A 127983-nucleotide genomic window follows, 5' to 3' on the forward strand; every position below is an offset into this window, starting at 1 on the left:
CTCATATGAATGAAAATGCACAGAAAATACGCTCATTTCTAAATGTCATTATTCAGGATAAGTTTGGAGGGAATAATGGCCATTTTCTATGCTTTTACAAGATAAGCAATTAAGAAATAACACATACTATCCAGGAACAATATTTGTGTCACACAGTGTATCACAGGACAAACCCTTCACTCAAATTCACACCTGTGTGTAATTTAGAGTAATCAATTAACCTAACCTGCATGCCTGGAGGAAACCCATGCAGGAACAGGGAGAACGTAAACTCCACACCGAAAAGCCTCGAGTGAACTGAGGTTTGAACCTTGAGCTATGTCCAATATCCACATTTCTCCTAATTAAGCTTTATTTGTACCAAATTTAGTGCCTTTAATCACAAAATAAACAACAAGTTACCTGTGCTGCACTACTATTCTGCTAAAAACTTTTTTTTTTAACCTGAGAGAAAACAATTTAGACCAGGCTTAGAAAATAATATTGTTTTCTCACTTGCCTCTCAGGGTGTCCATATCTCCTTTAAACAAAGGTAATGACCTCTCCATCCTCTACCGTAGTTCTGTAAACCTGTAAAAGTTGTAAATCAATTGTCAACATATCACCAGAATTTTTTGATATATAATAAACTTTAATATCTCATGTGAAAGACAGCACTTGGAGGGAATACATGTGCGTAAATACAATTATATACTCCACAAATGTTTGCTTGGTATAAAGAAAAATATGCATCAGACTCAGGCAGGAGTGGAATATGACAGAATTTGAATTTACTATGGCTTTCTCTTATTCTGGGACACTTTAACAGCAGGCACTCCAACATATTAACACTTCTGTTTTCATTTCAGTTTCACTCTACAGCATAAATATGGTACGTCAGTGCCATCCAGTGGCAGAAATACAACATATTTTTATGCAGCACTAATCAGGAAAATGAAAAATATCAAAGTAACCAATTTGAGGACTGAAAATGATTTTGACAAAAGGAATCCCAGAAGTCATTGGGGGAGTATAGAAGAAGTAGGAATGTTGATATTTCATAATTTCTTAAGACAACATAAGTATGGACTTGCAAGCGTCTGACTATGTGTCATTGGTTTTGACAGCAGTGTGTATCAGCAGCAGATTTACCAGTCAGAGAGGTTCAGTGTGCAGGTGTTGAGAAACGTTCATGACAGCAGAGAGTTGGGACGTTTCCAGCCTGAAACGAGGACAAATCAGACGAGAAATAACAAGAGTGCAAGTGTAAAAACGTCCTGGCTCAGGCTCCTGGTTGATTGGCTACAGGTACATGCCGTTGATGAGGTAATCTGACTCCTCCGTGGTGAGGGGTCGGGCTTTCTTCAGCTTGTGGCGAACGAGTCTGAGACGGCAGCCGATCATGAGCAGCAGCAGGGCGGTGATGATTAGTCCGAGAGCCAGAGGGAGGATGGCACCTGCAGGAGGAAGAGGAGCAGATTAGCACAGATAAACCATGAAAAGAAGAAGAGCTGGATCCAGACAGTGTCAGACAGAGTCTTACCTGACTCTGGGACTGGATGTCCTCCCATCACTGGGAATGGTTTTGAGATGGGGACGTCGCTCTCTGCTTGTTTCTGGGAGACTTTAGGAGCAGCTGTAACAGAAGTACAAATACAGCTGTTACTGCTATGTTACTGATATGTAGGGCTGCAAAATTCCAGGAATTGAATGGGAAATAATATGAATATATGGGAATTAATGAAAATATGGAAATTTGTCCCATTTCCAACCCTACTTATATGTCTTTTTCACTTTAAAAAATAGAATAAACTGACCTATCTCAGTCTGTTTGGTGACAGGAGGAGCCACAGTTGCTGGTTTGAAAGCCGGACCTAAAAACATATTTCCGTTATTCATTACATTTATAGTTGCAGTCACACAATTAGGGTTAAAAAAAAGAAAAGGACAAGAAGTGAATCCTCACTTTTTTGTATACATTCACTGACACAGTCGGACTCCTGGAGGAAGTTGTTATGGTTGCCCTGGCAGCCTCCGTACAGGAAGTGTTTGCATTCTCCGGCGTTTTGGTCGTAGTACCAGCGTGGGAAGGTTCCTTTACAGGGTCCTACGACTGGAGCTGCTGCACATGGATCTGCAGGAACACAGAGAGAGACATAATGAACATGTTTTATTTATTATCTGACATTGAGTTTACAGCCTTGAAGGGAAGCTTTATGTGTAGAGCAGTGGTTCCCAGTATTTTCTGTCTGATGTCTTAACAGTGAGGACACGGCGGCGTTTGTGAAATGAAGAAAACACTCCTGAGAATAAACCTTACCCAAGTAATACCTCTGGTAAAATAGCAAAGGGGGGGAGGAAGAAGCCCTTTTGGTTGGTCTCGGTGTGATTCAGGGATCAGATGGTGGAGGGGACAGAGGTGCATTGTTAGAGAGTATTCAGCACAGAGCTGCTTTCCCAGGGAATGCAGAGTGGCCCTGTGGCTTTGCCAGCATTTTCAGCTCAGTGCTATGACTCAGTGGCTTCCTACAGGGGCTCCATCTGCTCCTTTGTCCAGACTAACACACTAAAACCATCTCTGCGTCTTTACAAAGGGATACTGCACTGATGTCACAGCGATGGAGCATCATATTGTTGAGCATGTTTGAACAGGTACAGCTAAAGTAAACTAGAACCAACCAGTCCAGTTATAGATTAGAGTGTAAACTGGTGCTGGGAATGGGACGGATGGACACCCTGAAAACTGGAAGATTCCCATCCAAATATGTGTTACCACTTTATCTACATTTTCAGGTGTCTTGTTGCAGGTAGATGTGAAATAAAATGTGAAGAAAGCCTCACCTTGACTGACTGAAGCTTTCTGTTGACTGGGATTTTCTGGAGGATTGGTCTTGGTCCTGTCCTGAGGTGGTGCGACGTTCTCCACGGTCTTCCTGGGCACGGAGCCGTCCTTGGCCTCCTCCGTCTGGGCCACAGGCTGACGAGGGCTGGGCAGGTCGACGGGGTGGGTCACTGACTTCCTGCTGCCGTCAACTAAAGAAAAACAGACAAATTATGAAGAGGTCTGATTGTTTTCACTCTTGCTCATTAAACCATTTTCTGAAATGAAATGTTTCTCACAGTTTGGGCAGAAGTCTTCGTCAGAGCGGTCCGGACAGTGCTGCTTCCCATCACAGGCGTAGGTGATGTCAATACAGCAGCCGTCATCACATTTGAACTGGTAGTTTGAGCAGTGACCTGTGCACACTGTGGACACACAAATGCATCACTACACATCTCAGCTTCGGGAACACCTTGATTCGAGGAGGACGAGGAGCTAATGTCACCTTCTGCTTGGTGTTTTGGTGCCAGGACGGTGACGGAGACGTTGTCGGAGCTCTTCTGACCGCCTGTGTCGGTCACCGTCATCTGGAAGGTGTAGACGCCCTCCTGGAGACCGCTAATCTTCAACAAGCCCGGATGAGTCGCCTTCAACACACACACACAAAACAGCTCTACTTTCAGATTTGAATTAAGTGCATGAGCGCAGACAAACACCTCTGAAAGCCTCTGAAGTTTCTTAAACGTGAGCAGAGTTTAGTTTAGCGGTCAGCTACAAAATCTGCTCCAGCTCTTTACATTTTAAAACTTTACTGGCTTGTGAAAAACATATTTTCAGTTTGCACAAATTAAGACCTCTGCTGTCAAGACATCTGTTCCCACGCCAATTCAAAATGGAGGTAAAGGTAAATTTCTCTGTGGTTTTCAATGCGCTAAAAGAATAAATTTAAGGAGATGCTGGTAGCCTCGGGGTTGGGGTGCATCCTTTTGTATTATTACCTCTGTATGTACTACCTCATTATGTCATGTTTAAAGAGCTGCTAAATTGTCTTACATTGTCTTTCAAACAATGACAACAAAGATCTATTCTATTCTAGGTTCTGGTTCACGTCTGGCAGAATCCTTTCTGATTAATAAAAGTATAAAATGCACAATAAATATAAAATAACTATAGAATGACTCTTATAAATATGGATTAAAATAAGTTGATAAAGTCAATCAATTGAGAGACTGTTGTTGGATAAAATAACTGGATGTAAATGTTGCTAATCATCCCTATTTAAAAATTCAACTTCTACATATATTTCTCAAAACAATGCCTCGGTTACTCTGTGTGATCCACAGCCTGTGCTGTCAAGTGTTTTCACTGGGATTTATTTTCTGTTCAAGTGTGAGTGTTTATATTAAAAGCCTGTGGACAGGGGGCAGGCTCCAGCACTGCTGCTGTCCTTGGGGCAAACTCTTTATCTCTGTAGATACAGTGAGGTATTATGGAGCTCTGGACACAAGCCACCATGTTGACTTTACTAATGCAAACAAAACGCAATTTGACTCTGAAGCCAGTGACAAATGCAAATGTTGAATCGTCTGATCTCAAAAGAAGACTGAAACCTCTTTGCTTCTTGTTTTAGTTTTTTTGGAAACATTTAAATTTGAATTCAAGTAAGTGGAATAAACAGAGGTGGTCACTCTGCAGCTGTACCCACATGAACTGACCTTCATGTTGATGGCCGTGTCCCCTTTAACCAGGGTCCATTCATAGTGGCTGATCCCATGGTCGTCCACACTGTCCCGGCCGTCCAGAACAGCCCAGTCTGTGGGCAGCTGGATCACCACGTCCTGCCCAGCGTCACTGCGAGGAGGCTCATCCACCTCTGCAAGCACAAAAACCCTGATTACATGGATATATGTGCGAGGATTTATTGCTTTTTTTGTCGCCTTGCACAGGAATTCTTGTTTTATTTCACAGTGGGTTAAGACATGTGTGATGTCCTTGTTACTGTGCTGCAGGAAGATGACTAAAAATAGAGATATCTATAGATTTGATTAAAAGACTGGACATTAAATCATCAGAAAACTGTGAAAAAGCCTGCTAAAATGTAAAAAAGGCAAACACGGCATCCTGGGATGTCTTGTTTTGTCTGACTAATAATCTAAAACACAAACATATTCTGTTTAGAACAAGATAAAACACAGAATATTCACATTGGAGAAGCTGATGTAAAGAGGACGTAAAGGTACTTTTACTCCTTTAAACGATTATTTGATTATCAAAACAGCTGGCGGTTAGTTTTCTCTCAATCATTTAATCCATTTACAGTCCTAATTGTTTCAGCTCTTGCTTGCCTCAACGGAAATCACTAGTAAATAAATAGAGGCGATAACTGTTGTCATAAAAACACCTGCTGCAGCCGCTCTCAGTGTCCTGATCTAATTTTGCATGACCACAAGCTAAAAGGCAAATCATTAACCCACCCTGCTCAGGATAAGCAGCAGTTTCTAGCAGCTAAACCCAACATGCTGAGATGTACAGAACTGTTAGAAAGCTGATATAAAACTTAATATATTCTCTATTAAATTACTGAAACACTGTAGTAGTCAAACAAACTGATTAATGATAAAAAATTCCTTAAACCAAAGGAAGGATAAATCTGAGATATTATACTACAGCACACCCTCCTCATTCCTGTTATTGTACACACCTTTCCCATATGGCCTGGCACCATAAATAAAGGTATATTAACCTACAAAAACAAAGTCCAACAGTACAAGTCATCACCTTTTTTGTTTACTAAATGAGAAGAAGAACATGCTAATGAATCATTAAGTATGGTTCCAGTAACCAGCATGAGTCACTACCAATATTACTGTAAGCATTTCCCTGAGGTGTTCATCTTCATTAATTTTCCCTCACAAACAAATGCCATGTTTTTTTCTGTAAATCTGTACGTTAATTAAGCAAAAAAACATCTCCTTTCCCAGCTGTACTTCAATGTTATGGGCAGAGGTTAAGTTTTAATTACAGAATCATTGTTCAATCAGTGTTTAGCCAGCATGTTTACCTGGTTAATGCTTTAACATTACTTAAATCTGCTTTAAATAGTGAACCATGCAGCAGATTGTTGGCTGCACGGGTGAACAAAGACCCTTAACATACATACACAAGGGCATTTGTGTGAATAATGATTAATAATTTGGACTAATGGTTTATTATTCATGATATCAGGGTGTAAGATGTGATCAGCTCCTACCTTGTGCATCATCCTCATCAGGCAGCCCTTCCCCGGGCCTCCGGGCCGAGCCGCCGGATGAAACAGGGAGGTGTCCCTGCGTCGTGTTGGGAGCCCGGCTGTACGTGGTAAGCCCTGCTGCGGAGCGAAGGAGCAGACATTTTTATTCCTGTAGGTGCAGTTGAACAGGTAGCAGCTGAGGCTGTCACCGGGCTGCCTCGGGTCCTCCTGGACCACCGCCACGGTGCAGTGGGGCTGGGAGCAGCAGGCGTGCAGGCAGTCCTTCCAGGTGTACACCCTCTCCGGGGCTAGCAGGAAGGTGGCCCCCTGCTCGATGGAGGCCCTGGCCCGGATGATACGCTCCCCGACGGCGTCGAAGTCGCCCACGCAGGAGTCAATCACGTCGGTCGCCCTGTAGGGCTGGTCCTGCTGGAGCTGCTTGCGGAACTCCTCCAGGAGCTCCTCCACCCCTGATATTTTAGATTTGAGGTCGGATATCGGAGAGGACCGAGCGTCGGTGGGTCGGACCGCGGACAACAGCACCACACAGGAGGCGAGCAGTAGCCGGGGATGCTGAAGCAGAGCCATGTTGTTCACGGAGCTAAACGGCGTCTCCCTCTGCCTCCGGCTGGTCTCCGACGCATGAGGGTCCTAAGCAGCTAAAAACAGCCTTCCTACATTAAAAAACCTCCATTAAACCTCCATAAAACACCATATTTTTACATAATAATCGTCTGTACATCTGTATCCTGAGCGGAGGAGGTAACGGCTCGTCCTGTGACGATGCTAGAATGTGCCGTTGTCATGGTGAGGGGGGGGAGACGGCCGCGAGACCAGAGCGTTTGGATGCTCGCTGACGTCACCGCGATAGACAAATATGGCAGGCAGGAAGCAGCGCACCTGTAGCTTGTAAAACCGTTGATAACATACAACACACAGACCCTCACACCTTAGAAAATTGGATTTTTGTTAAACGGGAGAGGACACTGTTGACATTTTAATAAGAATTCGTATTTACAACAGTATTAAATTATTTTGTAGGCCAAAAATATCGTTTTATATTGTGAAAACAAGAACCAAAAATCTTAATCTTTCTATATCTCACCCTTACTAAATTTAGAATTACACCGAGACTGTTAAACTTATTGATAATAAGAATTTGGTGCACTTTCAGTCTGCTTCAGGAGGTATTTGAAGAGATTTAATTAAGTTTATTGTGTCTCAGTGTATCTTAATGTTGTATATTTATACTTTTTGCATTCTTCTCACTTTACAATCAAAATATTGTTAAAATGAACGTGTAATTGTAGTTCCCATGACACCCCTTGTTATGTGTGACGATCTAAAAAAGCACACCTATAGCCCTTTTTCTCTCTCCTGCCTACTAGTGTTTGTCTCTTATGCAACAGACAAAGGAAATTAAGAATGAGTAACATTTTTTCACTAGCTTTGATGTAGATTTTGCAAATAAAAGTAGCAAACAGACCTGCAGCTTGATTAGATTTCCTGCAAACATCATCCTCTTCACATGTGTGACAGAAGATTTCTAACACACTTCTTTCACAGTTTCAAGATGAAAAGTTTTATTTAACAATATGACACAAAAATCTTGATTTCAGATATGAAACAAAATGGACACACTGTTCATGATTAGTCCCCCTCCCTCCCCCTGTTTCTGACATCATGTTTTTAAAATTAAAAAAAAAAAAAAAAAGTCAAGGCTCTTCCATGTCAAATTTGCATTTCATATTTTCATTACAACACACGTGATTGAATGATCATATCTACACAAGCAAGATAAACACAATTCTGTCAGTGTACAACAATAAAAACAGAGCAAATGATCCGATGTAATATCAATTATTAACTGAATATTATCTCCTATGATTCGTGACACTAGAAAATACAATAATATCCAATTTATTTTTCACGTGTTCATTATAGACTCGGTCCAATCCACATGGAGATTTAACTAAGTTTATCAATATATCTTTAAAGTACATAAATGTCATTCACATATAATTTTATGACACAATATTTACATGTTTCTGAAAAGTAAAAACGTAGATTTGTTTTATAAAAGGAAATGTGGAAGAAAAAAAACATATTTAAATAAGTCTCAGTACAGATAAAATAAAAAATAAAACAAAAAAACCAGGGCATGCACTGAAATCCTTCAGATTACCATAACAATTAAATTAAAAATCTATTTAAATAAAGTAGTGATAAGATGCCTATGATAAAAATATTAGTACAGATGATTTTTGAATGTAGTATTTTGTATCTCAGGCTTGTGTTAGAAAACGGTCAGTCTCCAGTTTTGTAAACGTTACCTCTTGTAAAGACAGGAGAAAATTGTTTTGACAGTTTTCAAGGTTTTTAACGCTAAGATTTTTCCCCCCATGAATTCTCATTTATTTTTTATTTTTTTAACGCACCTGTAACAAAAAGCGGCATTGAGTCCATCAGGCGTAACAAAACTAGTGGCACTTTTCTCAGCAGAATGACCTCATATCCAAAATCCTTGTGTCAAAATTAGAAAATACGACGACGACACCGGTTGGTCAAGGAGTTTCTTTTTTTCTTTTGTATGAGTGGAAAGCTGCTCACAGGTTCTTCTCCTAAAAGTCTTGCTCTTATAAATACTGAGGTAAAGAGGAGAATACTGAGTTGTTGGGACAAAAGGTCCTGGCTTCTTTCGAGCGGTCGTCGCCACTTTAAGGCCTCAGGTTGGCTTCTGCCTGTAGTCTGTGATGGCCTTCCATAGTTTACACAGGATCCCACCTCTGACAGACAGAAAACAGAGACAAGACTGTGTTAGATTACGACACACAACCGACAATATGATGCAGTTTGTATCATACTGAAAGTCCTATAACACACAGGAACTAAAAAAACCCTGTCTACAGTTCTCCTTTATAACATTTCTAACACATTTTGCTTTATTTCGGGCACAGAAAGAAGACAGACGGCAAACCTGATGCCAAATTCAAGATGAAGCCATCGTATGCAACAGCTACGAAAGTTAGCATGTTTAACATCAGTGAAATTAATACTATAGGCTTGCTACTGCGGCAGATAACGATTAACTAGCGAACATCAGCTGGTTTCCCCTCTAATGTTACAGAGAAGAGCAGAGAAGTACAAATTTTCTGTGAAATTAGTACTTTTACTTCAGTATTATAATTAAATCTTGCTGATATCACGTCTTGCTATCACCTATGCTAAACCCATTTTAACATACATGTTCACAATGTCAAATATTCTGTGTTGTGTTACATAAAATAGAATGTGTTCAATTTCTTATCTTGTCAAAATAACTCATTTTAGAGATGTAACTGTGTAGGATACTGTCAGAATCTCACACCAGCCCATGCCAGTGAGCTTTCTAGTTATTGTAGCTAACTGTAGTGAGGTCTCCATAAAAAATGACTGAGGAGCTTCTTGTGCTTGTGACCCAGTGTTGCACCAGTGTCACTTGTTCAGCTCTGAACCACATGCAGCAGCATGTAACTAACGTTACTGCTGCAACAGGCAGGAGAAAATATCCTTTTTATTACTTTTTCTTTTTGAAGTCAGTGGATTTTAAGGCTTTAAGAGCTGTGGGTGCTGTGGAGAACATCCACTGATCAGCCACAACATTAAAACCACTGACAGGTGAGGTGAATAACACTGATCATCTTGTTAAACCCTGACATTCATCTGGATGTTACTCTGACACCATCCAATCACACCTCTCCAGTGGTGTGACCCACCACCACAGACCCTGCTCAGAAAAGTCTCAAGGAACACCCCCAAAGATCCTGGGTCCAGGTGGTTTTAATGTTGTGGCTGATTAGTAAATTCTTGAAACTACCACTGGGGGGAAGCTAAAGGGAGAACTGAACTGAACTAATCCTGCACATACAGTGGAGATGGTCGACCATCAGTCTCTACCATCATACAGACCTCTGTGTTTCTGCTACAGATGATAAGTGTCTTCATGTGTTTTTGTGACTAAATACTGGAAACAGAGGTGAAACTTTAACCAGTCTACCTCAGTCTTAAACTCTTGAGGTCGTCTCTCGTCACATCATGGAGGATGTCGTTCAACGTGTACTCCTCATTCAGTATCTGAAGAAACAGAGCGGATGAAAAGAGGATAAAGTTTCGATTGAGGGTAAATCTGGTGTATAATCTGGTTCTGTCTCTCTCCCACCGGGGACTCACTTTCTCTATGGCGTCCTGGTCAGCACCGTAAAGCCTCAGCCAGCTGGTCAGCTCAGAGTCTTCGTGTCTCTCTGCAGCCTGACTCGTCTGTCCCTCCGGCGGCGACGTGGGGACGTCTGCCAGAGAAAATGGAGAGAAGATTCAACCAACATTTGCACAAAGAAAAACTGTTTACTGCATCATCACAGCTAACTACTAACATTTTTGTTTTGCCATGCAAATTAAAGCAGTAATCATTTCTTAGAGCCTGACCAGTATAGTACTCTGTATACACAGTGTAATGATGCGGCTTTATAAATAATAAATAAAGTAAAATACACACTGTATGTTGGCAGATGTGCAATACAAACTTACATCACAGTAAATTGCAGCGATAAATATTTCACAGGCTTCATTTTTCCCCTCCAGCAATGTCTTTATTAATAATGTATTTTCAAATAACGTCCAAGAATAAAGAAGCAAAATGTGTTTGTATCCAGTGAGAGGAAAAATAGATCATGGTCCAGTTTTACATTTAAACCTTCCCTTACACAGAAGATAAATGAAAGAGCATGAAACCTTAAACACAAGAACAATGATAAATAAATCATAGATGAATCAAAATCAGCATTTTGTGTAAAATACACTGATTTTTAATTTAACTGTATATATGTGTTTAACCTTCAGTAATCTGAATGCCCCGGTTTCCTTTCCTAAAAGAGTTTCCGCAAAGAATTTTTCATAATTCAAGTTTATCGTTTTCTTAAGTTTGTGAATTTAAATATAGTTATAATTTATAATAAAAATTTAATTTCCAGTAAAATTTGCTGTTTAAAATTCACTGTTGTGTAAAATACTGTACACAAGTTTATCATGACTCTCAACAAAAAAAGCTTGTGTCAAAAAAATCTACATCAGACGACGTCATGTCGCACGTGTAAAAATAATTTGAAAGATGCTGTAAAATGTTTGCAGCCGAGGTTTGAGCTTTAATAAATCAGCGAGTCAGGATGCATTAGATCGCCTCTGCCTTCCTGGAATCTCAGACCAGATCAGAAAATTGGAATTAGAAGTTGTACAGTTTTCACCTCCAGCAGGCGACAGAGACGCTCTGCTCATGTCACGACTTGTATAAATTATTTACTGAGCTCCAGGCAAAAAAAAAAGTCTGATGCAACCGTAGTGAATGTTGGATATTTCATTTTATTTATTCCAGATTGTCTGATGAATGCAAAGTGGAATCTTCTCACTGAGTCACAGCTGTTTGTGAAGCAGGTGTTTGAATGTAAATGTAGCAGAGGTGGTGTTGGTATTACTGACAGTCGGTGTGGAAGTGAAATCAAAGCACAGACCTGCGGGCTCAGATCGCAGCCTCAGTAGTCTGATCTCCTGCTCCCTCTCCTCCAGCACTTGTTGCAGGATGGCCTGATACTCCCTCTCCTTCTCCAGCAGCTGTTCCAGCAGCCTGGAGGTCAAACAGGTCGGAGGAAACACGACATTTACCATCACAAATCGATAATTAATACCACATCCACGTCTGGTTCATGTATCTGAGTCCACCTGTTGGTCTCCAGCTTCATCCTGCCCAGCTCCATGCTCACGGAGCGCTGTGCGTTGTGGGACTCGTGTGAGACGGTGGAGCTGAGCGTGCTGACGCCCGACGTGGCCACGGTGTCGTCGTGAGTGGCGACGGGAGGCGCTCGGCTCTGGTGGGCGGAGTTTCTCTCTGGCTCCGTGTCGTCGTCCACGTCCTCCTGGTCGGCCGGGTCGCTCTCTGAGGCCAGACTGAAGTGAGGCCTCAGCTCTGAACACAGAGATTTAACGGTGATCAATGGGACGGATGATGCACTTTGAGTGATTATATATTGGTTTTGCTGCATTAAGATCTGATTCCAGACAAATATGTATATTTTAAACAGAAAAAATAAACATTTATTAGTCAATCAACAGAAATTTTAGACCAATTTTGATGATTAATCAACAGTTTCAGTTATTTCTGAAGTTAAAATCTCTGAGTTTATCTTCTAAAACGTGAGGATTTGCTGCTTTTCTTTGTTTTATATCATTTTAAACTGAATATCTTTGAGTTTTGGACTCCTGATCGGAGAAAACAAGCAACAGGCTGGTGCTGCCCTGAGTGACGGACGAATGATAAAGTTTTCAGAGACGCTGACGTTGATACCTGGCACCAGGATGGTGATGGCGGTCTGCACAGCTTTGCGGATGATGTTGTCCAGAGCGAACATCCAGTGAGGCTTGATGTTGTGGTTTCGCAGCACTTTGTTTACCTGGAAATGTGGAGAAAGGAATTTTAACACTGAATACATTTCAAATTACTGGGATATACTTTTTATTTTACAGTTTTTATTACTGTTCTTAACATGGCTGATACTCCTTTATTTCCTGTATTCTAAATAGATTTTCTTGTTTTTTTTTTAAAGCACCACACTAGGTTTGTTGCTATTTTATAATATTTTTGTATTTTTGAGCTCATGCACTACAAACCTAACTCCAAATCTTCACCGCTGCATGAGTTTCTCCCTCCTCTACTCTAATTTATTTGCGCTGACGACCAACAGGAGGCATCAGAGCTTCATCCTCCTGCAGGATTACGCAATACTCCCTCCTAATACAAAAACAACCACTTGCTCTTGCGTTATTTCATCTTCTTAACTGGATTTCTAAAGGGAAGAGCAGACGACCATGTGCAATTACTCCCTGAAAGATCCCCCCCCTTTTATTGCCTCACTTGAAAGTATTCCACAGTTATCTCGTCTGATCCCTGTGCAGGAGGAGCAGCAACATGGCAGCACTGCTGCTGTCTGCAGCTCAGGGAAAATGACAACAATTATACTGAGGTGTTCAGAGCCCGATGCAGAGGCTGAGAGCACCTCTTCCTGCTAATAGGAGGTGGATAATAGACAGGAAATAACATGGTACAGGTGCAGGAGAGAAGAAAATGAGCTGATAACGCCTCGTAGTAACAGTTCAGGTTGTGGATTTGACGTTTTAGTGTTTAATACTCACAGCATCCTGGAAACCGAACAGCACGACCTGCAGCTGACTGATGGCGGTGCTGTCAAAGTCCAGCTCCAGCTTGAGCTGAGACAGCGTGTTGGCGATGATCTTTCTGTCGGCCATGCGAACGAAGTCGGCCAGACTGACGACGAGGGTGGAGATGTGCTGAGGCTTCAGCTTCATCTCCTCAGAGCCCTGGAGGTGAGAGGGAGATAAGGACAGAAGCCATGACAGGAGAGGCTGAGGTAGACAGGAGGTACACACCAACCTGCGTGAGGGCCTCCATCAGGTTTCCCACCACCTTGTCCCGGTCCTCCGTCAGGATGTGGTGCAGCGTCGCTCGCCTCTCGCTGTCCTTACGAAGCATAAAGAAGCCTGAGTCCTTCTCATCGGGAGACGGAGGGGCGCTGTGGTCCTCGAAGTTCTCCACAGGAATGCTGAGTAGAGAAAACAAAACGGTTTGTGGAAAACTGCGACATTGTTTTCATTTTCCAGTTACAACGCAGCTCCCACATCACAGTTTCCACAGAAAAACTCTGAATATATGAAAATATTCATGGAAAGCTCATGTCTTTGCTTTAAAAGCAATGGTTTGGGTGCAGCATAAAGGTTGTTTTATTAATAATTTCACTTATTTTTAAATACTTCTTATTGTGCACCCATTTCTTGTGTGTATTTTATGTGTTTTGTGTTTCTGTTTAACTGCTGCACAACCAAGTGGGAACAAATAAAGACTAAAAATAACAGTTCATTCTCAAACGATGCATTATTTTTAACTGAATAGCTTCTCCTCCTCACTATTCAGTGTTGTTTTATGACAGCTTTTGTGCTGTGCTGAATATTTTACAAACAAAATATTCTCCATAATGACATGTTAACAGCATTTACTGCAAAATTTGAACTCCCGTCTGAGTGGAAAAGCCTCTTAAAAAACATTTACAGCAGCAGCACCAGTGAGATCTGTGCGGTCATAAGATGATTAACAGCACATTTCTACAAGATAACATTATACTTCTTTATTAATTACTGTCTTTTTAAGGACTATTCAAATAAATTAAGAGAAAAATAACTGTTGAACTGGACAACAAGCCAAAAAGAGCTGGGAACCAATAAATGACAGTAAAAGCACATCTCATCCCTGCTTGCTCTACCTGAGGAAGAGGGACCTGGGCCCCTTGACATCCTTCTCGCTGTAGCACTTGACGCTGGGCTTGAAGATGAAGGGGTTGGTGTTGAGGTCGTTGTCAGGGGAGACAGAGCCGTACTCGCTGCTGCTGCTGGTGTCCTCTACCACCACCGGCACCGGCAGGGAGATGCTGCGAAGGTACTCTGAAGGACAGAGTCAAGGAAGAGATGAAATAAAACCAGGCAGGAAGAAGAAGGAGCTGCTCTGCCGTTAACAAAGAGAGCTGGGTAAAAAACACCTGATTCTACTTCATCATCATGCTTGATCTGGCACCAAACTACACTGTGAATAAATTATGAAACAGGGATTATGAAGACATTTGGAAAGACGTCATGTTGTGCAATGTCTATTTTGAGTTCCTGGAAAGGGCAGAGTCGTGTGAGGCAGGTATCCACTAGCACAAGAAGAGTGAAAACTGTAGCCTAGATACTCCTCAGAAAGGCAGGCAGATGTTTCCCGGAACAGTTTATGAAGCAGCCCCCCCACCACCCTTCGCCCCCTAGTGGTAAATATGTGTAAGGGAATAACTCACCTGACCCTGGTGACAGAGCTGTGAAGGGGGAGAAAAAATATGTGTCAGCAGTTGAATCAAGGACAAAACAGAACAATGATTTCCACGTAAGAGCAGAGGAATAACATTTCCAAGTAGGCAGCTTTTTTCTAATCTTTTGTTCTGGTGCCAGGGCACATGATATCATCACTGCTGCTGCTGCAGGGTGGAAACCAAACTGAGACTATCCTGAAATCCAGACAATAAGAGAATGAGGGGTGTGCTGGGGTTGTATGATCGAACAGTTTGTCCACGAGGAGCAGGTGGTAAGTATTGGCAGACACTATTTGGGTACATCTGAGGACATTCACAACACAGCTGAAATACATGTTGACTTTTAGTGATTAAAGTAGCTGCTAAACATGGAGGGGAAACAGAGGAAGTGGACTTTTGAGAGATCTTGACAAAGTCTTGCAAGATCTCTAGAGAGTTTTTTGAGATCTCACAAAAGTTTTCTTGTACTTTTCTCGCAAAAGTACATCGTTTTTCTCCTCCATGTGTCAAGAAAGTTTCTCAAGATCTTTTTTTTCCCTCAATCTTCTGATTTTTTTCCTCCATGTCTCCCAGGCTCTGTAAATAAGAGCATCTTACAGTCATCTAAAATATCTAATCAGCAGCTTAGCTTCAACTTTGCAGAAGCTAATCGAAACATCAACGAGGTCTTCTCGGCCGCTAAGATAAACTCCACCTGTGAAGCTGCTCTTGCTCTTCTTCTTGCGGCTGGTGACCGTGAGGAACTCGTCGGTGAGGAGGTCGAGGGCGGTGGCGCGCCGGTCCGGGTCGGGCTCGAAGCAGCGCAGGATGAAGGCCTTGGCCTCCGGCGACATGGACTCTGGGATCTCTGGGTGGATCTTGAACATGCCCACCTGCAGATAAAGGAATGACAGAGTAAACATAAAGTGAGTGCTTCCCCAGGGAACTATGAGATGGGAGACTTCAGGTTTGACTTTAACTGAGCCCAATAATGCTCAAAGTTCAAGCGCATGACTCTCATGACAATAAGAACGCTAGAAATTCCTGTCGCTGCTGATGAGGAATGTTGACTTAAGATTAGCAGGGAGATGCCTCTCCCTCGAGACATTCCACAGGGATGAGTGAAGAGTATATTGAGCACTGTTTGGGAAAAGTCTTCTCACCGTACACGTGAAGATGTCAGTGTCTGCTTTTATGTTTCGTTTACTACAGAGTATCACACGCCTGCTTGTTTAAATTCACAGCCCTTTAATTAAATTATATAGAGTGGAAAATTCCATGATTCATGGCTTTGACAGGAGCGCTATAATGCTTTTATAATGACAACCCTTGAACATATTTACTATCCTTAATGGGCTGCACATGGTTGAGAAGACTTATGTCATTGATGTGCAGCACTTTACATTTCCATCCAAAGCAAATACACAGTGTAAACTCAGTGAGTAAAGATTTCAAACAAAGACACAAGCACACAGAAACTGGGAAAAAAAAGGGAGGCTGTCAGGGCTACACGTTTGTTTGTGTCCAAACAAATGTTCGTGTGCAGTGGGTTTTTTTCTACCACACTCGATCATGTTACAACACACAGGTGGTCACACAATGCAGGTGCACAACAGCTGATTCACTGGTTTTGTTCAAACAAAAAAGGGACACCAGACACACTATTATTTGATCGTGCCTTTATAATAAGCTTAGCAGAGGGAGAGCAGCTCTTTAAAGCTGTTGTTGAGAAAGTGGAAGTCTTCCAGTTAATCAGCGTGTCATTATGTACAGTGTATTTCTCTAATTCTGCTGTGTCTACTGTACTGGATGGTTATGTAAAGGACGATATCGCCTTGAGCGATCTATAGAGAAATAGGAGACCGCATAATATATTAATATTCACAGCTCATATGAAATTTATGAGGAAATTAACAAAAAGAAAAGTGCAGTGATAATAAGTGACAAACTATGTTTCAGAAACATTGTTCTATATCACTGCCAGACTCCACTGACAAAAACAGTAATTTTGCCAGGCAGAAAACTGGAGCCGCTGGAGTGAGTTTGTGTTATTGTTTGACTTTCAGTGATGGAAGAAGTGTTCAGATCCTTTAAATAAGAAAAAGTACCACACAATAACACAAACAATCTGGCCAAACAACACAGCGGTACTGGAGCAGCTCCTGTGTTCTGCTCAGTAAAATGACTGTTTTTGTCAATGGAGTCTGGCAGTGATATACAGCGATGGTTCTGGTTAAACAAAAAGGATTTTACTCTTAATTAAAAGGTCTTTCTCTGTAGGAATCCTCTCCATAATGTTGTCAGACACTTAAAATAACAGGGACGGCCCACTGGATTACACTGTAGCAGGTGTTAGCTGTTGCCAGGTGCACACAGATTCAAAAAAACACAGAGTTATCCTTTAAATTTACATTAAAATACTGTCTCCTAGCTTATTATTGCTGTATAAAAGACTGCACACATGGGTTTGACTGTGCAAACAATATCACCAACTGAGATCAGCTTTGTGCCAGAACAAGTAGCAGCACAAATCAGATGTGGTAACAACAGGAAGATGGTTAAGCTCTTTGCCAACGTAATCTTAAACACATGATAAATCAGATGTTGAATGTATCGTGTTTTATCAGAGGAGTAATTATCAGCTCTCAAACACAAGACCTGACCCCACCCTCTGCTCGTCAGAACAGAAACAGCTGTTCATCATCCCTCTGTAACCTGTCTGCTAAAAATAACAACAGTTCTCCAGTGGGATGATGGGATACGTGAACCACCGGTGTCTCTCACCTTGAACATGGCGGCCTGCGGTTCTCCCAGCTCATAGAAAGGTGGTTTCCCAGTGGCCATTTCTATGATGGTGCAGCCGAGGGACCAGATGTCCGCTGGTTTACCGTATCCCCGAGGACCCTTGTCTATAATTTCAGGAGCCATGTACTGTAGTGTGCCTGAAAACAACCCACACAGATAAAACATAATTCATACTCAGACAGACAGAGTTATAGGTGGTAGTTAGAGGAGACGTCCTGCAGGCGTCAGGGCCAAAAAATACATCAAATATTTTTCACTAACTTAGCCGGTCATGGGGTGTATCCTCAGTCGGGTTTCATCTTTGTTTTTATTTATTTATTTATTCTGATTTTTATAGTTTGAGTGGTTTTTTTAAATGTTTATTTTCATATTATTCTTAAAGCACTGATCGCTGGTGAAATGACAAGTAAAGAATCTTTAATCTTGTTAGCAGGGATTAAAAAAATACAATAAAGTCTAATTAATTAATTGTAAAGGTTTTAATTAAAGGAATAAGTTGACATTTTAGCATATAAATAAACTTATTTTCATTCATTTAATTCTCAAGTTGTGGATTTGTTGCCTTTGGACAGACCCAGGCTACCTGCTTGTCCTTATTTCACCTCTTTCTGCTAAGCTAAGCTAAACTAAACTAAACTAAGTTAAGCTAAGCTAAGCTAAGCTAAGCTAAGCTAAGCTAACATCTACGTCTCAGGAAGAGAGTGAATGTGTGTTTTTCTCATTGTGCTTTTTTGACCTTAGGTTGTGATTCTTGTGATGTATATCGTCTAAATCTGATCTCACTGCTGCCCAGCAGTAGAAGAAGTACTCGGATACTTTATTTAAGTAAAAGTACCGGTACAACACTGTAAAAATACTCCATTATAAGTAAAAGATCTATTTACATTTATGACCAAAATCTACTTTAAGTGTCAAGTTCTAATGTAAAATTTAAATCTGAAAAGTAACAAAGCAGTCAAATAAATGTAGTGGAGTAAAAGTATTAAGTTTTATTAAATGGAAATACTCAAGTAAACTACCTTACAACTGAAGCAAAGTACAGCACTAATAGTAGTAAATGGACTTAGTTAGTTTCCACCACTGCTGCTGTGTTTTTTCGGTTGCTTCTTAGATTAAATAAAACGACAAACCTAATAAATAAGTAAATTATTGACAGTGGATTACTGTGTCAACGACGAGCAGGAAATGTTTGTCATGAACTTATCTCAGTGACGTTCAGTTTACACAGGTCAACAGCATTTTGTGGCGAACAGCTCCACACGTACGGATGAAATAAGAAATACAACCACAGAAGTCTGCATTATGTAGAAGTGACGTCAGCAGTGTGGAAGATGTAAACGCCAAGAATAGCTCGCATTAGGCCTAATTGTATGTTACCTCTGCTCCGAGGTGATGAAACAGTTCTTTCAAATGTCCAATCAGGTTACGAAAGCTTTAACAGGGCTTATGTCCTCGTGTGAGCGACAGTAAAGAGCCTGTGTGTGCTGCCTGCTAATCACAGCTCAGTCCAAAGTAACATTTTCAAAGGACTCTTTTGTTCTAATAATAACCCGCTGCCTGCGTATAGTCGCTGCTTTTAGAGGCTCGTGTACTGAGCTAAAAACAGACAGGGACGCATTTATAGCAGGCCTGGTGCTATAAAAAGGAGTAGCCCAGTTTCCTGAGGAGAAAGAGCTCCACCAGCCGGGGTTAGTCCCTGTCTGCTCCAATCAGCTGGGCTAATCCAACCAGTCAAGCTGAGTTGGCCGCTGTGGTGGCAGCATCATGCAAAACCCAGCGTCTCTGAATAGCAGCAATCAGCTTCTCTCAGGGATATCATTTACTGGGCAGGGAGTATTATCTGTGAGGGGTTTCCTCTCTTATTTATGGTCACTACTGAGCCAAGTTTTGCTCCTCGCTCTTTCAAGAGGCAACTCAGGCATTCATTTTTCATGCAAGGGGAGAAGAGAATAATTCAGCCGGTCAGTCAGCGGGTGTCTGAGCGTACCTGTGAACGTCTCAGTGCAGGGGTTGATCCCAGCCAGCCTCTTCGACGTGCCGAAATCTGATATCTTCAAGACGCCGCTGTAGGTGTTGATGAGAACGTTATCACCCTGCAGATTGAAAAGACAATGTGTGAGAGCGGATACACCCATTCTCCAAGGCTGAGATGGTGCTGGGATGATGTGAGGTGTGAGGGTTACAGCATCATGTGTAGGAGGAGGAGGAGGAGGAGGACCTCCCAGCCAAAACAAAGTGATTAACATTTACATGCTGCTAATGATGCTTATATGACTGCGCTGTTAAACCAAGTGGACGCTGCTGACCCTAATGACCGTCTTATCAGTGTTGGTTTGTCGTAACAGTAAAAACAGGGAGGGGAGTTTTACCACAGAGAAAAGGGGAAGTCAGGATCACTGCTGTTGTAAAAAAAAAAAGAGGTAAAATGCTGCAGGAATGCATCCACACCAAATCAATTTACTGTTCACAGAGACTTTACAGAGTGAAAACAACAGCGAGCGGGAAGCATCAGGGAAACTTAACTTAAACACACCAAACTCTTATTGTTGATATTTCCTGCTGAATATCAGAGATGAATGCTGTTTTTAATGACTTCTAAGTCTTTTAACTCATCTACAGCTCAGCATCACTCTTGAACTTGGTTTTAACACACACAAATAAAGTAAATAAATAAATAAATAATATACAGGAGCTGAAACTCAACCATGGCTGGTTGTGGACACAGTTTAGGTTCCTGCTAGCGCTGCATTTGAGGAGGTAGAAGACCAACCACAGGATCCTTTTTCACTTACTGTATACTGTAAGAACAGGAGGAATAACTACAGCAAGTAAAACCTGTTCCACTGCACAGGCGAGGGAGTGTGAGTGTTATTTTAAGACAGACTTGAAAATATGTGAACCAATCCTTTAAAGTAGATTTTACTTCAAATGAAACGAGCTGTAAATAAAATTCCTTTGCGTTAGAAAACTCGTTCCGCTCATGCTTTGCTCATTGTGTTTTTGCAGTGAATCTTCTGTGTGTGTTTTTATTTCTTTGGAAAGACTGTGACAGTCAGTGTTGACATTCTCATGGAGCTGGTTCACCACTGTGTTATGGCAATCGATGATAATTGACTGAAGAACCTGGTTCAATACCCTTGTAGAATAGAAACCAGTGACAATAAATTCTAAGCTGGTTTAAGCTTCATTCGTCTTTTCTCTCAGTTCTCTGCACAATATCTTTCTGCAACAATATCAACAGTTCATTATCTTCTGTTTCGTTACCTTGATGTCTCTGTGTGCTATCTGGTTGTCGTGCAGGTATTTGAGCCCCTCCAGGATCTGTCGCGTGTAGAAGCCGATGGTGGGCTCGTTGTTCTTCAGAGGGCCCCACTTTGACCTCAGCAGTGCCGACAGACTCCCTGCACACACACAGGGACAAAGTGCAGCAGTGATTAAAATACACTCAGTCTGACCTGAGATTAACAGCACAGGGCTGATTAGGCTGCGAGTGTCAGTCAGTCAGTGTGAGGTGGTTTTCTGCTCACAAATCCAGCACAAACTCAATTTTACATGTATTTTTTTCAACAATACAAACAGCAGTTTTATTAATGAGCTGCACAAAACTGATTATTTTTCATAAGCTGTAACTTTTTTGGTTTTATTTAACTACTCCAACACGATTTACTTGTAATAATTAACAATAACTCTGATATTATAATAAACAATCACCATTTCCTTACTCTGCACTGTAACTCTTACTCTTGTATTTTTATTTTTTACTTTCATGTATTTATTAATTTTCTATTTCCCATTTTATTCTTGTTTTTCTCATTTTTATTCTAATTTCCATCTAAATGCTTTTACACTTTGTCTTGCTGCTGTACACAGAATGAATGAAAATTAGTGATAAACTATGAAAACAAACACATAAGAGTAAGAATTAACAGCCACACAAACAATTTAGTGAAGATAAAACAGATACTTGAGAGTTAGAATACGCTGCTCAAGCTGTGACACTTATTTCAAGTTGTGTGTGCGTGTCTCCTGTTTGAAACAAACTCTTTTTTATTTCCTCTTTATGAAGAGCATAAAGAGGAAGAGACAACAGGTGCGTCTCACCTCCAGGCACCTGCTCCATGAAGATCTTGATGAAGCCGTTCTCGCTGATGGAGCCGAGGTACTGGACGATGTTCTTGTGCTTTAAGTGCTTGTGAAGAGCGATCTCCTCGTGGAGCGGCTGAGAGTACCTGCGTTACAGAAATTAATTATACACCGTATGTAGATGAAGCTTTAAAGGTTTAAAGGTTGAACTCTCTTTATCGTCTCTACACTCACAGATTTTTACAGGTTTATCTCCTGAGTCTGTAAAAACGATTCATTGTGGAAAAAGGCGTCTCATTTTTTTGTATTTCAAATAGTAGATTTTCAGATTTTTTACTTGCAGGACATTGAACTTCCTGTGCTGTATGTCATTACACCTTAAAAAAATGACAACAATATCAAAAGTATTGAACCTAGACATTAAGTTAAATGAACAATTTTGGTATTGTTCCATCCTTTGTGTAAAACTTCACCAAAATCTCATAATGTTAAGAAAAGTGAGAAAAAATTCCTGGTGTAAATCGCCTCAACAAACAAACAAACAAAGAGACACAGGTGAAAAATGTAACCTCACTGGCAGGGGAAATAAAAACTGAACTACAATAACCTGACCAGAAAGCGACTGATGGTCTGAGTGTTTTTATCAGAGGATGAGTGGGGTTTATGGAGATGCCATTGTAACTCACTGTGTCCATGACGACCGACAACAGGCCAGAGACCAAAACCAGAAAAGCACAGAGGCTGAATGTTGATATTTGATCAGAACAGCAGGAACCTGTCGCACAGTGAAAGCCTTCCTGCCAGCAGTTTCAGCTCTCTGCATGAATCACACCTTCGCTCCATCTCGAGATTTCAATCAACCTCTGAATTATTTACCCAAATTCTCCACATTCTTCACAGCCCTGAGTGGCCCTGCTGACTCGCTGATGTGATTAGTGGAACAGAGTGTGGCAGAGGAATCGTCTAATCTGAGAGAGAGTCCTGCAATCTGAGTCGAGTAGGTAGAAAAGAGCGACGAGGAGAGACAGCGGTGGGAATAGGACGAGGGGTGGGAAAGGGGGGGAGTTTGCCTTCACAGCTCTCCAGCAACCGCTCGCTCAAGTGGATACAAGCCCGCTGAAACCACCGGGGACACACTGCTGATCTGTGCTTCTTCCTTTTCTTAATGACGCTCAGGGCTAGTGCAGAGCAAGACGAGGCACTTACAATTTACATCCAGGCTGTAATTTAATCTGTGCACACGATGATAAATAGAAGTTTTACAAGGAGAGGGGCTAAAGATATAAAATATATCCTGAGGGCGGCTTCACATCAAACGTGTTGTTCAAGATGGCTGCTACTCGCCTCAATAGTAGTGAACACTTTAATAATAATATTTCTGTTTATATTAGTTTCATGTTAAGTCAGTTTTGTGTTTCGGTGATGGAATGGCAAATTAAACGTGATCAAAATGTTTCTTTTACAAAATGAAATCCACTGAAAAGCAATCATGACACACCCTCTGGGGACCATGAATATTAACACATAACTTAAAGGTAATCTGTAGAGTTTTTACAAGCCGTTCTCAGTCTTTTGTATTTATATGATAGCTGACTAATAGAGACAATAAACAAGGGCAGAGAGAGGGATTGGATGACCGCCGGGCCAGGGAATCAACCTGTAGACGTTGAGATTACGTGGTATGCATCTTGTTTGTAATACTTTCGGAAACACCTGAATGCACTCAGGCAAAGATTTATAGCAATATTACAACAACGGAAAAGAAGAAGACTGAAACCTGACAAGCATGGATGTAAACAATCCAGGATTTAAAACATAAAAAAACCCATCTGTTTCATGAAGAAGGAAATCACCCTGTGGTTTTTCATCAGACTTCAGACAACATTATGTTGTAAAATGAGTTTTAGTACCTGATCTGGTTGTAAATGCTATTTCGGTGCTTTTAATGTTTTTTAATTGGTGGTTTCTAAGCCCTAATTGCAGGGTCTTGTTAATCTAGTTTTCATTTTATGGATTAAAATTGAAGGCTGGTCTCATCGCAGCATGAAGCTCCTGTCGGTTTATATGTGACCTGATGTCTGAAGGAAAATTTGGACCAGTTGGTAACCACTGTGTCGAGACTTCAAGGAGCCACTAAATGAGTTTTTTGGAGAAAAACTCGGATGTAAACAACTGTAGTTTGCTTGGAAGAAAACTTCAGAGTGAGCCATTAGTTTTTGAGACAGTCCTGGCATGGACCAAAATGGTGGTTGATGGTGTTAGATTGATGATTAAAGGGTCATTCAACTCATTAAATTCATCCTCTGGTGACCATGAATATCCACAACACATCTACACCATCTTTCTCCTCACCTGCTGTCTCTCTCTGGTATCTCCTTGATGGCCAGTCGGACCTGGTTGCTGAGGTCTCGGCCGGCGTACACCACTCCGAACGTGCCTTTTCCCAGAACCACCCTCTCTCCATGCTCGTCGTACTCGTAGTCGTACTGTGGAAACAAGGACGACAAACATGAAACACTCTTTTTTAATAGTTAAAGTGATGTAAATAAGGGATGGTGATGCAGATTTAGTGTTAAATCAGCTTGTTATTGTAGTATTTCAAGCTGATGTATCATTACAAAACCTTCCCAAAGACACGAATATCACAGTCCAGTGGATAAAGTTTATTTTCTTTTGGAAACATCAGAGCATTTCCGAATTTGTTTCCTCATTGTTGTTGGTCACCATTTCCATTTCCAGCTACATTAGTCGGCCACAATCCGTCACCTGTGGTTGACCACAAATACATATCTTCTTATGAATGTTAAAACTTAAAATAAAACTGAAAATTGATAAATTTATTCTTTCTGTAGCTGTACTGTATTATTTCTAAAACCCAGATGCAGCATTTTCCTCCTGTTTTTAAGGAAAATAAAAATAAATCACCGAACTGACAGATCTGATTAGTATTTTGCTAATTAACTTTGACAAATGGTCTTTTCTTTGTAATCTGATTACTTAAAAACCTGTTACATTGATTCCCCAGTGAGAAAAAGCACAATGCATGCTCTTTTCTTTCTAAAACATGTGATGAATGGTTACAGGAAACAGGCTGGTTGTGTTGCAGAGGGACAGCTGAGGCTGCAGACTAACTGACAGTGAATTCAGGCTCTCATGTTGCATCACAAACAGACATAAAGCCACCTCAGAGAGAAACCTGTTCGACATTTGAATCAAAGAGGGCGCGGCGGTGTTTTGCGTAATTAGCTTTTCTTCCCCCCCCCCCCCCCTCCCCCTCAGGCCTCTGCTGGGAAGACAGGTGAATGCAGCAGCAGGTGTCTGTTCTGTGCTGTCAAAGCACACAAAGCACAGGAGCAGAATTCAGGCCTCATCCCAGCAGGGCACCGTTCAACCTCTCCAGCTTCGCAGCTGAGTTTCAGCTCACTCATTATAATGCAAATTGTGATGCACTGGATTAGAAAGGCAAGAACCTGAGTGTATACATGATTAAAACGGGTATTTATGTTATAAAAAAATGATGGAGACACATTGTTGTTGTTCTGTGTGAACAATAGTGCAGCTCTACAGAAGAACTGTTAACTGTCGAAAGATTTTCTTCTATCATCACGTCATCTTTTGATGGAAATCATATTTCCTGTGACATTTTCAGAACATGAAAAAAAAATACACCGCAACAGGATGTAACAAAAACATATGGTTGAACTGTTGTTGGTATGCAAACGTTAAACAATGCTGCTTTTACCCCTGGAGCAAACACTGTAATTTACACACTTATTAACGCACATACTTTGCACTTAATGGGTTCTTACATAACAGCATGATGCGTTTTCAATTAAAATTTATTTGTCCTTTTTATAACCTCTCTTCTGTAATCAGTGTTGAGGGTGACGCACCACAAATTGATGCGTTAGAGTACTTTCTCATTGATACGTGTGATGTAAGGTGCTACTTTTTGCTTTCAGCTGATCAGATAGCGAGATAGCAGAGAGGACGGTCTTTCATGTCGCGGAAATATTCACATTATTTTGAATTTCTGGGTGAAAAGGAAAAGAACATCACAATATCTGAAAAAGTACAGAAAAAACAGTTTTTCTCAGATTGGTATTTTTGCAGATATTGTGTCCTGGCTTTGTGTGGCGGTGTGAGTTTACTCATGTATATTAGTGCAGGATGAGCACTGGCTCTGCACCAGGTTCACACTCATTCACCATCAGAAGAAAACCCGTGAACCCAGGAACAGATTTAATCTAAATCCAGTTCTCTCACCTCTAAAGCGTCGTTGTCACAGTCTCCCTCCTCTGGACCTTTCCAGGTCTCCTCAGTTATACTGTTGACCAGATCACAGAATCTGCCAAAGAAAAGTCCTCATTAGTCTCACAATCAGAGCATACAGAGCAGATCACTGACAATATATCCACACAGATTCATTAATACAGTACAATGGAGTCTGGAAGTACTCTGACTTTAATATTCTCTGTTGTTTTGGGCTCAGAACTCCAGCATTTAAGACAATTATGGGGGTAAAACACCTTCAAAATAAAGCAGAATATTACAATTAAACTTCATAGTTATTGTTTATTTTAAAAGCAATGTGTTACTGTGCTAAATACTACAACATATTTACATTAAGGTATTTCACTGATTCACTCGGATCCAGAGTGAACTGAGTCAACATTTTATTTCACATCCAAATAACCGTTTTGAAAAACATGCAGCTGTTCTTTTAGAAATCTGGATGTATTTTGTTCTCTGCTCCAGACATGCACTGGTTTCCATTAGTTTCCATACAAATTAAAAATCTATTAGTGCAGTCTGCAGCTGAGGTTTATTGTGACTCCATGATAATTTATCACTGGGGTTAATCAGTGCAGACTTGAGGTTTCACTGTGATCGATTGCCCAACATGAGCCTGGAAAAGTATGAAAAATACAAAATCTGAAGCTGTACAGCTTACGTTTAAACATGTTAAACCAAAATGTAAAGGATATGACGTCTACACTTTAATTTGCCTGATTTTTCTCAGTCTTTCCCACACTGTCTGGAAAAATAGCTGCATAAATAAAATGTATTATACTGGTATTATATATAAAGACCTGACATCAACAGTATAAAAAAGTGTCTGATGAACACTGCTTCACAGTATTCCTTCGCCAAACTGTCCAGTTACAGTTAATTAGCGTGTGAATTCTTGTGTTTTGTGAGGTCACAGTGGCCTTGACCTTTGACCTCTAACCACCGAAATCAAAGCAGTTCATCTGTGATTCCAGGTGAACGTATGTTCCAAATTTAAATAAATTTCTTGAGAATCTTAAGATATGACATTCAGAAAGGGGAAAAAAGAGGTCTCAGTGGCCTTGACCTTTGACCTTTGACCCACAAATTCTAATCAGTTCATCTGTGAGTCGAGGTGAATGTTTGTGACGATGTTTCCTGAAAGTGTTCCTGAGATATTGAATTCAAAAGAAAGGCACAACATACATACACATACATATACATGTACATATATATATATATATGTATATATACCGTGATTGAGTGGCTGTATTTACTGTAGCTGGTGGTCTCATCCAGAAGGGGTTACAGTGTGTTTACATGCACACCTCCCACACATATACATACATATAATGACCTTTACCACTCTCTCCGCACACAAGCTGTGAATTAGTCGCCTCGTCATGCTGTCAAACGCCCGCATGCCTGCAGGTGTTCAGTTCACACACGTGTGTGCACACATGCCGATCCTGCCCATCAGACTGAATCTCTTCCCCTCTCCCTCTCTCTCTACCACCTTCCTTCCTTCTCATTCCCACTGTCACTCCTGTTTCTCTGTATTAAAAGCAAAGCAGCATCGCAACAACAGCCGGCATGACTCACTGACTCTCACACTCCAGATAATGGAACTGGAAGTGCTCGGGAGCCACTGATGTGCGAGTCACAAGTCTGAACACTCAGTGCTTCGCCGAGCAGCCAGCGAGGAACATGACGGTGTCTAAATGAAACAAGGTGTGTTCGAGGCAGCGACGGAGAGGTGCGAAATTTCCCACCTGAGTACAGAGCTGACAAGAGAACGCACCTCTTCTTCCGGTCGCTACAGTGAGTCGCTATCAGAAAGTGATGAGGCTAGTTGGTTAGCATGCTAACTTCAGTAGAAGTGGAAGCAAGTAGAAGCAAAACATTGGCATTGCTTTCTACCAGTGGAAACAACTCTTGGCGAATGAAGGAGTTTGGACGTTTGATGCTGAGCCTAATACCTAACACCTAGGTATTAGGTTGTGAAAAATCCCTTTGGTTGGTGTTTATCTCCTGTTTTAAGCAATAATGTAGTTAAAAATATTGTTAATCCATTAATAAAGTTTTAAAAAGTTGTTAATAAATGAGTTTTGGTCTGCATGGTTTATATGTAACCTATAAAGTAAATGATCAACAAAGCCATTTCTTGCACTTTATAAACCCTCTGTAGAAGGTGCTTTATCAGAAAGTGACTGACTTACAATAAAACAACTCTGAGTCTAATTAACCTTCTGTTTTTCTGTGTAGGTAGAAAAACTGCAGAATGAATTATGAACCTGTCACAACCTTTATAATAAAACTTTGGAATAAAAGTCCCTCTGATGTAGTTGTAGAGTTAGTCAAGTAGATATTTTTTGCCACAACAGCCGACATTTTTGTCTTTTTCTCGAGTATCTCAACAAGAAGTAAAGATTTATGATGTTAGCAGGATTACTAGTCTACTATCTGTTTGAGAAAAAGCAGTTTAATGGTGTCAAACAGATGCAGAGAGACTGATAACAACAGACAGACCGACCTTTTACAGTGCATCTCTGTGCAGAAATAGATCTGGAAGTCCTCCGCATTGTGAAGGACGTAGAGGAAGGCACTGCGCTCGTCAAACTTGGAGATGCTGAGGAGAAAACGGTTACACAGTTAGTCGAACAATATCCCCATGAGAGGCAAGATATGATGGAGAGAAATGAATGAGGCCTTTCACCGGACTCGTGACATCAGCCATCAAATCTCTGGGATGAAATAAAGGACTGTTTGTCACTGAGCCACTCCAGAAAAACATAAAAGATGCACCGACATATCACAGATATATAGAGATAAGTGTGTAGTGTTACTTTGCGTGATTGACAAATTAAATGATGCACAAAGAGACAGACAGCTTCGATTCAACGACCAAAAACTGAAACTTTTATCCACCGTGATGAAGCGACTTGCCCAATGCTGCCAAGGCCGAGCCAAGACAACGGAGCGCCTGTATGTGTGTGGTCGTATTGTTGCCTCGCAAGAGCTGCCATTGTGTCCTGCTGACTGTCTGCAGGCTGAGTGGGCACAGAGAATGAGTCGTTCCCTAGCAACATGTGAGCACAGCCCCTCCACTTCTCTCCGATCTGACACTGAATTCCTTTGAGGACCGTGGAAAAAGCAGGCGTAGAGCAAGACATCATGAAAACGGTCTGAGGCAGACTGTCTGTGGTATTAATGGAGCTGCGGTCTGGAGCTGCCAGAGGTGAAGCGATAGTAATGTACAGCTCATTTCTGCACGCTCTGCTGTGTTATTATCATCCATCACATGCTGTTTGCAGAGGTTTTGTGCCTTGATACGTCTGCACATTCGGTACGAAGTTAGTAGTGAATCCAAATGTTTATTTGTTATTTTATAATTAAATCAAATTATTATTATTTTGCAACACTGTTAGTGTCAAGAAGTCCCCATCCAAAAAGTCACCTGATCACACCTGAGGATAGGAGGATAACACAAACTCTCTGCCCCCCTCAGGTGCAGCCACTTCACCAGGATGACAGGTTATATATACTGCTCTCCTCCTTTTGTTCTTCCTTTTTCACCTCGACCATGTTGTGTTCAGGCCTGTGAGCTTCTTTATCTATCTGATTCACCTTTATTGCACATAATTTCTGTTGATTTGATGGTGGAAACTTTGTTATCTTTTGCAGAAAGAAATCCACTGAGAAATGAGAATAAATAAAACAGCTTTGCATCTTTGAACCTTGATTCCTGCCTCATCTGTGGGTCTCTCCCAAACTCACCACTAGCGATTACATTTTAATTTAACAGTTGGAAAATCCATTATTGAAGTAGTTTCAATGAGAGAAAGAAGAGCAAACAGAGTATAAGCAGAGATAAAACACCCATAAATGTACAACACACACTTTAGACTTATATTATACACATTAGTTCCAAATTAAACCAATTACAAGTGGTATAGACAAACATGCTTGAATGTGTTTTGCACAGAAGGAAAATCCTTCAGTTTTACTTTCTTTTACATCTTAATGTTGTTTATGCTTTTTAAATTTAGTGTAAGAGCATTGTTTCCTGTCGTCATAACACTTTTACCTTTTGTACATACACTGTTTTAATTCAGGTTTTTTTGTTGTCTCTTCATGCACTGGTGCTATTGTTAGCATCGTTAGCATTCAACTGATGCACGCTACTGTAAGTGCAGCACTCATGACATTTTAATCTTAGGTAATCTTAGGCAGTGGCACCTGAACATTTATCTGATAAAAAAACAGCTTTTTTCCTGTCTTTTCTCAGGTTTTTCCTCCAGTGAAATACAGAATATTTTCACCCCTTCAGGCCTCTACAAACCATTCAAATGAAACAATCTGCTTTCCTTCCATCCCACCATCTCTGACGACATAAATTTAAACCAGTCGCCCTCTAGAAACAGGCGTGAGGTCTCTGTCACATCAGCTGTAGTACGAATGAACCATTAAAGAGTGCAGACACTGACCTGACACCTCGTACTGATGTGGCGCTGAAGTTCCACTCATGAATCCCTTTGTGCTGCAGGACAGATCAAAACAAATAACATTATTACAGCTTCTGGGAGAAGCTGAATCGCTGCCTCTCCTGTGTAATAGCTGGATTAGAGCAGTAGTATAAAACTAAATATGTTAATTGACCTCACAGTGATAAAAAATACATTAGTGGTTTTTATTATATTGGCTGTAGCATGTGAATTAAGTGAAAACACCAAGTCAGTGTAGCTGATGTTGGTTTAGTAGAGTTTCTGTTCGTGTAGGTAAGCAATAATACGAGACGATAATCAATAAAGCAGACGCATGACAGGAAACAAGAGTCCATTATCACATCGCAGCATCTAAACCGAAGATAACAACACAAGACAAACTGAAAATCATCATCCATCTGTTTGCTTCTGTGGGCACATGTGATGAGTATCTTCAGTTTAGCTGATGATGTGAAGGATCAATACTGAAAACTAAGGTTGTCGTGTGCCACAGTAACATTTTCTTGATGTATGATTTCATGACGTGCCAGCCAGTCTGCGACGAGAACTTTCTGTGGTTATGATGTGATGATTTTGGTGCTTATATGTGTTAAAAAATAAATGAACATTACATGTTTCATGTATATTTTACCATGAAGATTCAGTCATCCAGGTCACAGTTATCTACAGTTGCCCTCAAGCCAGCCTCATTTCTTACACTGCACTGTAACTCGTACTGGTGTATTTTTTATTTCTATTTATTTATTCTTTATTTTATTTTATGTCCCATGTAATTTTAATTGAATAAATTAAATAATGATTAAATTAAGTTAATGTAAACTTTTACATAAACCTGTTTAGTCACTTTTATGTATATCTTGACTAAACACTTAATATTAATGTAAGAATTCCCCTTAACTTTATATGTAATGATTGAATAAACACCTAAGATTTATGCAAAAGTTTATGTTAACTTAATCAAAGCTGACATTCACAGGAAAATATCGCATAAATGTGACCTTTTACATTGAAAGTATGTGGTAAAATTACATGGAAAATTATACTGTAATTAAAATATATGAAGTCTTTGTTTAAGGCTTAATTATTTTTTGAAGTGTCCTCTTGTATTTCTCACTTTATTTTATATCTAACTCTTTTTTAATTCATATCTAAATGCTTTTACGTTTTGTCTTGATGCCTTTTATCTCTCATGTAAAACACTTTGAATTACCTTCTTGTTGAAGTGTGATATGCAAACTTGCCTTGCCTATATATTTTACCAACAAATTACAGATTATTTAACATTTGTCATGTCTATAGCTCAAGAAAATAAATAAATAAATGAATAAATAAAAATACTTTTCTAGCCTCAACAACCACTCAAAGTGCTTTATACTTCCAGTCACGTTCATCCCTTTACACACACATTCATACAGTACTTCTATATGTACACACACACACATACTAATGCTGCATCTGTATGTGTGCACGATGCATTCACTGTCTTGCCCAAGGACACTTTAATTGTATACTATACCTGCATACTAAAACTCTGACTTTGGCGTCTATTTCACTGTTTCCACTTCAACTATTTCTGCTGACAGCGTATATAAAACTGGTGCTGACTGCATATACCTGCCTGTTTTTGTTTACGCTGCACTATTTTGTACATTTTTGTATTTTTATTTATATATTTTTTTATTGCTGTTGGTCTCCCTGAGCTAACAAACAAGTTTAGTCTTATCTGTCATATAAAGCCACACAGCTCTTAATCTTAATACCAAGTTGTATGTGGTATTTGAAAAGACAGATGCTAGCTACTGCACGTTATCAAAGTTTTACACTTAAATCACAAAATTACAGTTCAGGATTTTAAGCAAAAAGGGTTAAAGTTGATGGACAATGTGCTTATACTGCAGCTGGACACCCACCTTGTCATCAGGGGCGACATGCCAGATAGACACTGTGTTGTCATCAATGTCTTTGTTTATAGACAAATATGAAGGCTGGTACACTTTGGTAGGCTCCAATATCAACACCTGCAGAAGAGAAAAAAACATTTGTTGCGTCTTAATGTTTATTGAACCAGTCATTGTTGGCTGAGCATGCAGGAACCTTTTCTTTTCTGGCCTTGGTTGCCCTGGCTGGTTGGTGTCACTTACAGGAAATCGTACGGAGGAGACGTCTTTCTTGGTCGCCTCCACCAGAAAGTCCATCCAGAAATCCACCAGTTCCTGTTTGGGTGCCGGCTGCTCCGTACCGGGCTTCTTGAAGTGCTGGTAAATCAAGATTGTCTCCACCAGTGAGCGCAGATACCTGAAACCAACCCGAGACACAAAAAAAACAAATCTTTATTTAACCGAATGTAACCAAAAGTCAGAACCACACTCAACCATTTCTCACCAGACAAAAGCCTGTTGATGACAACAATATAACTGCAATTTGCATTTGTATTATACTGCTCTGAACCCCTGAACATACATCAAGAAGACCATGAAAACAAACAATACCATGTGATTGTGTTTCCATGCCGGGTAACGTTTGTCTCTGTGACATTAATGGAGACTTAAAGAGTTTTCACAGCACTAACACAAATAAAGAACAGCAGGGTCTTTATGCTCTGCAATAAAAGAGCTGCAGACACTTTACTGTACTCCTCCACATGTTGCCGATCTGATACAGTCTCATAAAAACGTCTGGAATGAGTATGAGGTAATAGCATGAATTAGACAAGCTATGTACATATGTTCATCATGTAAAGATGTTAAATTAAAGGGTTGGTTGGTGTTGGTTTAGAAGCTTAAACAATTAATTTAAAGTTTCACATTGACAAAAACAGTAATTTTAGCAGAGCAGAACACTGCAGCTGCTGAAACACCGTTGCCTCGATCTGTTAGTTTGTTTGTGTTACCACTGAAAGTCACACAGTAACACAGTAACAAATTACTGGAGTCTCGCTGAAATAAAAAGTAATGTTTCTGGTTCTTGTCTCTGTAGGAATCTTATCCATAATATGGTCAGATACCGATAATAACAATCTGAACCTGTCCTTATCAATAATTTACACCCAAATTGTCCGTCTAGCGTAAACTCAGGTTGGCACATTAGAGCCTAACCACTGCCTGTTCTTTCCACCATTTAATGTCAAACTCCAGCCTGTTGTCCAGCTGTGTCTCCTGTTGAAGAGGGATTTCAGCTTCCCCTCCATAGAGCGAATTATTTGCACTGTAACACACCCTGTAAACCCTTCATAAAATGTCACAACACCAGGGCTCATATAGCCGCCAAATCCATGTAAAGAGAGAGGTGCTGTTCAAATGAGCAAAGCAAGTTCCTCGTGATATTTTCTGTTCCTTCATGAGAAATACACCAAATGCTTGCACAATGGCCACAGATGGCTGCTGCGGTTTCAAGAGAAAGCCGAGCACACTCCAGATCACGAGGACACAGGCACAGTTGGTGATGGATGTGGTATAAAAATGCGTTTTCCAGCATCGCTAAACCCCACTCTCTCACCAGATGGGGGCTTTGAGTTTGAAGAGCTTCTCCGAGGCCTGGATGACTCTGGTGTTGTCGCAGGCCAGGACGCTGGCACCCAGGAAGAAGCCCACATCCCAGTAACTCTGCAGCTTGTCCAGGCTGCCTTTTTTACCCAGCAGGCTGCTCAGCTTCACGCCTGGAAAACAAGATGACAGATAGGAAGGTATTTTTATAAAGGTAGATAATTATTTTATAGTGTTGGACCATCACCAACTGCGATTCTAAAAAGATAAGAGAGCAGAGGAGAGACTATAGCAAGAAAAAATGTTCATACTCTACTTGGATATGCCGCAACATGCAGCACACAGCTCGAGCTGTATAATCTGCTGTTGTACACACTAAGAAATAAAAGGTACTTGAGATAATATTCTTGATTTCTGTTGAGGGAAGCTGCAGCTACATGTCCTGCACAGCCTGCTGCAGAAACCAGACATTTGCAGGGGCAGGTGGGGGTCGCTGGGATGAGTGTAGGAGTGAGCAGGGTCTAAAGGGACGCAGGGTGGGGCTGGTTTAGGGAGCTGCAGGCCGATTCCCAGGACTGCTTGCTTGAATGTTTCCCACATTCCTCAGCTCCTCTGAGCCTCAGATTTCAGAGCAAACAGCAGAAGACAGGGAACAAAGGCTTGACAGGGTGGTTGCCTGAATAACAGGAGAAAATGTTGCTAAGCATTATCTGATTTTTCCTTATTAAAGCAGCTATAATTGATATTTTCATAATACAACAGATCAACTGACTGTGTGTAATGTGAAACGGGACGGTTACAGTTACAAACCTGCAGAGAATCACACAACTTTTCTCAACTTTATGCAACTTTAAAACATCTTTTAAACTAATTGTTTTGGTTTTCACTGTATTGTGATTGTCTCAGTGACAAAAGCACACAGATGCTGCTTTCTGCTGCATCTGCATCTGATGCTGCTTTTCAGAGCTGAAAGACTCTAAAAAGCCTGGTAAGATTTAGGGGAGCTGCAGAGTCAGGTTTTAATTTCTGTAGCTTTGTCACTAAGAGCAACACCTCTCAGATTCCTATCCATTCGTCTTTTTCTGCTCAGCCAGGGTCGACTCACAGAGGCAGCAGGCTAAATATTTTATTACAGACCTCCCGTTCCCTTAGAGCTCCTCCTGGGGGATCCTGAGGTATTCCCAGGCTGGATGAGATATGTAATCCCTCCAGTGAGTGGAAAACCTCCAGAGGAAGGTGCCTTGGTGGCGTCCTAATCAGATGCCTGAACAACCACAACTGGATCCTTTCAATGTGAAGGAGCAGCAGCTCTGCTCTGAACTCCTCTACCTTCTATCTCTAAGGCTGACCTCTCAAATTACACACAGTAATTTATTCCATTATAACTATAAAAATTCTGATTAGTGCAGCTGTAATCTGATTTTCATGTAAGCATGCACATAATAAAATACAGGTTTTCCTTTGGTAAACTGGCTGAATTCTTGCCACAGATAGAGCAGATATGATGGATGATAAAGGTCTGCTGCAGAGTGAGGTTTGATTGCTTGTTGGTTAATCAGCAGTGCTCAATGTAATAAAATGAAAAGCAGCATATTCAGGTCAAAGACATATATATTTATATCCAGTATAGCATCCACTCACCCACTTTCCGAAGCTCGAAAGACGTGTCGAACTGGTGTCCAGCTGCCAGGAGCAGAACAGCATAGTTGATACCGGAGTGTAGTGTTGGCTCTGACTCAAACCCCTTTTTAAACCTGCGAGAAGAAGAAGAAGTGACTCCAACCAACTGTTTTTCTTCCAAGAAATGCGTCACTCCAAATCCCAAGCATCTCCGAGTTAACGGATGGCTTCCCCCGGCTTCATGAGACATGTCAAGTTAGAAAAAACAATTACAGCCATATTGAGTTGGGGCCACAGAACAACAAACAGCAACCGTGAGGACCCTCGAAAAAACAAGAAATTTCAATTTATTTAATGAGCAATCTGTTCTGCCGAGGGAAGGGGTGTGAATATTATTAGGGGCCTGTGCCAAGTTGTGACATGGAGCTGAAAATAAAAGCCAGATGGGAGCTGGATTACCCGAGCAACGTATTCAATCGACAAAGATATGAGATCTTAAAAAGCAATTTCCAGAAACAGGCAATCAAGCAGCCTTGAGTTATTATTAAGTCAAGCTCTGTCAGCTACTGTTAGCCTCTCTGTGCTCACATCACAACCTTACTCATACAGAGATATGACATTCTGGCTACGACCAAGTGAATTCCTGGATTCAACAGAGTGCTGGAAACCGTCCACATGCATCTCAGTCTGTGCTGACTCATTAGGATGAAGCAGGTTTTCAGTCGTGCTGAGAACATCCACCTCACATCCCCAAGGTCACCACAGGGTTTAGATTTGGACTCAACTTAAAACCCCCGTCCAAAATCTGGCATCAGCACCTTAAGGGACATCTTCAGACGACTCAAAACTTTGACAATCCTTCACTAACGCTGAAATATCTCTTAAGATTAGTGGAGAAATTAAATATACACGTATGTCAGTGTTGTAGTTGAGTCACTAAACCTCAAGTTTGAGTCAAGTTCCCAGTGTTCGAGACCTGCGTATATTGTTTTTTTGTTTATAATTTTTATATTCTATCCTGTTTATATCTTACTTTTCCAATATTTATGGCTTTTTCTATTTTATATATATGTTCAGCAATGATTTCCTTTCGTAGTGATTCACTCTCAGTGATGTTTTTAGTTACTTCAGACTCTCACACTCACACTCAATCTATTGAATTGAAGAAAAAAGAAAGAAGGTTAGCTTTACTGAACTGGTCTCATTCTGTGGTTGAGAAAAGTGATGCAGCATCTTTAAAAAGAGAAGCTCAGGTGTGCGGCTTTGTGGCCGCCCTGAAAATTTTCACAAGGCATGGTCGACCTTTTTCTGTCTACTAAAATAAACCCTGTAATGATCATTATCTATAAACACAACACACTGCAATACCTGTGTTGATCTCTGAAGCTGCATTAGTAAGATTAGATTATAAAACAACACTTATTTTTAAATGCTTTCTCTTCCTTTTATCAGACTGTCTTGTTCTGAGCGGTGCATTAGCAAGCTGCACACAAATTTACTGGCATCCACTTGAAGAGTAAAGTGATTACAGCTAATAAAAGAGGGAAAGCTGCATTCATGCAGTATCATTCAAATAAGGGTTGATTGGCAGATCCAAAAATATTACCATACCACCACTTCCTCTAACCACCAGCAGCCTGCACTGCAGAGAACAGCCTGCCGCCAACTCAAACTCAAACCACTACTGTTGTCATTTTAACTCCTCAATTATCTCCGCATTGTGATTGTTCACATTTGTTCTCAGCTGATAGGACCGGATCGTCTTCATGTTGTTCTCATGCTTCTGTATGTTTGTTCTGAGGTGTGACAGGTGCTCGTTCTACATGTCACTGCTGTAATGAGCTGTCATTTGCAGACTTGTGGCACGCCTGATTCTTTTAAAGATACTGGCAAGTCTTTGTAACAACAAAAGACTTTTACCTTCATGATAACCGCTGCGAGGGGTGATTGGTAAGTTTGTGGTCTAAGGTAGAAGGAGATGAATTAAACAGGTCTCATTACCTGTAAGTACAGTTCAATTCTTTGAGTGATAAATGCAGAAAATTTGAAGGTTGAAAGTTTTTGGTTTTTCTGTTTTGGGTGATTGAAAATTCTCCTGTCTGGCTGCTGCTGAACTCCTTCTTCATCTTGGCGAGTTCAAATCCATATTTGAAGTCAATGTCGTCCATTTTCTCAGCTAGTGCTGACTTGCAATTTTCAAATACCCGAAACAGAAATACAATGAAAGTTATTAACGTCAAACCCTCTAAGAATTTACGTGCATGTAACGAGAGCTCATCTCCGTCTACCTCGTGCGTAGCTATTACGTAACAGTCATACCAAGTTGTGGCAGTGTCGTCATTGCCAGTTTACGCGTATGAAACCTTTTCTTTTTTTTTTGATTGCATGTTCACAAAAATATTCTGGACTGAGCTAAGGACATACTGAGCATACAAAGGAACTGAAGGACAAAGACATTTTTCTTGGAGTTCTAAATAAGGACGTGGAAAAAGACTCTGTTTATGTGATTAATCTTTTGCTTGTACTTGGAAAATACTACATTCCCAAGATTAACTCCAAACCCATGAAGTTTTTATAATGAAGAAATACAGCATGGCATCTCAATCAAAAACATAAAAAACAAAAAAGCTACGTATTGCTTGAAAAACGATGGTAAAGGTGGTGGTAAACTCTTAATAATGTGGTGCCCCGATCCAGTGAAGCCATTTACCATCTTGCCCTGCGAAACATTTCTTCTAATAATATTTAGATGTGACTCAGTGTCTGGAGGAGCGAACTGTTTGCCTGAACAGAAATGCCTCTCTCTCTCTCTCACACTCACACACACACACACACACACACACACACACACACCACCAACATCCTGCCCAGCTGTCTTACCAGAGTGTGCCGTTGTCTCTGCTCTCTGTGTCAGTGAAGTGAGACTCCAGGAACATGTCCTTATAGATCCGTCCCACCAGGCAGTAGATGTCCGAGGCTACCTGCTCCTCGTCCTCCACCAGGGGCAGCATGATGTCCAGGGCTTTCTGTCTGTCACCTGGCAGGTTCCTCCTACACTCACACACACAAAAACACACATAAACATAAGTTGACCCAGAGTTAATTTATTTGTTATTAGGAGATCTATTCAGCCTGATGGATGGTGTCTTCTGGGGCTCTGGAGGGAGGTGTTGCATTATGGGAGGTGTAGGACTGTGCTTTTGGAGCTCGACCCACACATAAGAATCAGGATATTTTGCTGCTACATCATGCAAAATCATAGAGTAACCCTCAAATCCCTACTGGTGACATTAGGCTGAATGTACACTGACACTGTAAAATCAATATTCATCAGAATAGAGAATAAAAATACAAAAACTGACCAGGAAGATAATGAATTACATTTCATGGTTTAAATTTTTCACAGTCCATTTAAGAGATTAACATTTGTCATGAAAACACTCCTTCCCATTGTTTTCTATTTCTGGATAATGGCACCAACTCTAGGAGGTTCCATGAGATTTTAAGGGTGTAACAGGTGACACGCCTTTTCCCATTCAATAACAATGGGAGTTATGAAACAATATAAAGCACAGCAGAGTGTTTTTTTTTTTTTTTAAATTACACACGCTCCTCTAGCTTGTGAAAACCTGACGCCTACTTTACCCACAATGCAACTCCACCGCTGACAGTTCACTAAGCGGTGCGGTTTTGTTATGCTAGTAGCGGCTAATGTAGCCTGGAGCTGCTAGCCTCACGCAGAGATGAGGAGCAGGGTACAGAGGTCTGACCTTATAAAATCACATCCCCACATGTTTTTTTTTTTTTTTTTTTTTTACATTTTCTAACTTGTAGTCTTCAGCCCCAAATCCCTGAAGCAAACAGTGGTGCAGGAATGAGTCCTAAAACCTGGAAGTGAGTTAGCATGTTAGCACTCCTGGTTCCCTCGTCCCAAAGTTTTGGTTAAATACCTGAAATAAGGTCTGTGGTTTTAACACAAGACACATTTTATTCTACGACATAAAATACGTAAGAAAATACCCCACTTACTATTGGTACACTTTTTAAAGCTTTTACGTGTCTTAAAAAAGGCGGTTGCTAACAGGAGGCTAATGAGAGAGGGACGTTAACATGAAAACCCATCTACTCACCAGTCACCTTCACAACCTCGTTGTGTTTCTACTCTCGCTCTTTCAAACTATCACGAACTTTCTAAAAAGAAAGGCTTTTGTAGAAGAGCTCAGAGCTAAATTAAATAAAATGTTGGAAGCTTAGTGGTGGAGACGTTGACATCATGTGACCGTGGTGTAGTTGGTTTATAGGTTAACATTAGCTTTTAACTTCTGGTTGTATTTAGGCTTCAAAAATTATAATAGTGGTGTTTTTTCGTGAAGCAAAACGTTTAAGTAGCACAAATGTTGGTCACAGAGCTTAATTCAAAACCCAATGAAAAAATCCCATTAGGTTTTTGATGGACCCAGGGTGATACTAACTTCCAGGTTGCCCTACAAAAATATGTTTTTGCACAGCTACCTTCAGACCGTGCATATGCAGTAGTACTCTGTCAACTAACTTTAATGTGTGGTGATACAATATATGTAATAATAATATACGTTCATGACAACATAAGGATACAATTCATATAGTATATACAGCGCACACAGTGTAAAGTAAATGAATACTAGTGAAAAAACTCTGTATGTCACTGGGTGCATAAACAATCACTGAATCAGAATCAGCAGCAGCAGCAAACTGTATTTGTGTGTTTGTGTGTGTAGCTAGGGAACTGTTGCACAGCTATTGTTGTGGGACTTGATACCTTGCACAGAGGAGGCCATCAGGAGCCTGACTTGAATTACTGAGGTTACTGGGTTCATTAAAAAAAAGAAAGAGGCAGCATCACTTTTGTTTAGTGAGGTGAGGCTACACCTGTACAACACAAGCTCATTCAGGTACAGACAGTTCTGTTTTAACTATACCTGTGAGCAAATAATTGAGGCTTTATGATAAGTAACCCATTCAAAAATAAAAAAGAGAGAAGAAAGACTTTCCCATTAGGGAAATTAATCGCTTCAGGTGTTGATTAGGAGTTTAATGCTTCTGCGTTAGAAAACCAGAGCTGACCAATAAACTATAAAACTATCAAAAGTTAATTTTAATTGACTGTCAGCTGTTAATGAATGGTCTGACTCACACATGTAATGAGCTATAATTTCAGTTGTCAGTTCATTAGGGTTCATTTAACTGAGCCTGATACAACAGCCTTGCAATAAATCCTGCCTTAATGAAGGTTCATGGTCATTTTCGAGGCTGGGAGATGTGGTGCTGTCGCTATCAATGACACCTAATCACATATTCAACCAACCAAACAACACAGAGTCAGAAGCAAGGAACACTAGACAGAAAATACATAATTCACATATAAATACAACACCTGACCAATGGGGTTTTTTCATTGGGTTTTAGATTACTGCAGAGAAGTTTATCATACTTACAAGGTTTGTTAAGGCAAGATAATCTTCACAAATGAACACCACTTTTGTAATTTTTGAAGCCTAAATACAATCTCCAGAGGTAAAAATCTAGCAACCACCTTTTTTAAGACATGTAAAAACGTAAGAAAAATCAAAAGTGGGGTATTATCTGACGTATTTTATGTCGTAGAATAAAACAGACTTTGATTTTGACCCACTGACACCAGAAGTACTGAAATGCTGACTTACTTCCTCGTCTTAGGCGCACTCCTGCACGACTCTATTGAAACTGACGTCTAAATAATATAATCAACAGAAAATTAAAAGCAGAAACTACCACAGTGCGGCACTGGACACATTATTTAAATCACAAGTGACCTCTGACTTGCAGTGCATTAAAAACCACAGCGACAAGATAAAGTCAAAAATCAAACGAGAGCCACTTGAGCTGCATAATGTGCCCTCATTTATGGCCATTATATATTAATCATTAATTACTAGGGATAAAGTGAGGATAAACCGTTAATTAAGCTGATTCTCACATTTCCACATGCTCGCCTTTACATATGGTGTATTAATATCAACAAAGGTCACTAAAAGCTTCAGGAAAATCTGTTTCCTCGTTGTTATGCTAATTTATGCGGCAAAGTGCCCCAAAATCTTTTCTGAACATCTTCTCCACGGGGGGGATTTTAGTTTTGAGGTATGAAATCTGGTATCAGGAGGTATGAAGTGTCAAAAGACAAAGCTCAGAAAGAAACGAGCGGTGTTATCCCACGAAGTTACATCACAATGTGTGATGGTCAGAGACAGAAAATTAAAATCCTGATAAGCAAAACACAGCTCATCTCCGGAGCGCGAAGGTTAAATAAAACATATGAGCCGACAGCTATTGCCATGGAGACCATCCAGAGGGAGACGAGACCTACTCTCTCCTCGTGCATCGCTCTATTTGTCTCTCTCGTCTCTCCGGAGGGATTATGGGTATTTTGAATGGAGGGGATTCTTCCATTGCTCAGTCAGTTGTAAGGATCTCAGAGTCAGAGATTTATACAACTGCACCTCAGTCTGAGGATCTATTCAGTGTAAAAAAATCTAAGTGGGTCTAAACTGGAGAGACGCTTACAATACTGCAAAATACTGTGATTTTGTAATGCAATATTGATGCAGTGCATCAGGGTAGAGTAATCTATATGGTAATTAATTAACAAAATGTCTGTTTTCTGCTAATCTTTCTCTAATACCTACCACTTCATCACACCGATGCAAAAATCCTGTTAAAACTTATCAAAAATAATTTATCATATTGCAACATTACCTCAGACTTTCTTAGACCCAGAATATGAAAGTAATAACATAACATTCTCATTTGTATTTCTGTGGATTTCAATCAAAATGCTGCTTTAATTTAGGTTGCGTAACTACATCCTAATCATTTATACTAATCTATAAAAACTATAATTCACTGTCCAAATCCAGTGGAGTAAAGTAACTAAATACATTTAAGTGCAACTTTGAGATACTTGTACTTTACTTAACTAACTCCATTTCATGCTACTTTGTACTTCTACAACATTGTGGAGGAAAACATTGCATTTATCTTGCTGCTGTAGTTACTGGTCACTTTGCAGATTTAAATCAATAACACAAAATATAAATGACTAAAAAGTTCTGATGTAATAGATTAAGCTACCCAGCAGTATGTAAAGTAGTTACATCAAAAGTGATGCTTACACTTTAATTATAATCCAACAATATAATTCTGAAATGGGCCATTCTGTTAAATGAGAACTTTTACTATTGGTGCTTTGAGTTTTGATGCTAATACTTTTAAGCATAAATTTGAATAAATCTTTTGCTTCATACACCACAAAAGAAAAGAAAACACTGTTTCTAAAAGACCTCCTACTCGTGACAACCTACTTTAAACCTGAGGTAAAGCATCTCAACCTCACGACAGAGGGAGAGTCTTCTGTCATTAACACTTACTGCATGAATCTGTCTTAGTCTGCCGCCTATAGCCAAAAAAAAAAAAACTCAATATCACACGCCGATAATGGGCCAGACAGTAACAGCGAACACACGGGGCATCTTGGCACCCTGCAGAAACATTTTCCAATCGCTGCCAAATTGAAGAACAGCATGCTTTATTGCCATTTAAGCCACAGCGCCACGAAAAAACCGCAGGAAGTTTACAAGAAAAAGCAGCTGGTGAGAAACAGGCAGTCAAAACCTCAAAGTGTTGTGCATCTGTCTTTATTCCTGAGCAGAGCAAAGCTGCACACATGCTTACTAATAATATCACTGCTGCTTGGGAACCTGAATTTGCTGCTGCTTCAAGAATAAATAAAAGAAAAAAAAATTCTCCCATCCTTGCTACTCCCTTTCAAATCCAACAAATAAAATCAAAAGTGCAGCACTTAAAACTCCTACATGAACTCTAAACTAAATTTTAGAATTCACTACAGCTGCTAGGTGAGGCAGAAACTGAAAGCAAAGAGTCCATTTCTCCCATTGAAATTGCTATTTTCTAGGTCAGGAAACCTTGGAGAGTATCATTACTCTTACACAATCACCAATTACCAGAGGTTGGCTGTGTTCAAATCATAGTCTGTCTCTTCAAAATGTGTTTGTGATTTATAATTTCTGAATAATTCCACTAATATTCAGGCCAGTTTTAGTGAAAGTCATTATTTGGTAACACAGCATCAAGTCTCAGGAAGTGCTGTTGCTATGGTTACGTGCAGTTGAACATATTTTACGTACTCTTTGCGTTTGCTCTATCAGGTAATCAGAAACTGTAGCGCCCAGTTCAATTCAATTTAAATGGATTAATTTCAAACCATGTGTTGAATTTAGTGATCAGGCTCGAGAAGTTAAAACTTGCTCGCTAAGATACTTTCACATGCTCGTCAATTTCTTTATAATTTGTTGGTCAAAAATGACGCTGACGTCATGTGACCGTGGTGTAGTTGGTTTATAGTCTATCATTAGCTTTTTACTTCAGGTGACTGTATTTAGGTTTCAAACATAATAACAGTGGGTGTCATTTGTGAAGATTATCTTGCTGAACAAAATGTGTAGCTATCTTAAACTATTAAACTATTTTCTGCAATAATCGGAAAACCAATGAAAAAAATCACATAGTTTTTTTGTCGAGGGGAACAGGGTGAAGCTAACTTCCAGGTTTTTCATGTGTGTTTCTGTGTGTTTGACTGGCAGCTGGTTAAGCATCACTCGTGTTGTGGATATTGTCGTGTTCGCAATCTCACCGATTCAGTGCAAAGGCGTAGTGGAACTTCACGTGAGGATGAGCCACAGGGTCGAAGGTCGGAAGCTTCTCCAGAGTCTCCACCAGCTTCACGATGGACTCGTAATCCTAGAGGACGAACAGAGGAACAGACTGATGAGCTCTCCCTGTCGGACATTGTGCGATTGTTGTGTCACCAGTGTCCTCCAAACATGCCGCCAAAACTCATCAAGGTACTGAGCTGCTTTTGAGGCCAGAGGGGAGAGTTTTTTCTGAGGTCCTTTTATTCATTCTGTCTCAGACTCAACTATCTGCTTAACACCAAACGCACTTCAATAATTGAGTGGTCCCTTCATCACATTTTTGTTGCTCCATAGTCACTATACCCAAAGCATGTTGAATAATTCAGCACGTCTTCAATGGTTGTTGTTCTAATGAATGATTTATGAGGCCGAGCGCTGCCTATGGTGAGTGGGAGGATCTGGACGGTGAGTGCCATCACAATGCGAAGACAAAAAGAGTGGAAAGAGCAGCAGATTTAAGACGAGCAGACCAAAAGCTTTGCCTAGAGCTCTCTGCGGGCGGTCTGCGATAGCCCCCCAGTGTGAAAAGATAACAGTGAAAAACGAGGGACGCCACTGAAAGATTGATGCTGAGGCGGTGACCTCTCTCTAGGCTGTACAGTAAGTTTATACAGTAGCTTCCTATACCAAGGTCATGGACAACAGCTCGAACGTCCAGAGCATTTGTACTAAGTTGACAGTTTGTTTGAACTTGAGAGGGGCATCAGTAGTTCGATTAATGTCTGATACACCCTCATAGTTTATCCTAGAAATTTGTTGGGATGTTCTGCTGAAAGTTTCTGCATGTCCTTCTCTAAAAGGTGGTTTGGTTTTCTCCTGCAGATTGAAATAATGTGAGAAATACCAGGGATGTACATTGATTTTATTGCCATTTTAATGTAATAGTTTTCCTCAAAAACTTCTGTGAGGCTGACATGTTTTATAAAGCTGGAATGATCAGCCAAAAATTAACTAGAAGCTATTTTGGTAATCAATTAACTGATTAAAAAAGTGACCTTTCAAGTAAAAAACACTTCAAACATTGACTGGTTATGACTTCATCAATGCCAGGATTGCTCCCTTTTCCAGTTTTATATGTTGCAGGTTTGAATAAGATGTCACCGTTGGACTCTTTAAAAATCTGATGAAAATTACATCGTGTGACTGTTTGTCTGTGTCCTATTTGTCTTTCTTCCTTCTGTTGGAGTCTTTGACAAAGAAATTGTAAAGGTCTTTGTCAACGTTTTAACCTTTGTCAACCTTTTGCTTGTAAGATCTCTCTGACCTCCAATGTTTCCATGTTGCAGTTGAACCTTATCGTTAAACGGTAAACCAGGAGAAGGCATTTGATGAGGAGGACTCTAAAGCGGCAGGAATCAGTTTACAACATGAAGGACGGCTGCTTTACTTTAATGGAGTTAAACCCTTCTGTTTCTGGCAAAGGACTGACGTTGAAATGAATGAAACCCATATCCAACAACCATCTCCACAGTAATTTAATTTGTTTAATTACCCAAAGACAGCACATCTAATTTGAAAAATGACAACAATATGCTGATGCTCAGAGAGCCTACACTCAGCAGCTGTACCTGGATGTCTCTGTACGTCAGCAGCAGGTTGATGACGATATCGACTGAAAGGCACTCCACGTTGTCCAGCCGCTGTTGGATTCGGTTCAGCTCCGCGGCCAGCTCCATGCCCGTGTACAGCTCGCGAGCTTTCCGGATCTCGTTCAGGATCGTCTCACGGAAATATTGGCTGTAAGAACAAAAAACAGGAGCTAGAGATATATGCCAAAGCAATACATCTAAAATACATCTTATTTTAACTTATTATATTATGATAAGGTTTTGTAGATAGCTCAGCTTCTCTTATTTAAACGTATTATGTCATGATAAGGCTTCATCTGACTAAAAGCTGGTGTTCTGTGCCAGCACGCTCTCCTACTTATCCAAGATTAACAAAAATCTAATCAACTAATCAAATAGTCTCACACAGTTACAGTAAGTTTCTCTCTGAGGTGTAATACTAACATGATTAGAGTTTTAATTCACGTCTTGCATCCTCTTACAGTTACTCTTACTTTACTTTTATATAAATAGTCATTTCATACCGTAAGTAAGGAAAGTAAGGAAATTGAAATGATAATCAAAGTAAGAATAAAATATTTCTGTTTTATTTTATAGATATTATTGTGACTGTCACAGAGGCAGGACTTAATTAAACTGCAGAGAACGTTATATATTTGCTTAGAGGAAAACATGAAGCTGAATGTACACTTTCTATACAGTTGATGCAACTTGGCAAAAAATCATTTGATGGATTTTCTTTCACAACTGCTCATGGGTTTTATCACAAATAAAGCCATCACTCCCCAATCTCTGCTGTCTTGACCTTGGTGTATTTTTGTGCGGAGTGACAAGGTTAAAAGTATCATTTTCATATTATTACCAAAACAAAGTAAAAAAATAAAAATAAAAAAGATCCATGATCCATAATTTGCAGCATATTATCATCATTCCCCAAATAACTTCTCTGTTTTTGCAGGTAGTAACAATTAAAGCCTAAATAATACACCAAGACATATTCTCTATTTACCTACTAAATCTGTTTCATGTGAGTTAGCTGACTTAAATTAAACTTAAACTCTTTATTTTCTCCAAAATATTGTAGCAAAAGAACCATTTTCATATAGTGCCAACAATCAGATATCCAGTTTCTGATTCTGATCTGCTACAGATTAGTGTCACTCCCCAATCACTTATCTGCTGAACTTGGTGTATCCTTGCAGATAATGTCTGAGTACAAACTGTAATCCCATAATAAATCTGTTCCATGTGAGTCTGCTGACTAAAATTAAATTAGCCTGAAAGTGAACAAGGCAACATTGACACTGACTGATACCGATTCATTTAAAAGGCCAATGTCAACCTAATAAGTACAAAAAACAGTTCATAGCACAGATCTCAGAGCCATTTAATATGTAGCTGCTGGTCATTATAAACAGGTATTATAAATAGCAGTCATGCTCCCTCACACAATGTACACTATGCATTCAGGTCAGATTCCAGTGATGAATGAGTTTAAAACCCTCTGCTTCTGTTCACTGGTTATAATTTCATGGATGCTGGTCTCCAGGAGACAAAAGCTTTATCAAAGTGCACGTTTTTCTTTTCTGCCTGTAAAACCTGAGTCACTATTCCTGGATCTGAGCTGAGAATGAACTGGCAGCTGCACTGCCTGTTGGCAGGAAAGCCTAAAATATTACCCCAGCAACTGAGGCGGTGTTAAATGTTTTATTTATTTATTTTATTTTATTTATTTTTTTCAAAATGTAGATCACCACGCAAAGTAAAAGTTGAGGGATACATCACATAAAAATAATTACAGCGAGTAAAAATAGAAAGAGTGGGACAATAAAACAAAGGCCTGTTGTGCTGTTTAAACACCTGCAATCTAAATGTCTCTCTACAGGAACTTGACAAGAATTCTCATAGCTTCTTCCTAATGTCCCAGGCAACTGCACCTTAGTTTGCATTAATACAACAACCAGTTAAACATGGGGTTTCCCCGCATAACATTTACTTAAAACTTTGAGTCCCCTGTGATTAGCAGTAATGTTGCACTACTTTCAGAGGAACTTCTTGTTTGCAGAAATAACTTTAAATAGATTTTCTCTTATGCTTCCTCATCCTCATACCCACTGTTTTGCTCTCAGTAATACAGTGTTTCCCTCTACAATTCCTGGTACAGGAAAATTATCATTTACATTTTCATGATTGTAGGGAAGTAACTCTAAAACCCTATTCAACCAAAACCAAAATGCAGTTGACTACATATTTGGCTGAAACTGAGACAGGGATCTGGCATCTGTTTTGTCATATAAGAGACTTAATACACCACAGAAATCTGTAATTTATTTAAAAACAGAATATAAAATTGTGACAGAGCGAGAGAAGAGCTAGCTAGCTAAAGCAGGACAGATATGCGTAGCCTTAGCTAAAGCTAAAGCTACATTTAATTGCTAATTTTCTTGTCCTCAGTGATAAGTAATTGAAAAATATACACTTTGATGAACCAACATAATTGAGTGTGTTATTCCACATTACTAAATACAGCAGTAGCAAGCTAAATTCAATCACAATGGGGAAAAGAAATGGCTAAACTCCTGGCTAACGGAAACTAATGTTAGCTTACCAGTGTTGCAGTAACCTGCCCTTTTGACTAGAGGAATTATGTGACTTGGTATGGTTTAACTATATGTATTAAATTGTAGATTAACTTTATATTGACTTAAATATACTATAACATTAATACCATGCAGACAGACACTAGCAAACAAACATATTTTACTCTGTTTTCCCCTTTATTATTCAGTATAGTATATTTTTTAGGTCTCATAGAGGTTCTAAATCTGCCTAAATAGTCATAAAGTTAATGTTTTACAACCTCTCCATCTGTCATAAGAAAGCCTGAAAAGTTGAAGGCATTTTTCTCATTTCAATAGCTTCTGAGATTACTGGTCTCTTCTATTTTAGAGCTCAAAAACAGGATGCTTGTAATCTTTAGCATCGCTCCGTATGTGCTATGTACTGTCGCAATGATGTATAGCTCATAGCATGTATGCAAACGTGAATATACTAATAAATACAAAATGTCTAGCCTTCGGGCCCAGTCCTCGCCCTCGCTGCACTTACTGGGAGTTGGCCTGGGACACTTTGAGGAGCTGGATGAAGCGGTCCAGCAGGGGCATGCAAATGGGCCCCAGGAGCATCTCGAAGCTGGGCTGCATCAGCTCAGTCAGGCCCTTCATCAGGCTGCTATCACAGCAGTACACCTTGTTGTGAGGGGTCACCATGTACGGGATGAAGGTATAGTTGGCTGAGCACGTCTGTAGATACAAGAGAAAACAAATATCAGTACGTTTAATGAGCAGAGGACCATTTTTGGACCAGTGTTTTAGCCAAACATGGGTGTATAATTAGAAACTTTGACCGAATGTGACACAAAAAGGATAAAACTACATTAAGTAGCTTTATTTGAAATCTGTATTTTACTCTTTTAAAAGGTATTAACTATGTTGTCTTGAATAAAAAGTGCAGTTAGTCATTTAGCCCCATTTAGTAGCTGTCCTGGAGCTTTCGATAGCATCATGTGATCTTCCTCTGCAAGACCAGTGGTCGTAAAACCTTTCATCCCTGTTGGTTTAAAAGTTGAGAGTAGTAAAGTTTTGCTTGACCTACATTTGTTCTACTCTTGAACTGTGCCTGCTGAAGAAGGCCATGTTATATGATCAAAAGCTCCAGAGCGGCTAGTAAATGGACCTTGTGGTGAAACTGTCTGTTGTCAAGGTCAAAAATAAACTTTCACTTGGCTGCACTAATAAATATTTAAATAAAAATATATATACAAATGATGTGGGCACTTTGTACCTTTGTCTGTATCTTTGTCTTTAATATTTTTAAACATGTACATTTGTAGATTATAATGTGATATAATGACAGACAAACAACATGCTATTTATTATTTTTATTATTATTTACAAGAAGTTACTGTATATTCTGGCTGCAATCTGGCTTATATGGGGTATGATGTGTCGTAAGCAAAAAAATCCTTACAGTACAAGGTCTGCATTTACAGAACGGTACAAAACACACCTTCATCAAACAATTACCTTATCTAAATTACATAATGAACGCTCTTTACAGATGACTCCACAGACATGACATGGTAAAACATTACACTGTATGTGGAGGAAGCAGATTGCCGGGCGGGGGGGTCTGAGCTGTTTCCCCTGTTTGAGGTAATGACACGAGGCTCCGGCTTTGATCTGTCTGCACAGACAATGGTATTTATGTGTCGTTGTTTTCAGCAAACCAGTCTAAACACGCAGCAGCTGGGGTGGAGTGATCTGCATCGGCGGTGACAGCCCCATTAGGAACTGTTTACAACCACAAACATTCAGAGCTGTGCACTCATTCATGCAGAAGCAAGAGTCCTCTCTGCTCACCTGGTGCAGACCTCAGCCCTGTTATTTGCTGCAGCTGTGGCAGTTTCAGCGACACTTTGCTGTAACCAAAGTTTACTAAACTCTAACTCCAAACATCTGTGTTTTGTCTGGAGGTAAATTTCTGTATTCTGCATCTGTATTTGCTTTAACTTCTCGCATTATTCTCCAGCAGTGGGGTGCTGACGCTCCTGTTGCGGGTTTGCCTGCCACTGCTGAATAAACAAAAGAGGAAACACGTGCGCGTGGTGTTTACAGAGAGAAAGAGAGACAAGCAGAAAAACCACTACTGACATCCTCAAGAAGCAGCAGTCGAGGTCTTTTCAAGGAGGAGAGCTATTCCCAGAATGTCAGATGTTTTGCAGAGAAACACAACATAAGAGCGTCTGTAGGTGGTTGGGCTGCTACCCAGCTGCATCCTGACAGCTTTAATATTCTATCATGGTTTTCAGCTCTTTGAGAAAACACACTGCTGCTGCTCTCACAGCCTACAAAAAAAAGGAAGTGAAAGGAAGGTGCGGTGTTAAAGCAATGAAAGCCATCCGCAGATAACTACTTCCTCCTGTGCAACAGCGGTTCATGACATCACCCGGCTGCTGCAGCACCAGTGCATCACTTTTCAAAAATAAACCTGTGACCCCTTGTTGCTGTTAGACAGGTTGCAAAATCCTGACGCTATATTTAGCTCCTCTGGGTGTGTGTCTGTTTGTGCCGTCTCGGGGATCACATGACAGGTTTGTTTTCACAGGCCGATGCATATTTCGGAGCGGCGGCTGCAGGTCAGTTGAAGCTAACAGGTCGCTCACAGGTAACGAGTTTCTGAGCTGCGAGCGAAGCACATGTGACTGAGGCTGAGTCAGTTATTCAGCAAGTGAGTCAGGCAGTTTGTTCAATAGTCCATCTGTCCATTTGCTGGATTGTATTGGAGCTGCATGCCTACTCACTCACCTTCAGACACAAACACACACACACACACACAGCTGACTACAACTTGATATTAGCACTTCATTTATACGCCTGCTTCTGCAGTCATTAACCCATTTAGGCAGTCATGACTAATGCGGTCTCTTCTACCCAGGCCTGAAACTGTGAGAGTTTGTACCTGTGGGCTGTGAGTGCAGATCCAGTGGGTAGCTACAGTAAGTGAATTTACACCAACACAGAGGAATGAATGTGCTTACAATTACAGTAATTTCGTATACACCAACAGAGGCTAATTACCTGGATTTCCACTGACATGGTGAGAAGTTAAACGCACTTGGTTAACGACAATAACCAACACATGCTTCTGCAACAGCAAAGAATAATCAAGTACATTCACACCTGTAGGTGGCTGGCCAATCATAGTTTAGCAACTGTAACTGCTTTAGATTTATCCTACCCTATCTCTATAGCAAACTGCAATACAACAGCAATGCTGCCTCTTTATTTTTATTTTTGTTTCTTGTTTTATTTTCTATCATGAAGGTGAGACAGGTGACATTTTGCTGGAGAAGTGCAGCTTTAGCCTCAGCCTTGTTGCACAACATGCAGCAATCAAGTGCATATTTGGGTTAACTGTAATTTTGTACAGTCACCTCACAGCAAGAAGGTTCTGGCTCCAGCCCCCAAGAAACCTTTTTTCATACAGGTCACCACAGGGGAGGTTTTCTATCAGCTGAATGATTGATAATATGCATGAATATGATCAGAACAATAGAGTGGTGCAGGAATGAGCCCTAAAACCAGGAAGTGAGTTAGCATGTTAGCACTCACACTCACACAAAGTCAGTGGTTTTTTGTTTAGATGGCTGAAATAAGGTCTGTGGTTTTTACACAAGCTCAAGACATTGTCAGGTTTTTATTTATTTATTAGCTTTGTACTTCCAGTGACTACATTTAGGCTTCAAACATCCTAACAGTGTGTTCATTTGTGAAGATTATCTTGCTGAACAAAACAAGTATCATAAACTTTTGTTTATCATGGAGTTTATTTTCTGTAATAATCCAAAACCCAGTGAAAAAATCTCATTGGCTTTTTGTGGAGGAAACCAGGGTGATGCTAACGGTTAGGCCTACAAAAATACATCATCTAATCACTGAAAGTGATTAAAACTAATATTTAAATGTTAAATTGTTATATTACATCTAATGGTTAAAAAATTTAAGAGAAATAATCAAAAACTCTGCAGATATTGCACTTCAAGTACACTTACTACCTGCACAGGGGATTAGTTAAGAGCGCACGCAGCAGTGCTGAGGGCAGGTAAGTGCCTTAGTACAAGCAGGAGAACAAAGACAGCGAGCTCACACTTCTCATGCTGTCAGTGATAATCAGCTCTTCTCACACTGTACCAGTCTGTGTCAGAGATCAGTACATTTCATGCAGCACAGGTACCACCTCCTTCCACTCTGAAAAGCCACTTAAGAGAGCTAAGCCTTTCATCTGACTCCTGAACATGGGCTCCTGGACAACAATCAGCCTGCTCCCGCTTCTGCTTAAATCACATTTTGTGCTACTTTCAAACCATTTTGATCAGAGAATAATTGTTTAAGGTATTTATCAAGCAAAGTTACAAAACATTTATTACTTCGAGCTTCTTAAATAAGAGAATTCACTGCTTTTCTCTGTTTTATATCACTATAAATTTAATTATTTTGAGTTGGCACACATGCTATTTTACTGGGAACTACAGTAGGACATGAGTCAGTAAAGGACAGGATTTCCTTAGCTTTAAGTCAGCACCTTATTTGAATGCTGCAGGTTTTGCAAGTCAAATTTTCAAAAATGCTTGTGCCTTTTTATGCAGATCGTGCCCATGCAGTCAGCGTCATCTGAGAAAAACATCTCAACGGTGGAAGAAAAGACGCTTTCATTTGACATTTCCGTGAAACCAAACATTTACCACTGCTTCTAAACAAAAAGTGGGCTGCAGAGGAGAGAAACCCTTTATAACACAAGAGGAGAGAAACATAAGGTGTTAAGACACTGTGCTCCCTGCATGTTGTAAAAAAGCATATTCTGTGCACCACATAATATGTGTGATGTGTGAGCAATGGGTGAGTAATGTGTGAAAGGCAAAGACAAGAGGGAAAAAAAAGATTGCTTTGTGTACTTACAGTGTTCTTCTGGCAAATTATCTCCTGAAAGAAGAGAAAAAAAAATACATTTAGAGATTCAACAAGAACATTTTCTTCCTAACAACAGTTCTGTTTTGGACACTGTGTTACTGAATAAAACTACACAAAGGCTAACCACTAAAATTCAGTATATCATATTGTAAGGCAGTTACATTTTATCAAGATGACTCTGCCTTTTTGGGAGTTTAGTGGTTGACCAATATCTAACAAATGTTTCAGATGATAAGCTGTGACACTGTTGTTGCCAGTAATTCAAAGTAAAAGGTAAAAATAAGAACTGATGTGAGCAATGAAGGTTTCAAAATATTCATAGAGGGTTTTGCAAATATTTCACAAGTAAGGAAATGCATCCAAAATATCTGTTAAGGTTAGTTTTCATTAAAAAGTGAGCCGTGCAAGTTCGTAATACTGAGAATAAAATGTATGTAAAGGTACACTGCATGTTTCTCTTTTATCCAAACAACAATTTCAAAAAATCAGAAACTCTCAACTTTGCTTGCTTTACTTCCTCGTACAAAGGGACTTTTTTATTCTTGAGGCTAAAAATAAAAAAAGAAAGCTGTGGTGAAAAGAAGCATGACTAGCCTGGGTACACCAAGTACACAAAGGCCTCTGTGGGGTCTTTGGTTGTATTTTTTTTATTTATTTATTTATTTTTTAGAAACAGCTGCTGTATTTAAAGAAAAAGGCTGTGATTTTACCACAGTGCCCTTTGAAACAATTCAGCCGCCTGATAGAGACCAGAGGAAACCACCGGAGAGAAGAGGTCTGTTCAGGTTGGGTCCACCACCCAGCCAGACGGGTGGGCACCGTGGCAGACCACAGGAAGGGAAAACTCCTGTTTGGTACCAGTTTGCATTAGAGCAGGAAAGAATAAACTGTTTCAATGCAGATACAATAGAGCTGCATTTGTTTTTTATGTCATATTTATCTTGCCTCTGCAGACAAACCTCTCCTCACAGGCTGTGTAGTATTACTGTATATGCTGCTGACTATACAGTACAGTGTGGTCACGGGCTGGGAAGACGCCCCTCTCTACACAAACTAAACTAAAATAAAGGTCTTCAGTGTTCCTCTGGCTACAGCAGGAGGTGTTTAAATGGGGCCTCAGACAGTGTGAACTACGTCTTGTCTGCTGCACAGGAGCTATAAGACCCACACTGTTGTCATATGCTGACACAGCAGAAAGTTGTCTGGGTTGCGATTTTTGCCCATTAAAATAACACTCTGACATTTTATTTTGAGCACAGGCTTGAGATTCTCTGTTGCGACACCTATAACAAACGTTTTAAAACCATGGTAGTTACTTGTAGTTACGCGGTTTCCCTGAGGAAGCTGTTTTACAGAGATGGTAAACCACCAGATGCATCTTATCTTGTAATGCATTTAGCTCGTAGATGACAGCCTGAACAACAGCTGTAGTTACTAAGTACATGTGAAGTATTGTCTCTGTTCTTTCCTCCTGAACATTCAAGTTTTATTTCATAAAAGATTATTATGTTTTTATGTAAGTTTTCAAGTTCACAAACAATCAAGGCTGAAATCAAAACCTCCTTAATGGAGGTTAAAAAGCACTGTCTTAAATCTAATAAAAGAAATAATACATTACATAAAAATGAAACAAAAAGAAGACTGGACGCAGTGACTGAACAACAGAGTCCTCATTAAACTCTATTCTCCCCTGGAGACCTATTTTTTTTCTCCTCCACAACTAAACGAGGCCACAGCTGACTCAAAACTGTTTCATAAATGCGTTTACTCCCATCAAATTACTGATGCATTTATGTGCTGCTGCCACCAAATTACATTTCTGCCAATCCTCCTCCTAAATAAAGCCTTTAATCACGATCCATGTGGACCTCTGTGATTGTTTGACTCGTGTGTTAAAGTGATGAGGGCAGGGCAGGATTGTCCTGGTTTTCTCTTGGTGAATGATGGCTTACCTGCAGGGACTGGAGGGATTCGGAGTTAGTGTCGCAGTACAGGATGATGTTGTTGGCCATGCTGAAGCTCTCTCTGACTCCCAGGTGGTAGAAGAGCGAGGGCTGGCGGAAGGCGTCCGTCATCTCCACCACAGCGAGGTCTGATGGAGAAACAGAGCAAACGTTTTACATTTCTGTGATAACTAATGTCTAATTCTACTGTGCAATTCTTGTAGACCAATAGTAATATATATATACTACATGGCTAGATGTTTTGGGTGTTTATTAACCCCAACAAATTAAAAACATCTCCATTTATTTTTGTCTTGAAACTGTTGGTACGAAGTTAGAAGGTCTCTGTTGCCTTAAATATCACTGTATGCTGTCGATTTTCCTTCACTGGAACTAAAGGCCCTTTCCCAAACACAACAGACGTTTTTATCTTTAAATCTCACAATATTTAAGCTAGAAGTGACAGATACTGCTCCACAATAAAACTTTTAAAATATCTGTGCCAACAGTTCTCTTATCTAAAAACCCATGATAACAACAAAAAGAACAGATCTTTAAGATGTACCATTCCAAAATGCCTTTCAGATTAAGTCCCTTTTTTCAAACAAACCAGTGATGCAATGTTCAACAACTGACTTACAGAAAAATGTACAACTGCATACAGTTTATATAAATACTACAAACAATTTAGTTCAATTAAAAGCGCTCTGCCATTATTTTTCACATTTCTAAACTAAATGAATAATCAATAGATCAATCAACAATTAAATGTTTCATAAATTGCAACTGCTCAGTCGAACTTAAATTGTGTAAAACCTGCATCACATCAAAAGGTGAAAGCCACTAACTGTTGATATCTGTGTTTCACTAAAGCCAACATCGACTGGTCTTTATTGCTCTGGGAGAGAGAGACACAGCTCTGAGGTCAAAGGTTAACGGACACATATAAAACCACATCACGTGTTTGTCACTATTACAAATTGTATATTGTTGATGGTGATGTTCACGGCAGCCTCTACTGCAATCTGTTGGCAGCTAAAGGCTCTCACGTCAGAGAGACAAAGGCGCTAATTCAGAGGAAAAACACAATAGTGCCATTGATGGAGGTGGTTTGACCGACCTTTTCGACTCTGTTGATAAATACAAACACATTCAATACCACACTAACTCCAACTGGACTCAGCCATATGATCGGGATCAATAGGTTAACTGGAGTAAATATTGCCAAGTGTCACTCAAGCCAGCAGGGACCACAGCTTCTGGTGAAGGGGTGGAGAGTTCCCAGCCTTGAACCAAGAGTCCTGTGCTAAACACTAGCAAAACAGACTGCTGTGTTACCAAAGAGCTCATTCATAGGCTGTTGAGTTGAATCATACTCTTATCATAACCCTGAATACAGTCAGAAATCTCTCAAATCTTGTATCTAGAGGCTATTATGATGGGAATGCGGAGTTAAACACACTCATCAACTTGTAGAATAAGCGTGACGGTGTTACAGGAGGCCCTCACATGAGGTGGGGCTGTACATGCTGTCCCCGTGGCAGCCGCAAGCCACTGATAACAACAAAAACAAATCAGCCTGGTGGCAGCGGTCCAGTGATGACAGAGGAGCTCAGAGAGTCGCAGAGATAACGCTGCACCCCTGCGTTTTTCATCTGTTTCCAACTATCCACCTCTCTGTGTCAACAAACACATTACATGGGAGCTGAAGAGCAGAGAATCTCTGATCTTCCCCCACCGATGCATTGTTTCAAGCTAGCGCCCATTAGAGATGGTGGACTGCTACAGGATGAAAAGCACCAAAACATTCAGTCATCTCAAGTCAACAGGGCAATAAAGATACTCGTTCACACTGCGAATAACTCAAAATGATGGACTGCTCTATTTTCGATTGGTGCAATAATCTCTGATTGTCCCTGTATAGCGCCTGGTGGCAGTTTTGCAGGTTTGAGCAGGGAAATCATGTGTCTGATTGCTGAAGTGGTGAGTGGTTATTGTCAATTTCACCCTTGACAGACAGAGCTAACAGTGAAACAATACATCAGAGGAGCAACAAAAAAAAAAAAAAAAAGAGTTAAAACTTGCGGTTTTATTCCTTCACCGAACAGGCCGCAGGAAATATGGTCACAACCTGAGACTTGACTTGGATTTAAAGCTGCACTAATCAATATTCTTATGCTAACAATAGATTAAAGGACCAGCATGTAGGATTTAGTGGCTTTTAGTGGTGAGAATACAGACGGCAACCAACTGAATACCGTCAACACTCGTTTTACAAGCGTCTATGGTGGCCATCAGGTGCCAAAACAGCATGCGAGTGTCACATCGACTCATCTCAAGTGAAGAGGTTTGTTTATACAGCCGATACATAGCTGATACATACTTTCTCTTTTCCTCCTCTTCATCTTCTTCATCTTTCATATACAAGTTGCGGTGTCAATGTAAAAATGTGAAAGACCACTGTTTTATCCATTCTGAGCTAATTTTGTTAACGCTGAGCTAACATACCTTTGTTAGCTCTAAGCTAACGAACCTTTGTTACCTCTAAGCTAACGAAAGTTGCTGAGGAAAGAAGCTCTAAGCTAACAAAAGTACAATGATTATTAGTTTTAGGTGATTAGAAAGTAATAAAAACATACTTATGTATGTTATATTCCATTTCTACTCTTAGATCCCCATAAATATTACACACTGGTCCTTTAAATGACGACAAATCCACAGGAAATTATCCCATTTTGTCTCTATGGAGCATTGTAGCACTTTTTAGCTCACTGTTTTGGTTTCTGGTTTTAGTTCACTAGCACTGCAGTCATCAGCCATGTTTCCAGCTATAGCAGACACTAATAAACAATCTGGTGGTAATATGTCCATGTTCTACTGCAGTTAATGCACCTGTAAATACAGCTCTTACACCTCTTATCATTAAAGCTTTATAACAGTATTTGAATGCAGCACCACCCAATACATCAGAACAAGTCACTCAGGGCAGCCACGCAAATGCTCAACAATTTGAAATGCATGGATAACATCAAGGAGTGGGTTTAATTCAGTGACTCTGTGGCTGCATGCCAACACAACAGTGCAGAGAGAGGCCTATCAGAGGCAGACTGATTGTAGCCGTGGAGAGGTTCTGTCAGTGATGAGGGGCCGTGCAGCCTCATCAGCACATGCAAATCCAACCAGGAAGCAGGTACTTGTCGGTGGCCTCACAGGTTCTCATCATCGACCCCTTCCCTCCAAAAACAGCCTTGCAATTTCATCACAGCCGAACGGGCAGAGGACAGGATGTAGTGCAGTGATGTGGAATATCAAGAGGGTTTTGTTCTCTGGATGAACAGCCGGCATCTTCACGTCAGGATGCCCGCTCCCCTGATTGAATGCAAGTTAGGTTTCACTTTTCTGACGTACAAGGCGGAGAGGGAGAGTACACCTTAATCCTCACTTGGGCTGACCTCTGCTTAACAACCACTTGTTACTTCCACACCCGTGACGCATTTCTATCAGTGATATCATCAAAATCAAACACACGTTCAGCCTCAGTGACCGCTTGAAAGACTGACTGGCTTGTACAGGGAAAAATAACGATGCTAGGTATATTCTAGAGAAATGCTTTGTACACCACTTTTAATCTCACTACAAACGTTAATAATCCTGAGCACACACAGAATAAAAGGTTGTTTCGCCTCTCCAGTGCTCTTACTTTATGCACACAAGGTGCAACTGAATGTCAACATCCAGACAGCACAGGTTGTCTGATGAATAAAAGATAAGCTTGTCTCATTTCTCTGGCTAGCAGGAGACCCATCAATATTACATCTGAATGATATTTTAATGCAATAAGGCCATTAAAAGGAAAAAGTGTCACATACAGCTGTATTTTTCAGACTTGGGTGGGGTAATTATTTGGAAAGGAAAGGGAAAGAAAATGTTTGCTATTTGTCACAGGGCAGGGCGAATATAGGTGATGAATAGGGAACACAGCTGACTGTGTGCATGTATGAAAAAAATAAAAATAAAAAAGGGCAAGACACAAGCGAGTCTTGTTCTGTTGGGAGAAGTCGAGAGGAGCAGTCATTTCTCATAAGTGCTTTTGTGCTCGCAACAAAACCCCCCGAGAGCTGACGTGTGGCGTACGATGTCGTCAGCATGGAGTGTGAATTTCACTCCTAATGCACATGTATTGAACAAGAATGAAGATTTAGAAGCTGCACACAGTAATAGCCATGACACTTTCATCTGTTATTTCCTCAACGGGATTTTCAGCTTCGACCGAAACGATTTTTGACTTTAAAGCTAAGTAGTGGATGCAGAACAAGACATTTTTAGATTTAAAATAAGCTAACATAAATCTACTGCATCTCCTCATCTTGCATTGCAAGTTGGTTCATTCTTTCTGCTAATTAACTGCTACTCTTCACTGGTTGTGTATGGTGAGCTAAACAGGGAGTTATTTTTATTTATTTATTTATGTTTGTTTTATTTTGGAGGGGACTCTTGAAAGCAGCCAGTGTTATATTTCCTGTGGTTAGTATATTCTTCATAGATGGATTAGGAGACAAAAGGCCCCTGGAGACAGGCATGTAAAAGCCCCCTCCATCCTCTCCTCCAGCAAAACACCAATATTCAGAGAAACAAAGTGACTACAAACAACTTGGGTGTGTTTTGTGTCTCTTTGTGGGTATTTTAAAAAATCTCTTAGTGGTTATTTTGTGCATCTTTGCATCTATTTTTTTCTTTCTTTGCAGTGGTTTTGTTGTTTTGCATCTCATAGTGGACACTTTGTGTCCCTTTGTGGTCGTTTTATGTTTCTTCTTCTTTTTAGTATCTTTTTGTGGTGGTTTTATATCTTTTTGAAAGCTTACTTGTGTATGATTGCAAGAAAGTTATGCTGCAATAAAGTTCTGAAAGATGGAGGGGAGGACTGTGAACATAACCCTGACGAACATTTGAAAACCCAAATGCAAGAAATACTTCACGATTAAAACTAAAGCATTCAAGACATGATGTGAATACATGCTAATAAAGTGTCACACTTCTGACACGCTGTATCCAACATGTGTTTCGCAGTCTGCCAGTAGCTTCGTGATAAACCTCCTGCCACCTTAAGGATAATAATAATCTTGAATTCAAGCAGACGAACGGCACAGAAACGGAAAACATCTCACAGACAAGCGACTGTGATTCAACAGCAGAGCATCTGAATGTTTCTGGAGAGCATTCAGATGTCGTGATTGCGTACCAGTACAACAGCACAGCTGAGTGCATGCCAATATAACAGCACACCTGCCAACATAGTGTTGACAGAAGGCAGCGTAGAGCCAGTCACAGAGTAACTTGAGTCAGCCAGTCACCCTTTTAACAGGCTCTGCCATCTGATCACATGTGCTCACCTCATCTGTTGTTGTCGTCTTTTCAGTCACCTCAGATCAGTAGTAAATTAAATGTGTCTGCACCAGGGAGAGATAAGATAAATTGGGAGCTAAAACAAGTGCAAAACACGCATAGCAATGCCCTGATAATCCTGCTACACCTCCTACAGCAGAACCTGCTACTGTTGACCAAAACTAAATTGATTCCCTCGCCTACTGCTCAAAGCAGAGGAGGGAAAATAATTCAATACTCTCTCACACTGTTTCGCTTTCAGCAGCACTCGGCCTGCTGCTGCTGCTGCTTCCTCAGGCCCAGCGGTGCCTCTGAGGGGGAGAGGAGAGGGGGAGACGATGGGTGATGAGCATGAATTTACAGGGGGGATTGTTGCAGTGTCTATCAGCTCCTCTTCATAGATCCTCCTCAGCCCCGTCCCCAGAGTGCATCCACCAGCAGCACATGCTCTTTTTCGGAGAGGGGGATCTGCTCAATATTATAATCACAGCAGGATCTAAATGGCACTGGAGACTGTTCAAGTGGAGTATGGATTATTTCAGCAACTCAAAAGCCTCTTTCTCTCCTGTGCACCGAGCCAAATGGAGAGCATACATTAGGACACAAAGAAATCTATTTTAATGAGTGTGGGTTGTCAAGAAATGTAAACAGTCGCTCTCAACAGCCTTCAGCTATAAACAACGCTGACTGGCTGCTCCATCTACGGTATACATCCCTAAAGCTACAGAACACAAAACAACTTAATTGTTAGGGAATGTTTTTTATGACTACACCTGCAACTAACAATTATTTTCATTAGTAGTTTGAAGAATGGTCACACATCTGCAACTACATACTCTTAACTCAAGGTTAGCGAGTTTTTCACCATATATTTCACCATCACGTTACCTACTGATTTACCTCTTGTTAGAAGTTGGAGGCTTAGTGGTGGAGATGTTGACGTCATGTGACCGTGGTGTAGTTCATTTATAGTCTAACATTAGCTTTTTACTTCTGGCTTTAACTGGCTGTTATCATCTGTTGTAACTTCTTGATTCTTTATTTTCCAGTGCCACTTTTCTTCCATTCTCATGGTGCGTTGCCACATCTTAGATAATCTGCTTCACCTATCGCAGATAAAGACAAGGATGAAATGTTTGTATGTGCTCTTATTTTAGCTTAATAACACATTGTATTTGGGAAAATGTCACTGCACGGCAAAGTTAAAAGCACTGTAATTGCATTAGCACCCGTGTTTACGTTTGTCACTCTGGGGCCAGCTGTGTGGGCCTGTAGTTTAACTGTGAGACCACCTGTTTGACTATGAATATGTAGAGCAGGACAGGTGCAGCAGGTAAATAGAGCACTCGTTAGAATCGCTTATATAACGACTCCACACAAGATGCTGTAACCATGGAGACCCAGTGAGGAAACTGTTGTAAAAGATGTAAGTCAAACTATCAGTGTTTAGCGTTTTAAGGTCCCCCCCCTTATCTCTAACAGTGAAGGAAGGAATGAGGCTCGTGTTAGTGGAGCAAAGCGCAGTGGGAGGATTTCCCTGGAGCCCGGCCTGAGGAGACAGTGGAAATACTGTCTCCAAGCGCCACTGGAAACCATTTCCCACACTCAAGAAGTCATCTTTTTCCTCCCCCCTTCAAAAAAAAGTAAAAAGGAACCTTCAAGAGCATGATGTCCAAGTTCTCTGCCAAATTTCCAGGAACGGCAGAGAATTGCTGTTGCTGTTACTGTGCAATTTGTGGCAGCTGCACAATAATTACTTCTTTTTTACTCGTGTTACAGAGAACGTTTCACTGCTGTCAGGTTGAAGTGACATGAATGCAGAATAAGAGAGCTGCAAATCACAGAGTACAGCCTTGAACTCAACACAGACTAAAGCTACCCTGTGGAGTTTTCTCACAAACAGACACAGCTATGTTTACAGTCAAAATACACTGTGTGTGTCTTTGAATATTTGTTTATAACTTTTATATTTCAACACATTTTCACTGTTAATATTTGTGTTTTTCTGGCATACTGCCATGTTTCTTGGCCTGGTGCTGCCACTATGAATAGAACGGCAGGGGTCCGTGTTATGTACTGTAATTTTTATGTCATCTTCCCATGTCCATGAGGGCCTGCATGGAGCCTACAATTCAGGCATTAACCCATTGCTGTATGAACTCTGTACTATCTATGTGACTTAAATGTGGATATATCCTCCCCCTATCATGTAATCAATGTCCTCATAAGTCCAGATAGAAGAGCGTGAGATACAAACAAAATAAGGACCGGTTCAAGATGCTATATGCACGTTTTTGCTATCGCTTCACAGCCAACGTTAGCATTAACAGCTGTTAACTTACTAAGAGCTTCTGCTATCGTTAGGTTTACAAGACGAGGTTAGAATACTTCTTCATCCTCTCATGTTGGACTGAGAGCAGACTGGATGCTATAGAGACTCACTATCTTTAAATGGTATTATGAGCTGGGACGAGCTGGGGTTAGCTGCTAATGCTGTTAGCTATGTAGCGATAGCAAAAACTTACATGTAGCTCCTACAAAGGTTTAGAAGCAGTGACTGATGAGACCTTTAGACCTTGACCTAAAACCTTAAAATATTTTTATATATGTCTTACAGGGAGAAATTTCTTCTCAGCATTTATTCTAGACTGTAAACCACTGTTAATGCTAATGTTAGCTATGTAGCGATAGCAAAAACATGCATTCAGCACCTTTAACCAAATATTACTTCATTAGCATTGAAAAAAAAATCCCCCAGGCGCTTTTGAATCTGGCTTGGACTCAAGTCACAAAAATATGAATTTGAGACTTGACCTGAATTCCTGAGCTCTTGGTTTTCCTACACAAAAATCTAATTAAATTCTAATTTTGATTTGAGCTCTTTGGAAAAACGTGTCAGAGACAGATTTTTGCAGTCCTTTAAAGATGAAACATCTCATCAAGTTGCTCTGGAAATGTCAAGGTTAAAGAAACTAGTGCTGCAACAGTTGCAGGTAAAAACAAGGTGGAGCATGTTTGTCCCTCAGGGAGAATCCATCATTCATAATGCGGGATGACATCTTTAACAGTGCCTTTTTGTTTTTTAATTAGCTTCTTTACCATGCCAAGTGCTTCATCATGACACTCTCAGTAAACAGAGGAAAGGCTGATCACAAACTACTACAACTGCCCTCAGGGGGGTTTGAAACAAAACACAACTGAAATGCAGGGTAGAAACTGCAACTCTAGAAGTGGGCAAGCATCTATAAACAAACTAAACTACAAATAAGATTCAGCTAAATGTGAGGCCAAAAAGCCACTGCATTCTCCCAGAAATACAACCATGGGAATGGAAGAAAAACAGCAACATACAAGTCTTTCAGCTAAACATTTATGTCTACAAATACATCTCTTCTCCCAGAGGATAATATGGGAAATACTAGACAATGGTTATTCAGAAGCTTGAATGCCCTGCCCAGCAGAGAGATTAATGCCCCCTTTATTTTTAGACACAAGCGCACTAGAAAGAAGTGACCCTGAAAGCACCATAATGCAGGAAACGAGACCAACCCGCCAGTTGCACCAGTCTCCTGGCAGACTGGCCCTTTTTACTAAACCTCTGCTCCACTTTGTTGCCTTTTCACACACTGAGAGATTTTTACAAACTGCAGTGCCACGGCCCCGAGGGAGAAAAACAGCTGAGAACAGAATGTGAATTCATCCGCGGCTGACAAACACTCTGGGAGAGAAACCCGTGGCTGCTGTGCTGGTTGCCCCAACTTGCCCACTTGATTTACTTGTTTTTTTTCTGAGAAACAGAATTCGCTGAAGCAAGGAGGGATTTTGTTTTTATGCCAAGTAAACAATGCCTCAACCTTATCTCAATTACTTCATAGAAGAGGATTGTGGAACTGCTGCAGTGAAATAAAGCTGCACTAAGCAGGAGTTGGTGTAAAATTACACCTGAGCAGCCTGAGAAGTGGAATAGATAAGCACTTTTTGGGCCAGTTCTTGGAAACTGTTTTTAAAAGTTACTGCAAAATGTGCTTTTCCTGCAGCAGTTTTGAAGGACTACTCGACCTTCAGAGTCTCTCCAGATTTTTAGCTAGCAACATGTCTCTAAGGATGGAAATGCCGCAGTTGCACCTTGTAAAGGCAGATGGCCGCCCACCTTGAGTCCAGTTCTGCTTGAGGTTTCAACCTCTTAAAAGGAAGTTTTTCCTCGATGCTGTCGCCTAATGCTTGCTCATGGTAGGACTTGTTAGATTCCTCATAGAGTATCGTCTAGAGCTGAGGTGCCTTGAGATAACTTCTGTTGTGATTCAGTAATATATACATAAACCTGACTTGACATGTCTTTAGCAGTTTTCAGCAAATGTTAGCATGCTAACACGCTCAACTAAGAGTGTAAACATGAAGTCTGCTTAACAAAACCATGTTAGCATAAAGCGCTAAAGCTCAAAGCACAGCTAGCATGGCTGTAAAATCATAGTACATTTGGGAGCTAGTTTGCTGAATATTTACATGAAAGGACAACTTAACTGCAGTAAATAACCACATTAAGGTAATCACTTTGAGTAGTGTTAGAGTATCTGCCACAAAATGTTAGGGTTCAAGTCAAGAGAGGTGTGTGGCAGCCATCTTTTTAGAACATCATGCCATGACTCTTTCTATAACTCGCAGCGTTTATTGTAAAATGAAACCCTTTTTTTGTTTTTCTATTGCCACCCAAAAAAGGATTTTTCTCTCTCCTACAACCACCCATGCAAACACATACAGTTTAGCACCTACTTGACTCTGTGACCTTTGTGGTGCGTATGCAGAATCAAAACACAGAAGCAAACCCAGACAAGAGCTGCACATATTGCGTGTTAGAAGAGCAGCTGTGAAGACAGATAAAGAGAAACCTGCACCTCTTACAATTTTATCATCAGACACTGTTGAGTGTTTACAAGTGCAAAGAATGATTGTGAACTTGATGCATGCGACAATGTGTTTTTTATGTATGTAGGAGGTGAAAACAATATTGTAGTGACAGTTTTTTTTTTTAACCTGTGCAACGGGTAGAGAAATTGATACCCCTGCTTCGCCTACAGTAGTTTTTAAAATCCATTGTGTTACCCTACAGACCTTTGGGGAAGGAAAAGTCATTCACTGCTTCCTGCTGCCTCACCACTGTGCTAAAATTGCTATGAGTCAGCCCTCTCTCACCCTCCGCTGGTTTCCAAAGACGCTGGCTACCCACTCTGAGCTGCCTGTCGCTTCAAATGAACCCCTGATAAGACCTGAAAGGAGAAGCTTTGATACGCTGCTCTTCCACCTCCTGTCATTTATCTGAGGAGCACTTAAGAGATTTAGCCTGGGGTTTATCCAAGAGTATAGTGCACTTACAACATGTACTGTGTATATGAAGAATACCCTCTTAACAGGCTGTTTGATGTGAAATACTGTGTAGAGGGATTACTGTTATTAGCTTGCAGAACATGCAAGAAAAAACCTGGAGTGATTACAGTGAGCTGAAGTGTGTTACTGCTGACGATTTGCCACGCTAACACCGATTTCGCAACAGAAATGAATGAAGAAGAACAGATTCCCTCTTCCGATTTTGAGTCTACGCTGTACTTCCTGTTGAGAAATATCAGCATGTAACATCATGAAACAAAACTTGAGCTCTGTCTGCAGCTATACCTCTCCCACGGAGGTGAAGTCACTCCTTCCCAGACGCCACTGTGAGCGGCCTGTGGGCTAATTCCTCCTGACCTTGTGCTCCCTAACCTCTGAGCCGCAGCCAAGCATGCAGAGTAAACAGGAGGGAGGATAAACATCTTAGTGGAGGCCCAGGCTGATGGGATTTCACAGCAGCCGTAGCCTCTCTGTCGGGGAGCCGAGTGTACGATCTTAGGTTGGTGAATCCCAAGACGCTCTGTCAGCTGACGCCTGGCCGGTGTTGACAGTGGACGTGGTAGGACATCACCCGCCATTTAACTTATTAGAAAACATGTCTTATTAAAGCCAGAAAGCATCAACCAACACCAACTGCTAGAAAATTAACCATTTCGGTTAAATTCACAATATCGAAGTATATGAATATTTTGCAAGACTTAATTTGGGGAAGTCGATTCTGCTCTATGCATTTTTCACATTGAGATCTGAAAATGGAGGAAGCTACCACGTCTTATTAATTCTGTTGGCCTCTCTACTATTTTATGGCTGCATGTATTTTTTGACACTTTATATAGACTAAACAATTAAATTAGTGACTGATAGAGAATGAAAATAATCATTAGTTTTAACCCTGCTCCTTCTATTATAATGGAAATGTACTGTTTGAACAGCTGAAAGCCACTGCAGGCATTAACAGGTATGATATATCAGTGAAAAAATCTGTTCTCTCTGCAGTTAGTGGCTGACATGCTTTTAAAGTCTTTCTAGCTTGTGACTAGGAAGGTGTCAACAACCTCTCAGCTTTCTCAGTATTACAACAAAGTAAAAAAAAACACAAGTGCACAGCCTGAAAACAATTTGCGAGTTGTCTCTGTGTTCAGGCGGAGCGCTGAGTGGTAGACTCTCAGCTCTCGACACAAAACGAGAGGTAAGCAAACACTCAGACTGAGGTAAAGCTGCTTTCAGAACAGCTCAGGAATTGTTCAAAAACCCATTGTGCTCCCTGTAAATTAAACAGTAATGCAACATAACGATCAACCAGAGAGATAAAGCTCTGCATACCACAGCTATGACCCAACGCCCAACCAGCTGAGACAGGTGGAACAGCACAAGTCTGTACAAATACCAATATCAACCTGGTAAATACCAATATCAACTGCTGCATTTTTAACATTGCAGGAGGTGTTTTGAAACAAGGTTTTCAGCTATTGTAGAGATTCCCCAACAATCAAATAGATTTCATTAAGAAATCCTGAACATTGGCAACCATCTCATCACAAATTCCTTTCACATCTGAGTGGAATAGCTTTCATTTTAATTATAACATTGGCTGGACGTGTTTGTAGTAACAGCAGCATGTCAATAAGCACCAGTCTGTTTGTTTATTTTTCAGAAGGATTACGCAAAAAATACTGAACCAATCTTGGTGGAGGGGTGGGGTGTGGACCAGGGAAAAACCCGTTAACTTTTGATGGAGATCCAGTTCAACATTTTGGCCTTGGTGGAGGTTTAATCCTTACTGAGTGCCATTCTAGTTCAGTCAGACATTAACTTCGTATAGGGTGGTGTCTGAGTCTGTTGTGTACAGCATAATTTGCAAAGTACAGTTTTCTGGTGTGACTTTTCGTAACCAAACCACGTCCATGCTTCAGCAGTAGCTCTTCCTTAAGAAGGAGCTCCTTGATTTGTCTCGGCTGGTCCCTCTCCTGTTCAGAGATGCCCAGTTCTGGAGTGCAAGTTCGCAAACCGTCATCCAAATGATGACAAAAATATTGCCATAAACAGTGTATTTTGTGACACCACAAAATAAATTCTAGCATAATATGAACCAATAGACGTTTTTATTGCGTCATCCGATATATATGATCATATTGCACAGTCCTTACTTCTTGTGAGCTGTTTACTGTTCAGGAGAAGTTATCTTGACCCAACCAATCCCTAACTGATGTATTTGTCCACTCAGTGTTACTTTCAGTCCTAATAGAAGCTGCATTACCGATGGCTTGGAGCAGTTACTGTAGCTTGGCAATAATTACATCGATCATTTGAAACATACTGAGCGACTACAAGTCACTGAGTGATCAACCCAACCGTCTCAGCTTCTTTCACTTGATCCCCTGTTGAGATGATGGAGGCAGAAACATCTAAAAGCACCAAATCCTCCAGAGTCTTTGCCTCGAGCACAAAATGGGCCTGGGGAAAAAAGTCCTCTAAAACCAGGAGGAAGAACTGCGAAAGCGTCTCTGAACAAATGCTTTCAATACGTAGTGTGGCTCTGACTTAAGAGCTGTTCTGGCTTCCAATAGCCTCAGCTAGTGACAACTACTTCTACGTTTGTTGCCATATTTGCTTGGAAACCTTTAATTACTCTGGGATTCTCTAACTGAAACCCACCTACAAAGGCTGGTGATTGGCTTGTTTCTATCTCTGAGTCGTGGTCCATGATTCAGAAATCTGGCTGATACCGACTTAACTGACAGACTCTCTCCCACAGCAATCCAGTTATTAGTCCCAGTTCAACAGAAGCACTCTGACACCCTTTCATGCACACTAACCATCACGCACTTTGACCTTTGCTCAGCCACTGTCTGTGCGAGCAGACTCGTACAGTTTAGCCCAGATAAATGATAATAATGATTCACACTGAGTCAGCCCCTCATGATGGAGGAGTGAACCAGCAGTTACAACAGATGCTAGTAAGAGTATTGATCATAGCCTTTGCTTTTTGTGTGGCCTAGAAAAAGAAATCAGCTTCCACTGGAAGTAACCACTCACTGCAGCCAAAATGAATAATCAGCAGGTGGTTATTTGCTCCACTGATTATCACCATTAGACTTTGTTGCTGCAGCTGAACTACACCGAGGCTGGGAGGCTTGTTTTATGTTTTGTTGCTACTTCAATCCGGCGCAAACACATTACATGAGTTAATATCCTGTCACTGTTTATGTGCTGTATTTTATTTCTGTTTCAAATATATTCACCAGACATTCATCATTCACTGTAACATGACTCAAAACTGTTATGGGACCCAACCCACACAGTGTGATGCACAATTAACCCACAAGCTCACTATTATCACATTGTAGAGAGACCTTTACACTTTTAAGTAGTACAGAGACGATTAATTAATTGATTGATTAGTCGATTGGAAGAAAACTATTTGCTAAATATTTAGATAACTGATTAATAACTCGTCATTCAGCCAATATAAATGCAAAATGAAAGGATTTGCTGCATTTTAAACTGGATATCTCTGTGTTTTGGATTGTTCAGCATGTAGTTTATCCACTTTATTCTCTGTAACTTCACTGCTGATTGGTGTTGGACTGAGACAGCTGCTGATCAGTATGGCCGACAGAATTCAGATCTGAAGTCTGACTGCAGGAAGAGTCTGTGAGAGAAGTTTGCATCAACATTTTTCCCTAATGTTTCCTGTGTATATGGCCTAAAGGCTTGACAATCAGCCTGTGCCATCTCTCAGCCAAATGTCCTCTTTGTCCACAGCACCGGGCGAGGAGGACATTTAAGAACAGATATGAACACAGCCTCTCGTTGTATTTGAATCTGGCAAATCATCCAAATTACCAGGCGTGCACAAGCTCTCCGTCCGGCTCTGAGCTCATTGTTTAAAGGTTTTTGTTGTCTGGCCTTCATATCTGCTGCACACTCGTGCAGGAAGAGGATAAAGTAGAGTGTGTTTTTGAACAGATACAACAGCTTGTTTCTGGGAAAATGCCTCTGACGTCCCATGTGAATTATGAGAAAGATTCCACAGTAGTTCGGGGGAAGGCGACCAAACAACAAAGAGAACTTGATATTTGTACAACTAATAACGTGATGTTATGACAAGCAACAAGCCTGTGTTGTGTTGAAAAATACTTTACAACTGTCTGCTTTCACTGGTATTCTCTGACTACGACATATCTTTGTTGTTTTTGCATTAAATTCTAATATTAGAGTATAGTTAGACATAGCGTTTCTTTTCAGACAGCTTTAGTCTGGTTCTGTCCTGGATCTTGTACTCTCTCTCTCTCTCTGCAGGGTTTACTATCTAAAGTCGTCCTTGCTGCTGAAAGCTCCTTTAGAACGCCAAACTAGATTGCAGTTTTCGCCTTTTCATTCACGCTCGTCCTTCTGATGAACCTTTTCTCAGGTAAGCTGTTTTCAATCAGCGAGAAGAAATGGTTATATTTAGGTGAGGTATGAGTTGCCACAGCGATACACTGATGAAACCTTGCTGTATCCTCGACATTTAACATTTTTTTGCTGAGGTGTTGCTCCCTTGTGGTTGGCAGGCTTCTTGTTGCTGTGTCATTTTATTTCTGCAGAATCTGCTGAACAAATCCTGATACAGACTATCTGAGTTTTAAAAAGCAAACACTGGCTGCTGTTTCTGGCCCGGCCCCTGCAGCCCCTCTACAGCTGCTTTTTATTTGACCACAGTCCCTGAAAGGTCTGCTTTCCAAACGAGTGCTCATTATGCAACTGAACATTTCCAGCGAGGATTAGGGAGCCAACTACTACACATACAGTACGAGTAAAAGCAGGGGAAAGAAGTGATTTCAGTCAGTTTGTTTCTCTGCTCGTAGATTCCAGTGGAAAGTCCAGCCTCATGGCTCAACCCGTGACACTACACACAATACGCACAATACTGGAGGCGCACAATGGAAGAGGGGAAACTATGTGTGTGTACAATCACCCCCACATTTATGGAGCAAATTAAACAACCCCCCACCCCCCAAATTATGCTCCTTCTGCTCAGTACAGTGTGGAAATAACTGCTGCAGACTCCAGCCCTGACATGCAGAGTATGTGTGTGTTGTGTTTAGGGACCACAGAACAACCTGTCCTCCTCCTGCAGGCAAACTGTTTCCAAGAAACAAGAGGTGATGCAGCAGAAGGCGTGACCTTTGACCTCCTGAAGCTAGTTTGGAGGAGAGGTGAGCATTCCTATGCTGTCCCATCATGGAGTACAGCACCTCAGAGGTGACTGCTCTCACTAAGGACTATTGATCTTACAGTTTAATCATTATAATGGAGAGTGAAGATTAAGTTAAATCCTATGAAATGCATTTAGAGGATTGATCTAAAACCCCCAGCAGGCCTCTACGACCAAGATTTACCACATGAAGAAGGAGGCATCATTCACAGTCATCCCTAGTCCTGGTTTTGATTTGACAGAGGCAGTTTTGGAAGGTTTTTTTACTCACCTGCGTTATAGAAGCGGTCCAGCACCGTGGTCTCCCCAAAGTCCAGTTTACCAAAGTTCACCGTCTCCAGCCTGCTGCCCACCGTGTCGCAGGCGTCCTTCAGACACTGCAGGGCCATGCTCTCCGCGTTATTCTGCTGGCTCCCCTCTCCGTTCACCACATAGGCCACCGTGACCGGCCTGCTCTTGCACGACTTCCCCGTGGACAGCAACCCCCCGCCGTCCATCGGGCAGCCTCCGGCGGTGGTGGGGCTGAGCCCCCCGCTGCTGATCACCGTGTCCTGCCAGAAAGTCCCCGCTGCCGGGACTCCACCTCCTCCTCCACCACCACCTCCACCTCCGCCACTGCTCTCACCGCCGAGGCTCCCTTTGCCGGGACAAGCACCAAAGCAAGGCACCGGTAAGGAGATCCCGTCCTGGTCTTGACTCATCTTGTTTCAAGTATCACTCGCTGCGTTTAAGGATTGTGACGAGCGGCTTCTCCACCAGTCCTCCATGGAGAGCCAGCGTTACGCACGGCGGTTACCCATGGAGCCTCTGCACAGGCACAGGCACAGGCTCGACGTGCAACCTCGCTCCGTTTCAACACAGTCTGTTAGAGGCTGAGGTGCAACTCCACATCGTGCTGCATGTTTGCACGCGTACAAAAACACACCCGACGGACACCGCAGATCCGGCTCGGAGTCACGACACCGGTCCGACGCTGAAATCGCAGGAGGAAAAGCTACAAGATCCGCACATTCCTTCTCAGCAGCGCTCACAACAAACCCACATACTTCTCAAAGTTGAGCAACACCGCCGGTGTCTGCGCAGCAACGCCCACAGGAATCACCGATGTCACACCGAGGCGAAGTTGAGCGCAGTTAAAGCCTCGCGGAACAGCTCGTCATGTCTCAGAAAGAGAAAGTGGACCAAGCACGCGCCGAGGCTGCTTTCATGTGCAGGCGGACCCTGCCTAGTTTCCACTGTTATCTCTCCCAGTCCAGACTCACGCATTGGGCGGAGACACAACAGAGGGAGTCTCGGTGTAGCTGGGCGGAGACACAATGACCATATGTGGAGTTGTGTACTTCAGGAAAAGGAGCAGTTCGCTGAAAAACAACGACTCACTCCGCGGAGTTTTAGCTGCAGCGACGCTGATCAATCAAAATTAGAAATGATTATGTCCCCAGTCTGTCAGCTGAAATGATGAAGACGCTGCCAGAAAATTAAAATGTGAAAACTTTCACGGCCTTTTACTGAACATTCATCTTCATAATGATTACAGCATTTCATAATATTACACAATAAATGCATTGTTTCCTCCATTAATCTTGTCTGATCCAAAAATAATTTAATCTAGCATTAAATATTCAATTAATGAAGAGTTTTATGCAGTCTGTTCAGCAGCTCTCAGTCTGCTGATCTGTCACTGTAACTCCCTGTGACTAATATTCTTCATAAAGAAGCTGCTGCCCTCTGTGTGAATTGTGTCACCTGTTATAAACCAGGTGGTTTGATCCTGTCATTAGGAGGACACCTTGTGGTCAGGACTTGATATTACAGGTCAGTGGAGAACATGTTAACACATTGGGGGATGAAACTATTTTTATTTTCTGTTAACAAACATCGAATTTAAAACATACAGCAGATATTAATGGTTTTTAATGAAGAAATAATGGTTTCTTATTTGAGGACATTTAATCTAAACTTAATCTACAAACCGTTTTGGGGCAGGTGTGAAATACTGTGTCAATTCTGTACCAACTTTAAAATGAATCACATTTGATTTAAAAACAAAGAAAGAAAGAACCAAACAAACAAATAAACAGAAGGAAAGAAAGAAACAATATACAACAATACAATTCAGCTGCATCACAAACTGCAGCCTCAGTTATGATCCAAAGAAACTGGACATAATAACCTTCATAAAGGTGGGAATTACTGTCGAACTGTTGCATTAGTTAGCTGGGTTTCCTTAATAAACTTAGACCCGGCTCACCAGGTTTCTGTTGGACTAGACTTATTGTAAAGTTAATTAATAAAGAAAAATAACTTAAATCTACTGTATTAAAGGGCAACAATTATTGTGAACAATTATTATGCCTAGTTCATGAATTATGATTATTTTCTATTACTTTCTTTCCTTTAAGGAGTTCAGTTCCTCCACCATGATTCAGTCAGTTTTCTACACTTTTCTTTTGTCCATCCTCTCTACAAAAACATCCACATATATTATATAGATATAAACCTAAAAGATATCCAGGCCTTAAATCACAGGCTTTCCAACCATTACAAGTTTGTTTACTCTTAAGGATATGAACTGCAAAGTATAAAAATTGTAAAAGTATTGTTTTTTTGACAAAGTGAAGCAGCACATGAATCTCTGAAGTTACTACAGTTAAAAGCAGAAGTTTGTTTTTCAGAATCAGAATCAGTTTTATTGGTCATGTATGTTGACAAAATGAACAGAAATATATATAAAAATAAATTGACTTTTTGGTATCCTCACTGTACTGTATATAGCTAATACTAAAACATGGCAGCCATATTTAAAATTCTAATTATAGACTACAGTATATAGCTGCTACAGCACCAACTAGGGCTTCAACATGAGTTTGTTTCAGTATTTTTGCATGAAATTTGATATTGTGGATTGACAATAATTATTTTTGTGTCTTTGTTGCATTAATTGACTAATATTAACATGACTCTCTAATACTGGAGCAGGACATTTTGTGTTAATATCAGAGAAAATGTCAATGCTTTAGTGTTAAACCATTGAGCAAGGCATCACTGCTGCCCACTGAAGCTGCTAACTGACTGTAAAAAGACTGGACTTAAAACAGTCAACTACAGCAGAATGTCTTTTCCCCTCTCTGCCACTAGATGTCCCTCATCGACCACACATCCATTCATGAATTCCTTATTCCTTTATGCAGAGAGGACAGGCTCTCAGACATGAGGCTGCCAAACCAAACACATCCACAGGGCTGTGTTATTTCACTGTCTGTCTTTAAACACATCTGTCTGCTCTTCATCGTTTAGCTCAGGGCCAATTACAGATTACACCCAACTATTTATTCATCACCACGTCTCTCCTTCAAATCAAGTGCTGTGAATGTCGAGGTTCCATTATTGTGACTCAAATTATTGTCACTTTGTATTCGCTTGTTTCTTCAGTCTTGTTTTTATACTGTTTTTTTCTCTTACACTCTCATATACTCACCTGTTTGACACACAAACTACATGCAACACTTGCTGATGAATTTAAATCTTTATTACATTAATAAAAACAATTAAGATGTGAAAGTAGAAACCAAAAGAGTAGAAAATGGTCTTGCCTCTTCCAGCCAGCACTGCCTCACACATGTGGCAGACAGAGCTGTTGAGCTGCTGAGCCTCTGCATCCTGCACACGAGCTGCACAATGGTTTTTTTTTCGCCGCTGGCAGGAAATTTCTCCTGAAATTGTGACCCAGAGCTTCCCATATTCAAGGTATCACATACGTGCTAGTCAGTGAAGTCATAACCATAGGCGAATGGTAGAACAAGTATATGTATTATTTATTTAAGTAGTGGTACTCACAGGATTAAAAGTAAAAAATACTCTCTTATCATTCTGAATGATCTAAAAGTTCTAGTATTATTATATGTTGTATTATTTAATATTAATTTCTGAACAGCATTTTAATGTTATTGATATTGATCATGCACAGTGTTGTGTGCATAAATTCTCAAAGTAACTTGTAACTACAGCTGTCAAATAAATATATAAATATAATATTCAAATGTACTCCTCCACTGTTCACAAACTATTAAAACACATTAATGGCCCAACAGAAATGCACAATTTAATTCTGTTTGAATAATATTTGCCAAGAAATACAGCACCCAGCTGATGTGGGACATTTTTGAGTCTTTATTAAAAGCTAAATTATATATTCTTTGTTTGTTTTTGGTCTGGTGACAAATAAAGTTGAGCAAACTGTGTGGAGTATGAGTGGCAGGGTTGCCCTGGCAACACAGGCAAACAGATGTCATCACGTTCTGATTCCAGTATTCAAATTGCTCAACTCTGATTGGTGGAAGAAGACAATGACATCATCTGGTTCTGATACAGCCATGCCCCCATTCCAACCCAGTTGAAAGAGTACATTAAAAACATAACTGGACAAATCTCTCATGTAAAACAACTAGAAGCTCATCACTCACAGTAAGAAGCTGAAGGAGAACACAGGCAGGACCTTTAATTGCTTTATTTAATTACTTATTTGGAAGTGAACCATAAAATTTTACACTAGCTATCTGTTCTGCCCATTAGGTTTAATGGATAGTTTAGGCACATTTTTCAGCATTATAATGGACATACTGATTTTGTTACCTTTGTTACCACTCCCAAATAACTTAGTTTGTTTAAAAGGTTTGTAAAAAAAAACAAAACAAAACAATATTCTCCTTTTAAGGTTTTTATTTAAAATACATAGCTGTATTAATTCATGTTTTTGGCCACAAGGGGACAGAAAATTATGCTATAAATATGACACTGATATATTATCACCTCATAAAGCTAGCAACATTAGCATTCAGTTGGAATTATTTTTCTAGCCACCTGATGAATATAAGTCCTTTTTGGTTTTCTTCTCCATTGACTTTTAATGCAAATATCTGGCTCTTTAGCTGTTTAATGCTGCACTATGTTCAAAAGCTAGTTGCTAGCTTTGCCTCTCTGGCATTTGGTTGGCTTTCAGAGCTTTTGGCTGCTAGACTGATGAAAGAGTGAACCCAACTGTAAAGCTGTGTGCTGTTGAACCAAAACAATGAGCTGAAAGATGCTAAAATGTTAAACTTTGAATAATCCTGTTCACAGTAAACACTCTTACCTGATCTGTTAATATAAAACTACTAATTAGTGCAGCTTTAAACCGATGTTTAACCACAGCTGAAAGTCTTGTTTTTGCTGACCTCCAGTGGTTTAACCTTGCTTACCTTATTAAGTCACTCTTTAATCATGACCTGATTAGGCATTGTTCCAACTGGGGCTTGTTAGATTAAAGTACACATAATGACCTTTCTCACAAATGTCAAATTGCTGTCCCACATTGCAGCGTTGTTGTGTTACATTTCTCAGCCCTAGAAAACATTCTGGGTCTGTCTTCCATCAGAACACAAATGGATGCAGAGTTTATAGCAGAATTAGAAACAAACAACCCACAGTATGGAGTACTGGCTTAAGTTTGTGAGGGTCTGAACGTAGTTAACCATCAATAGGCCGTCCAAGCTGCACCCTGCAAATAAAGCTTTCCATTCTGCTCTGCCACAGACCATGAAATAGTCACTCAGCTCTGAAATGGAGAGAATCACTCACACAGAGAAACTGCGAGAAGTTCAGTTAGTTCTGCGGTGCAGGTAGGAGATAGATACTTGGAGGCACAGACTTATTACAGCCTTCCATAGATATCTGCCAAAGTCTACACAAACATTAGAGGGAAACGGGGAAACAAAATTACAGAAATCTGCTAAGTTTGACAAATGGCGGGGCCCGGCTTTGCCACTAGCTATTAGCCTGCAATGATTAATAAGTGAGAAAATAATTGCACTTCATTGAGATTGATGACGCCCCATTTAACCTCCCCACTCATCCTGGCTGCGCCACAGAGCAACGAGATGAGCCTCGGACACACTGCTGCTCTGCTGGCCTCATTGGCATCAAACACACACACACACAGACTCACACTCACACACACAGGGACTGTAATGATCCTACAGGGCATTTTTTAAAAGCCTCGCAGCGCTCTGATCATAAGTTCATTGTTAGTAAGTGAAAAACAATGATCTCAGCGCTAGGAGGCCTCTGGGAATCTCTCACTCCACCAATATAGAAGCATTTAAGTCAAACACCATGGGGAATTAATGACAGTGGAGCCACCATTAACTCCTATGCTAACGAGTTTGTGAGCTTTGGCCCTCTTGTTAGACACATCTTGAGTGTATATACGTGTGTGTGTTTGCTTGTTGGAGGACAATCTTGTTGATCTGCAGCACATGGGTTACAATGTGTTTGATTGTGATTTTCTACGGGTAAAAATGCAAACAAAACGGCGGCGATCAGGCGAGGAGCTAGGAGTGCCGCGGCACGTTATCCTCTCAGTCTGCAAAGAGACGTGGCCAAGGTTATTAAAGAAGGATGTAGCAGAGCAAGATGGCCGCTGTTGTGACCAGAGGCGGTGTGGAGAGATAAATGGTTGACCCAGCCTGGTGTCAGGTTAGGATTGATGCCACTATCAGCCCCACTGCTTTCCCAATGATTTTCTCAAATCTCTGATAGAGTGTGTTATCTAGTTACTGGCATGAGGGCAACGGCCTGCAGGCACAGAGAAGGTCAATCTATGAGGACAATCTTTGTTGGACTAAATGAGAAAAAAGACCTCACAAAAAAGAATAAAAAGCAGCTGCTAGGTCTCTGGGATAAGATAAGCCAAATTACTTCTCTTTAGTAGGATAGTCCTCGGGCAAAACATCAAAAAAAAAAAAAAAAGAAAAAGAAAGAAAGAAAAAAATTAAGTGAGGCGGCTGGTGTGCTCTCTGACTTCAGTGTTGTAGATTTCACCTGGAACCTCTGCTTCCTTGAACTAATGTTGATTCAGTGGCAGCAGCACCTTGAGGAATGGGTCAGGGCAAGTGTGCGTTTGTCTGCTATTTAATCTGCACCCCCCACCCCCCAATAAATCTCCTTAGCAGGCAAAAAAACAGGAATTTCCAGAATATACAACACCGCCCGGCTCTCATCAACCTTGGTCTTTTGAAAACTGTGGCGGGTGGTGGGAAAAAAGAGGGAGGGGGCAGTTTGACTAATAGGTTGTAATTTACCAGCCGAGGTCCTGATCAATAATTCCGTGTCAATAATGATGGAGAGGTCTGCGTGAGGGGAAATGATTCCACTCATTGTCTGAGAAAAATGAAGGTGTGGACATCACCTCGGGCTGTAGGCAGATGTCCACAGGTGCTCGGCTGGGTATGATGGTCGAGTCGATGAGTGGGAAGACAAATAACACGCACACAAAGTGCACTGTGGGTCTTCCCTCGTGGTGCATGGGATCAAAACTTTAAAACTCACACACACACACACTCAGACATGTCTCCCTAATGGATATATTTTTCACTACACTTTTTTGCTGACGTTTCAGTCGACAGGCCTCTCTCATTTTGAAAGCGTTCTTCTGACAGAAATATTGACCAAACTACTATAAATTGAGGGAGAGATCTGTTTCTTTATGATCCAGAAAATTGCTAAAATGGTTTCAGGGATATAATAAACAGCTTAAACCGTTTTGGATTTTGTTTTTAGTGTGTGAATATACTACAGCTTATCTGCATGTGTAAAGCAGGGAAATGAAGAAGATGTGAATTTGGTGAATCAGTGCATCGTGTAAACTATCACTGAAGTAAAATAATAAAATAATCACTATCACTAATATGAAGGATCTAGTATTTAAGAGAATCCACAAGTTGAAAAGCTATGATTTCTCGTTTTGTGCGAGGCAACATGACAGCACTTATGTTCAGTCTGATGCAATAGGAAACAAAACTTAATGTATCCAAACATCTACCGACTTAACATTATGACGTCCACTTAATATTATTATTATACTTCTGAGGATTGAACATGTGTCACGTGACCAGGTCTGAAAAATGTTGATGCTGTTTGAGTTTCTGTCTGTGAAGCACTTGATGTAATATCAAACATATTACACAGACAGTGTGAAGATTTGTCCTCTGACACAAATAAGAAACATAATCGTGCATTGAAAACTGTCTATTACGAAGACAACTCCACTTTTTTACTCAGTAATGAACAAAGTAAAACAGTAACACCGGATCAAAAACCTGATTACATGTCATTAGAGTTAGATTTTATTCCTCTGAGCACAAATCAACAGACAATCTGCTCTCATTATGGTATGGTATTTTAGAGCCAAACTGTGTGGTCTTTTTGGTACAACACTTTAAAAATCAGCAAGAGTTGCACATTTCAAACAGGAATCATTTTAACATTGAAGTCAAACATTCCCTGAGACACTTTACTACCTCGATCTGTCAGTCAAAGATAAATGTTCCTGACTCCAACCAACACGAGAGCAGGGAGTTTCTGAAAGCAGTCTAAATGGTTTGACACGAGCTTTCAGTGTAACCCCAGTCAGCTTTCAGCAGACCCAGAGCTCAGACTGTAGGCAGCACACAGAGAGATTTTTACATTATTGCTTTACTTTATTACTTATAAGCTTCACTTCATAAACAGGAAGTCTTCTAAAACTGACTGAAATGTGAAAGTCTGATCCAAGACTCTGAAACAGGCCAACAAAACAAGGTGAGGTTGGATGGATGAGCAGACTGGCGTTTGATAAAAGACACTGTAAAGTAAATAAAAACTACACTCCCTATAAATTTCAGTCAGTGATCCAGAGCTGAATTATTAGCAGCTGGTTATGTCATTGATGTTTTTCCCCACAATATTTCAATAAATATTTACCCTCTACGTTTTCAGGGCAGACTGGACATTACACTGAGTCCCTATCGGAAAGTAATGAGACAGGCTGGGGCTAGCTGGTTGGAATGCTAATAATAAGGCGCCATTTACAAAGGGTTTTAAAATGTAACTAATGGATTAAAGGAGCTATTTGCTGTATGCACTTCTTCTTCAGAGCAGACTGGAAGCTACTGTGAGCTGCTATCAGAAAGTGACGGGACGGGAGAGTCTAGCTGGTTAGCATGCTAACTTCAGTACAAGAAAAGAAGTGATAGAACCAGATGCAAAACACTGGTGTAGCTTTCCACTGGTGGAGAAAGTTCTTGGAGAGTAAAGGAATGATGTTTGGACTCTCAATGTTTCTTCTAGACTGGAAAGTAAACAGCTGCTAATGCTAATGCTAGCTTTATACCATGACTGATGAGAGCTGAAAGCACAGTTCATATATGTTAGATGAGATCAGTGATGAGCCACATTTTATTTTTTCATGTTCAACAATCTTACAGGGAGAGATCCAGCTAAGATGAGACCAAATCAGACATCAGTTCCCGTCCAGTGACAGTAATTCTGTGAATTTCCCGTGAGGATTAATGAAGTATCTATCTAATTCTGCACTGACAGTGGCCTAAGTCGACCAGAATGCAATATAACCATAAGACATGTGTTTTGAGTTTGCAGCAGGACACTGTTTCTCAGCTAGGAATACTTCTCTCCTTCTCTCACTCTTTATTTGCTCTCTTGACCTACAGGTATAATCCAAAACCTCAACCTCTGCCCTTGGAACAATTGAAAGCCATTCTGTAATGATAGAAATGTAGTACGGCCTGTAAAAGTAGACAAAGCCAGTTGAGGAAAAGGTGTAAACCAAGAGATTAAAACGCCAAAATAACTATTTATTTTAAAGTTGGCATCTGACCCCTCTGAACTGTCACCGTGACTTCCCCTCCCCGGCTGGCTGTTCCTCCTCCTCCTCTTCCTCCTCCTAAAGTGAGCAGAGGTTTTGTTTTCGGAGCAGACCTGAACAGTTTGAACATTGCGCTCTAAGTGGATTGGGTTCCTGTCAGAGCTGAGCGTTTGGACATTGATAAATTTCCTCCTGTGTGGGATCGATAACTCTCACCTTTCAGCCCAGGGCTCCTTCAGAGTGGGACGTCATAATTACTCTGTCAAACCGAATGCCTGTCTGTGTTAAGACTGATGACTGCGTGTGTGTGTCTGTGTGTGTGTGTGTGTGTGTGTGTGAATGAAATAGAGTCAGTGTGTGCAAAGCAGTACAGCTCTTATATGTGAATGCAGTGTTGTGTGTGCGGGAATGTGTGTATGGAGATTTATGGATTATATTTTGTACATGTAGGCTTGTAGGTTGTGTGTGTGTGTGTGTGTGTCTGGTTGTGTGTGTGTGGGCCCAGGTGATGCTTTGCTGGCTGAGCTGGACTTGGTTGACTGGCAGTGATTGACAGCTGGGCAGCCCGCCTCCTCCTTTCTCCTCCCACGGCTGTTTTTGACGCCTGTCATATTGGCCAATCAGGGAAGTGATCTGACAGCTGTCCTGACACACAGATACGCACACACATTACACCCACACACACACACACACAAACACACAAACACATTCACAGATGCATACACATTGTACACACACAGGCCTGATTCTAATCTAAAGTCTACACCTCATTTCTATCATTTAAAATTAACCAAAAGGCAACAAAATATGCAGAATTGTAACGATTTTATTCAGCTTTATAACATCCAGGTAACATTTTTATAACAATAACCAAAAACAACACATTTACAGTGCTGAAAAAGACCAACAGAGCCACGTTTACTCACCGATTAGCAGCAACGATTAGCTCCAAAAACAACACGCTGGGGATGACAGGCCCCCTCACGTCGATCATGTTAACTGAGTTAACATATGCGACGTTCCCTTTCAGCTGGTTCCTCAGATCTGTTATCTGTCCAGATGTAATGATGATTTATTTATTCTGTTTTCAGGGAACGCAGGGAATTGCCTCCATCTGCTCCATCAGACATCTCGCCTCTTCGCCTCATGCAACCTTCCTCCAGGTTAGAGCGGGTTAACGCACATGTGCATGAGTAAAACTGGGTCTTTTTGTGTCCCGTCTGAGGATGTGTATGTGTGTTTGTGCACCTATGAATGCCAGCTTTCTGCATACAGACGGCACCAATATGCAGACATGTATGTGTAACTGTCCTGTATGTTTTTATTAGATTTATGCGTGTGTCACAGGCGACCGTGTGGCACTGCTGTCGGTAAAAGAGGCAGCCTGTGGAATTAAAAGTGAATGAAGCAAAGATGAGAGAGGCTGCCTGCTCCTCATAACGCAGCCACAATAATAATAATAATAATAATCAGGGCAATAATAACCTCAGCGCTCATTTAGACATCAATACTAATCACTCTCATTTGGAGGACAATAATAATAATCAGGCTCATTTAGAGTGCCGTTTCTCCACAGAGGCTTTCACTGCCTTTGGGGTTGGTTGGTGCTTAACCTAATGATAATAGTCATGATTCATGGCTCAACCCTCCCTGCCTGCATGTTGCTTCCACTCCACATGAACACAGGAGGTGTGTATGTGTGTGTGTGTGAGAGAGAGAAAGACAGTGTGAGGGTGTGGATGTGTCTGTCTTTGACATATTACAGTTTTTGCTTAATTTTTTAAAAGCACATTGACTTTTCACTGGTGTATAAAATGAGCTATAAATAGCACAAGTCTTGTCTGGTGCTTTTATCCTTCTGAGAACTGTGCACAGACATCATAACCTCTAAATTTAACGAGAAACTAAAAGCTTAAAAGAAGAACTTTGATGAACTTTGGTTACTTATTCAGAAGAGAAAATACAAAGTTATAGCCTGAACTGTCCATTTCACAGGCTGACTAGTATTGTGTGTAAAGAGTGGTTATTAGTGACATTTCTTGGTGAGTGGTTTAGATAATCTAGGTATATGTTTGGTCATTTCTGGTCAGACTCCTGTTTAGCCATGTCTTCCTGTTTGCTCTGTTATGTTGAACACCAAAGAAGTTCCTTTATCTTATCATAAATAATAGTAATGACGGCCAAAACAATGAAATTAAGACTCTTATTGTAGCTGTAATTGTAAACAAGCAGTTGTAAAGTGCATTTTAGCAGTGGCACAATTGCATATTAAGATAATGAAAAGACTAAACACTTTTGTTTCGGGAAATATACTCATTCACGTTCCTACTGGGAGAAAATTAACACCACTCTCCTGCTAGTATGAAGCTACAGCTAGCAGCTGCTTAGCTTAGCTTAGCATAAAGACTGGTAACAGCTAGCCTGGCTCTGTCCAAAGTCAACAAAACCACCTCTAGTCCCACTTAAGAAATAATCTATCACATAATCCACATACATATTTTTGTTTGTTAATTAAATTAACCAGATTTAACACTGTAGGTGGACTCTGATTAGCTGGTTCTCCCTCTTTCCAATCATTGTGCTAAGCTAAGCTAATGGGTTGCTCCAGCTACTTATTTACTGTACAGATATACGAATGTCATATCAATCTTCTCATCTAACCTTTGGCAAAAAAAAAAAAAAAAAAAAGCGAGTGTATTTTGTGTAAATGTCAAACGTGTGTTGAGAATTTGCTCTTCCCCCCGTGGCTGCATGAATCCAGTTCAGGAAATTTTGGAGACAAGAATCAAAAGAGAGGCGTCTGAAGCAAAATAACAGAAAGAAGTCGGAGTTCCTGGTGAGTTCGGACATCAGTCGGATTCTCTGTCAGAGTTTGCTTGCTTTAGCTACAGCTGGCATTTGTTTAATCAGCACACTGGATGTTTGGAGTGAAAACACAGAATGTGCTTTGCATTCAGTCTGAACACACCTTTAGGACTTTTGTTCAGTCATTTTCTGTGTGTAAGTTATTCAGGTGATCATGCGTACAGTCGAACAGTTTGGTGTAAGGATCTGTGTTGCTATGGGACCTCCTTTGGCTCCTTTATTATTTGATTTTCTGTTCCTGTTATTGCTAAGTTGTGTGTGTGATGGAGGGCGGGTGACATTTGCACTTCTGTTAATGAGTTCAAATGTGTCTCTAATCACTTCTGAAGATTTGTTTTCTCTCCACCTGATCACGATCTGGTCCACCAGGATGCAGGCTGACACCACAGGAATTTAGGTCTTGCAGTATCACTTCCTTCAGCCCTTTACAGCACTATATGGTCATGAAAATATTCTCCTCTCTTTCTGATGTATTGCGCAGTGGCACATGGGACAGTCAGGCACTAATGTAATTCCTCACGACTTGGTGGTGGTGCTCATCTCATCTGGAGCTCCAGCTTTGAACTCTTGGGGCTCGGCAAGGCTTTTTTTTTTCTTTTTTTTTTTCCCCCTCAGAACGAGACGGAAAATGGGGACAGAGGGAGAGAATTGTCCGGCACTGATTTGCTGTAAAAACTCGGACAGAAGATCATTTCAGCGCCGCTCGGGAAGATCAAAAGCTCGGCTGGCAGAGAGCGGGCGCGAGGGGAGATGGTATCGCCGGGCTCTCATTTCATTCACAGACGAGTGTGAAATGACTTCATCTGTTGTGTGGACTCACACTAGACACCATTATACACTACTGAACCCTGACCCTCCCCTCGCTCTCTCGCTCTGCTCCTGCACTAGTGGCAGCTACAGGCCAAAAACCACTGCAGCTTTGGCCCTAATAACACATCAATAAGGTGCTGCTTTGTGTTTCCATTAGCCACACTGTCAGATTTTAGCTGTAAGTCCTAATTCTTTTAGCACTAATTGCATGTACGATAACACCAGTCAGGCTCAGGTTTGGTGTTAACTGCCTGTAAATGGGAGCTGGAGATCTCAACTTTTAAAAAGACACAAACAGGGGAGTAAGGGTCCGCTAATAAGACAAGATCAGACCTCAAGTCCAGGCCTACAGATGCTAGTTTCAGGCCCAGCAGTGCACATTGTTACCACTCTGCCTCCTGCACTTAAAACAGGCAGGAAAAGCAGGAAAAAAACCCCAGCAATTTGCTCCAACTTCTGAGCCTCAAACACTTGAATAATTTAGCTGAATATTCTAAGTCCGCTTGATTATTTCAGGAACGACAACAACCACAGCTCGCTCTCTCTCCCTCGGCGTCGCTGCTAATGGAGATCGCAGCACATTCTGCAGGCACACACACACACACACACACACACACACACACACAGACAGACACACACTCAAAGAAAAGACAAGAGTGCGAGTGGTTAAAAAAGAAGAGAGAGGGAAGCATAATGAGATAATAAGAGCCGACTTTAACACAAGGATTTTCCTCCTCTTCCTTCATCCCTCGTCTTCATTTCCTCCTTCATTAAAAGAGGAGTCCGGCGCAGAGCCAGGCTGTAATGCTGCGTGTCGGCCGTGAGAGCTTTCTCCCTCCACCTCCTCCGTCTGCTCTCTGTCTCCTCTCTCTCTCTCTCCACCCTCCCTCCTCGTCTTCCTCCTCCTCTTCTCCCTTGAACACCCTGTTTAGCTGTTTAAGCTGATGACACAGAGAATATTGCATGTTGAAAGGCCATGTTTCACCACACACACACACTGACTCACACACACACACACACACACACACACACAAACACACACTCTTGCCCAGAGCGAAAGGCCCCAGGCAGTCTCTTTCCCGCTAGCCAGGGGCGATCATTCTGCCTCTATGATACTTTAACTGTGGGATGTCAGGAAACATTAGGCCTTTAAAAACACAGCTACGATGCTAGTGCAGACACACACTGACAAAACACACACACACACACACACACACACACACACACACACACACACACACACTCTTAACTCTAGTCCTATCCAGTTTCCTCCAAGGCCAGAGTACTTCACTAGTCTATATCTTCTAAAGTAACAACCAGGACTTTTAATGTATTAAAGGTGCTGGTGTTTTTTCATGTTGACTGTTACCTGCTTTTTGATGCACTGAACTAGACACAGCTTTGGTATAAAACACGTCTGGAAGTCCTTGAATGAGAGGAACTTTACACTTCTTTATATATATATCTAATGTTCAGTTCTTATTGCATGTGGCTCTCATAAAGAAACACACAATGAAGCATCATCATGATCCACCTCCTTTAGTGACTTGATGTTGAATTTCTGGCTTCTTCATCTTTTGTTTGGTATTCCTTCCTCCCCCCTCATGCCTGCTGAGTTGTTACCCCTGCGTCCCTCACCCCAAAACGTGATAGAATAACCCAATTAAAAATAAAAAATAAAATAAAATAAAAAATGCTAGAAACAAGAGAATATAATCATTCTCAAAACCAAAGTCACTGAATGACAAAAATCTAAACGAAGATGAATCAATATTACTGATATTATGTTTGATATTGCTCTTACATTAATACGATTCATATCATTTTTTCCATTCATTATCATATGCAACATTACTTTTACATCACTGCCACTGTTACTTTGAATGTCACTGAAAGTAAGTCTCCCACTTATTTCTACTGTTTGCACTTTATATTTTATTTTTTCAGTTATATTTGACAGTTTTTATTCTGTTATTGTATTATATTTGTCACTGTATTTTCAATGTTCTTGACCTTAACCTTCACCAAAGTGGCTTTTGTTGTCTAAACCAAACCACAGACAGGATGTGGATGTGAACCCTGGTGTCTGGTGTGACGTTTTCTTCACTTTGTATTCCCACCATCCACCTCCACCAACCTCCTGGTGCCTCCTCTGCCACTAATAAATGCAGCACTTCATTGATTCAGGAAAAAAACAACAAAAGAACAAAAACGTTGCCTCTGAACATAATCCAGCCAATGAATATGTTGCCACCACAACATAATTGGGAAAGCTGTTTAATAGTGTATGAATGTGATTTGTAGTTGCCTGGATGCACACCAGGTTGTCATTTATGTTGGGATGTGACTTGACATGCGTGACTGAGAAGTCATGCAGAAGCAGAGGTCATGTAGAAAGTTTATAAAACTCAGGAAGTTTACTTTTAAATTGTTGTTGCTCTTAAAAGTAATATACATTTTTTAAAAAAGTCTTTTAAACTACCCGGGTGCTGCCGTTTGCACTCAAGCAGGAGTAATTAGTGCATTTATTCGGGACTATTTTCAGCTGTGGATGAATACATGTTTAATCTGATTGAGTTTTTACCACATATGTGATTGAGTGTAAATAAACTACAGTGCCCACATTCATTGTAATGAAGGAATATGCCTCCTAGTGCAGCTGCGAGGCTCACTGATGTGTTTTTAATAGTTTTAGGACAATAATTGAGATATAACACAGAGGAATAAGATATTTTAGACTTTAACGACATAGAAAATACCTATTAATTGGATCAGTTCATTGTTGGTTTTGGTCTTTTCATGTTGACATTAAGAACAATAGAGAATATCACCAGCCTTATCCTTTAATTTCAGTGTTAACTTGTACTTACTTCTTGCCCCAGCAGGGATAATAACATCGACCTGCTGGAATTTTCGCAGCTGGAACAATCTGCCGATCTTTACGATAACGTGTAAGGCAGCAGTGACCTAAGATGAATACCACATTGCAGCAATGTCCGCAAAAGTCAGGCAACTCATCCACCTCTCTTCCCACATTTCCTGTCTGCCTCTTTGCTGTGCACCATCACATGAAAACAAAAGGCCAAAAAGTTTTAAAATGTAATATACTTCAAGAGACACTCAGCACATCACTGATGTGAAATGTTTTATTTGTGACTGTCTTTGTGTGGAGGTTTGTTGAGTCTTCATTTCTATTGGTGTTACTGTAGATGATCAGTTAAGATGTGTGTGTGTTGTATCTGGCATTATGAACGACTCCAGTCTGTCCCGTCTCCCTCTTCCTCTCAGTCTTTGAGCCTCTGAGAACCGCAAAGAGTGGAATGAATGTTTCAGAGTTTTAATAATAAAACATCTGACATCAGGATTTAGAGGGCTCTGCACTGGGATACTTCCTGTATCCTTGCAATAACTCCTGTATTTTCCTCCAAAACCGGGGAGAGATCTATTTATGAGCAGAGACACAATCAGACAGAGAGCCTGTGGAGCTCCTCTCAGATATTAGCATTTAATGAAATGCACATTTTTTTCATTTAGTTTGAAACGTTTCCAAATCTGGGGAAATACTGGGATGACCCGTCTTTTGATATGCTCTTTATTAGTTTGTTTTCTTTTCATTCATTCTCCACTTAAGGTTTCAATTTGTCCTCTTTGAGCCCTGCGTGCCAAGCTGCTGTGAGGACGGCCTGTGGTTTTAGTGTGTGAATTTACTGGTCTCTATTTGAGCTCTAATGCAATCAGTGGAATATCCAACTCTTGCTGCACCTGTGACACTATTCCAACCTGCTTTCCTGCAGTTTTGGGGAATGAGGTTGATCTACTAAAGTTCAAATATGTGATATACGCTCAGGAAAATAGGTAAATAATTCTGGAAACGTACCTGTAAAAATGTCAAACTTGTTTCACTTTCACTCAGTTGTTAGTTACATGTTATATTTCCAATCTTGAAAAACACATTATGTCTTAAATATCTTCTGGAAAAGATCCTTTACACACTAACAAAATAGTAGACCTCATATATGTATAAATGTTGTGGGTTATTAATATAAAATCTCAGTGTGATCACCAAACTGAAAATTATATGTCCAAATATAACTGCAGATTCTGCCTCCATGTCATAGACTTAAACGTGCTATATTTACGTTTTCACTAATACATTTAAATACGCGCTTTAGAGGCAGTATAACCACATCAAACCATGTGAATTAATCTAAATTCAGAGCCAAAAACAGCACTCTGTTAAGTTAGGCTAATTAGCTTTTAGCAGGATTAATTTAACTAGTACTTTTTGTTATTGTTGTATCATCAAATATAGCTTCTGTCTTATATATGTGGCATAACTAACTTAATTGCTCAGATGTTGGAGGGTCAAAAAAGCAGATTTTAAGGTAGTTAAATCTGGCAAATTAGCTTTTACCAGCTAATTATAACTAGCTAGAGCTGTTCCATAACTCAGTTTTTGCCTGATATGTACAGGTATTTACTGTGTTTTGACTTTGTGGGGCTGACATTAAGACTTCTTAAAGTATAACATGTCAAATGTCCCTTTAGCCTCTGTTACAGACAACTATTATCGTGTTCTGTGACCAATTTATTCACTTAATAAATTGGTGTTTGAATGTGTTATTATGATAATTCTTAGTCTGAAAATCTTCAAAACTGTAACATGAATCCAGGCTTTACTCAGCAAACTTACCCAGGACACTGTAATTAGGGATCAGGGGTACTTTAAAAGGCTGATGAGACAGATTAAGAAGGAGATAAACTCGACAATTAAGTCACATAGTGAAGGTGATGTGCTTGTGTAGAAGTCTTTAAGTGTTGTGATGGTGACTTCATCCTCTTATTCCCTCACTTGTAGTCGTTAAGTGTCTGTACGCCAGTGCTTAATAACAACAAACCAGATTTAAGATAATTAACAGCCCCTCTAATGATCAGAGGTCTTGTTTCTGTGTGGTGAATTTTAAAAAAGAGAACGTTTTGTGTATTAGCAGCTTCCAGCAGAGCTAAAAGTTTCCTCCAACATTTCCTATTTTAACTTTGTTGAAATCCACATATTAACACACACAGACCCACACAGGAAGGTCCAGTGTGTGTGTGTATGTGTGTGTGTGTTTGGCCGCGGGCCCACATGGTGTTAATTGGATAATGAGGTACAATGACAAATCCCTGTTGCTGCAACAATAAGGTGCTGCTGTCCAGGTTTAATATCACAGGCCCTGGTGTAATGCTGTTTGGACACACACAAACACACACACACACACACACACACACACACACACACACCACACACACACACACACACACACAGCTCAGGTGTGTGTCTGTCGTTCCACTTTGGAATCTAATCTGGCTCTTCCTCCTAGCAGCCAATCAGAGGCAGCCAATGCTGCCCCAACAACCAATCAATTATCTCTAATTCTGGAAAGGCTCTCCTCTCCTCCTTCCTCTTCTCATTTCCTTTTCTCTCCTCTCCCCTGCCTTTTTTCCCTCCTTCCTTTCCTTTCCTTGGTCCCCCTCTTCTCTCCTTGTTTCCTTTCATTTTCTCATTTCCTTAATTCCCCTCTCCTTGATCTTCCTCTCTCCTCATCTCCTTTCCTTATTCCCCGTCCCCGTATCCGCATTTCCTTTCCTTTCCTTTAATCTTAGTGTTTAGTTTACTTTCCCAGTCTTGCTTCCTCTCCTTTCCTCTCCTCATTCATCTTCTCCTTTCCTTTTTTTCTTTCTTTTCCTTTTCAGTTACTTTTCTTGTTTTCTCCCACCCTCGTTTCTCTGTCTCCTCTCCTCATCCATCTCCCCCTTTCCTTGTTTCCTTTCCTCTCCTCTCTCCTTTCATTTCCTCTCTGTTCCTCTCCTGTTCTGTTCTTCAGTGTTTTTCCCCATTTTCTCCTCTTCTCTCTCATCCTTGTTACTCCTCATTTCCTCCTCTATACTTTCCTCTCCTCTCCTTGTTTCTCCCCCTCTCCTCTCCTCTCCTCTCCTCCTGTCCTCCTCTCTCATGCCGAGCCATAACTGGGGGGGATGATGGACCATAATTCACCAGGATCCGGGCCGCCCCAGACGTGCTCACATTAATTGGATGTCCATATTAAATGGAAAATGAGAGCGGCGCTGAGGGAAAAAGTGAATGACTGACTCTCTTGGCTGCTATTGACCTATGAGGAAGAGACGCTGCCCTTTTCCCCAGCGCTCTCCCTCGCCCAGTTTTCTCTGCTCCCGTCAGCGTGATGGATCTCAAAGCATTCATTTTCTGACCCCTCACCTGGAAGCAGATTAAGCGCTCTGATTCAATAGGGCCGTTAATGGGGGCGCCAAAAGTTTATGAGGATTTCTGGAAAAGGCCAGGGAAATTAGATTGTAAGCTAACAGATTTATTGCTCTGTTTCAACACATTGTAAAAAGATTATAGGACCTGGAGGCAGGTTGGAGGGGCAGAGGGGCCGCGGTGTGTCTCTCTCTCTCGGTGTGAAGGAGAGGTATAGGAGGAAAGAGAGAGATGCAGTCCTCTACTCTCACATTTACCAGCTATTTTACCCTGACAGGGAAAAGACAAGCATGTCAGTCAGCAGAGGATAAGCTCACGTCTGACCGTAACCTGAAGGACAGATGTTTAGACAGCATGCCGAGCGTTTCTCAGCTGGAGGTGATGTGATGTAGAGTGATGTTGTTGTCTCTGACGCTGTCTTTTACCCCCCTATTCACCTGTTGTTGTTGTTGTTTTTTTTTTTAGATCATGATGTTTCGGTTTTGTGTCAGCAGTAGGGTTACAAAAGTTTGGTCATTTCCATGAGAATTTACAGGAATTTATGCAAATTAATGGGAATTAACTGGAAATGTGGGTTAATTTATACAAACATAAATATAAATATTTAGTTTTGTCATAAGCAGATATACATGGAAACTAATGCTAATTTTATTTATATTTGATTTATTTGAACTGAACAACAAAAAACATGAATGTTGAATAAAGCAGACATATTCCCTATGATTCCCCACTCCCAAAAAAAGTCCCATTCAACATGTAAAATGAAAGCATTTTCTCTAAAGCCTCTGAATTTTTCTGCATTTTTCTAGAAATTATCTGTGCATGTGATAGAGGAATGCACAGTGTAGGGTAGAAATTCAGCTGAATTAGCATGAAATCTGGTTGTTTTAACCAAGATTGTGCTGCAAGATGTTTTTTTTTTCAACTGCATTTAAGTTCCCTGTTATAGGCTAACCTACAGTTCTGCAAATTTGCCAGTTTATTCACATTAATTCCCATATATTCCAGTTAATTTCCGTATATTCCTGTTAATTTAATTCCTGTTAATTCCCATATATTCCATCTAATTCCCACAGAAAGTTTCCTACTTTAATAGTCCCAGAATTTTGCAATGTGGCTAACCAGAAATCATTTAATATTCATGTCATGCACAGAGATCTTTGCAGATGCACAAACAAACTTCTTACATTGCGTTTAGACTTCTCACCAAGTTCCACAATTTGACCAGGAGTACGAGTCCTCCAACTCTGTTAAAAAATTAAGGTGCTCATTTTTGCAGCCAGCTTTCCACTCACCATCGTGTTGCAGTGAATCCACACAGTCAATAAAATGATTGCTGGAAGGTACTGTGTGTTGCAATACAACATGACAACAAGCAATGTTCACTTACAAGGTACTGGTATGTGATTGGTCCTGCAAGTGGCTCCAGAGCTGCAGGTTGGCCAACCTCATCCTAAAGCATTTCTATCACCAGCATAAACAATGTAAATCAGCATTTTGGTGATGAATAGATGTTGAAAATTCAAGTTTTATGACCAATTAGAACAAAACAATATCCCTAGCTGTCTATAGTTGCCACTTAATATATATTCTACAAACTTAAAACACTTTAAAATGTTAATTTTTAATCAAAAATCATAATAAATATTGCCAGTTTCTAAACTATTGTCAGTCAAATGCTGGTTTTTGTAACTGTATAATATTTTAAACCCTGTATTAACTGACTAACTGAAGTGTTTTCCATTAATATATATCAACATAGTATGGGACATGAGATTCAACAAGTGGTTGCACTGACTTCAGGTGTGTGTCATGTTGGTTTATACTTGAGATACAAGATCAGGCAAAGATCAGGCAAAGATCAGCTCTTCTTCATCTTCTTCTTCTTCACATATAAACAGAACACGTTTGTAGCTGAACAGAGCAGCATAGATCCCAAGTGTAAAGGTGTAAAGGAACGCCCCCCTATACAGGTAAACCCCCTGTTTAACTGATCTGATTGGACTAAACCACCAGTGGGGGAGCTCACTATATACAGACAGAGAAACAGGTAAACTGACTGAGTAAATATTTGTAATTTATACAATACTGAACACAAATCATCATTTAAACAGAAATCCAGACATCTATTGAATCATTAGCTTCAGGAAAACACAATTTGTTGAAAACACACTGTTAATGACTAACTCCCCCCCACTGCTCCTCAAAAGTGGTAGAACCAGGAAGTATATAAGACACATGAGGTACACCTTTACCTCTTTTGCTGGTGCATTACAAATCAGGTGAGTAACAAGGTAAGAGTGCTCTTTAGCATGTTAGCATTGCCTAGCTAAACATGAGGTTTGTAGCTACATGGAAAATGCTACTAAGATTTAAAACTTGAAGCTTGAAAACGAAGAAGCATTTTAGTAGATCCAGGCAGTTCAGTCCTGAGCTGGTGGAGATGAAAACTGGGCTAAAAGTCGAGTGAATATTTGATTTACATTCATCAGGTGTCCAGAAACATGACTCCAAATGAATGCTAATGGTGTTTAGCATCTGCTGGAGGTGGAAATAGGCTAACACATCCACCATGTTAGCAACTTTATAAGGTGATAATATGTCTGTGCAGCTTGTAAATGAATTAATACAAGTTTCATGTTTGTGTTTGCTGTAGCTGCAGACCAACAAATCCTTACATGTTGCACAAGCACATTCACACTTAGTATTAAACACAAAATGTTGGAGGAGAATCTTAACTGAAGTGTCAGCTAAAAGCCTGCAGAAAAACTCCTCCGTTTGCCAACACATCATAAAATTCTCACCCAACATTCAGCGTTTAGAAAAGGCCTCAGCTGGAAATGAAACCTGCTGAGGAAAAACTGTTTTTTTATGATGTCAGTAATGATGAGCCGAGGCGCCAACGCAAACAGATTCCCTGTGTGTTCAGTAATCGACTCAGGAGTAATGTAAAATTCTGTCATGCATGTTAGTTTGGGCTGTTGGTGGTGGTGGGGGACCTACATGCATGGCTCAGAGTTAAGATTTACTCACCAGGGCTGAAGTGTCTCTGCAGAGTTTGGGTTTAACCCTCTGATGTCTGGCGTTCGGTTGCACACCAGTGCCTCGGGAACTCTTTCTGTAGTAAATTAATTTACATTTGGAGGATTTTCTAAAGATGCTGGCTTCCTGTGGAGCCAGGGAGATCAAAGTGTCTCATTCTGTGTGTTTGATGATGTTTGATGTTTGCTTTGAGTGTGAATGTTGCTGACTTTTTGCTGTCTTTTTTCTCTACGCAGCGGGAGGTGCTCTTTCCTGCCTTTTTACTTTCTGCCCTTCCTCACCCAAATTCGGTAAGTTGCGTTTTTTTCTTTTACTTTTTTTCCCGGCTCTGATTCAGGTTCCCTTTTCGCTGACATGTTCTTAATCACCTCATGATATCTACCCAACAAGCTTTTGGGTGGACGATGATGGTGTTGATGGTGTGGGAGGAAGTGTAATTCTTGCCCAAAGTCGTACAAAATGTTTTTAAATTTTGTATCATGGATGAGCAGAAATCCAGCTTAGACAGATCTGGCTTCTGATTTCACATAATGATGCTGTTTACACTGATAATGAGCTTGTTTGGTTATTTTGGCCTTATCAGTGTCATTGTCTGATGATATGGAAGCTGCAGTTGTGGTTGCTATGACCAGTAACTTAATATTTACCATGTTGATCTAGTAAATGTTGATTTTAGGAGTCAACCTATATACTTGTGTCTTTGCTTTTTGCCATTTTTGTGGAGATAATGTCAGTTGTGTTGTTGTCTGTCTGTGAAAATCCATGCAACATGTGTGTCTGCTTTGCCTGTGTCTCAGGCCTGGTCCTGGTGTAGATGGGTATTTGTTATTTAAGGTTTACCCAGTGAACCTGGGAAGCTTTTTATTTGGATATGAACATTTTCTAAGACAAAGTTGCTCTTGAATTGGGGTTGAGGCTCTAATGAGTTCACTGCTGCTTTTGTAATGTGTTATCTGTTTGTTGGTTATGAGTGTTTGACCCTTGACCCCTAAAAAGGTTGAGGATTAGTGATGTGGTTGAGTTTTGTGTGCACACCTTGTCTGGTGCAGGAGAACAAGTCAAGGAAGGAAAAATGAAGAGTTGTCTTAACTTTAATTGGACTGAAAAAGGCAGTTTAACAAAAAACATTTCCTACTTTTTTCATGGAGGGATGTTTCCTCTCTTTATCGTGGTTTCTGGTCTCTGTGCTCTGAATGTTTTGAGTTTTTGATAATGTATCAGGAGGACTGAACGGTAAGTGTACATATACTTTGTCATTTTGTCATGTTGATGGTGTGATGCAGTCCCTGTTTGCTATCAGTTACACAAAAAACTACAGAATTCCCTAATTAGTTGAATCTTTGTGCTGTGATCACATTGTAATGAACATTTTACACCTTTAACAGTTTAATAAATGCATTTTCTAACTAAAACACAACTGTAAACATCAAATATTTCTTTTTCAAAATGCGTTGCTCACCGTGAAAAGAATATGTGAAGCAAAAAAGACTATCACAACATCAGTGATAGTGACAGTTACACAGTTCAGAGCAGGAAGCTTCTAAAACAAAACACAGCAGCTTTGTTATCAGCATCATCTGCTTTCTCTCACAGGCGTCATATCTCAGATTTTTCCTCTTCTGGCGACCGACAGCTGTGATCATTGAGTGTAACATGTAAATTAAATCACATATTCTTACGTGTGCGAACACACAGTTTCACCTGGCAGCTGTGGTGTGTTGTCAGGATTGAGTACATGTGATAGAGAAGCGAGTTTGTGATGTGTTGTATCTGCTGAGGGGCAGAGCGACCGCATGGAAATAAATCTGCGATTGCTGCGTCTTATTGCCTTCTTCATTCAAATTCCATTATTGCACAAGGTGCATATGCTTGTGTGTATGTTTGCATGTGTTTATATGTGTGTGTGTTGATAGATGCCGTAGTGTTCGTATGTGAACAATTACCAGCGTCCCCACTGACTCTTCCTACGTATATGATTCCCTGAGGCTACAGCGAAGGCCTCCAGGCACTCTGACAGGCCTCCTACACCCACTCTTATATATATATATATATGTGTGTGTGTGTGGGTCCACAGGCGCAGCTATTGTAGTTAATCTGATTTGGTTAAATGTCCCCAAGGCACACACAAAGCCGAACCTCCTCACCTTTCACCTCCTCCTCATTGTCTCCCCCTCCTCTCTCCCTCACAGATAATAATCCCTGACCATTTCACTCATTTGAAGAGGCTAATCAGTTTAAATACTTTTGCTACAGATAGTGTTTTGTAGCGTGTGAACATCCGCTCAGTGTGCCAGTATTTTCCTTTCTCATCGAAAATTTTTTTTCCTGCAGTTTTGTAGCTATGTATTAACTGTTCCTGCTCCAGTCCTATTCAATCACTACTGTCTGTGTCCTTATCATTTTATGTTTGACATGCACTGACATAAGAAATAAAATATTCAAATTACTATCACGAATAGTATCGTAACTGAATTCGTGATAGTACGTGTTAACGCACGTTTCTTTTAACGCCACTTTCTGTGATTATGACCCTCGGTCCACCCCGTTGTTTGGGAAATCAGGAAGCGACGCAGCAGTAACATCACCTAACTGCTTTATCCAAATAAATGGAAGTATAAACTACAGCCTAACTGCTCTATTTTACACTTTATTTATTGTTTGTTTTCATTTATTTTCTTGTATCACCCTGTTTGGATCCCACAGATCTGGGATTGAGTTTTCTTTCAGTATATTTTTTGAGCATGCAGCACCTTTGAGGTTATTCTGGAGAATATTCTGGATGGTATTGGTCATTGTTTTGGATTGTTGCAATAACATTTTCATGAAGCAAGCATATTTATCCACCTCCATGTTGATAAGAGCATTAAACACTTGAAAAATATCTTTCCTTTTAATTAATATTAATATCCTTTTAATGTACATTCAGAGCAGATAAAATAATAGTCTTAAATTAAACATATTTATTTGCTTTAAATGCATTTACACAACAACATCCCTTTAACACACACAGTTTATAAGAATGAATTCAGACCACTGCTATAAGGACTTGACATGTAGGAGCTAGCACTTCAAACTTCAAATCTCTGCTTTTCCTGCAGGTTCTGCTGCAGAGTGCAGAGGTTTTTGAAATAATATAAATATTTGGTCGTAGGTTTTTTTGACAAATTGTACCAAAGCTATATTGATTTTTTGTGCATATTCAGTACAAACAAATACATTTGCTGTTCTAAACACTGAGTCATTTTTTCAGGAATGACTCAGATGCTCCAAGTTTTACATTTTTGGTTTGGGCACAGCAAACTGTAGATCTGTTAATGGGCTGTCTACATGATTTTGAGTCATTTTTGGACTTTATGAATATTAGGCTGTAATTGTCAGTTTCATTGCTCCCAATCAACACAGCGTTTATTTGTATACTGTCCGACTCCCTGGCTGTCTGCTTCCTTTACGTTGTCAGAGGACTGAAGACGTTTTTATTCGTTGATTTTAAAATCTGTCCTGTCAGTGTTTGACAGGAAGACTGACAGCGAGCAGCAGCTGCTGCAGACATGTGTTTAACATGCACTTTGAGGCTTGTAGACATTTGACGTCAGCTTCTGTAGACATTTCTCCGAGCGGGAGCCTCCGATGTCGGTCGTGTTGGTTCAGCCTCATTATCCCACATCCAACATGTTTCCCAGTCAGACGAGTGTTTGTGTGTTTACTCCTCCGCCGCTTTTCTCTCCACTATCTGAACTGTGATGTTCAGCTGACCTCAAAGCGAACAATTGCCCATTTCGTCTTTCCCCCGTTTTCTCTCCCTCCTGCACCCGTCTCACCCCCTGCCTCCCCCCTTCCTCCTCTCCACCTCCCCTTCTACCTGGGGCAAAGTCTTATGTAAAACACATTTATTTTTAATGGATTTTTTAATGAATTTTTTAGCTGCCTATTAATAATGCCATTAGTGGTGGCAGAGCGGCGTCAGACAGCAGCCCGGCCTGCTAATCCTGCCCCCCAGCTCTGGCAAACGCAACTAATCCAGGCCCCTGCTTCGGCTCCAAGTAGGCCTCACACACACACACACACACACACACACACTCACAGAAGTATGTGCAAACACGTACTGTATGTAAAACACACTGCCACACACACATGAGAGCGTTGGTTAATCCTCAGTGTGTATGTGTTCAGTCGCTCTGCTTCACCTTTCTTTCTCTGCTGTCTTTTCACCCCCTCCCTCCTCCTCGTCTTCTTCACTCGCTCACCCGTCCTCCTCCTCCTCCTTTAATCCTTCTGTCGCTCCTTCTCTCCTCCCACCCTCATTCATGCCTTTCCTTTTTGCCTCCCACCTTATTTCTCCCCTCATCCCTCTTTCAAGCGCTCCCCTCCCCTTCCATCTTGACCTCCCCCCCCCCTCCTCGTGCTTTTTCTCTTCTCGTCTTCGCCTCCCTCCTCAACCCGCCTTTCTTCTTCTTCTCCCCTGGGCACCCAGCAGGCCTGGCCTTGGTGCTCGACTCCTCACGGAGGCTCCTTACCTGGGGCCCTGAGTGTGCGCACACACAAACACACACCCACACACACACACATCTGTGGATGCTACAGAAAAGTCAGTGCAGAGCAGGGAAATAGTGAGCCGCTTAAAGCCTTAATAGAATTTGAGCTGGGCTCAGAGAGCGCTGGAGAAAAGGTGTTAATTACTGCTGGTTTTAATGCTAATTAAATGTTTCAATTAATGGCGTGTTTGTTGCCAAAATGTGTCAGTAATTGACAAAACGGCAATAAGGTGTGTGAAGGCATTAAAGACAGAGACAAAGAGAGAAAGGGAGCGCTCTACCTCCTCGATGTGCTAGAGCCCGGAGCAGTGCAGCATGGGAAATTTCATTCATGAGGTAGAAGAAAAAAAAAGAAAAGCTGGAACAGATTCAATACAGCTGTTTTCCATAAAACTGTTCATGGCCTCCATTTAAATAGTGTTTCTATCGCAGCTGTGCTGCTTCAGTACTCGGTGTGTGTACGTTATAGTGGACTGAGGGCACCGCTGGTGTTTGACAGAGGAACAATATAAACAAACAGAGGCCTCACTTGTTTGTTTTTTTATTGGTAAACGGCATCTTATCTGTAGAGGAAAATATAAAAAGCAAAAACACTCATAAAAATCTCAGCTCATTTCACATGCGAGAGCTGTTACATTTTTACTGAGAGATGGATTAATCCAGCTTTTATTCCCCCACACCTGTTTCCTGTTGCAAGAGGGACAATTTATATTTTATAGTAAATGATGTTTTCTTATGATATTGACAGCTCAGAGCAAATATTCCAGTAAAAGAAGGCGGCGTGAGAAAAAGGAAAATGAGCTGCTTATAAAGCTCAAGCCCCTTTAGCTTATAAAACAAACAGTTAAACAAGAGCAAGAACTTCAGCTGGATTTTTTTTGCCTGATTTCTGCATAAACACAGATTTATATTTGACAAATTAAAACTGAAAATAATGAGCTGTAGAGATGTTACACTCAGTTTAAAGGGCATGATGCCAGCACCATGTGATACTGTTGATATTGTGCATTAAAGGGAGTTCATTTTATCACCAGATACTGCACTAGAGTGAGAGAGCATAGGACTGAACCTGCATCAACATCAGTGATGCTGATCCCACTGATGCTGTGTTGCCAACTTTGGCTGCATTAGTAGAAGAGTTACTGCTGTTCAGGCCTGTTGATCTGGATAAATGAAGAAGCAGAAGAGAACAAAGATGAGGAAAGAGGAGAAAAGTCAACTGAGTGTGTGAATCTTTGCACTGCATTCAAAGCTGCAAGTAACAATGATAAAAGATCCTTTATTCAACCTGATCTGGATCCGATCAGATCTCACTTGTTGCTCTGTTAGTGGCTGTGACTTTCCACCAGATCAACTATAAGATGTGAACAAGCTCTTGACACATGACTTAACAGTTTTCACCTGCTGTTTAATAAACAGTATTAATAAACTGTTTTGTAAAATTAAGCTAAAAATACTCTGAGTTTCCACGTCGTGTTTCAGTGCCGTGTCTCAGTCTAAATGTTTCTGATGTGTTTTCACACTGTGAGTTTTGGCTTGACAAATAAAAATTTAAGGGAGGTGATATCAGCTATTGGCAACTGCTGTCTGAAGTGACTGATGTCAGTGTTGGACATGAGAAGAAAAATATCAGCTGTGTAGGAACGCTGAGTACAGTCTGAGAAACAGAAGCACTAAAAACAAACTGAAAATCTGCAGCTTCTCTTCTTCAATCAGTGTGAAGCAGGCTGGTGTTTGTCTTTATGTTAATGTGTTGAGACCGCAGGTTTGTGTGTGTGTGTATACGTGTGTGTGTGTGTTTGCTGCCCCACGGTGATGCACTGCAGACACAGACAGTCCATCACGCTGAATTATAACCTCACTGAGGAGCCAGCGACACACTCACAACTGCTTTGTGTTCACTTTACACACTCCCCTTTTTTATATAAGCGTGCAGGTGTTTCTGCTTGTGCATACCCTTCTGTATGTATACAAGTGTGTGTGTGTGTGTGTCACACTTGCTGCACAGTGATACAAATTCCATCTGACTTGGTATGCAAATCAAAAGACTCTAGGTAGGGTATAGTGCTAATCGCCCAGTGGCTTTTTGGGCAGTGTGTGTATATGTGTGTGTGTGTGTGTGTGTGAAGTTTTTTGCGCACGTGTGTGTGTGTATCCGTGTATCCTAAGGCTTTTCGGGATAAGGATGTGAAATTCCAGATCAGCGTTTCGGTGCTGAAGCCCCGTAGGCTCCTGTCAATCTTGCTGACACACACACACACACACACACACACACACACACACCCCTCTCTTTGAGTTTCTGGCTCAGATTAGCATAATTAAGTCATTTGTTGTGGTGCAGCCTGATAAGATCATTGAATTATTCAATACCAACAATATCGCAGGATAGATAAATCTGTGTGTGCGTGCGTTTGTGCGTAAATGTTTGTTTGCATGAGTGTGCAGGTGTCACCACGCGCCCCAACATCTCCTCTCCATTACCCACAATGCACTGCGCTCCTGGCAATGATCCGGCGGGCCTAATCAATTGCTCCTCCACCCAGCACCACGACAATCCATCACATACGAAACCATTAATTTGATTCCATAACGGCGACATTGCAGTTGTTTGGAATGCTGTTGATTGTGCGCAGATGCTCTTAAGTCGTTAAAAAAAGTGTGATTTAACATTCTTAAATCGTGTTTGTTTCCGTTACATGTGCTCACGGATTGTCTGTGTTTGAAAACAAAGCAGTAAGCGTCGCTTTGTGTTGCTGCGAAGAATTAGCGTCAGCATCTTCTGCGTGTCTGAAAGAAGCCAGAAAGTTCTTTCACTGAACACCGACAGCAAAACAAAATGGATTGTAGGGAGGAGGAGGAGGAGGAGGAGGAGGGGCAGGGGGAGGGAGGTGGTGGGTGAATGTGCTTTGAAGTACTGTGCGCCAAGGACAATAGGAAGTTTGATGAGAGCAGAGAAATGCTGTAGTTGTGGGGGTGCAGGGTGTTGCAGCAAAAATGAAACAATGTTCACAGAGTGAAATTACAACTCGGTACAGAGGAGGTGTGGGCTTTGTGTACATGTCGTTTGGGAACGTGGAATGAGACTGAACGGTGCAGAGCTTTGAGTTAAAGTTCAGTTTGTTTTGCTCTATTTTCATGCTTTATTCATAAGGTTTAGGTGATGGGATTGCTGCTGTTGTAACTTCAACTCGACTCGACAGCTAAAAGTTGAGGTTGAGAATTTAAATCTAACACAATCAACCCTCAGTGTTTTTACTTAATGATGCAAATCACAGTTTTCTTGTCAAACAAAGCTCTCGTCGTTGTTGGGAATGACATTACCTGTGAGAAAGTGATGAGAGCAGGGAAATCTGATGTGAAGAATCCTGCATGTCATTCAATTCTGAGCTTGGCTAAATGTCAAAAAGAGAGGGTGCTGTTTTACTACAGTATGAACTGACAGGAAGTTAGGCACTTTTTAATGCTAAAATTGGCACATATATGTATTTAAATGCTAGTAAACCTGTTAGAAAAGGTGATTTGTTAGTGACTATGTTACAGTGGTCTCTACAAACTCGACACAGCCTGGGTGACGTTCAAGTGCTGCTTGAGCGAAGGACAAAATTGCTATTGCACGTTTTTCCTGTAGAGTGTGAGAAGAAATAAATGTTCTTGGCTATTCACTCACCAACTTCAATGTTAATACGTTACAAAAATGATTAAAAAGTAACTCATTACGTTAGTTACCTGCTGAGAAAAGTAACTTGTCAGAGTACTTTTGCGTTAACGCTGGAGTGAAGGCTTTAGTCGAACTATAAGAAAAACACTGGCGTTGTTCTCCTACCAGTGTTGCTAGCTGAGCTCGCAGGTGCTTCCAGGTGCTGTGATGTTCTTACAAAATAACGTAAAGGCCGTCCTCTCTGTCATCTCGGCTGAAAATTAGCATCTCTACCCAAGTGTTGTGTTTTCATCACTGCTGATCGAGTTGAAACTAATAAATACCCGAGACAACTACAGTCATTTGACCCAGGAATGAATGCTGATTCCCACTGGAGACAAAAGCCAGATGTTAGTGTTTTTTTTTTTTTTTTTGTCCAGTCTTAAAGTGGGTTTACCAAACTTTTGGACTTTTCTCTCTGAGAACTGTGTAGATAGGTAAAATCATGAATGAATCATAACCATATAATTCTTAAATTGATTTTTAATTACCATAAACACATCTGGTGAGAGGGAAGACACTTTTTTTAACCATACAACACAAACAAGAAATGCTGCTGCTTTTCTCATGGAAACACTGGTTTTATGTGTTAATATAGTGACTGAAGATAATGACAAGATCAAGAAAAATCACTTCCAATAAGTGTTTTTGCTTTTGGAGAAGCTTAAGGCTCATGAGAAAAGATACAAAGATCCTTATTTTGAACTTAAACTTGCTGCTGTAGCACATTTTAGGACATAAGATTTGACAACAGCTGATAGAACATGAGAAAGTGTAAATATCTTGTTTATTCGGGCATCACTTTTAACTGCTATATCTTCTTGGGTAATAATTCTACATATTGTTTTTATCTGCTCTTGGTTGGTGTGTCCCTGTTCACATCCCGGCTCTCCTCCTCGGAGCTGAGCTGAGATTGAGCACTCTGGCAGAGAGGTAAATAAGGAGGGCGATTAGGGGGAATGAGGCGCGAGCCCCCGTCATGTTAGCGTCCTTTCTTTCTAATCAACATTAGTTCAGAGTCATTATTCCTCTGTAGTAATTGAAGCTTCCACACACTCATAACCTCGTCCATTACTCTCTGCCGCCAAGCAGGAGGAGGAGAGAGGAGGAAATTATTTTAGTGCAAAATAAGACACAAAAGAAAACTGAGGGAGAAACTGAAGCATGTTTCATCATAACTCTTTGTAAACTTGAAAGTAAAAGGTTTTCTAGCTTTAGAAGCAGTTGGACTGTCAAATCTACCAAATTCTTTCTTTCTTTTTTTAATTTTGCAGATCTTTTTAGTGTCTTTGAGCTCAGCATTTAAGTTTTACAGCTCGCGACTTCAATTCTGTTGTGAGTGACTCTTGTATAAACCTGATTTATGGACTACAGTCAGCAAATGTTTTCAGTGATACAGCTCTGAAAACCCAAATGGACCTTCCCTGACCTCTGTATCCATCGTGACTTTGCAGAGAAATTGTTTAAAGAGACTATATGTAAGTTTTCTCTGCCGCCGAACGTGGTTTCTTGCCGGGAGCTTGTGTTGGTGATCATCGCTTGCCGAGTGCTTCAGCCATCGCTGTGTTAACATCACAAGCGGTTAGAATATGCAGGGCAGTCTGGACGCTACAGTGAGTCGCTATCGAAAAGTGACGAGACTGACCGGGCTAGCTGGTTAGCATGCTAGCTTCAGTAGAAGAAAAGAAGTGATAGAATTAGAAGGAGAACATTGGTGTTGCTTTTCACCACTGGAGACAGCTCTTGGTGAGTAAAGGAGTGAAGTTCGATGGCAAATTTGCAATATTTCTTCCAGGCTGGTACTTAAACAGCTGCTAATGCTAATGTTAGCCATGTAGCAACAACAGAAATGTACATATAGCTCCTTTAATGGTGCAGTAACAAGCTCATGCTACTTCCACTTTTGCTCCTGTCAGAGAAAATTTTTAAAAATTCTGGTGAATTCAAAGGCAAACACGGGTCTATTCAGGCATTTGTCTGTTATTTTCCTATTGAGGATAGTCTTTTTTTTTTTTTTTTACCCTGGTCGTCCTACTTGTACACACAGAGATTTAATATGAAGAAAATGCAGCGATGAACACATCAAGACGTTGCTTTGACAGTCTGAAGACGTGAAGCCAGAAGTTCATGCTCGCCTGTAGCTGTGTTTGATCCTGTGAGAAGGAGAGAGGAGGAGAGGTGAATGACAGGGGGATAGAAGCAGGGCGAATGTTACGGAGAAAGAGAAAAATATGGACACAGAGTGAGGAGGGAGAAAAGAGGTGCATGATGAAAAAGTTGAGAATTGGACATCCTCCTGTGGTGTGAAATCTGGAGGTAAAAAAATGGCAAAATGTATTTTAGTTGGATTTATGAAAAGACACATGTTGTAAAAAATATCCTGTATACCTGCGTCTGTCAAACATATGTCTGTTTCACTGTTTATCTCCTCCTCCGCTGAGTTTCCTGATCGCTCTCAACATCACTGAATTTGAGATCTGAATATCAAATCACCGAGCAAATCACATGGAATCAGCCGGTCCAATGAGAGCAGCTGAGTAACGGTTGGCGGTGGAACTGCAGTCACCACACACACACACAAACGGAAAAATAAAACATTGTTGTGAGCTGCCACTTTAAGGAAACAGTAACAGTAAAGTAAAAAAAAAAAAAAAAAAACTTTAGCAGCAAAAACTAATAATTGCAAAGCAGCCAATTAAATTGTGCGGGAGAGATGAAACCGCTCATATTTCCCCTGGTAATTTCATGCTCTAAACTCGCTTCCGTGCGCACATAAAAAGAGGAGAGAAAATATCATTTCAGAAGCTGACAGAACTCATTGTTCGTGGAATTTTAAATTCAAAAAAGTTAATAAAGGCGAGTGCGAGATGAAGGGAATTTGCATTTCTCAGATTAACAGCATGTAGAGCAGCGGCGGCGCGCGCAGCCTCGGGTCATCATTTAAGAAACCTTTGCATATTTTATTTAAGAGTGGCCCGGTTTGGAGCGTAATAAGACAGACAGATAATGATTAGAAGGTCGGGCCTGCAGGGCACAGCCGGGCTGGGCGCTGTAACGCTCTAATACCCAACACACACACACATACACTCACACACAAAGCACAGCACAGCCTGTACCGGCTCCTCTAATTGGCTGCTGATGGTTTATGAAATGTTTTCCAAAGGTTTTATTGTTGTTGTTGTTGTTGTTGCTTTTATTGCTTTCATTATTTTAATGGAGGTTTCTGCTCGTGATTCGCTGGTTTGGCTCAAAGCCACCTGGTTCTGCTAACATGCTCCTTTTTAATTAACACAGAGAAAACCCAAAAACTGGTCCAGAGATGCTAGATCATGGCTACATGCTAACGCAGCCACAGTGTCGTACTGTCAGGTCAGCTGGAGCGTCAGTGGACCAACCAGAAATGTTTACAGGCAGGGTGGGGAAACACCTCCGAAGCAACACAAGTGAGATTCTTATTTTGAACTAATGGTAATTAAATTCTGTCACAGGCCATTAAAGCTGCGACACTGAAACACTCTTGTGTAATTACAAGTTTGATTTAAGTCCCATCCATTTATTCAGCGCTGAAGAAGAAATATGTTTGCTGATTCATTCATTCATTCATTCATTCATTCATATATCCTGTGACACCAACCCTCCAAAGCAGAACTACACTTAATATGTTACGTTTTAGGCTCAATTAATCATGAGATGTGAATGTGGAATTAAAATGATTATATAATAATGGGATTTTGCATAAACTCTGCCTTACTTCAAATACAGTATATTAAGAAACGGATTGTGGTGGATAGCTCTTGAGAAATTAGAGGTTTTTAGAAAAGCATAAATCAGAAGTAAAGGCTAATGAGTAGGAGGATTCATGTTATTTGTCTTGAATTTTACCACAGCCTTTTCAGATTACAATAAAAGAAGAGGGAATAGTTGGCTGCTGGTGCTAATCTCTGATTATATTGTTGGAAAACTTGGAGCTGTATCACAGAGAGGAGGACGTGAATGCAAAGTTTCCTTTTGGGCTCTGAATCAGGACGCTTTTTGGCAGCTGTAACATCTGGAGGAGAGATAACAAGGAAGCCAGAGGTCTGTTAACAGTATAATATAATATAACTCCTGCTGTATCTGAAAATCATCCTCAGAATAATGTGGCTGGTGAAGACTTGTAGGTGCAACAGCAAGTTACGATTGTTCTTTTTCTTGCTATTGTGCTCTCTATCTGGAGTTGTGAATCAATGCATCTTTTTGATCTTCCTCACTTCCATGTATACAACAGAGAGCTTGTGTGTGTGTGTGTGTGTGTGTGTGTGTGTGTTTGTGTTTCCATGCCCCTCAGGGTGTCAGTGTAATGATAGTATCTCACAGGCCCCTCCATGGGTTTGAGGCCTTATTATCAGAGCAGGTAAAGTAATTTCTCAGTTAGACCAATGTTCCACACTAATTCCTTCTCTGTATGTGTATCCATGTGTGTACACGAGCGTGTGTGTTTTTGTGTGTGCGCACACATCAAAGCACCACAGAGAGATGAGCCAGATAATATTTCTCTGATTAATTTAGTCATTTGGGATACTCTGTTAACTGGATTACACTCAGATGTGTTGATACGGCCACATGGCCCTGGGTTCTGTGTGTGTGAGTGTGTGTGTGTGTGTGTGCAGATATGCGTGCATTTAACACTTATCAAGAAGCTCTGTGTTTCATTCCACTTGTGAGGTCCAGAAATCCTGCAGTGACATGTGAAGATGCTCTTGAGTGACGAGGGAGGGAGCTGCTTTAAAGTCGCAGCTTGTTCAGTAAACTGACTCACCTGTTCAGTGATGAGGCGGCTGTTCAGAGTCATGCACGTGTGTGTGTGTGTGTGTGTGTGTGTGTGTGTGTGTGTGTCAGGTAGCCTGATAATCAAAAACAAATAGACATTTTGGTTTTACTTCATTATTTTAGCCTAATGTTGCGCCTAAGTTGCTCCATTTCCTGTTTGGAGGGAGGGTTATTTTATTTTGTAGGATCAGTAGCAGCCTGGTAGCAATTGATAGGAGCAGTTACCTCAAAGACACAGTAAAATACACACATTTTAAGTTCTATTCCTGTGTCCTAAACCCTTTAACTGTTAATATAGGACTCCTTTTACTTCCATAATGTGTCACAAAGTCAATTCTGAGTATTTTTATGTCAAAATTTCTCATCTCGTTATGTTAAAGTGGACTTGACTGTCAGCTTGTTTGGGTAGCTAGCTGAGCGATATCATAATGTGGATCTGTTTCCAAAGAATGTGGTTGTAGTCTGAGTTATTCATTTAACCCTTAAGGCCAAAACATGTATGTCGACCTGCTGCCCCGCGACCCTTCATACCACTGTCCTATTTCCAGCCTCGCTGCCCCTGAAAAAACACATCTCTTCCCTCGGCGTTCATTTTTCTTCCTGTTAGCACGACGCCTTCCTATTGGACGCAGGTGATGCACCGCGTGTGTTTTCCATAACAAGGCAGGTGAGGTGAAGGCAGGTGAGACAAACTGAATCCCCCTTTATGCTATTATGCAAAAATACCTTGCCCTGCTTAACAGATAATCCTGTCACCAAACCGTCTGAGGAAGCATTTTGAATTCGACACCACAGATATAAAAATTATGGCTAAAGTTAAGTGTTTTCTGACTTGACTGATGAATGAATGTAACGTGTTTCTGCACCGGAGTTTGCGATAAAGTTGAGTCAGTTGCGTACAAATGCATTTGAACTAATCCTGCACTTTTTTTGTGTGAGTGAGTCACATTCAGAGGAAGCACATAAAGTGGATTTTGCTGTGAAAGCTTCCTTTGAAAGATGAAACTACAACTATGATTCTTAAAAAATTTTTAATCTGTATCATCACGTTAAGAAAGGGAACACTTCCTGGTTAATATGGACAAGAGGAGTGATTATAAAGCAACCATTAACTTGCAGTAAATGTCCATGTGTGTGCTGTTTTTAAGGCAGAAAACATCTGAACCACCAGCGTCCTTTATCACACAGTGTATGGATGTTGTAGTGACGAATGTGCATTTAAGTCCAATTGCCAGTAAATGTGTGAAAACAATTGTTGTGTGTAGGTTTGTGTGCAGTGTCGGGATGCATCATGACAGACAGCCAGTGAAATGTAAAGAGAGAGAGGGAGGAGAGGGTAAGGATAACAGCGAGGGGCAGAGAGACACCAAGAAAGAGAGAGCGAGTGCATGAGAAAGAGAGAGAGAGATGGTAGAGTGGCCAGAGGGCAGTGTGCATTAGAATAAAAGCCTGATTGGCTCTGACCTTCCTCACAGCCAGCTGTCAGCCTCTTAGATACACACACACACACACAAACACACACACACACACAGTACAGCACACAGCCTGTTACGGCCCTGCAGGCTCTGATTACCATATCAGCACCGTCTCATTTGCATAAATCCCAGCACTCTTAATTAGGCTTCATCTCTCTCTTCCTCTCTTTACCTCACTCTCATTTTCAGCTCTTTCCCTCCACTTTTCTTCCCCACTCTCTCTCTCTCTCTCTTCCTCCATTTGCTCGCAGATATGGGCTGGGGTTTAGGGTTAGAATTAGCAGATAGGAGGGTCCATGACTCCCAATTAGTTTAGTGCTGTTTAGCCTAATGACAATTTCACTTCATCTGCATGTATTAGCACGCCATATTCTTTTACTACTTCTGTTCACATAAACATTATCTGCAAGGAATTTTCTCTTTCAACTCCCCCCCCCTCCCTCCTTTCTTCTCTTTATTTTACAGGTGTTACGGTCAGAAAGGACAATGAGCTAATTATGGCTAGAAGTAAACTCTTGTACCGGCAATAAATTAATGCGCAAAGACCACTCATCATTATCCCTTTGACTTCACGCAGCCATCCTGTGGTGGTAAAATAAGTTGTTGTGTGGTGGTGCAGAATTATCTCATCAGAGTTTACACAGAGGCCAATGAAGATCCATAATCAAAAGTTTGTTTATTTGCCAGTTAATCATCTGTCATACCGCATTATATTGCAGCTTAATCAGGTGGAATTAGTGGACTATGTGCTGCCTACACGCTGTCAGAAATATAATGAATTTGTTGCCTGTTACACAACTTTCTGATAAATGAGTGCAGACTCTGCAGATATACTGTACTGTACACCTGCGTCATTTAGGGGCCAGTGTAAAACAGGTGTGTTTTATGAGTAGTGCATGTTATTGTTTGGAGGTAAATAACTGCACAACTTTGTCTAACAACTTTATGAACCACTGGGTATATTTTATAAATAATTAGAAGTGTCAGTTACATGCAAAATAATAATTAGTTTACTCTTAATTTCTCCTCTTCATTCTGTTGCTACAATAGAAAGTAGCTATGTTTGTCAGTGGTAGTTTAATCTCTAGGTGGAGTAGAAGCAGCTGAATATGCAACAAGTCGCAGCAGTTACAGCACTTGAAGGTAAAGCAAGCTGCTACCGATCGAATCTCAGTGTCATAAATAATAAAAAGACATTCAGATGAGAGTATAAAACCACATTTAAAGGACGTTTCACTTGGAGTTAATGTGCAACATCAACACTGGGCTGAAAGTTTAGCCTCAGATCTGAAAATATTCCTTTTTTTTTATGTTTGAAGTGACAGAAAAAGATCTCCACACACTTAGATCCTTGCAGTATTTCCACTTAATTTGTGAGCTTTCAGGCAAAGACACAGTCGCCTTCTGATCATTGGCAGTGTGCACTACACTTGTGTCAACGCTGGTGATTTGGAAAGCAGTGAAACACAGTGACTATAGAAAAAAAACATTGTGTTACATTATCATCTGTGTATAACATCACCTGAAATTCCTCTACAGCTACAGAGGAGGCTTCATGTTCTAATTCAGTGTAATCATTATTATCTTCAATGAGAGGCCAGTGACAGGTTTGTGAAGTTGTGTCATCTTATTGCTGCTGTCGTTTAATGTGTAGATAACATGGCTGTAAATATGCAGTTTCATTTACTGAAGCAGTGGAGCTATTAGCATTAGCAACCAGCAGGGTGCAACCTGACAAAACTCAACAAAAACTCTGAGTAGCAGAGGAGAGTGTGGATAGCATCTCTGATGGCAGGTGTGTTTTAGCATTCAGCTTCACTCCATATAGACAGGAAAACAATAAATCTGTTAGAGCTCAGCTTTAAATTGGTAAAGCACACAACATGTCTTTGACTCTGACTTTGTTTGGCTGGTGAGTTTGATTTTAGAGAGTGTTTTCAGATGTTTGAACCACCTTTTTTAACACACAATCACTTGTATATAGTTCAAAGTGTGTTTCTGTATTGAACCTGGCTTGTGAATGTGGGTGAACAAATCAAATGGATTGGGGGAACTAAATCATATTCAGCTTTGGTGCCTCGTTCAGCCTCGGGGGCAACCCTGATCTGTGGATCTCCAATATGTCTGCCAGAGGGTGTGTTACGTCACCTGAGAGCCCCACGAAGACTGACGAGGACTTCAGGACCGGGTCGGGAACAGGTTATTAGGCTAACTAGGGAGTCTGAGAAGGACCAGGACTTGTGTTGTGTTGTGAAGTCGACATTATCTTTAACTAAGATACACTACCAGATGGGTTTTTTATTTTTTTGAGGGGTGGGGTGGTTCGGCGTGGATCCAGGGGGCGCTCTGGGAGGCTGTTGAACCCCCGAACACTGAATTCTGTGTGTGTACCCTGTGTGTGTGTGTGTGTGTGTGTTGTTAGAGGGAGGTGTGTAGGGGGGGTTAAACACAGCTATATTCTGTAGATAACAGGATTAGCTGGGAAGCGGATAATAAGTTAGCATTTCCTCCCTGCGGCGCTCTCTCCTCTCTCCTCTCTCTAATCCTGCAGCTTTGATGTCCCTGCTCCCATCAGGTATCTGGGCTGCTCTGGCCCTGGGGCCCTGAGGCCTCCAAATGCTCAGACACTGAGTTTTGTGTGTGTGTGTGTGTGTGTGTGTGTGTGTGTGGGTGTGGATGTCTGTCTGCCTGTGTGTGTGTGTTCAGTGTCCTCATTAGTTCTGCCTGTTTACTAAAGTTGGCTTCTTGGGATGAAATCTGCTGTGCGGCCGCTCTGCCAGAGATCTGCTCACTATTTACAACCCTCCTTCTCTGTGCCAGGGTCTGACCCGACAGAAAACTGATGAGGCATCTTATTCTGGGCAGGAAACATCTAAACAACAACGTTTCAACAGCAAAGCAAAGAGCAAATTTATAGAGACTATTTTTCTCCACAAGGCGTTGGAGTTGACACTGCATTATTCATTATAGCCACAAATTATCTATGTATAATGGTTTTTCCAGCTATGGTAAATTACTGCCTGTTTTACTTTTTTATTTCACTGATTTTTAAACGATACATGCCCCTTGGTGTGTGATTGTTATCGGGGGGGGTAAGAGCCTCTGAAACAGACCAGAAAACTGACAGCACTTAGTGTTCATGAAGCGACCTGGACGTTTGGTAGCAGCGGTAGAAGTTGTGTGATGTTGCTACAAGTGTTAGGAATGGATGGTTGGCTGCACTAGACGTGATACTGACACTGCAGGCGGCAGTTTGTGTTGTTGTTTTTAAACCATGATCGTGATCTTTCACTAACCCAGAAGTAGGAAATTAGAAAAGTGGAGTGAACATACTGTATGGGTAAGTTTTAGGAAGGCTAGTTTCTGAAACAGCATTTAGATTATCATGGGAAAATAACTAAAAAAACTCTCCTTGGGCTGTTTTTAGATCGACATTAACACTGGAAAAAAACAGTGTCCTCATTCATTCTAATGAGAAAAACTACATTGGCAGAGCAGAGTTTCTGTTAAAAGTTAAACCCGGCTCAACTTTGGCTGCAAAATTATCCAACAAGACACTCAAGTATGTGCAAGTTTACATTCTGGGTAATTCACTTTATAATTCTGCTGTTTTACGAGATCATTGAGACAAATCATATTGTTGCTGTGCTAACTTTGAAGCGATCTTGATTTTTCAGATGTGACTACAACCTCAGTAATCAGGATAAAGCTTAATTAATACTAAAACTGGCCTTCTGAAGCTTGATAAAGGGAGAATATGTGGCAGAGCTGTTGTACTGGATTGCGTAGGTGTACCTAATAAAGTGAGCAGGGAGTGTATCTGTGTGCAGTTGCTCTGGATAAATCTACAGCTGAGGCCTGACATTTAACGCTTCATATCAACGACAGTAACTCACTTGTGATCTGCTTTAGTTTTGTTTAACACTTTAAAAAACTTTCCAGAAACTTTCCATGGGGATTTTGTAAATATTCCAAGTTGGAAACTTTCACTGGGAATTAATTAATTAATTTGGATAATTTACACAAACTGTATCATATACAAACAAAGATATAAACATGTAGTTTTGTCGTGAGCATGTGTGCAAATTAATAAATACATTTTGGCTTTGATTTATTTCTGAACAGAACTTTAATCAATTCTTTCATTGCAAAATACAAACATGAATGTTGAATAAAATAAACATATGGATAGAAATTCAACTGAATTTGCATTAAATCTGATTGTTTTAACGGAGATTATGCTGCAAGATGTTTTTTTTTTTTCAACAACAAGTTCCCTGTTATAGGCTAACCTATAGTTTGTGCATATTTCCAGTTTATTCCTGTTAACTCCCATTAATTCCCATATATTCCTGTTAATTCCCATGGAAAGTTCCCATATTGTCCTGTGTTATTTCTTATAGTAATATACTGTAAATTCCTGCAGAGTTTTTTGTTCATGCTTTAAAAACTTCTACTAGGAGAAGTTATTTTTCTTGAGTAACTACTTAAAGATGATAGAAACTCTTCACCACACACAGAATCAGTGTGTCAGTGAAGTGCTCCTGTCCTGTGGGGAGTCCCTGCAGTGTTTCCCTCCGATAACAACGTCCTATCAGCAAATCAGTAAAAAGTCCTCATTATCTATCAACCACTACATTAAGTTTTAAATTGAACCTTTATCCTAAACATCAGCTCACCACATGTGTAAGTTACAGGGCGACCACACTGTTGTCGGGCTGTTTACAAAGTGCAGGATGCTTGAATGTGTGTGGGTGTATCTATCTGTATATACGTATGTGTGTGTGTTCGGTGGGAGGGGAGAAATTGAGTCTAGGAGAGTGTGAGTCTAATTAAAACGATGAAAATAATTACTGATACAGGCTGACAGACAGCCTCGCCCTCAGACATCCTCAGTAATTAGTTAATTAACCAAACGCAAATTAGCAGCAAGAATTAGTCAGCCAGGCTTAACGGAGAAGATGGTGAGCCCTCCTCTCGCTTTCTGCTTTGCTTCTCTATGCTCCGCCTTTGCTATCAGTGTGAGTGTGTGTGTATATGTGTGTGTGTGCCTGCAACGCTACACTGCACAGTTTTTAAAAAAGTTAGAAATAGGGCACGTCTGCTTTATTACTTTATCACCGCTTTGCATGACACAGTCGCAACATGGTATGTAATACTGCATTTTTATGCCTAAGTCAATTCATTCAAATTAAAAAGTGATTTCAGGATAATGAGGCAGTAATTTTCTCAGTTTTTGCCTAAAAAAAAAAAAAAAAAACTGGGGTACTCAGAGTGAATATTTGCATTTGTTCCCCTTCAAATCCCCTAAACTTATTAAATGCTAATTTAAATAACTACTTAAACTGAGGCATTTTGCTCAAAAACTTGAAGCAGAAGTTTAACCATAAAGTCATCAAGGACAGAGCAGATTGGCTCACTGTGGAGTAAAAAAAAAAAAATCATACTTCCTCACCATTACAGCTCACATGATCCAAACAAGCCACTGTAGTTGCCCCGCAGGTCATGAGAGCAACCCCTCGGATCCACCACGCTGAAGTCAAAATGATTACGCGAGCAGCGATGAACATTCGCCCACTGTTGGCTCCAGTGGGCAAGTTGAGGCTCAGTGCTGGAAGCGGCTGGTATTCCTCTTGTTAGCACTCACTTTGACTCGCCTGTGGCTCATTTTAGGGAAGATCTGAGAGAAACAATGCTCAGATCGCACAACAACCCCTCCATCTGACTTAGTACGACCATGTACAGCTTGTGTAAATGCGAGTAAAGGATGGGACTGATGATATTTTATATCAACAACTCACATTTAGATGCCAAAGCTGATTCTACTGCATCGACTGTGGAGACAAAGCCTGATGGAGCTTATTCCTCTGAGCCATACTCCATTGTTTCCCCAAAAAACTATTAAAACACATCAGATGCACTGGGCAACATGCGCCGTCATTTCATTAATTATGATGAAGCCCACCCACGGTCGGTTGTGGACGTATGTTTAGGATGTTGATGGGACAGTTTGAGGTCCTGCTGAGGATGTCGGTGCATCTGAGGAGGCAGAGGACCAACTACCAGGATCCTTCGACCCACATCCTGGGGGTGTAAGCGTTCATCGATGCGAAAGCTCAAAAAAATCAACCTCAATCTGAAAAAAAAACCAACTTTTTTTGCTGTATAATATTCGTGTTCTGTGTGAAAATACTCATAACAAAAACAGAGTTTGAAAAGATAAATTGACGTGCAAATAAACGAGTGTGAAAGCTGAATATTGCCACTTTGGTGGAGCTTTAAAGTCACCAGGTATCAAAACCCTCTGATGTAACCTCTGTTCAATAATTTTGCAGGTAACAGAAACATGATCATTCCAGTAACATTTACCTGCAGCTGCACGCCATAACTTCAGCCACGGCCAAGCTGCGAGTTAGAGAGTGTTTTTAATGTTAACAGGCAGAGCCTTACCTTCACCATAAAACCAGAGGGTGACTGACTCGTCTAAATGTCAAGATGGATATGAAGGAGGCGCAATCAAGTCTATAGGCTGTGTTAATATAAAATCCCTGGCAGCAAATGAGACAGATAAAAAAGGCCTATAATATTGGGTCAGCACTGACACCGAAGAGCAGGAACATACAGTATAAACTCACCCCAATACTGATTGTATAAAACATACGTGCACTTTCACTTTTCATAACATATATATGACACAAACAGAGGAAATGACGGAGTGTAACACTGTTCATATATTAGCTACAGGTACAAAAGCTAGCTACAGAAAGACAAAGACAAATGAATAAATGTGCATATGCATGCGCCCAACATAGATGCATATATACATACAGGCACTGTATACATTATACTGTATAGTCCATACAGATATGCACACACAGGGGGTAACAGTAAATGTTTCTGTCATTGGGCATATGAATGCATACGGGCAAGAGTATGTATCATTGTGCAGATATAGCAGAATGACTGTGTGTGTGAGTGTTTGCTTGCTTGTAGCTTGAGGGAAGGAACCATGTGCACATTCAGGTCAGAGCTGTCAATCACGCTCAGCCTGTTAGTTGTGTATGCAAGTGTGTGTATCTGTGTGTGTGTGTGTGTGTGTGTGTGCACTGACTTATAAAAGTAATCTAAAACCAGCTATAGCAGCAGTCACTAGAAAAGTTTCTCCTCTGTGCATCAGTGCTGCAGGATTTTCCTCACACTTCTTGAGAGGTTTTGAGCAGTTTTGGAACAACGTAGTAAAAAAGAAAAGGTTGAGAAGTTATTGAGTGACAGACCTGGACATTTTTGTTGAATGGAAGCAGCACAGTGTACCGGTGTACAGTGAGCTTAGAGACACAGAGTGAGAACAATGGACCAAAACACAGTGATCAGACATTATGCAAATACAGCTGTGATTAATGGGTGAAGCAGTTTTGTGTTCTGGGGTTTACACTTCACTCGACAAAAGGAGTGATGAAATCAGTGGGTTAGAACAGGAGGGGGTAGGGAGTAATTCCTGGATGATACTTGATTATCACCAGGTAACAGTAGTTGCACTGAGTTTCAGAATATTTGGTCTTTATCAGCAGGATAGAGCAGTGAGCTTATTATCAAGTCTGTGTTGGTTAAAATGTGCTGTCTTTTTATCAGAGCAGGCATGACTAGAAAATGCTGAATTTTATTTTACATTTTTTTAAAATAACATAGCTGAACTGACTCTGACTATTTCCAGACTTTCAGGGTGGACTCGCACTGGGCGATCTGTACCACGTCCAGGCACATTCGTTGTACGTTGTTTGACTTGTGTGATCGAACGCCTCCTGGGCTGACTTCAAGAGGTGGGCTTGGAAGTGGTTCTGTTTTACGTCTTACGTGGACATAAAGTGTGCCTGAGCCCGGCACAAAAGACGGGGCCGTCGTACTTGGGCAGTGCGAGTACACCCTTAGAAAAATACTCCGTCCAAAATCGGTGTTTTTGAGTATCTAACATTAACAGCTTTTTGCTCCTTCATGGGGGACAGCTGCTGTCATCAGCACAGTTACAACAGATTGTAATGGTGACCCACAGGGATCATATTTCATCTTCTCTCCTGTGCCTGTAATAAAATAACACAGCCTGGTGTTTGCTTCCTGTCACCTATTAACAGTAATTGTTTGTCTCTGATCTCTCTGAAACATTAACCAAGTAGTTTTGGTGCCTAAACTTTACCGTAACTTTAACCACAGAGGCGGCAGATCAGAAAATATCACTTGTTGGACTGAATAATTGATCCAAGGCTACATGTCATCTACATGATGCTTTTGGTTCACATCCAACTTGTATCTTTTGTTTATGCCACCTACTGTTTTCCCCATTTTTTCCCTCCCTGTCACACTCTGCTGCGTATCGCTTAGTAAAACTAGAACCGCTTTAAAACAGTCTGTAAACAGTTTCTCTGGTGGGGAGCGCTGAAGCAGCCAGCAGCCAAAGAGGGTGGCGCAGTGGGATTCAAACTTTTTCTCCAGGGACTGCACACTGGAAGCTCATCTACCCAAAACACAACACCAAAATCTAAAGTAATAATTTTTGACAGTAGCTAAAAATATGGGAAACATCCCCAAGGGAGTGTGTGTGTCAATATTTTTTCTAAACAGGAGGAAAATTATTTCCTTTTTCCTTCGGTTTTAAAATGTCATTTTTCGTAACTCTGGAACAAGAGGAGATCCAGTGCTGCATTTTGTAGCTTACAGTTGTGAATATACAAATTAACAGATCACTGTCTTTACTTTTTGGTCGAGCAAACCTTCATTAAAATGAGACTTCAATCAATAGACTATCAATAACCAGGTGATAGTAAAGAAAGCCATGTTCAGGTCATATGGCATCGGATGGTAGAAATGGACAAGATTTCCAAGTTGCAGAGTTGTTGGCACAAAGGTTAAAAAAGACTGACGAGATAAAATCATATCCATTAAAACTGGGTTTAATTAGCTTTAAACACGTTGGCTGATTTAAGGCATCTGTGTTTGTTTGGCTTGGTGTTCTTCTATATTAATAAAACCCCAAGTCGGAAACAAAATCTGACTGTTGGCAGTTGAAACTTCTGACTAGGAACTTGGAAATTCCAATTTCTGAGTCCAACTTGAACGCACCATATCAACTTATCCTCCATCTTAATGACGACACTTTCATATTAATCTTCAGTGGCTGCTTTAGTCTTTACCTGAAGTCTCCCTGTCTTGAGGGAATCAGTGTCTGTTTGCCTCTATTTGTGTCTTTTTGTTGACTTTGTGTCTTCAGCTTGGTGCATTTGAGGCTGTCTATTTAGGCAAATAATCATTTTATTAGTTCATCCTTTCTTCAGTGCTAACTGATAAATTTGAAGGTCAAAGCTGATTAATTCTATTTTTAAAAACGTGTCAATAATTAAGGCTAGTTTTCACATGGAAAGTCAACTGAAATAATTAAGTAATTAAATAACTCTGGGGTAGATCATATTATCAGTTAGTGGAAGGAGTACTTGTTTCATATTTGGCTTGTCCCCCCTCCTGAGCCTCGGGGTAACGTTGCCGCCCTTCAGTAGGAGTTCAGCGGCAGCACCCAGCCCCGGCTGCTTGCTTGACGTCTCTTTGTTTCCATTGACTCGGCTGCCGTTGACTTTGCCCTAATGTCAGAGATATGACATGACCCGCAGGCATCTGTTCTCCTTCCCTGGAAGCTTCACATCCACACACGTCGCACACACTTCTGCAACACACACTCCCCACACCCCTGTCTTGTGGTATTTCTCGTGTATCCACGCCCCGCGTCCTGTGGTGTGTCTCCTGTAGACGAGTGTATGTTTTGTTTATGGTCAGTGACATGCACAAGCACTGTGGGGCCTAACTGAATGTGAGCACTGTCAGAAGAGATTAGAGCCATGTGTGTTGGTGTGTGTGTGTGTTGGTGTGTGTGTGTGCATGTTGGCTATACTTGACTGGTGGGAAGACACCAGTACAGATGGGGGCTTCACATGTGATGAGCGTCACGGCTGGGCCTCCTCCTGTCCTCTTGGTTCAGCGTCAAGAAACGCCCTGCTGCTGCCGTCCAAACTAACCCAAGTAGCCCATCGGCCACACCAGTGTCCCCTTTGTCTCCTTGTCCCCGTCTCATACGCACTCATTGAAATGCCAATATTGTAGTTTTGGGATTGAAGCAGCTGAAAGCTTGTGCTAAGTTGCTGATCTCATTTTAACAAAGAAAACCACATTTTTAAAAGCTTCACTTGAATTTCTGTTCCCAGGAAGGTGTAGTGTTTTATGCCTCAAGAAAACATTGATGGCCACAGTTTATAGAAAAGCAGGTTCTTGTGCAGCTTAAGCTGAGAAAAGTATCCTCGTTAGAAAAAGTGATGACAAGCAAATAAGTTGCTTTTTATGCACCAGAGTCCCTCTGTGCTTTGGGAAGTCTTAGGAAATTTGCTTATTAGCTTTCTTGCCAAGAGTTTGATCATGGTTTGTGCAGAAAATATGAAGCTACAGTCAGCAGCTGGTTAGCTTAGCTTAACTAAGCTTAGCACAAACACTGGAAACCGAGCGAAACAGCTAGCCTGACTCTGTCCAAAAGGCTATAAAATCCATCAACTTGATTGATTAAATCTTAATCATTTCCCTCTGTTTCCAGTCTTTATGCTAAGCTAAGCTAACTAGCTGCTGGCTGTAGCTTCACATTCACCACACAGGGATGCGAGTGGTATCGATCCTCTCGTCTGACTCTTGGCAACAGAAACGAATAAACATTGCCTGCTTTCAAAAAACGTCTTAAATTATTCCCTTACACCTTTAATCTGCTGGTGGGCCAGTAAATACAAACTCTGCTGTATTTGAAATTCCAGCACACAACTTTTCAATGTGTATAAAATGATGTACAAAACATTTAGAATATCTATATTTCATGAAATGGTGCACATATAAACAACAGAATCTGAGGTTTGAATATTTTATTTGGTGTAAACGTCAATACTGCAGCTTCAAAAGAGAGGGAGCCAGCTATTATAGAACATATGATTCTTATGAAGCTTTATTCTGCTCCAAATAAAAGACATTCTCCAACTTTAAATCTACTTAGGGCCAGAAATGAATTGATTTTAAGTGTGTTTGAGGGTTAAAGTATAGTTTTTAAGTTGCAGATGGTAGACTGATAACATCCAGTTTGTGTTTTTCCTGTGAAAACAAAAATAATGAGACCTATATTCACATATATTGATGAAACCTTGAGCAGACAGAGGGTGTTTTTACTCTGCATTGAATATGTATTCTAACAAATCGCACTGTATCTCACATTTGAGACAAACTGTCAGGGAACAGGCTGTATCTGCATTAACGCACAGACACACAAACACTCACAGACACAGTGTTAGAAGTGTTATGGGGGTGGGCTGGATGTTATAGGGGTGGATGGTTGGTTCATGGCCTTGCCCACTCGATCAGACTAGGCATTTTGTTCAGACACTGAACAGAGACCTCTATCGCCCCGAGGCCATCTCTCTCTCTCCAACTGTCTCAGTCTGTGAGCCAAAGCAGAGTTTCGTTTTTATCTGTACCAACCAACAGACAATACAGTTTGTCTGTTTTCTTCCTCATCATCTTCTGCTATAACACATCATCAGCCTCCCTCGTTTTTTTTTCATTTTCTCCAGACTTGTCGGCTTTTCATAAATCTTTGATCGCACCTTTTGTGTCTGCGGTGCATTTACATTAAAGATAGGAGGAAGCAGAGTGGGTCGTATCTGCTCGTCGACCAGATGTGATTTCCTGATTAGAATAAGGTTAATCCTGACAGTATCCCAGCTGCAGAAATGACTTCATCTCTAAACTACATTACACATATACAGGAGTCCAAACACCCACAGTTTGGATGGTGCACTGATTTAGGATGACTCATCCATGAGTGCTGAAATGCCTTGATTTGATATGTTATTCTCAAAGGTTATTTACTTACTTTGTTCCACAGAAAGTTGTTTTCCTTTTTTAAAAATTCCTTATTTTGGAGCATTCGTTAAAGAAAAAATCCCCTTTGAACACCTTAAACTGCTATTATCAGTCTACATGGATTCATTTCATCAGCATCGCACTAATAAATGTAAACACTGTCATGTGACTTAAAGGTATTGATAGTGCTATTATTTGCACTATGCGCCAAAACATGGCCAGTTCTGACGGCTGTAGAGTGGTGCAGGAATGAGTCCTAAAACCAGCTTTTTAAAAAAATGAGACTACAGAGGTTGTCTCTCCTCTATTTTCTACTCACACTCTTTCAAACTATCACTAACTTTCTAAGAAAAAAGGCTTCTGTAGAAGAGCTCAGAGCTAAATGAAATGACAAGTTGGAAGCTTAGTGGTGGAGACGTTGACGTCATGTGACCGTGGTGTCGTTGGTTTATAGCCTAACATTGGCTTTTTACTTCTGGTGATTGTATTTAGGCGTCAAACATCAGGAACAGTGGTGTTCATCTGTGAAGACAACATGTAAATATCACAAAGTTTTGTTTATCACAGAGTTTATTTTCTGCAATAATCCAAAACCCAATGAAAAAATCTCATTGGCTTTTTGTGGAGGGAACCAGGGTGATGCTAACTTCTGGGTTAAATTATGTATAAGCTGTGGTTACATATTAAAACAAACTGAGCTGCTTTTGAATGTAAATCATCTCATGAAATCAGCAGAATAATATTTAACTTGTTCAATCAATCAGGTGCTGCTCTATTCCTCCTGTCAGTTTAAAGTTGAAATATCTTTATTTCTGCGACTGATGCTCTTGTCTCATGTCTGACCTCCTGCTGTGACGTCCCTCCTCCTCCTCTCAGGTCCTGCCTCGATGTTTACGTGTCTGTAAGTGGTATGACCCAAGCATGCCTCCAACAATAAACACAGCTAATAACAACTGGCTGTCAGGGGACTGTGTGTCTGGGGGCAGAGGGTGGGAAGAGGTCAGTAAAGGGGGAGTTAATAATGCACATACACACTCCCAAGATGGAGTCCAATAGAGGTGGTGTACACATAGTAATCATCAAACCCCCACACCATCCATTCAATAATCTGAAACTCCATATCTGATACCTGCATCTGTTTGGATTGACAATAAACTTCTGCAAACATCCATGCAGGTTTTCTTTGCAGCGCATCGCTGCAACAGCTGATTTCAGTTTTTGTCATACTCATGGTGGAGTGGAGGCGGTGGTGAAGGTCAACTTTAACAAATACAGCACTTTCACAATATATTACATAACTATAACAAGTTATTTTAAACCAGTTTGGGAACTAGTATCACTAAGACTTTTACATCCTGATTTCACAAAATGATGCAGCTTTTGAAAACCTATCTGTGCGTAGCATGTTAGCTTTAAATTAGCGCTAATGCCTTGAACTCGTGCTGCTGTAGTGTTCGGTTGCAATGAAAACATTGAACATTACTTTCTGCTTTGCTGCTCAAAGTAAACTTAATGTGTCAAAGCAAATGCTTGGCTGGGAGTTCCTGGAAGCTTGTTGTCATGGTGTGGTTGCTAGGCAAGCAGGGGAAACTCCAGGAAGTCACTACACCCCAGCCAGGAAGTAGATGAGCAGATAGATCGTTCCCTCCCTCAGCTACATAACAACCGAGCTAGCAACCCACACACTAAATATGGCAAGTCTTTTTATCTGTAAAAGTTATATCACACAGTTGAAATACGTCTTTTACGGTTTCTCTTGGTGCAATCTTTTGCAGGGAATTTACCATTTTTAATAACAGTGACCTCCCTCTTCGCTGTGACACTTTTCTGCAGGGCCACCATCGCTGCATCCTGGGCTTAGCGCTGCCCAGGACAATTGCAACTGGTTGCAAGACACATAAAGACAGTAGAGCATTTTCCCCCTATAGCAGAGTGATAATGGGTGCATTGGTGGCCATGGCTGTGTGAGACTATCAGGCAGATAACTCTGTATAGAATATGAAAACATTAAACAAACATGGTATCTTTAGAGGTGCTGACGGGTGGGTTTTGTTACCTATGGATGGAGCCAGGCTAGCTGTTTCCCTCTGTCTCCAGTCTTTATGCTAAGCTAAGCTAACTGCTCCAGGTTGTATACCTTTATATTTAAGGTACAGATATGACAGTGGTATTGATCTTCTTGTCATTTAAACGGCTTAAGAAACCAAATTATACCCTGTGAAGATAAGTCTTTACATACATAGAGATTTCTCCTCATTATATGCACAAGTAACTGGACGTTATTGACCTCGGCGGTTCAGAGCTTTGTTTGCGTTGCTTTGTGTTCACGTGCTTGTACGTGGGTGTTTTAGTGTGTAAGTGAGCACGAGAAGCTCTGTGGCAGAGATGCACTCTCCTCTGTGTAACCTTGACCCGTCTGGAGAGAGGCATCCTTTGCCTCAGCAGCAGCAGCAGCAGCAGCTGTGTCACTTCAACTCAGCATCTTCAGTTCAACCTTAAGGGACCCGGACTGCCTGTGTCCCTGCCCACACCACCACACAACAAGGACCCCCCCCCCAAATCCTCCTCCACCTCCTCCCCTCTTTTTGATAGAATAACAAGCCAGACCCCTCCCTCCCTCCCTCCCCCCTTCATCCCCTCCTGCCCTGAGCTACCAGCAAACACACATTCATGCACACTGTCCGTCATGCATACTGATAAACGTGTTCACTATCAACAGCAGCAGACAGTGGCCCTGGCCTGGCTGGCTTCTTGACTGCTGACAAAGCCCAGACTCAGCCTGCCTGGCCCCCCTCCACCTCACCACCACCACCACCCTGAAGACACGGGAACAGTGGCGGAGACAAACACTGGCCTCCAGCCACTCCCAGTCAGCTCTACATATGTCACATGTTAATGACATCAAGTCTGCGGCCACCCACAGACTTTAAGGGCAGCAGATCGAGAAATAAAGTCGTTTCTCCTTGGAACGACAGCCTTTATCCCTCTCGCCGTGGCGTTCGCCACCCAGGACTCGAAGGACTTTGACCCTCTCTGGTCACCTTTTCTCCACCCTCCTCAAGCTGGAGACCAAACACTCTGACATGCTGGTTTAGAATAAAATGTACTCCTCCAACGCAAATATATCATTATAATATTTATGATACATGTTTTTCTTTCTGAAATAATGAATATTTGTAGCCTCGAGGCTTCCTCTGTTAATTAATTAAGTGAACTAGACTGAAAAGGGAAAGTAAAAGTCATTATTGTAGTGTCTGAGTTCATCATTCACTGTATACTCAGCCGTTTTATGGGAAACTGGAGACGATACCTCCTTTTGTTTTTGTGGGGATTTGAGCCAAAAACAGGGATGGATGAGCCAAAACCATATTCACAGCTTTAATCCTTATCCCATTAGTGAACTCAGTGGTGAGGATGCTAAACGGCAGCCATGCTTACACTCCTCCTTGTGCAGGAGAAGGAAAACGGTACGCCGTCTTTTGTCAAACGTGACTGATTCACACTTTCGCCTTTTGTGTGTGTGGGAGCTTTCGCCTTTTCATATCGATCATGGTTGTGCCAACTGTTTGTTTTGTCTTTTCATATAATGAACCCTGGGCCCTCGGTGAGGCCCCGGCGGAGCTTTGCTCCATGCTAAAGGGCTTTTTGTGAGACAGTGTCACGCTCCCTCGTTCCGGCGAGGCTTCGCGTTTCTTATTATTCATGGCTCTCTCCCCGTTTGTTGAGGAGGCCGGGATCAAACAGGCCGATTTGCCATGCCTGACACCCACTGCTGCGAGTGTGTGTTTTGTGTGTGTGTGTGTGTGTGTGTGTGCGTGAACTCGGCTCGGGCTCAGTAATGACAGGATTTGTTAAACAGTAAATTAATGAATAATGAAATATCCAGCACGCGCCTGCCTTGCCTGGAGCACAGTGCCCCGAGCAGGAATTACTCCCGACCGGCACTCTGCTGTCTGAGTGCTGCATAACCTGTGTGTGTGTGTGTGTGTGTGTGTGTGTGTGTGTGTGTGCGTGCGTTGGATAAGCATTTTTACAGCCCATTGCGTGACAGAATGCTGAGGGGCTTTGCTGATGGGGGTCTGCTCCCTCACTTCCTGGCAAAATGACAGACAGACGGCACATAGAGAGAGAGCGTCGGTGCTCTGCTCTCATACTTTGAATCTATCAAATGTTCTCATTGTCCTCATAAGCTCAGTCCATGCTCGTAACTGGATTACCCTGCGCTGGTCTGCTCATTAAAGTAACAACCTGTGACATTTTCATAAAAATAAATTTTAGCTTCCCATTTACGCCGATTAATCAAAGACAAGTGATTCATATTAGACCCAGCTCTCCCAGATGCTTATCTGCGGCTTTAAACAGTCTGCAGCTGGTGGACAGGAAGTGATGGAGTTTAGCAATGAGAAGCCGCACAAAACAACTTTGACAGATGACTTTTTACAAATTATTGGAAGGAAAAGAGAGGAACTTACATAATGCCACGCTAACAATTGGTGAGGTGAGATTAGGGGACCTCCAGGGGCCGACCCACGCTAACCTTTTCTATCACAGCATCATGATTCGTCTTTCATCATCAGCTCTGATGTTGTGTTGTTGGTCTTAGCTGTAGAAGTTGGGATTATCTCTTCATGTCAAAAACTCAGAGGTGTGTGAATGAGCGTCTTGTTAGTTGAATACACAGAGGGAAACTTGGTAATTGTGTTAAAAAGCTCCACTGACTCCTGCATTAGCCTGGATTTCAGTTTAACTCTGTTTGTATTAACTTGAATTTGTTAATTTGAGAGTTTGCAGGGTTTTAGTGGGTGTGTGTCTGAGCTGTGATTTTTTTCTTAGGTTTTAAATGACACTCCTGTAGCTTGCAGTGATTTGTAATATCAGTATCTATCAGTTTTCTTATCGTTCAGGGGGAAAAAAAACATTAAATAATCACTGCTTGATGTGATAAATTCCACTGGTTAGGTTTTTTAACACATTTATGACCCACTTGAAAACTATAATTCACACTAGTCAACTCAAAACATGATGTTATTGTGAAACTGTGTCACATGCATCATGTTTTTGTAGGACATTTTGTTTGTCTTGTAAAGAATTGGTTAAAATTCTAATATAAATGTTTACAAACCACTTGTAACTGTGTATTGAAGATGGATTCATGCAGAAATTAGTGATGCTGTGTGTTGACTGCTGGCTGCTGCACAATCAGACTCACACTGTGCTACACTTTTAATGACACCTGCATTTAAAAAGAAAAAACATTACACACTTAAAAAAAAAAGTCTGGATTAAATGTGTAATTTTAGACGAGGAACATCATCTCTGTGTATTCCAGTCCTTACAAATTTTTTTAAAAATTATTCTGTCATCTTTGTAATATCCTATAGGAGGTGTTTGAGGGAAATTCCCCAAAACAAGATTTGCATGAACTTTACCACTTGTTTGTGAGAACCAGGTAGTTTCTGTACAGACAGAGCCTTGACTGAAGCATTTTCAACAGGCCTGAGGCTCAATACACAGAAATGAGAAAGAAAGGAAAAAAATAACTTTGTTGGCAATGGTAAAAATTCCTGCTCCTCTGGATTCTCTTTTTGCTGCTGCTCATAACACATACTTATAATTTATGCCACAAATAAATAATATTTAGTTTATCACCATTTATTGTGCTTGAATCAGATTATAAGATTTGTTTGGGCCTTATTTGCTGTTTTAAGTTGGAAAAACTAAAATCCTTAACAAACTACAGCATCCATAATTCTTCACTGCACCCTGTTGATTTTGTGCATCAGCCAAAGTTTGTTAAATCACATTCTTGAGCTCTACTGGTGGTTTGTTAGATTTAATTTAGGACTGAAACCTACTTTTTGTTGCAGGTCAAGGCAATAAAAACTTTTTATGTCAGGTGTGTCTATATTCAACTAAATATTTCAGTCAGTCTGATTCATCTACAACAGGTAAACATAGGCGAACATTAAAATAGCATGAAATAATTTTAGATTTAGTGTCTTTTAATGTTTAAAATAACTGTATAATTTGATTAAGGTACGGTGTTAGTCGCGTTTCTCCTGGTGTTTGTTGTTTTTGTTTGTTTGTTTGTTTATTGTTCCAGCCAACCTGTCGTTGTTGTAGCCACTGATGCTCAGCAGCTTCTCGTCTTTTGTTGAGCGGAAATCGCTCGCGGACATGCGGGTGCTGAACTCTGCACCTGCGTCACGCGGTGTTCCGCTCCACGGGTCAACCGAGCCCGCGGGACACCCTCTCTCTCTCTGAAGTCTCTCTCTATATCTCTCACTCTTTCTCTCCAGCTCCCCCCTCTCTCTTTCTCATTAGCTTTCTTTCTCCGTCTCTCTCCCTCTACTTTTCTCTGTGCGTCTCGCGCTCTCTCCCCCACCCCGTCATTAGCACACCGGCGGTAGATCCCCACCGCAGAAGCGGGCCCGCGAGGCACGATTCTATTCCCCCTGCGCGCGTGCAGGAGTGAGAGAAGCCTCTCAGAAAACGAGGGGCCTCACTGGCTGGAAAATGCAGCCAATTATCTCCCTGGAATAAGACGGTATCCATCAGGGTGTGTATGTGTGTGTGTGTGTGTGTGTGTGTGTGTGTGTGTGTGTGGCCTATTCATTTCAGGGGCTTTGCAATAGCCTATATGGACTCCAGACTACTGGCACTTTAAACCTTAGCAAACCTATTACATATAAAGTGTAGTAATAATAATAATGATGATGATTTGGGCATATATAATATTATTGAACATGACCATACATGTAATATTTAACAATTTTGTCATCAATAATAACATATATGACCATTTAAAGGCCCAATCTGCACATTCTCACCACATAAACTACAATTATAACAAGGTATATAATTGCAGAGTTTCACCTCAAACATGGATCCATATGTAAAATATAGATATCAGCCATTATCAAAATAAAAGCCTGCTTCACTCTGAGGGAAACAACCTGTGACTGCACCAGAAAATAATCATGATAACTTAAATTTTGTGGCACAAAATGTCCACTTCACCGGAGCCTGTGTGTCCCAATGCTGGTCTTTAAATTATGGTGGCAGGTTATCTTTTTATTTTACGTTCAAACCAATGTTTGTGCTTTAAATTTATCAATTTCTAACACATATTTCCTCCCTGTAGGAAGATTTAGATGTTATATTTCCTTCCTTTTTTTCTTCTTTTTAGCAAAAGTAGAGTAAAAGAAATATCAGTTCACTGTTTCATGTCTTCACAACGATCTGAAATTCTGTCTGCTGCAGTAAATAATCAGTATTGTTAGAATAAAAGTGAATAAAAGTGTTGTTTTTTTTCTCCACGTCAGGACCAAAACCTGAAAAACAGTTATATTGTAACGAACACACACCGACTGTCATGTTAAT

The 127983-nt window shown here is 40.8% G+C and overlaps 2 protein-coding genes across 2 annotated transcripts; both read right to left on the minus strand.

The window, feature by feature from the left end:
• Positions 1-610: 610 nt before the first annotated feature.
• lrp11 (low density lipoprotein receptor-related protein 11) lies at positions 611-7149 on the minus strand. The gene is given in 11 exon segments (XM_051071769.1): positions 611-1201; positions 1296-1436; positions 1523-1615; positions 1797-1853; positions 1946-2113; positions 2821-3012; positions 3100-3225; positions 3306-3447; positions 4516-4673; positions 6051-6161; positions 6164-7149. Coding segments are annotated over 11 exon segments (1674 nt in total). The 5' UTR covers positions 6618-7149; the 3' UTR covers positions 611-1169.
• Positions 7150-7584: 435 nt separating this feature from the next.
• Positions 7585-72721, minus strand: map3k5 (mitogen-activated protein kinase kinase kinase 5). Its single transcript, XM_018685121.2, has 30 exons — positions 71773-72721; positions 55547-55686; positions 53583-53606; positions 49174-49367; positions 46066-46234; positions 44437-44543; positions 38592-38762; positions 35733-35845; positions 34105-34264; positions 32751-32904; positions 32520-32627; positions 30592-30644; positions 28638-28733; positions 26099-26180; positions 24185-24318; positions 21851-21978; positions 21014-21150; positions 19737-19842; positions 17729-17886; positions 15660-15837; positions 14954-14971; positions 14387-14564; positions 13504-13672; positions 13245-13430; positions 12400-12505; positions 11778-12021; positions 11570-11682; positions 10239-10354; positions 10066-10142; positions 7585-8815 (listed from the first exon to the last, which is right to left on the minus strand). Exons 1-30 carry the CDS (start codon positions 72200-72202, stop codon positions 8755-8757), a joined length of 4110 nt encoding a protein of 1369 aa, XP_018540637.1. The 5' UTR covers positions 72203-72721; the 3' UTR covers positions 7585-8754.
• Positions 72722-127983: the final 55262 nt, after the last annotated feature.

Source organism: Lates calcarifer, linkage group LG7_1 (genome assembly GCF_001640805.2).
Source record: "Lates calcarifer isolate ASB-BC8 linkage group LG7_1, TLL_Latcal_v3, whole genome shotgun sequence".
Classification (NCBI taxonomy): Eukaryota; Metazoa; Chordata; class Actinopteri; family Centropomidae; genus Lates; species Lates calcarifer.

Excerpts from the sequence above, each read along its gene's own strand:
- map3k5 (XM_018685121.2), bottom strand. The coding sequence starts at position 72,202 with ATGAGTCAAGACCAGGACGGGATCTCCTTACCGGTGCCTTGCTTTGGT. Across the intron at positions 55,687-71,772 it reads GGACCGCTTCTATAACGCAG|ACCTCGCTGTGGTGGAGATG; the intron begins GTGAGTAAAAAA and ends TTTCTCCATCAG. Across the intron at positions 26,181-28,637 it reads ACAGAGATGCACTGTAAAAG|ATTCTGTGATCTGGTCAACA; the intron begins GTCGGTCTGTCT and ends TTTCTTTGGCAG.